Source organism: Eretmochelys imbricata, chromosome 6 (assembly GCF_965152235.1).
Source record: "Eretmochelys imbricata isolate rEreImb1 chromosome 6, rEreImb1.hap1, whole genome shotgun sequence".
NCBI lineage: Eukaryota > Metazoa > Chordata > Testudines > Cheloniidae > Eretmochelys > Eretmochelys imbricata.
This window is the reverse complement of record NC_135577.1, coordinates 126,277,914-126,421,775: the sequence shown is the minus strand read 5'-3', so window position 1 is coordinate 126,421,775 and position 143,862 is coordinate 126,277,914. Positions and strand designations below refer to the sequence as shown.

The following is a 143,862-nucleotide window of genomic DNA, read 5'->3' as shown; positions in this document are numbered from 1 at the left end:
CCTGCCACCTGCAGCCTGCTCATCACATAACGGCCTCACCCTCACGTCCCCCAGCCTGGGTGCTCCTCGCAGGGTGACCCCAACAGTCCCGAGTTTGCCCCAAACCGTTGCCCCTGGAGTGCCCAGCCCCTCTCCCTGTAGCACTCACAAAACCGTCTCAAGTTTGCTGCTCTTTTAAAGAGACTGCGCAGAGCACCAGCCAGCTAGTGTGGCTGAGGATTTCACCCCTCAGTTTGGAGCACACAAGAGTAAGTTTATTAACGAAGACCAGAGATTTAAGGGGGGAGCAAGGAGAAGGAATCAGGATAAAAATGTTTCAAACAAAAAAGAAAAAAGATGCTTCTGAGGCTAAAACCTAACTTAACAAACCAGAGTCTTTTGTTCAAAGGCATTTTCTTACCCCAGTCCTTCTTCCAGCATCGCTGGCCAATCCTGAGCCGGGATCCAACAGACATCGCCCAGAGCACTGGGTTTCTTTGTCTCCTTGAGCAAAGGATAACTAGGGGTTCTCTCCCCGCCTTTTCCTATCGATAGGACTCCGTGTCTGTCATGGAGGTCACGGATTCCGTGACCTCCGTGACTTCTCCAGCGGCTGGTGGGGCTGACCCCAGAGCCACCCAAGCCCCTGGTCTAACTGCTCAGGCAGCCCCAGGGACAGCCCCATCAGTCGCTGCTGTCAGCGAGCAGCAGTCCTGGGGGCGGCCAGAGCAGCGGCGGGTGGGAGGCCCTGGGGACAGCTGCAGCAGCCGCTGCACGGTGGCCCCTGGCAGCTGGTGCCACTGGCCTCTGCCCCCTCACCCCCCGAGCAGTTAGGGGTATGTAATAAAAGTCACAGACAGGTCACGAGCTGTGAATTTTTGTTTATACGACACCTTACATTGCACCTTTTAAATACAGAGTATGACAAGCATGTTAGGTGCGGTGAGTGTAGCAGGCCTGACAAAAGTTGTTGACACAGAGTCGCGAACCACCAGTGGGCGTCTGGGTCAAATGCATCTTGCATGAGTTAGATGCAAATCCCAAACCTAACCCTAGCTTAGGCTCAGCCTTTTGAACCCACGTCCAAAACCTTAGCTTGCACTTAATCTAGCTCTGGATCTAACATTGGCCCATCTCTCGCTTCAGGCCAAAGGTGCCATTCTGAAATACAGCTCTCTTTCACAAAGAAACAGCTTTGCTGGGTGTACCTTTTTTTTCACTAGCAGGAGTTAGGAGAGCATTCCTGGAGGGAAGGAGTTGGGGTGGAAATGACCATTTAGTAAATCAAATAATCCATTTGTCTGCCTGATGCCAGGATTTATTTCATTCTCAGCTATCCCTGAAAGATGACCGTTGAGTGTGGCCATGAAAATCTTGAGTGCTGGTGGATTCCCAGACTATGTGGTATCCCTCTACCTGACCACGGATGGATAATGTTGCTCGTCACAGTGGTAGCTGGGTGCCTTTCATAGAATTAAGAGCAAATATACAAAAGGTGTGATGCCAAATTTTCCAACGCAGCTGGGTAAATGCATTAGTTAATTTTTATTTCCTTTTTCCTTGCCTCCCTCCATCCCACTCCTCCGCCTTTATTTCTTTTCCTTCTTGTCTGCACCTCTTTTTCTTCCTCGGTTCTCTTTCTCTCTGCTGATCTCAGTTGCAGATAGGGAGTTAAGTCACAGATGTGTGTTTTGCCCTTGGATCTGCAGGGCATGAAATTTCTGGTTATTCTTACCTTCCCTATGCGTTCCAGAGCCTTGGCCCTCTCTCCAGCTCCCACGAGCTTCAGCATTGAGGTTGGCAGCATCATAGCACCTGACCATTGTCACAGAGCGAGGGGTTCTGGTGGCTGGTGCCATGAAGACGGCCTCGAAGATAAGGCTTTGGGCTTGACCCAGTATTCTCAGGGGAGCCAGTGGGATGAGAGGAGGCCATGTGCTCTCAGGGCTGGTGTTGCTGAGGAGATGGGCTACTGGGGCTGGCCTGAGGGGTGGGTGATCAGGGGTAACAAATCAGCACATCTTTGGGGGAGGCAGGACGGGCACCACATCACTAGGTTCATCTGCCTTTTTTGATCTGCTGGTTCAGGAGTTGGGGGGAGGGGTGCCAAAAACGTTTTCCACCCTCGGTAGAAAAACAGCCAGGGCCAGCTCTGTTGGTTGTTACATTCTTGACTCACTGAGGCTTTTCTGGTATTCAGGTGCTCAGACCTAGGTCTAATGAACTGCAGGAATCCTGCAGCCTGGAGGTCCCAAGGGTGCTCCAAACTCCATGCACAGAGCAAAACTGGATTGAGGAGAGCTTGTTTGGAGCTTTCCCCTCTGTCTTCAGCAGCTGTGCTGGCTGCGGTGCCTGGAGCAGTGTGAAGTGCACCTCTGCTCTTTTATTCCACTGGCTCTTCCACGGGAGTCCACTGGGCAAACGACAATGAACTCACAGGCTTGCAGGGGCTTGCATTTTGCTTGTGGTCTGGGGGAAGGCACCAAAGGTCACTGGCTCTTTGTCAGCTTTTCTCCCACCAGAAACTGCCATTGGAACTCAAAAGATTTTTGCTGGTTGGCATTGTCCAGTTTAAGGCTCTTCTGCTTTCTAGAGCAGGAGAATCTGCCTGCCAGACAGTGTCTTATGGATAAGCACCAAGGAATCAGGACAGTGGTACTTGTCTGGCTTAAGATGGCACCAGAAACCTCACATGATCACTAGTGAGCAATATTGTGCAAGGACATTCCAGTGATTTCTCATTAGAACCAGGTTTCATTTGGACTTGCCCACCTCCTGATTTGATTTTCACCAATGTTTGTGCGACCGGGGTTTATTCACAGGAATATCTAGGGAAAGTAATTTTCGTGGTTGTAATCCAGATTGCTGTCAGCATGGAATCCAGTTTGTTTGGGGCAGAAGTGAATGGACTGTTTATAAAGGTTAAGTCATCCAATCAGGGAAGAGTCACGGTACCATGTGGCAGTCACACAGCTCAGAGAGCGAGCCAGCCATTCCTGAGATTTGTTCACCCAAACCACTGGTGGAAATATTTCAAACATGCCCCGGCTTTGCTCACATTGAGTGAAATCACTGGCAAAATGCCCATTATCTTCAGTGGATCAGGTTTATAAAAATTGTAGTCTGTTTGCAGAAAATTAGTGGCTAGGAAAATGGGCTAAATTCCCCCACATGATTCTCCCAGCTCTGTTCATGACCCTGGAGGGGTGTACACATTCAGGATTAACAATGGGAACTGCAACACACCTGTCAAAACTAGGTTCTCTAGACAAAATCTGGGTGGGTGGCAACCTTCCCACCCAATATGTGTGGGCTGTATGAACATTCATGACTGTTCAGTCATCGTGCTCATCTAATAAGTAGGTTAGCCGTAGTCTGGGCTTACCCAGATGGGTGGAGAATATTTTTACAGCAGAAAGATCTTAATAACTGTGAATGAGGCATAGCTAAGTATACAGGGTTGATCAGGTGATTTACTGAAGCTAGCTAGGCGGGGCCATTTTCCTTACATATTTATACCCTTTATTTTCTGGGATTGTTTCTAATGAATCAAATGAAGAATTATGGAACCCATCTGAATTTTCTTTCCTAGGGTGGGTGGTAACTGAAACACTCACTGAACATTTGCTGTCCCTGATCCTTCATTTTCTTAAAGAGAAGGCGTGCCCCTTCTTGCTCTGTTTGTGCAGTAGCTCTTCCGGCGTAAAACACACCAGGTGGAAATTGCACTCTTCCTTGGCTCAGGTCCGGGGCCAGAGGGTAAAGGAATATAAAGGATGGGAAGCATTCAGAAAGGCTTCACTAAGATCCAGTCCTATTGTACTTCCTCGTCAGCTAGTGAACCTCTTGATCTACAGTGACAGGGCTAGATTCTCCATCCCAGCTGTGCCCAGCCTGGGAACGTCAGTGGGCTGGTGTGCATCTAAGAGTGGACAGTGTTTCACGGAGCACCGTGTTCCCACACTAAGGTATCAGTTTGTTTATACAGCTGCTGTGAAAGCAGCCACGATGCAGGACAGGAACTGTCTTGGCAAACCCTGAATGCTACAGATCAATGGGCAACAGGGATTCAAACAAGTGCCAGGTAGGGTCAAGCCACAGATCACACCATAATAATCTATCTGGGCTATGTGAGGCCAACAGCAGGAATTCTTGTTTAAGGCTAAACCAGTTTTCCAAAAATTTTCATGAATGAACGGGGGGTGGGAGGATAGGTTCAGGTCACTGAAACATTTCCTTTGAATACATTTGACATGTTTCACTTTTGACCTCTTTTTCTTTCACTTTAAATTTTTTTATTCAGAAATTTAACTTATTTTATACTAAAGTCATTTCAAAACAGAAATCTGAAACTTTTCATTTCAAAGGCGTCAAAATGGAATTTTGAAAAGGATTTTTTCAAGTCAGGAAATTCATCAAAACCAACCTTTTCCCATGAACAATTTCAATAAATCTGCATTTAATGGCAACCAAATTTATAATCTCATCGAAAACAGATATCAAATTAGATTGACAGGCTCTATTTTCCATAAATCCAGGGTGATTTGCATTAATTACATTACCCTCCTTTAATTCTTTATTAATCTTCCCATTCACCTCTGGCCACACTAACCTGTGCTTTCCCAAAGCCATGTCTGAATGTATGCTGTGGGCATGGAAGGATACCGTCTCCACTGGCCATGTCTCCTTTGCTTTTTGACCATGACCACTCTCTTGGAGCTGGGTGTGTGTTGAGCGATGGTGCTGGGCACTGTGTGTGTGAAGTAGGACTAGCCTGACAGCTCTTGTATTTCCATGTCAATTGTGCATTTCTCTGCTACATTGTACAATGTGCTAGTGAGGCCATAAGAATGATTCATTCTGCTCATAACCCAGTATCCACCACACCTGGCAGGTATTTTGAATGAATTTCTGTAGGAAAAGAGAGACGAAATTATTGTATGATCTCTACATGTATTACACTGGATTTGAGGGTGAGGTTGTGCTACATTCATAACTATAGAGTCCTGACTTTGACTCTTACAAGTTAGAGATATGAATTACCAATCTTAAAGCTGGCTACAAAATACACCGAAACAGAATAGTATCTGATAAGAGCCTAGGCTATTCAGTAGCAATTGAAAGAAAAACTGTCAGATTAAACTGATACCCAGTTTCATTTACAATCAGTTGCACTTTCAGGGTCTTAGCACTGCTATTTTTGGGTTGCAGTCACTGCCGGTAAACTCTTTTCACTGGAATTGTTTTACAAGTAGCAAACATTTCGAGTGTTCTTAAATTCTCTAAGAGCTTATTCTTGTAAAACCTACATTTAGGACCAAATATGAGTTGGTAGTGTTCCTTTAACAGGATATATAATATCTAATTCAGAATTCTCCAGCTCGTCTCAAGAGAAAAGTCCAAATTCCATTGGCATTTGCTGGATAAATTCTAGTTCCTTAAAGGGGCATTGTTAACTTAAACAGACAAAAGTGTGATTTAAAAAATCTACTATTGTTACAAGTGACACCCACTCACTGTAACTGAGAGATCAAGGGGAAGTGTTTCTGTTTTTCTGAATAAAGGGGTTTCTTATCCTTCGCAAATGATCTTTTTGTGCATGTGGCCACAATCCCTGTTGGTTCTGGTTCACAGTTTACCCATGTATCATCCATTAGGCCCCAATCCTGCAAATTGTTCTGTGGCCACACCATGAAGTTCGTCACTCCCCCCAGGAAACAGATTGTAAAAAGATCACAGAGATGCATTCAGGGGAACTAGAACAGGTGTTATAGCTCAGACTATGAACTCATGTTTATTAAAATTGACTAGCTCTCAAGTTTATTTATCTGGATTTATACAGCTGATGGTGTCCTTTTTAATGCTAAAATAGCCTTGTCATTAAGGCCCTACTTGAATTGTGGGATGATTGTCAAATAATGGTGGCTAAACTGCAAACACAAAATGGAAAATTTTGGAAAAGTAATAATGGACATTGATTAATTGTGGTAATTTGGAAAAGCCAGAAAAGACCTATTTGTTTAAGAAAAATTTGATGGAACAATGTAAACACTCAAATATTACGTTGTACCTGCTGATATTTTTTTTTGATAACCAGACATTTTGATGTAATTATATTACAGTCATTAATGTGTGGGGCTGACAGCAGGCCCCTGGCCGCCAGCTGCCCCGGGCTGACAGAGGAACCCCCGCCATGTGCAGGGCTGACAGTGGGAACCCCCGCCACCCCAGGATCACAGCAGGAGCCACACGGCTGACAAAATTGCAGCAGAAGCCTAATATTGTGGGAGCCACAATATTGCCAATGAAGTAGGGCCTTACTTATCATGCAGTCATCAGAATCAGCAACATTGGTGAGCAAAATTGGCTCCTATAAACTAAATATAAAGGGTGAGTGAAAGAGGGCAGCAGTAAGGATTGGCTCTTTGGTGTAAATGGGTGTAGCTCTCTTGAAAAGCGTCTCGGATTTACACCACTGAAGATCTGAGCCTAAGAATTAAAATAAGTAACACAAAGGGCAGCATGCAGGTTTCAGACAATCTCCTCCTTTGGAGTTTTCACCACATGTTTGCAGTAGCAGCTGCATGGTTAATGAGGTCACAACCGGGGCACATCAGACATAAATATCAGCAATAACAGCCCTCCAGCTTGCAATCAGGGTGAGGAGACCAAAGTCAGGATGGGCTTTGAAGCTGAAGTGCAGGGGCCATTTCACAATGCCTCTCATGAACGTGACTTTAAATAGAAAATAAAATAATTGGCTGTTTTCTGCTGTTCACCTCGGAGCCAGTAGCAAGAGGCCACGCTAGAGCGATCACAGACTCCGAGGGAGACTTGAGGAGAGACCAAACACAGCACGTTGTCTGGGGCTGAACAAACTTGTGGAATGCAGCCGGTGGGAGCTGGCTGTCACTTGGCTTTATTTCCTTACTCCAGCAAATAAGGTCTGCCTTCAGAGTGATGAAAATGTCTCACTATTTACACCTTAGCAACTGGCCTATCCGTGACTGTGTTAGAGAAACATCTCAGATATAACACAGGGACTCTGCTCTCTCTTTCAGTCCCCGCTGTCTCTCCTGTGCTTTCCCCCTCTGTTTCCTTTGAACAGTCAGTTTGCCTGGTACTGGCTAACTTCCCGCTGCTGCTGCCCGGGTGTGCTAGGGCGGAGTGAAGGATGCAGGGAAGACTTATCCAGACCTTGTTGAGCTTGGATAATAGACGATATTTTACTAACAGAAAAATACTGCCTGAGTTACTCAACCTCAGAGAAGAATAAGTGTGTGAAGGGGGTCCTAAAAGCAGCTCTATGATGCTCTGAGGGTGAGGAAGGATGGAAGCAGCTGGCTTTCTTTACCTTGGCGCAGTGAACTGGAAAGTAGGACATGAGTCAACAGAAGATCTCTCTGAGGAGCAGGCCCAAAATGCAGGAAGGAGACACAGGTTGGGGTTTTCAAAGCTGCCTATGACAGTCAGGTGTCCAACTCCAAGGAACATCAGTGGGAGATGCGTTCCTCTCTCCCTCAGGCCTCTTAACGAATCTCAGCCTTCATGGAATGAGGGCACAGCCCTGCAACTTACCTGAAAATCCAAGGGGTGGGGAGAGCATGCATGGCTTGCAGTGGCCTAGAAGTTTGTGGAATACTTTGGATGAGACCTTTACCTCAGACCAGAGTAGCAGCCGTGTTATTCTGTATTCGCAAAAAGAAAAGGAGGACTTGTGGCACCTTAGAGACTAACAAATTTATTTGAGCATAAGCTTTCGTGAGCTACAGCATGCATCCGATGAAGTGAGCTGTAGCTCACGAAAGCTTATGCTGAAATAAATTTGTTAGTCTCTAAGGTGCCACAAGTCCTCCTTTTCTTTTTACCTCAGACCAGTGCCCAAAGGCAGTTCTCTAGGAGACACAGCGTAGGTGATTTGGACCAATAGCAGGAGGAGAAGGTTCTAATCCATTTCGCTTCACACAAGTTTAAATCTAATGGTGACTCGGGAAAAGTGAGGCACGGAGGAGATACTGGCATAGCATCTGACTGACTCTGCTTATCATGGCAGACAAGGTGGGGGTGAGGTAATATCTTGGATTGGACTGAGAAGGACAAGCTTTTGAGCCACACAAGAGCTCAGTGTGGCTCAAAAGCTTTTCCCTCTCACCAGCAGGAGTTGGTCCAATACAAGATATTACCTCACCCCCCTGGTCTCTCTAATATCCAGGGACTGTTACAGCTACAACCACTCTGCTCATCATGGCAGATACATTCTGATTTGGGGTTTCTCACAGTTACTTAACTGTAGAATTCCTCCTCCTGAGCCGTGGAGAGAACATGCTGACTCAGGGTATGGCCACAGTGTGTCCATTTTAGATAGACACCACAAATTCCAGTACCAAGCTATTATAGTTGCTTAAGGCTTCATACCTCTGTCTGCCTTTAGGGCTGTGATGTTGTCTTTGTAACAGAGAAGATTGTGCAAGAATCCTGGGATTTGCAGATCTTCAAAAGGAATATACACTGCTCACCTGTGCTTTCCCTGAGCAACCTACACTACCATTGCAAAATTCCAAATCTCACTTTGAAAAGCTGCTATTTTTCCGACTGCGGCTAGGCCTAAAGCAGCAACACTGTTTAATGTGTAATGGTGTCCAGGTATGTATTCTCCCTGTGCACGTGTAGGGAAGCCTTGATCTCTAGCATGAGATTTTGATATGTTCATCTGCGTCAAGCTTTGGCTAACGACTAAAAGATGTGCTGGATTGCCTGTGTTCATGCCACGTATGGTATATCGATCAGTGTGCAAAAAATAGGGGGAAAGTCATGTCGCTTGATCATTTTAGGACTATACAAAGTCTCTAGTACCCATATATGACAAGGTACCCAAGTCTTCGAAACATCCGCACATGAGAAATAGGAAGGCATATTTTATCATCTCGTGTATTCCAGTGTTCCAGGGTATGCTTAGTTTCGGTATCCTGTGATCTAAGTAATACGGATGAATTGCAAAGTTTTCAAAAACAACAAAGGGTCCAATCCTCCACTGACCTCAATGGTGTAGGATCAGGCCCTATGTGACTTCGGAGTGTAAGTCTTATTGAAAGTCAGTGGGACGTAGGAGACTGTGGCCCAGATTTTTAAAAGTATGTGGGTACTGCTCCTCTCAGCATTGTAAGGCCTAAGGACCAGATCCTCAAAAGTACTTAGGCGCCTAACTCCAGTTGGAAGCCATGGGAGTTAGGCACCTACATAATTTTGAGGATCTGCGTCTTTGGCACTTTTAAAAATAGTACCCAAAAGAATTCATGACTTTCTCAAACTCAGTCATTCCATGTTACACCTACTACTCAGGCTCTTAGAAAGGAATTTTACAAAGCAGAATTATATATATTTAACCCTCCCCCACCCCAAGCAGAGACTAGCCACCCTAATCAATGTAAATAATCAAACAGAATTTTTCAGTCATGTCTTAGTTCTAGAATATGGCTGATTGCACGTCACTGGCCCATGTACTGAAATAAAAACCACTCCAAAGTTACTGTAAATGGCCCAATTCATGCTGAGAAATACAGATAACTTGTTATTAAAAGGGCAGCCTCCCTGCACCCCTGCTGTGCCTTGGTAATTCAGTACATTTTGCATGGCGTTTTTTTCCAGTGTGCCTCAGCCGAGAAATGGGTCAGCCACATTTAGGGGTGAAAGGGTCTGATGGAATGAAGGTCACCCTGGTGCACCCCCTTTCCATCAGGTCTGGTGCTGCAGGTGAGCCCGTGCCTCACTTCCCTTCACCCAAGTTATGAACAAGTCCAGACTGACCTTCCATAAACCCACGCTCAGTCAGGTACATCTAGGGCCATTCATCATTTCAGGCTTAGTCCTGCTGGCTCCTTCAGGAGATCTTCTTGTCCTGCACCTGAAAACAGTCTCTAGTCTGGGCAGCCTTCCCCATTCCTTTTAGGGGTTATCCCTTTTCAACCCCTCCTTAAGCCAGAATCCCCAGCCCTCCTCTGCGAACTGGGGCTGTATTCATTAGTGACAGTGTCTCTTTACCCAGGAGCTGAGTTCTGGGTTAGCCAGCTCTGGGCCCTTTAGCCAGCTCTTGGGGCTTCTCCCCTAGCTGGCTCCTTTTCCTTAATTACCCTTTAGGCTGCTCAGCAGCCCACCCTTTCCCTCCTAGTGTCTGTCCTGCTATAACAGAGGAGGCAGCCTTTATGCTGGTCCCCAATTGATTGGGGGAGTGGGGAGCCTTGCCCCACCCTCTCTTCAAGGCTCCTGGCCCTTAAAGATATAGCAACTTGGTTATTCTCCCACACACCACTCATTCCTGGGACAACTTCCTCTCTGTCCATATCTCCCTTTGGTCCTTCTATATAGAGATATTGGACCGTTCAAACTCTTAAAGGGCCATCCACATTTCGGGATGGGCTGACCGCTAGGTCCCATTACCCTTAAGGGGCAGATGAGCCTGTAGACATTTCGTTCTCCTGACCCAGTCAGCCTCAGAACCCCGTCAGTTGCTGCACGGTTCCAATCAGCGCAGACTTTGGCGGTGGTTTCTCGGTGGTGTGGACCGCTGTGGCCTGATCCCAAGAACTCATTTCCTGTGGACTCCCATATGGGAATCAAATTTAGATTAATTCCCAGCCATACTTAGCATCATTGTATACTGGGGCTTTGCTAGGGAAGAGTTTGGATAAAGACCTCCAATAGAATGATTAATGATTCATTAATGATCTGGAGGATGGCGTGGATTACACCCTCAGCAAGTTTGCAGATGACACTAAACTGGAGGAAAGGTAGATACGCTGGAGGGTAGGGATAGGATAGAGAGGGACCTAGACAAATTAGAGGACTGGGCCAAAAGAAATCTGATGAGGTTCAACAAGGACAAGTGCAGAGTCCTGCACTTAGGACAGAAGAATCCCATGCACCGCTACAGCCTAGGGACCGAATGGCTCGGCAGCAGTTCTGCAGAAAAGGACCTAGGGGTTACAGTGGATGAGAAGCTGGATATGAGTCAACAGTGTGCCCTTGTTGCCAAGAAGGCTAACAGCATTTTGGGATGTATATGTTGGGGCATTGCCATCAGATCAAGGGGCGTGATCATTCCCTTCTATTCGACATTGGTGAGGCCTCATCTGGAGTACTGTGTCCAGTTTTGGGTCCCACACTACAAGAAGGATGTGGAAAAATTGGAAAGGGTTCAGCGGAGGGCAACGAAAATGATTAGGGGCCTGGAGCACATGACTTATGAGGAAAGGCTGAGGGAACTGGGATTGTTTAGTCTGCAGAAGAGAAGAATGAGGTTGATAGCTGCTTTCAACTACCTGAAAGGGGGTTCCAAAGGGCATGGAGCTCGGCTGTTCTCAGTGGTAGCAGAACAAGGAGTAATGGTCTCAAGTTGCAGTGGGGGAGGTCTAGGTTGGATGTTAGGAAAAAAAAATTCACTAGGAGGGTGGCGAAGCACTGGATTGGGTTACCTAGGGAGGTGGTGGAATCTCCTTCCTTAGAGATTTTCAAGGTCAGGCTTGACAAAGCCTTGGCTGGGATGATATAGTTGGGGATTGGTCCTGCTCTGAGCAGGGGGTTGGACTAGATGACCTCCTGAGGTCCCTTCCAACCCTGAGATTCTATGATTCTATGATTCTAGAAGAACAGTACTTTGATGCTCGTGCTCTCCAGCAGTGAACTGGCTTATTACACAATGGAGAAAAGCCAGCCAAAAGACCGGGGACAGTTTCATTTACCCACTTTGTTATTTTAGTGAGTTGCTGTCGAGATTTATGGAACGAGGCCTCAAACCAGTCTCCATGTATTTGGTTCCAGTCACATGACCTGGGTCAGCATTCTCAAGGCTCATGCCAGGAGTCAATAGCCACTGACTCCATGTGCTGCTGTTACGTGCACCATTAACAGTGGGTGCAAACGCTACTATATAGACATCAAAGTACCTGAGTGCTGGACGTGGAAATGTGCAATGGGTGGTGGCTGTGTCCACAATTAACTGCAGGGTGCGCCATTTTGTGCATGGACAAAGGGGAACCACTAGGGATGGTATGAAAAGGCCACAATGTTTGCAGAGGTGGGTGCTGAAGTTCATGGATCTGCTTCAACTTATGCCAGGTACAGCAGGCCTTAGTGATCACTCCGCTGGCCAGGGAGCAGCAGAGTGCATCTTGCTCTGACTCCGCTCCTTCCGGCCCCATCACGCTCTCTCGCCCCACCTGAGCTGGACTTGACATGCCCTCTGCACTGGGAAAGGGGCCAGGCCAGAATTCTCACAAACTAGGGGAATCCCCCATTGTCGCTTTAGAACCGATTCAAGGTGGCTTTGTGCTGCTCCACCAGAGCAGAGCAACCTTGGCAGGGCCCAGTGTTTGGTCAGTGCCATACAATGTACAAATTCTGTAAGGCTAATGAAAACCAGTCCCTAGTACGTTCATACTGCTCCCAGCCCAGTTGGACCTATGGCTTGGCATTTCAGGGCACCATTCTGATGGAAATCAATAGGCAGCAGGTTTAAAACAAACATAAGGCAGTACTTCTTCACATAATGCACCATCCACCTGTGGAACTCGTTGACGGGGGATGCTGTGAAGGCCAAAACTGAAAGCGGGTTCAAAAAAGAATTATTAGATACATTCATGGAAAATAGAACCCTTAACGGCTATTAGCAAGATGGTCAGGGATGCCACCCTCTGTTCTGGGTGTCCCAAAACCTCCAACTGCCGGAAGCTGGGACTGGACGACAGGGGATGGATCACGCAATAATTGCCCTGTTCTGTTCATTCCCTTTGAAGTGGCTGGTACCTGCCACTGTTGGAAGACAGGATACTGGGTTAGATGGATCATTGGTCTGACCGGTATGGCCGCTGTTATGTTTTTAACAAGTGCTTTTTGCTGGTAGGACAGGAACTTCTCACTGGGGCTTGGTCATGTATGATGGCTGGACACTAGGGAGGTCACCCTGCCATAGCTCAGGGGTAGAAGGTAATGACATTATCGACTTGGCTCCCCCTCTGCCTCATTTTCTCCAGGGGATGGGTCTAAAGCTCTCAGAGCTGGGGCAGAAACTACTGAGCCCTGTGTTTCTAAAAATACCCCCTGGACTGTTCTGTGGTGCAGATCACTGAGAAACAAGATTATACAGGCCGCGCAGGTTAAAATGAGCTGCTGGCTGTATGCCCTGTCCCCCACGCCCTGCTTTAACGCCCAGCAGGGCTGGTTACGCCAGAGTAGTTAATGTTGTATCAATGTCTCCACGTTAATCCCCGACAATGAAGAGTTTATAACTTGGCCATAAAAAATTCACTCTGGGCTATGCTTTTTATACATCTCTAATTCAAAAAAATGGCTTTTTTTAATACCCAAAGCTCTCAAACTACAGTGTATGAACCCAGAATGGGGATCTAGTGCCTTTGGAGAACTCATTTAGAAAAGCAGCTTCTGTAGATCCATAATAGTAACTTCTTCTGCATAAAATTCATAAGGACTTTCAGTCCGGGGATGAGAGCACGTGAGTTATCGTCATCGACCCAGCAGTGGCTCTTCATCTGCACTGCGCCAATAATCTTCTTACTCTATTCAAATACTAATTGATATGCTAAGCTGCTAAACGCTCCTTGAAATTATTGTGAGCCGTGGTATCAAGAAGACCCCAGCCATCCCTATGGCCCCACACTGCACTCACTATGTGAAATTCAGGACCCACTCTTTAGTCATAGAAACACATAGTTTCACTAGACTAACACTCATCAGTCCTTTGGAGACTAAATTGTTGTGTGCCTCAGGCAGAGAACCGGAGGGACCGAGGCACCCCAGTGCCCGAGGTCTCTCCAATGGCAGGGAATGAGACTGCTTTGTTGCGCTAGTGGGAAACTGGGGAACCAAATGCTTAGACACAATAGCAAAAACTAAGAACATTTGCCAAGCAGGGGCATCTAAAGGCTATGGATGCTGATACAAAGGGTGGGTGACAGAAGTGGGGGTGAGGTGGTAGGAGCCCAGGAAGCTGGTGTTTTGTCTCTGCATGGCTCCTGGAAAAGGTTTCCTGAAGAGGAGAATATTCTACTGCTGGGGCTCCAGTAAGTACAGATGGTCTTGTAGTGGAATGAACATGTAGGTGGCATCAAGCCATGTAGGTTCTGTCACTGATGTGCTGTGTGACTTTGTCAAATCACAGAACCTTCCCGTCCTTCGCTTATATTCTGTATGGAAAACAAGGATAATAGGTCAGATTTTGGCCCTGTTCTAATACGTTGGGTATTCCTCTGGTCTGGGGGAACCCCTGGGTGGCATAGAGCTAGTTAGTGCTGGCTCCAGTTCTCTCTTCCAGGCAGCTCCTGGGTTGAGGGGCATGTCCAAAATCCGGCTGTGCGCCAACAATCCCTGTCTGGTGTCGCAGACTTTTGCGGGCCATTTCTAGCTGAACAAGTTAGAGCAACCATCAGATGTCTCTACTTTGTGCCAAGGGATGAACTGGCTTCAGAGTCAGGGTGGTGGAAAGAAAGCCACGCTCGTCTCCCACTGCACGCCCCAGTAACTGCACCAGACCTAGAGATTTGGAGATAATGCTACTTTGTAAAGCAAAAGTCTATAGATGAAAACTTCTGTGTAAGCACAAAGTACTATTATTAATTACCCTGGGGGGTAATGCAACCTCCCTGTAATCACTAGGGACCTAAAGAAGAAAGCCAGTGATCCAGAAATGTATGTTTAGCAATCTGCATGTAAGGTATAAATCAGGGGAACAGTGGTTTATGGAAATGAATCCAATCTCCTGCCAAATGTGGTAACAGCAGAGAACAAAACAAGGTCATTAGAACCACTGAATACAGCCCCTGGTGTCTTTGTCATCCATTATAGCTCCTAGCATTTGCTAGGCTTTGTTTATGCTACTGTCCCGTCTCATATCAAGGGGTGAAATTAATCAAAAGTCCCTCCGAGCAGCCTAAGCTCAAATGATTTAAGGTGAGTTCTGTTTAATAGATCTTGATTTGGCCCAACATCCTAGAACTGTAGTGAACAAACAGCGCATGGAAGAAAACATGTACTATAGACAAAGCCCCCCGGCTGTGAATCACACCTGCCAGGAGCAAGGTGTCAGACAAATTACAAAGGGCCCGAAAAGCAGAGCTGGTGCCTAAGCCGGCAAAGAGACTGCATCAGTGTATTGAAATGATTTCGGCCTAAGGCTCAGCCTAGTAGATGAGCTACAGACAAAGGGCGTGGGGCTGGAAAGCCGGGCTGCTCCCAAACTGGGTGCGTGTGAACATGCCAAAGTCTCCTGGGTGGGACTGAGGGGATTAAACAGACACAATGAAACACTGAGGCTGGGACTTTCAAAGGAGCCAAGGGAAGTTAGGCACCAAACCCCACTGCATTTCAATGGGAGCTGGGCACCTAACTTCCTTTGATAATCCTGGATTAACGGTCTAATCCTGGATCCTTTGAAATCAAGGAGAGACCTCTCATTAACTTCAGTGGGCACAGGACCTAGCCCTAAAACATGACAATTCTGAATTAGCATCATCATAACCTCTTATAAGGCAACATTCCTAAGTCTGGACTGGTGGTGGAGAAACTCCTAGAGACATTTCTAACTTCATCAGGTTCAGTTCTTGGATCCCAATAAGAAAGGACCCACACATGTCGCTGGTTTTTAAGCAGAACTCTCTGTGGATTTCAGTAAGAGGTTCTTCTTGAAAATGAATGGCCCAGAAATTGCCAGGTTGTTCTCTCTGCATTCCTTTTAGTTTTCAGAGTAGCAGCCGTGTTAGTCTGTATCCGCAAAAAAGAACGGGAGAACTTGTGGCACCTTAGAGACTAACCAATTTATTTGAGCATAAGCTTTCGTGAGCTACAGCCCACTTCATGGGATGCATGTAGTGTATCCAAAAAGCAAAGGGTTTCTGGTGACCTGCTCACTGGCTTTTTCCATGAGTCCCCGTTTGCCCTTCACCATCTGCAGTCAGCACAGACAGGCATCAACAACATTTCCCATTATAGATGAGCAAGAAATGAAAGATTAAAGGATGCCTGACTCAGGAGGTGTTTGTCTTCCCTTCAAAGGCTGCTGGGTCTAAACACAAGGACATACCTGTGGAAAACATGATGTGTGGAAAACATCACATTAAATAACCCGCTTTATGAAGGGTTGTGTCTGTGACATGAGGAAATGAAAGCACCGCGTCCAACAGGAGGATTGTGGCCCTCCCTAGTGTTTAATCACAAAGTGCTTCTCAGAGTTGGCTTAGAATGGTTATCCATGTTTTAGAGAAGGGAAAACCGAGGCACAAAGCCATTAAGAGCGTTGGCCAAGCCAGGAGCAGGGGTCACAAGTAGAACCTAGGTCTTCTGATGCCCAGTCCCCTGCTCTAAGAGCACTTCATTAAAGGGCAGCTGAGGTTTTTCCCCCATGACCCCTTGCTAGTGTGTTATATGCCCCTTCCCCTGGTCCTGTGCCCAGTCTGCTGAGGATGTGAGTCTGTTACAGCCCTTGCTGCAGATGCTGGGTCTTTAGCTCAGGCCCTAGAGCCATGCTTTCAGCTCTGAAGGTCCCCAGGGGGCTGGCCAAGATGGCAGTCATCATGCTAACAGGACCCAGATGACAGTGGCTGATTACGGTGGTAGTGTAAATAGGGAGGGACTCCGCTGCAGGGAACGGGGCAGCCCAGGAAGCGAGAGGAGCAGAAAAGCCACGTGGTCTGGATGCGCTCCCCCTTGCTGCGTGTTGGCATTCGCAGGCCTTTCAGGGAGGCGTGAAGGATGTTCATGGAACCGGCTCTCAACGGCCCTTCCATCGCTCAGCCCAGCAGCTTGTCGAAATTGGCCCTGACCATCCCAGTGCAGTGAAATGTGCCCTCAGCCCCAGGTAGGAGCAAAGTGCCCTGTGGTGGGTAGCCAGCGGCGGCAGCTGGGAAGGGATGTCCACTGCTATCAAGCTGCGTTAGGAAGGCTGGTCGAAAGAGGGCTGGTTTTCACTCTACTTTAAAACAAATCCCCCCCCTCCCCCCGCGGCATGTTTCCACTCCCAGCTGTTTGGTGCAGCTCCCTGGATCTCTGCCAAGCTCTCCTTGCTCGCCCTCAGCCTCTCTTTTATCCTGTTTTCTGTCTGGATGAAGCTGCTCTCACCACCTCCTCCCCAAGAAGCAGGACACACGCTCGGTGTTGCTGAGCTGAACTTCAAGCTGCCCTGAAGCTGCTTCTCCGTCCCGACCCGACGGGGGAAATTCTTTCCTGGCTGCTGACGTCTGAAGCCTTGGAGAGAGCCAGAGAGCTCGCATTTCAGATCGTTTGGAAGAGCTTCTTATCTGCGTGCAGTGAAGTCCGCAGGGCGGGAAGAGTCCGTACATCCATGAAGCTCAGTGCCCTGTCACTGACACACTCTGGGGTCCTGGGAAAGTCAGTTAAGCCCAATGTCTTCAGCAGTGCCCCCTCATTGAGTGTGCCCCCAGCGATCAGGATGACAGACCTCACTGCTTCCCTTTCCGAGTGCGAGGTGCACTTCTTCCATTAACTTCGCAGATTAACGAGCGGAGGACAGCGTGGCTAGACGCAGCCACTGAGGAGATAACCGCTGGGCCAGGACAAGGGGAATGTGCAGAGCACTCCCGCCCTATGCGGCGTAGCAAACATTACCACAAAGCCCCTCCCCTCCTCCCCCCCACTACACACACCCCATGTGCAAATGGCTCGTACCATCCTGACGTGGTAACACTTCCCAGCCCCTCTGAGTTCCCTTTGCGCTCCAGGGAGTGCGCCGGGCCCAGGCCATGGAGAATCAAGCTGCTGGTGTTTATCCCACAGTGACAAGGCACGTTTTAATCTGTTGTTTCAACCACACGGTTCAAATCCTTCTCTTACTGCACCAGTGCAACACCGCGGAGGTGAGCTCGGCCCTGTCTGACCACACAGTGGACAGTTAATTCATTCAGAGGGGAACACTGTGATCGTCTGGTCTGATCCGCTCTGTTGCAGCTGGACTTGCTAGCCCTTGTGCCCCAAATGCAGTTCACCAACAGGGAGCTGGAGCACAGGCTCACGCCTCTTTTTCGGCAAATGGCTTTGTTCTGCGATCGGATTGTAAAAACGGAAGAAGGCCTGTGTCGCTATTTCTCGCCTTCCTGAAATCAGAGGGGATGGATTCAGAGGAGGAAAAAAGCCTGGAGACCTGTCTGCATGGGACTGACCTGACAACACATCTCAGCCCTAATGAGAATGCAAAAATGCAGCCTGAATTCTCTTCCCGCCCCCCCACCCCCCCCAGCCTGCATGAAGGGCTGCAGTAAGGCACCTCTCCTAGTGACTTTAGGAATGTGAGACTCCTGCAGATGTTTGGAGCAAGGAGCCAGCTGCCTCCCACATTCCATAGATTGGCTCCTCGCTGGGAACATCTGGGCTACCTTTGACTCTTCACACCTCTCCTGCCCCCTCCCCACAAATCATCTTCGCTCTTTGATTTCAGTATCTTTCCAAACACATTCGAAGCCGATGCGTCACTATCACAGGGTGTGCGTTAATTCATCACCCTGGCTTTAGTTCCCCACATTGCCCTTGGATGACCTGCAGTCACCTGCGCCATTCATGTAAAGAGACCTGGGTTTGAGAGCTTGGGGACTGTCTCCCTCTGGTTTACAGTTAGTGCATTCTCAACCTCCCTGAAGAAAACCTTTCAGTGGATGTCGGGTTGTTCTCTTTCTCAGCCTCTGGGCCAGATCCAGCCCTGCTGTGATAAATGCAACTCCTTTTAAATCAACGGTCTCACCACCTGCATTCACCAGGGCAGAACTTGATCCAACACTTGTATCTCTGAAGGGTGGGATTTTCCAAAGTGCTTAAGGAATTGAAGAGCACAAGTCCCATTGGATGTGCTCCTAAATCCCCTAGGTGCTTGAAAAAGTACCACCCAAAATGAATAGCCTTCTTTAGATCAATGGGAGGATTTTTTTCAGATACTGTTTCAAGGTCTCGGTACTTTGGAGGATCAGTCCTTGATCTGCCTTGTTTAGTTGTGGGTACCATGCATTCAGGTTATCTGGGGTCCCTAGCTGTGCTCGCATGGCTCTAGGGAAGCTAAAAATGTGTGTGCTGATGCATGCATAGAGTTAAGGCTTGGAGTTCACCAGATAATAACCCGCTGGCCCCATTCTCCCATAGGCAGGCTGGGGAAAGTCTGTGCAGTTCAGTCTAGGGGGGCCCTGTGCCTCTCTCCTGCAGAAGTGACAGGGGTCTATTCCCTCGGGCAAGGGATCTTGTCAGAGACAAGGGGGCTTCACTCGAACACTTGGCCTGCTGGCTCCACGCAGCCCCTGGAAAGCCTGTCTCCTGCAGGAGCAATGCGGCCAGTGCCCCCTCAGACCAGGCTTCCCCAGGAACCTCCTAAGGGTAGGCAAGAAAGCCCCATCAGTCACTACAGCCTGCCCTGTCTGCAATAATTCACAAGCTTTACTCCTTGGGTTTAGCAGAGGAACAATTAAGCAGAGACCAGCTGTCTCCATGCCTTGCCCCTGGCTATATCCCCTCCTCCCTGGCCATGCCTCTGGCACACCTCCCGTGCAGGGGATGCCTCTGGATGAGGTGGCTCTCTGCCACCCGAGGAAGCCCCTGAACCCAGAAATGTCCCCTTCCCCCATAGCCAGGTCTGCTGGTTTAACCACTCCTTCGCGCTGCTGGGTATTGCCCACGCGCGAGAGGGTGATGCACAATCAGCCGCTGTCGTTGTCCACATGCACAGTTAGTTTGTTAAGTGTAGGTAGAATTTATACAGGCTCGACGCAAGCAGCCACTTCAGGCTGGCCCCCATCCAGCCTGCCAAACTCACCCGATCTCTCCCAGTGAAAACCTACCCTGAGGGACCTACCTATCTTTAAAAAAAGAAAAGGAGTACTTGTGGCACCTTAGAGACTAACCAATTTATTTGAGTATGAGCTTTCGTGAGCTACAGCTCACTTCATTGGATGCATCTGATGAAGTGAGCTGTAGCTCACGAAAGCTCATACTCAAATAAATTGGTTAGTCTCTAAGGTGCCACAAGTACTCCTTTTCTTTTTGCTAATACAGACTAACACGGCTGCTACTCTGAAACCTACCTATCTTTGTTAGAGACTTGAACCGTGTATCAAGTCAAGATGGATGAAGATAAATGGGATAGGGTTCAGAGAAGAGCCATGAGAATGAGTGAAGGATTAGAAAGCCTGCCTTATGGTGATAGACTCGGAGTTTGATCTATTAGCTTAACAAAGAGAAGTTCAGGGGTGACTTGATCACAGCCTGTATCTACCTACAGGGGGAACAAATATTTGATAATGGGCTCTTCAAACTAGCAGAGGAAGGTCTAACACCATCCGGTGGCTGGAAGCTGAAGCTAGAAAAATTCAGACTGTAAATAAGGCATACATTTTTAACGGTGGGAGTAATTAACTGTTAACACAATTTACCAAGGATCCTGGTGGAGTCTGCATCAATGACAATTTTAAAATCAAGATTGGGTGTTTTTCTAAGAGCTCTGATCAAGGAGTTATTTGGCAGGTCTCTGGCCTGTGTCATACAGGAGGTCAGACCAGCTGATCACAATGGGCCTGTCTGGCCTTAGGATCAGTGAATCAACCACTCAGCAGCTCTACTAGACTCTAGGGCCCAGAACCTCAAACCTATTTAGGTCCTAACATCCACTGATTTCAATGGACGTTAGGAGCTTAAATACCTTTAGGATCTAGGCCATATAAGGTCCCAGGTTCCATTAGTTAGCCTGAGAGCAGTATCTGCTCCATCCGTTGTTCAGGGCGCTTTCACTAGAAGCAGGGACCCTTACAATGGTTTGTCTGTAAACATGGATGACGATGCTTTGGCAGCAAAAGGAGGATTATCGTTCTCTGCTTTACGAGATCTTAGTTCCCTAGAAATACCCAGCGCAGTGGCAATGTCCTTTAAGGAAGGGTTGTACCTAGGGAGTGCAAGAACAATGAGACCCCTCTAGGAGAAAGGAGGGAAGCTTTGTTTAATGATGAATTTAAGAAATAAGGCAAACTGGTTCCAGAAAACATGTACAACATCCTCCTTATTCAGCTGCTGGGTCTCCCGGCTGACTTTTAATCTAACCTGGATGATCGTTACTGCAAGATTTTTCTGAGTGTAACAGAAGATATGTTTCTTTGGATGCAGATTAAAGCTGCGTATTTTGTGGAGGGAGTCAATTTCAGTGCCTCCCAGTTATGCAAACAGATCAGTATCGTAAAGATCCACTCATGATGCGGCATGGTAAAAATCAAAGGCAGAAGGCAGGGTTTCAATATGCAGCATTAAATGGCCTCTGTAAATTCAGCCACCACACCTTGGGCTCTGATTTTGGTAGAGTGAGATTGAGACTGGCTCACACTTGGATATAGGGTTGCCAAATGTCTAATCGCACAAACCCAGACACCCTTGCCCTGTCCCCTGCCCTGCTCCTTCCCTGAGGCCCCTCCCCTTCCCCAAGACCCCGCCCTGCTCACTCCATCCCCCCTCCCTCTGTTGCTTGCTCTCCCCCACCCTCACTCACTTTTACTGGGCTGGGGCAGGGGGTTGGGGTGCGGGCACTGGGCTGGGACCGAGGGGTATAGAGTGTGGGAGGGGGCTCCGGGCTGGGGCAGGGGCAGGGGGTTGGGATGCGGGAGGGGGGTATGGGGAGCAGGCTTCAGCCAGGAGGTGCTTACCTTGGGCAGCGTCCGGTCAGCGGCGCAGCAGGGCTAAGGCAGACTCCCTGCCTGCCCTGGCCCAGCGCTGCTCCCAGAAGCTGCCGGCACATCCCTGCGGACCCTGTGGGGGGCAGGGGGCAGACCACACTCTGCCAGCCCCTTGCCCCCTCCCCCCAGGGCCTCAGGGACGTGTCAGCCGCAGCGCATCCCTGCCTTAGCCCCATGGGGCTTTTAGAGCCTAAAATCTCCCAGTTTGGCTTCAGTAGCCTCCAGGAGATATGGCCTGATTCCGGGAGACTCCCGGAGAAACCGGGAGGGTTGGCAACCCTACTTGGATGGGAGATCTCCAAAGAAAGTCGCAAGCTCCGCATGGTAGTGATTCACTTGGTGTCATTCTGAGTAAGAACTGAAGCAATGCCTAGCATTAGGGCCCTTAGGAGATATCTGTCCAGGTACCTAAATTGTCCCCCTTGCAAACGTCAATTGATGTATCCTCACCAGACCCTCCATGAGTCCAGGAAGGTGCTGAGGCACAGAGATCTTAAGTAACTTGCCTAAGGTCAGACAGGAAACATGTAGCAGAGCTGGGAATTGAACCAGGGTCTCTTGAGTCCTGGTCCAGTGCATTTAATCACATGGATTTCTAGGAGAAACTCTCTGAGAGGGACAGGATGCTCCAATGGTTAGGCCAGTAGTTCAGAGACCGGGGTTCAATGCCTTGTGCTGGCACAGACTTCCTGTGGGACCTTGGGCAAGTCACTTTGGACCAGCTTTTTAATGGTGTTTAGGTGCCCAACTCCCACTGAAATCACTGACTAAAGTATCTTTAAAAATCTGGCCCTTAACCTCTCTGCGCAACAGCTCCCTTGCTGTCCTGGGGGGATAATAGCACGGCCCTGCCTCACAAGGATGTTGTGGGGATAGATACAGTGCTGATGCGGCCCTGAAAGTATCTAAGATAAGTCATAGAGTTTTCTTCGGCTTGGCCTGCTCCTCTGTGTTTCCCCGTGGACAGGTTGATTTGGTCCAAGACTATTAAAAATCCTGTAACGCTTCTCAACAGAGGTGTGGTAAGTGCATTCTGCTGCCCTAAATACTCCCTGTGTTTTCAGTGAGACATGTTCTTCTAGATCGCCTGTGCTAAGCTGCAGTTCTGTCAGTTGCCGTATTTCACTCCAGAGGTGGCTGCATTACACTGGCAGTTGAAGTCATGCTTGTACATCTTACATGCAGTATGTGAAACTTTAGAGATACTGTGGGAGGAAAGGTGCAATCTCACTATAAGATATGATTATTAGTTATGATATTACTACTAATAAATCACACCAGCCTGGGTTAGACCTGAGGGCTCTTTCAGCCAGCACAAGTACAGTGCAGGCATTTCTTCACAAGAAGGTACAAATTGTATTCTCCTGGATTTTTAGTTTGCCTTTTTTTTTTTTTAAAGTAAGGCCTCTGAAGAAGTCTGGCTCTAGGGAAGTGCTGTGTAAACAAGAGCCAATGCAGAGCTGGAGCCACTGATGTGGAAAACAAGAAACACCTGGAATTTCTCCCTGCATCTCTGGCCACATTCACAGACTTGAGGCTCTTTGTTCTCTCGATGATTATTTTTTTGCAGACTCATTGGAAATGAATGCCCAGAGCTGCTAGCGAGGGATTGTGGTTGGAATTAGACCCAGGGGACCGGGTGGGAGGAGGCTCGAAAGCAGGCTGGTTCTAAAGGTTTTCACTTCTAATCAGTCAGGCTTCGGTTTAGCCACCACAATCAGTCCCTACGTCCATTTTGGATCTGACAAGGGATGAAAGTTGTGCTTTACTAAACTATTTAAAATTTAGTAAATGGACATATCGATAAGCTATTCCTCCCTCCAGTTTTGTCTGGTTTGATGGAGATGTTTGATTTTCATCACCTTCTACTAAACACACATCATGTTCCACTTTGCACTGTCCACAAAAGTCACTAAAGCAGAAATAGGCATGGTGAGATATAGAGATTTCCACTCTTGCTGGCCTCTGGTAGGACACTCAGTTGAGGGCTTGGATTGTGGTTCCTTGCCTCTCTTAACTGTGAGGACATCAAGCCTGATTGTGGCGTTGTTATTTTTCCAGCCATGATGTCATGGAGTGAGGAAGGACCTGGCTATAAATCTCATTCTCTCTTGCTGTATCTGATGTCTAGCCACAAGCTGTCACTTAGAGCAGGGCAGATGTCGCTCTGCATGGAGAATATTACAATCACACTAGGGGAAAGGCAGGCCTGAAACGAATGCCTTTCTAACCCGCAGAAGGCAAAAAGAAAGGGAATCTAAAATGCCCCTTATGGATAAGCCTGACAGAAGGATGAAAGCCATGAGGTGCTCTAGAAATTACTCTTAAATGCCACGGAATTTCACAGAAAATGAGATTCTTTACAATAGAGATTCTGTTGAATTTTTAAAGCAACAGTGCAGGTTAGAGACTCCACCTTACTCTTAACAAAGCAAATGTACGTGCATACACACGCGTGTGCTTAGTGTTCAAACTCCCTCTCCCACTGCCCCGCAGTTTGCCTTTTTCATTAACTTGGATCACACTCAAACATAAAATATAGTATCCATTTTTTCTGGAGCTTTGCTTGTTCCTAGACTTCCTGTAGAACCTCCTTTCCCCTGCTCCTAGTTTTCTCAGCCTTAGAGAGAGGCTCGCCCAACTCCCAACCCCACTCTGCCCCTGATTTATAGATGTAGGTTGGACCTAGTAGGGCTCACCTGGTCTGATGAGTCAGCAGAAGTAGCTCTGCATCTCTCTGCAGAAGACTGGAATGCTGTCACACCAGCTGAATAGCAAAAGTCAGCTCTATTGTGGAATTCTAAAGGTTGGTTTTAATATGCCATCATTCTGTATTGATTTCCATAGGACTTTTCCATATGGAGCTCACTTAATGACCTACAAATCAAACTAGCCCAACTAACGGATCCAGATTCGAGGTTGCAGGTATTTTTTTTTATTGATTTTATTCTTCTCCACGTTTCCTTACCTAGAATTTGTCTACCGAATGATGGCAAGAATTGCTTTTGTGTATCTGGGGTTTTAGATAACATCTGGCCCTCTGGAAGAAATCGTTTTCACTGTGGAAATCCTAAAGGCCTTTTGCTTTAAACTTTTTTCTAAGCATGATGGCAATAGACCAGACTTTGCCTAGTGACTCTGTAAGAAGGCTCAGCTGCCCAAGCCACGTAGCAGGAATACGAGGCCCAGACAGTAAAATTCTGAGGATGATGCCGTTCTGTGTGGTCTACTCACTTTGCACCCCAATTTGGCATGTGACAATGTGGCTGGAATCACTTGCTCCAGCCTTTTCAAGACATAATTAACTCAATCCCTCATGGAGTGCATTTCTGTGAACATCAGATTAACTCCCGATCTAGACAGATGCCTTCCCGTGATTTCCTGGTATGCTCATCTGTCCTTTCAGATAGCAAATACCTGATGCATTGATTAGTAATGCAGGATTGAGCTCTGCAAAAGCAATAGGAATGCTAATTGTATGTAATATATTAAATGTGCATACGCTGTCAGAGCTGGGCTCCCTAAATTACTACCCAGGTTTCACGTACAGAATGAAGAAGAAAATGAATATTGCTTAGTTAGCTCAGCTCACACTGTATAACCCCATTATAATCCCAATATATCACCAGCATGGTTGGTTTGTAAAGCAAAATCCGAGACACCGCAGCAGAACTGTTCAGAAATATACCTTTATAAAGGTGGGCACCGAAAACAATCAAGACCTGAAAGGCTTAAGGGGCTGCATTCAATTCGTTGTACGAGAAGGATGACATGCTTCCCCAGAAAGGAAGTAGCGTGAGCTTAGTGTAGAACTTTTGACTTCTTTTTGATCAATAAAAGAATTAACCATTCTTATTTTAAGCTGGCCACTTTCAAGTCAATGGGCGTTTTGGCGTTGACTTCAGTGGGTCCAGGATTTCCCCCCAGGTGCCAAGCTACCAATGGCAAGACTTACTTGGGGATCGGACATTACTCCAAGGCCTGAACTTGCTTCCACTAAAGTCCATGGTAAAACTCCCCTTGACTTCAGTTGTTCTCAGATCACAGTTGTGGGCCACACTCCCACACCCTTACTCATGTCTGAGTGGCATGGTCACCTGCCAATGGTCCCGTTGACTTTAGTGGGACCACATGTGGAGTAAAGGGTCTATCCCAAGTGAGCAAGGGTATCGAAATATAGCCTCATGTGAGGTTGTCAGCTCCTTGGGTTAGCTTCATCCAGTTGTTGAGATAGTTGTCTTCTCATCAGAAAGTATATGTGTGGTATGTGAGTGGAGGGATGGGGGTGAAGATAGATGTGATGTCTATAGCAGATCTTCAGTGTAATCTTGACGAACCTGCTCAGATGTGCCATATTCACTCGATCTGTGCTATGCTGCTTTCATGGAAGTGAAAGTTTAGAAGAAACAACTCACCCCAAATAACAGGGGTAAGTTGGGGCCCTGGTCTCCCTCATTTTGTGGTGGAATGATCAGCTTTGCCAACCACACACAGGTCTTTGACACCAGCTGAGAATCTGGCTCACAATCAGCCTAGCTCGATTAGAACCAATGCCAACTTATCCCAGTTGAGAAACCAACCTGGAATTTTTATTCTATTTCTTACCTGCGTGAATTGACCTGCATAACAAACCATGCTATCTATGTCACAAATAAGACAAAAGTGTATGTACAATAGGCTGTTGTCTGAATAGCCTGGAAAATGATTGATTGTTTCTAAGCTACCTCTTCAACCTCTGTGAGAGGCAGGCTTGCTCTTTCACTCCCTGTACCAGTGGAGAAGACAGCATATTCCATCCATGGGGGATGGAGGGAATAGAGGTTTTTAAGGCCTGGCTTGACAAAACCCTGGCTGGGATGATTTAGCTGGTGTTGGTCCTGCTTTGAGCAGGGGGTTGGACTAGATGACATCTTGAGGTGTCTTCCAACCCTAATCTTCTATGATTCTATAATCAGAGTGCCTTACATTGATCTTGACTGAGTCCCATCTCGCTGAATGCTTGGGTGAGCTCTGAGGGGACCGTGTCCAGCCCTTGCTGGCTGGAGGTAGCTCTTAGCAGGATGAAGTCTGAGGACAGTGTGGGAAAGCGGCTGAAATGGTGGGAGTCGCATCCCAGTGGCAGATCAGCTAGGTGCTGTACAGCACAAGAAGCCAGTTGAATTGAGATTAGTTTGTAAAATGTAATTGAGAAACTTGGAACATGCCTCACAAATGATCAATCAAAAGGGCTTCCTGGCCTCACTCAGTGCCAGGCTCACGTGAGAGCAGAGTGAAGGAAAACAGGGTTCTCCGTTGTTTGACCTCTAGCCATGTGGCAGCATTCTTCGGACTGAAATGGGTAGTGCCGTGTGAACAGAGAGTAACGTAACGTCCTGTAGGGTGTCTTTAACACATTCCCAACTGTCCACTCTGGGTGGACTCTTTTTTTGTTTCTTTTACTGCTAAAGTGCTGATTACTCTTTGGTGGTGAAAATTGTACAGGTTTACCTGCATGGGGGTGGGGAATCTCACCTTTCATTGCTTAAATTGGTATTTAACAAACTCAGCACGTACTTCGGAGTGACGAACTTTCAGTGTTTATTACCTGGAGGCCTTGTCAGTGTTAATTAGATGCTTGTTTGTCTGAAAACTCAGTGTTTTCATTAGGTCCTACCAACTCCACGTATTTCTCTTGCAAAGGCTGGTGCAAGCCATAGGGACTGCACAGCCTGTGTGGCTGCACTAAATGCACAAGGGGAGGTTTACAGAAGAGCCTAAGGGAGTTGGGAGACCAATCCCACTCAAAGGCAGCACCTCCCCACTAATGGTTTGCTCGTAATGGGACTGCTGCATTAGACACTTTTGGAAGGCCAGCCCCCAGGTGCGGTCCATATGACATTTAAAAGTCCTGCTTTCCCCAGACAACGTAGGGCCTGAAAGTCAGTGGGTCTCTTTCTACTGACTTGCTTGGGGATGGGGGTAGCTTTGTCGAGTTTGCATCAACCAGAACTTCCTCTTGAAACAAGTCTCCCCTTTACAACTCTGCTTCTTTTCCCCCTTCAGAAGCTACCCACTTAGCGTCCTGCCTCTTCCACATGGCTGGAATTTGTGACACATTTAGACCAGTGCTGAGAAATGTAGTCAAGTTGGGAAAGAATCTTGCACGCTGTTGTATCTCTGGGAACAGAGAGTCACTTAAGTGCAGAATCAACAGAGACTTCTTTCTCCTGACTACATTCTGATCCATGCAAACATTCCTTCTCACAATGAAATCCCTCTCTGTCATTAGGAGATGAAGGGGGGGCTATTTCATATACTCACCCATCTGCGGTCTTTTTTACACTCCCCTCCTTTCAGTACCGATGTCTGTCTCTTTTTCTCTCTCCCTTTCTGCATGTGTGATTACATGTATTACGGACAAGAAAACCTAAGTTAAAAGAACGTTAAGGCTGCAAAGTCAAGCACACAGAAGTTAGAAAAGGCCAGAATTCACGTTGCTGGGCAGGGATATTTGCTGACAGCAGAGGGGTGAGGAGACTCAGGAATCTTGGGTTCCATTCCAGGTTTGTGCAGGGGGTGTGCTCTAGTGGTCACAGACTCTTCTGCACCTATTCCCCCCCAAGCCCGACCCCTTTTGCCCTGTCCCCATCAGCCTATCCCTGTGCCAGTCCAGTCTTCTCCAGTTCTTGGCTCCTTGCCCATCCAATTGCAACATCCCCCACCCCACCCCTTCCCACCCAGGTGCCCGTCCCAGTCTTCCCTTCCACCCGCAGACTCCTTGTACCAATCCACCCCCTCTATTCCACCCCTTTCCAGTTCTTGTCCCTTGTTATTTCTGTCAGCCAGCTTCCTCCTCCCCCGCGCTGCCTGGACCCCAGCAGGGGAGCACCGACGGCACCAGGGAGACAATCTACCGGCTCACAATTCCTGTGTCCAGCACAACAGCGCCCTGCAGCCATTTGGAGGAGCAATTGCGGAGAAAGTCCCTGCTCAGCCCTGGGGTGGAGCATGCTCAGTACAGACAAAATCTTCAAGAATTTAGCTGCCAAACTCCAACAAATCTCTACTAAGTGTGGGCAAGCTGAATTTTTCAAAGGCTTACGAGTTGGCCACATTTGGGCAGTTTTTCACTGGACGGCATAAGGCACATCCCTGATACCAAGGTGACCTTCCTGCCATGTTTCAAGGCCTTATTTCAAGGCACTAGAGCCTTGCCAAAAAAGGTTGTAAGAATTTTTTCAAGATGGGCAAAAGCAACATATCTTTTCCTAATCTTTCTCTTGAAAATGACTGACAATTTTTGCTGGAACTTTTCAAAAACGTCAGCCTGAGGCACACACCTGGCATGGAAAATTTCAGTCTCAACAGCTAAAATTTGGCTAACTTATAAGCAACTGAAAACAGGGTCTTATAATGGGAAGTGTCAGGCAACCTTAACTGTAGACGTTGTACCAGCTCCACCTGTAATCTGTCTGCACACATAGATAAAGGATACTGCTGTAATTCTATACTGATATCGCTAGCTCATATTAGAGATATAAAATTAGAATCAGAGCTGTCTATTTTATGCCACTATGTAAGCTGGGGTCAGTGCTTCTATTCTAAACCTTTGTTTTCCAGAGCTTTATGTCTGGATCATAAAAATTGAGGAGAGAAACAAAGCACATAAAAGAAGTTAGCAGCTGCAGCTGCTTTTGCTTTGTTGTGCTTGTATAGCTCATAAACAACTTTGTTTTCCAAAGTGAAAATATTCAGGCCAGCAGCACATAACACAGACTCTTCCCTTTTGCCTTCGGGTGTTTGCTTTAGAACACAGTAGCTGGTGTCTTTCCAATAATAACAGCTCATCAAGATTTTTAGGATGCAAACTCAGTGTGACTGTGCAACAGCGATATTGACCCACAGCAACTCTGTGCCTTCTGCAAACCTGGGCTCTGATCCTGCAAGCTCAGCCATGCAGGCAGCCCCCTGCAACCATGAAGAGCCAGCGGCAGGGCAAGACATCATGCCATGATAGACTGTAGTGGATCCCAAGCTGCCGTTCTGCTCTGGTTAGTGTATTGCACCCATCACCGTGAAGTCCCAATGACTTCCAGAAGGACACTGAGTGACATGAGTAGCAACTACCCTGAACTTCTTTCTGTCCCTCCCTTCCTCGCTCCCTCCCTCCTTTCTTCCTGGAAAAATGGCATGTGGATTTTTAAAAAATACATCTTTAAATGTGTATTTTGGTGTGCTGTGCCCTGGGCTTACATTAGTGAAGGCAGGTGGGAAAAAATTCACGTGGCACTTGGAGTGGAAGGGGGTGAGGTTTGTGGCAGTCCCTGTGGGAATTTGTTCTACAGTCTGGAAGAAGCCCCCCCAAAACACTCCTCTCCCCCACAGACAAGTTTTGCCCTTGCAGCAGAAAGCTCCATTATGCCTGAGGAGTGGAGTTATTGACCACGACCTTCATCCTGATGCTTTAGGTGATCTTTACCCCAGGCCCAGATCATTAAATGCCTTGGTGGGAAGGACCAAGGAGGAAACCCTGCTCTCATTGAAATCAGTGGCAAACCTCCCCCGGACTGCAGCAGGGCCCAGATTTCACACCCGACTTCTTGTGTCTGATGTGATATTCGCTGGGAAGCCAGGGTAGAGAGCAGGTCGCATGTGCTCGCAGCAGCCCGTGTTGCTCAGGAGACGTGCTGCAATGTTCTGTGCTGATTGCAGTTGCCTCAGGGCTGACGGTTTCATGTCCAGGCAAATTGCATTGCTGGGGTGGAGAGTACCCCATGCAAATAGGAGCAGTTTAAAAACAAAATAGTATTTCCTTCTCTCTCTCTCTCTCTGCCCCTCCTATGAGGTGAGTAACCTTGCCATTCCACACCCCTTCTCTTCCTGAGTTTCCTACAGACTCTGCAGTGAGGCATCCCACAGCCTAACCAGAGAACCGATGGTCAGCTTTCCAAACTGCCCCCAGGAACTGAGCTCCTGGCTGAATGATCTCTGCAGGCCCAAACATTTGAGGGGAACGTACATTTTACATGGGGCCGAGTGTGCCAAGCGCGGGAGCAAACCCTGCAAGCCGTGAGCGCTCTCCCTGCAGTACATACGTCATCTGTAAGAAAACAGAACGGAGCTTCACAGCTGAACCTTTTCTCTCAGCTCCTCCCCAGACTCAGCCATGCTTAAACCCTAATGAAGAAACGGTGTGGGGGATCCAGTTCTGCTGGGCTCTGGGAGTCTCTTGCGTCGGGGAGATCTTGGTACGGGCCTTTTTTATTCCTTTGTTAAGGGGCTGGGTTTATTTCCCCAGCAGCACAGCCCTCTGCTAGAAAAGGGTCACACATGGTGCTGCGGGGTTGTTCTTGCAGTTCATAGAGCTTGGATGTAATCAGCGGTCGTGGGTCACCGGTGTGGTTAGATGTTCGGCTGTGTGTGTGTGTTCTCCCTGTGTGCTGCCCCAGCTCTGTGCAGACAGCCAGCACAGCAGACCTGGAGCGAACCGCCCAATGGCCACAAGATCCGTTAAGGTACGAAGGCGCCAGGCCAGGTTTATTGTCGACAAAGCACGGTAATAGCATCTGTCAGACTCTATGAGGATACTAAGACATGTATGCCCACGACAATGGATGCAGCTCAGTGAATGGCGGGACTTTCCATTCCCCTCTCAGCTGGACAAAGACACTCCCTTTGAGATACCTCTTTATACCCCATTACAAACAAGTTAGTACTGCCTCTGATATAGTCATTGCCCCCTGACCTGGCTAGTTATCACCTTGTCCATGTTGGTTCAATCAAAACATTTCTATTATATACTATCATCCTTATATTTTAGGAGGGGTCAGTGTGTTCCTGCTATCCTTGGGGAATGTTTTTGTACCATCCTTTATATCGGGGTGTTCTGGTACCATTTGATACTGGGATGTGTTTGCGTGAGCACTCTGTGCCTAGCACTTCTTAGGCACAAGCATGTCTGCAATATCAGTCCTGTTCTTGCCAAATTCCATAAGCAGGTCCTGCCTCATACCAGGTCTCTGATACAAGGGCTTATGTCTCAGGCTCTCTTCCTGCTACAGCTGTCTCTGACACTGGTCATTTCCTTTGGATTCAGCTGGGTCATGCCCCTGTGAATCACAACAAGCCATTGGTCCTGGACAGTATTCACCCCCTGTGGCTTGCTGATCCACAGCAGGATCCTCCTCCCATTTCTCTGTCCTTAAATACTGCACAAGACAGACACCCCTGCTCTGGCTGGTGACGTGCTTCCAACAGCAATTGCTCCGGTCTGCCTGGAGTTACACTGGGGTAGCTGCTACACCCCTGTGACTGGGCCAGCACTGAGCCCCTGTGGTTTAAACAGACCCATTTGGGATCATGCCTGTATGTACTGGAGATCCCATTCTTGTTGCACTCCCTGGGTGTGACCCAACTCCATTGATTTCTACTTAGATGATTAGCAGTTTGGGGCAGGGACTGTGTGTAGACACATACGTACGGCGCCCAGCACAATGGAGCGTCTAGGTGGGACCAATACATCCTGCTGACAATGGTGATTTCACTGGGGTGCTTTGGGCCTCTCACACGTAGCCCTAAGTAGAAGTAGCCTGTTTCTTGACTTTAGCAAAGCTTTTGACACGGTCTCCCACAGTATTCTTGTCAGCAAGTTAAGGAAGTATGGGCTGGATGAATGCACTATAGGGTGGGTAGAAAGCTGGCTAGATTGTCGGGCTCAACGGGTAGTGATCAATGGCTCCATGTCTAGTTGGCAGCCGGTGTCAAGTGGAGTGCCCCAGGGGTCGGTCCTGGGGCCGGTTTTGTTCAATATCTTCATAAATGATCTGGAGGATGGTGTGGATTGCACTCTCAGCAAATTTGCGGACGATACTAAACTGGGAGGAGTGGTAGATACGCTGGAGGGGAGGGATAGGATACAGAAGGACCTAGACAAATTGGAGGATTGGGCCAAAAGAAATCTGATGAGGTTCAATAAGGATAAGTGCAGGGTCCTGCACTTAGGACGGAAGAATCCAATGCACCGCTACAGACTAGGGGCCGAATGGCTAGGCAGCAGTTCTGCGGAAAAGGACCTAGGGGTGACAGTGGATGAGAAGCTGGATAGGAGTCAGCAGTGTGCCCTTGTTGCCAAGAAGGCCAATGGCATTTTGGGATGTATAAGTAGGGGCATAGCGAGCAGATCGAGGGACGTGATCGTCCCCCTCTATTCGACATTGGTGAGGCCTCATCTGGAGTACTGTGTCCAGTTTTGGGCCCCACACTACAAGAAGGATGTGGATAAATTGGAGAGAGTCCAGCGAAGGGCAACAAAAATGATTAGGGGTCTAGAACACATGACTTATGAGGAGAGGCTGAGGGAGCTGGGATTGTTTAGCCTGCAGAAGAGAAGAATGAGGGGGGATTTGATAGCTGCTTTCAACTACCTGAAAGGGGGTTCCAAAGAGGATGGCTCTAGACTGTTCTCAATGGTAGCAGATGACAGAACGAGGAGTAATGGCCTCAAGTTGCAGTGGGGGAGGTTTAGATTGGATATTAGGAAAAACTTTTTCACTAAGAGGGTGGTGAAACACTGGAATGCGTTGCCTAGGGAGGTGGTGGAATCTCCTTCCTTGGAAGTTTTTAAGGTCAGGCTTGACAAAGCCCTGGCTGGGATGATTTAACTGGGAATTGGTCCTGCTTCGAGCAGGGGGTTGGACTAGATGACCTTCAGGGGTCCCTTCCAACCCTGATATTCTATGATTCTATGATTCTATGATCCCTCTGCTTCTGATTGCTCTTTGCCCCCTGCCCCACGTCTCTGCTCCAGCAACGCCCCCGTTAGATGACAAACTCTCTGCTGATGACGTTGTAAACTCAACTTTAGTTTGCAGGCTCCTTGTGGCCGGGACCTCGTGTAACTAGCACAAAAACCTCCTTCCTTAGAGGTTTTTAAGGCCCAGCTTGACAAAGCCCTGGCTGGGATGATTTAGTTGGGGTTGGTCCTGCTTTGAGCAGGGGGTTGGACTAGTTGACCTCCTGAGGTCCCTTCCAACCCTGAGATTCTGTGAAAGTCCTGTGCACTCCTGACAGCGTGGTGTACGGTAAAGCAGTAGTAATGCCCTAGATCCTGCTTTCTTCCTGCCTCCCAGTTTTGCCTGCCTGACTTCAGGGGCCCTCTGAAGTGAATTTTCCCATTGATTTAAGTGGGAGCATGACTCAGGCGTCTGCTTCCCCCTCCAACCCTGCAACTCACCCACACACGCCAGTCTAACTAGCTAGCCTTGGGGAAGGTGAGTCAACCTGTCGCTCCAACTCCCTCCTGCTTCACTTTAATTAGACAAGCGTGTGATGAACAGCCCTCCAGCTCCCAGAGTGGTTCCAACCCGCAGGCCTTGGGAAGAGTCATAAAGCTCCCTTTGCATTTGGATCCTCACTGGGCTTCCTGATTCTTCCGTGCTGCTGTCACTTCTTGTGGGAACGATTCACAGCTGGTCCCTCCTGCTTTTCCCCAGCGGGGTGACCCAGCCCCATTCGTGGGAGTGTTGCCGTCAGTGGGAGCACGCCTGGAGCTTAAGCTAGCTGTTGGGAAGGTGATCCTGGAAGCTTTTCCACGTGGCCGTGATGCTCTTAGCATTAAACCTTGACCAGAGCCCTTTAAAAACGCCAGCTGGGGGAGACCCAGTGATAGCAGGAGGGGAGCTCACTCTCTCTCTCTTGCAGTCCTCCTTCCCGTGTCTGGCCTTTGCCCTCTCCCGTCTGGCAGCAGGCCAGAGGCGTCTCACAGAGGCTGATGAGGTAGCTGCAGACACAGAGCGTCCGGGACGCATGCTGACAGATGCAGGGGGAAGTCGGCATGGCAGGGACAGAGTGGCAGGGGGTCTCTTTGTTACATTTTTCCACAGGGCTTACTTGTAACATCCCTGCGTCAGCCGTCAGCGCCTGGCCTGATTTACCATCACTTCTCTGCAAGCCTTCGGATCTGTGCCCTTGCCGGGCCGTGCACAAGTCACACAAACGACATGTTGGCTGAAGCCCTTTCAGGGTGAGAGCCGACCGGCTGGCTGGGGCCTTTTGGTTACGCCCCAAATTCTGGCCCCAGCCCACAGCCCAAGCAGCCAGGTGGCATTACTCTGGGGACTGAGGGCTAGAAACCACTGCTCCCAGGCTGCTGCTGCTGCAGCCTCTGGGCTGGAAGAGCCTCCACATGGCTTCCCCTTTTCCCCTCTCAGAGCAATGACCAGGGGATCAGCCAGATCCCCATTGCACGGGTCTGCGGGGAGCTCTCGCTGGGTACAAACCCCAAAGCCTGTTTTCCCCTGCTTTTTGCACAGTGGAACTGCCCTGGCACCGTGTGTGTGGATGGATACAGATAGTAGAGTATGCATCTGTGTGTGTGTAGATAGGGTGGGGTGTGGTCATGCAGGGAATACAAAATCCTCCTCTACATGTTTTATTTATAGTGTGCATTTCTTGTGCCATATTCGGTTACATTTCTTTCTACCACCCGGCTCTACTCTGACATTGTGCCATGTGACACTTGCATTTAAAAGAAGACAGGCTGATTTCACCTTGGATATACCCATCTGCTACGCTGCTGCATTCTGCCTGCCAGGAACCTGGTGGGTCAAAGGAAACTGAACGCAAGGAACATGGATAGTACAAGCTGAGATCGCTGGGGTTTGCTGACTATCCCAGCAAAGTCTTTTTGAATAGTTTAGTAGAGATGAAGTATTAAGAGGAGGACCATTGTTTCCTAAAGCCACACGTGCAGATTCAGTTATAGCTTTGGGGCCAAATGCAGTATGGTCCTTGGGACAGAGACTGGGTTTCTCACTGCAAGTTTGTACAGCTCCTGGTACAAAAGGGGTGTGATCCCTGATTGAGCCCCTACATGCTCCTGGAACGCAGTTCTTCTTATTATTTTCAAGGGGTATGTGCCTGACAAAGATGTGCATCTGATGGTTTCTCAATTCCTTTTATGCCTGAATGTGTGAAGAGTAGCAGGAAACTCAAGCTCGTCCTAGGATTTTCAAACGGCGTCTCTCCTGGCCAAGTCTGCTCAGGATAATTGGTTCCATCACATGACCCACAGTCACAGCTGCACAGTGTAGGGGCCGGAGAATGGCCCTGCACCCTGGAGCAGACCCCATTTGCCAGGACAGGCCGTGCGGTCTAGTGGAGCAGGCCTGAGAGTGGGAGCGAGGAGACCTGGGTTCTAGTCCTAGCACTGCCCGGCTGGGTGATCGTGGGCACGGCCCTTCCAAGTCTCAGGTACTCATGTGGCTTCCATAGCTGTGGTAGCTGAGCCCCCGTGGGGCTATGTGGGAATCTGGTACCTACCCTGCACCTCACGTGGCGGGGAGTGGGCCTGGAACCCACAGCAGCCCCTCTCCCAGCTGGGGGTGGAAGAAGCCTTGAGCCAGCAGGGAATGGGGGTAAGGAGCTGCGGGAGGGGCTCTGGCACAGTGCGTACCCGAGGCCTGTTCTGGCTCCTTCGCCTTCCTGCTGCTGGGGCACAGGACTCACGAGGAGAGGCTGAGGGAACTGGGGATGTTTAGTCTGCAGAAGAGAAGAGCGAGGGGGAATTTGATAGCTGCTTTCAACTACCTGAAAGGGGGTTCCAAAGAGGATGGCTCTAGACTATTCTCAGTGGTAGCTGATGACAGAACAAGGAGTAATGGTCTCGAGTTGCAGTGGGGGAGGTCTAGGTTGGATATTAGGAAAAACTTTTTCACGGGGAGGGTGGTGAAGCACTGGAATGGGTTCCCTAGGGAGGTGGTGGAATCTCCTTCCTTGGAGGTTTTTAAGGCTGAGCTTGACAAAGCCCTGGCTGGGATGATTTAGTTGGGGTTGGTCCTGCTTTGAGCAGGGGGGTTGGACCTCCTGAGGTCCCTTCCAACCCTAATCTTCTATGATTCTATGATTGTAAACCCAGATCTGTGGGACCTGTGCTTGTCAACTCAGTGGTTCGAAACCTGCTCTTGAGCACCCACACTGCATTGTAAACCTAGGCTTACAATTGCTGTACCTGGTCTAACAGCCATGCTAACACGTCCACACTGCACTACACAGACTGTCTGACTCAGATGTGCAGCTTGAGCTGCGTCCACACTGCAAAATGACAGGGCTTGGGCCCGAGCCTCATGCTCTGACCTACCTCCCAGCAGGGTCCCAGGGCCCAGATCCTGAGTGCTTGCAGACCCGAATCAGGCAGATCTGTGTGTGGACAGACAGGGTCTTGGGTTCAAACCTGAGTCAGATCCTGGGCTTAGTGTGCAGCATAGACATACCCACAATGACAATTACACACGAGGCAAAGCTAGTCAAAGGCAGGTTGTCTTAATGTGTCAACTGTGGCAAGTTTTGACAAGATCAGATCCATAAATTGGTCATTGCAATAAACAGTCATAACATAACTCTCCTTAGTTCATCAGGCACTAGATTTCATTGCGTTAAGGATTTGTGCCCCACTCAGTTAACAGCACTCGGAGCTGTCCATGCTTCCTTTCCATTGCAGTGACAGTTCTATGTAAGACCGCTTGTCTTTTCAAAATGCTTCCCACAGTGGCTTGCTCAGGATCTAGATTTGGATGTGAAATCTAAGTTAGCGTCAATCTGTCGTTCACTCTCCCCTGAGTACTGGAGCCCTGTCTCACAGCAGGCATGCGTTTAAAAGCCTACTGCATTAGCAAGGAATTCTACTTGCTTCTCTAACCCGGTGACAGAGTGCTCACAGCACCACCCTGATCGGGGACATGGCTGCAGGCTCAGCTAGAAGCCGTTCACCACTTCCCAGTGAGGGAGTCAGGCACCTGGTTAAGAATTGCCAGGCTAAGGTTATAACTGGGAGGAACGGGAAGGCTTCCCTGCTTTGCAGCGCCTCCTTGAGACGGAACCACTCCACGTGTGAGGAAAGGGCTGTGTCTAAATGCCGATACGCTGCTCCTGGCGTAACGTAATCAGCAAACCAAGAATGAAAACAGGGACTGGGAAAGAGGATTTGCCCCCACCCAGTGTTTTCTTCCTTGCCGCAGAGGAGTGTTTGCACCATTGTTTTGGTCCCATGCAGGGTACATGGTAAAACTGGGGGAAGGAGGGTACAGCCAGAGGAAAAACCCAAAATAAGGTAGGAATTGAATGAGGGAATATATTTTTTCTGCCAGATTAAAAATCCTGGAGCCTTGCACTAGCTCTGCTGGCACTGGAAAGCCTGAGCGTATTGCTCTCATGAGCCCTGTACCGTGTGTGTAGCTCTAGGTTAGAAGCAGCTCTGAATTATTTAACGACTTGACGCAAAGCCCATTGACAGCTGGATGCTTAGAGCCACCTTTTCAACCTGCTTCAAACCAGCCTCTAAATTCGCATGTACAGAATAATTGGCATGGCCAACCGTCTGCATGTGCAATTACCCAATTTGCATGCACAAACAGATCTTTGCATGTGCAAATCAAGTAGTTGGCAATCAGGCTCCTTGATTAGTGCAAACAAATGTTTGGTTTTTCAGTGTAAATGCAGATTTTCCAATCAGAGGCTGAGGTTATTCCAGGTGATATGTGGCTTTTACTCATTTTGTGCATAAAATAGCGCTAGTAGATTTGTTTAATCTGCGGGGGTTGGCGGGGGGGAGGATTTGAGTCAGAATAAAGTTGCCACTGTCCAGGTTTTCCCTGGTTCGTCCCTCTTTTGAGTGGCTGTCGTGGGAAGTCTGTAAGGATGCTCTGTACACCCCAGTTTTATGGGCTCAGGATCATGCTTGACGTCCTGGCTTTTTGTATCTGAGATGTGGCAACCCTAAATTACAAACAGCTTTCTAACAAAAGATACAGATGGAGGAGACACTTAACTTGCTGGCGACTAAAAGTTTTGAATTAAAATTAAATCTCCCCCCAGATTAGAAATGGAGCCGGCAAACAGAGAAACTCAGATTCCAGCTATATTATTAAGCAAACCAATCTCTAACAGACCACAGTTGAGCAATACTTCAAATGCATTGAATTACTCACATAATTTAGATTTATTAGAATAGTTCCTGTGTGTCTAATATTAAACATCAGAAAATAGGTTCTTAGTAATTAGTTAACCACACATAGAACAGTGAAACCAGTATTTGCCTAGGCACTGACTCCGTGGGTGTTCCTGGGCTCATGCACCCGCCGAAAAAGCTAGGGAAAGGTCAGCACCCAGGAGCCACAGTCATAGGCAGCATGTGACTCTTGCATTTCGGGAGGCTGGACAGGCGTGCTGGAAGCTCCCTAGAAGCTCCCTAGAAGCCCTGTGACCCCCACCCCTGCTCCGGCCCAAGGCCCCGCCTCTGCTCTGTCTCTTCCCGCCACTGCTCCGCCTCTTCCCCCAAGGTCCCCCATGCCCACTAAGATACCAATTATAGACCCACAGTCAATCACTGGAATATAAAAGATGTGTATAAATATGCTGAAAATAGCCTCCCCCCAAAACTGGCAGAGCCCCCCTCCCCAAACACACCTCTTCAAAAGCACCCACCAGCAAAAACAAAAGTCAGCACCTGTGGGTAACGTAAACCTAAGATAGATGGGAAGGTACAATGGGAAGATACAGACACATGCAATACAAATCATCTTATGCGACTGAATCTAACAAGTAAAAATTAGCTCCCCGGACTTTAGTGGAGTTTTGCCGCTAGCTCTAGTGGGCCCAGGACTTGATCCTTAGTGTTTAACTTCAATACATCAATCAGCTAACGTTTAATTAAAATTGTCTAATTAGGGTGGAAATTCAGCGAGGGCTTCTACATGGGCTAGGCACCACTCAAGCCTCACGTGCAGGGCCCAGGAGGTGCATGGGAGCTCTGCCCGGGAGTGATTCTTTTTTCACTCCCAGGCCCGATCCTACAACTGGATCCATGCAGGCAGCCCTCTGGGCAGGCGTGGTGTCCCAGTGCCTTCAGTGCGTGAGCCAGGCCGATGGGCCTGATCCAAAGCCCACTGTAGCCAGTAGAAAGACTGAAAGGGCTTTGGGACTAGGCCGTGATGCTTCTCATGCAGCGCTCTGGGTATGCACCGGTGCTTTGCAGAGCTGAATATTACTGTATGACGACCGTGTATGCAAACATGGCCAGTGTGTTTCACAGCGCAAGGGCTCGGTCTGCTGGATTGCCTCTAATTGCACTTCTTGGCTGTTAATTAAGTAGAACTGGATTCTTAAAATCTATTTACTAAGGTCTAATATTTATTGACTAGTCTAGAGATGGATCCTTGTACATAGCCATTCATATCCCAGCTAGTATATTCTAATAAGCAATTTGCATCTGATTTAACATTCAAACAGCTGCTCCGTTAAATCTAAATGCGATCCTTAGCAGAGCCCCTTCCTGTAAAGCCAGGGTGAAGTGCCGCACAGGCATGCTCACTGCCAACAGTGGCAGTAGATGCCATGGGGAAAACTGCAGCTCTGGCAGCTTGCTCCCACGCAGAGCCTAGGACACAGCACTCACAAGCTTAATCTGCTCCAAGGCTACCTACTAGCTGTGGGATTCCTTGTGCTTCGGGCAAAGCTTCCTTCAGTCTGGGCTCTGACCTAGCATCTGAAGTCAATAGGATGCTTTCTGCTGACCCCAATGAGCTTTGGATTAGGCCTTTGGGGCATGCTGAGAGCAGTTTGCATGAGGCTTTTATGCTGGGGGATACGTCATAAATAGCATGCACATCAGTGCCCAAAGCAGGCCTGCTCAGTGCAGTCATTCCACCCCTCTTTCAGCCAGCGTGAGGGGCACTGCAGGTTTCTAAGCCCATCGCGGGACCCTGCTTCAGAAAGCTGGAAGAAAAGAAAAAACAACGTGCCTGGAAAGGGAAGAATCCCCCTTGCACTCCTGTGAAAGCTACTTAGGTCTCAGCACGTTGAATTGTATGACTGGAAGGGACCTTGAGAGGTCACCTAGTCCAGTCCCCTGCACTCACGGCAGGACTAAGTATTAACTAGACCATTCCTGACAGGTGTTTGTCTAACCTGCTCTTAAAAATCCCCAGCGATAGAGATTCCACAACCTCCCTAGGCAATTTATCCCAGTGTTTAACCACCCTGACAGTTAAGAAATTTTTACTAATGTCCAACCTAAACCGCCCATGCTGCAATTTAAGCCCATTGCTTCTTGTCCTATCCTAAGAGGTTAAAGAGAACAATTTTTCTCCCTCCTCCTTGTAACAACCTTTTGGGGAAGTAAAAGGATGTTGCACACCCAGTATTGCTCTCTGGAGAAGATGGGTGCCCCCCCACACCCCCCCCTTCTTTTCCTACTTGCTAGCCAGAGCAAGGGGGGCGCCAGTGTTGTGTTCAACTCCTAGTATAGACCGTTAGCAACTCACTACCCCTCCCTCCCCCCGCCCCCCCCCCCCAGCAGGGAAGGAGTGGGTGAAGGATTGTGCCAGAGAGGGGTTTCTCAGGGTCACAGCACCTCCTAGTGTCACATCCGGGACATGGGTGGTCTGGCCTAGTGGGTTCTAGTCTTCCAGATCCTTACACAGGGCCTGAGGGTACAGCTGATCCACTGCCCCTTGCTGTGAATTGCCTTGGCCGTCCATCCCTTTCCTCTCGTTCCTGTTGAGTAACATTCTAATTCTGTGATGTATTTATATTGTTTTATGGGAACTCAAATGGGGGACATAAATTCTCACGTGCTGCTTCCAACTGGCGGAGATTTACTGCCTGTGCCTGACCCCGTAAGATTGATGTTCTGCACAACGAGGATCCAGAGAAATGTCTCTCTTGTTGGGAGTGTGTAAGAATGTAATTGGGCCTCATTAAACCCGCCTTCACTTGGGCATCTGTTTGTGTATGTGCAGCAGTGGCAGGTTTGAAACCAGCGTTAGCACCACCAGGAGACAGAGAACAGAGCAATTCGCCCTTTTTAGATGGAGAATAGGAATTGAAACCTTGCTTTTCCCAGCTTTACACTAGCTTGAAAGTAGCGCCAAAAACAGTTTACACAATCGCTTCCTTGAGTCGTGCTTCTATGCACTGGGAGAAATTCAGATCTTGGTGACATTAATGTAATGCCACTGACTTCAGTGGTGTGACTCTGGATTTCCAGCCAGTGTCAATGAGGTTAAAGTCTGCATTCTCCACCTGTCTGCTGGGGGAGACAGGCAGGAAGCTGCTGCAGATTTTTCGTGTGTCTGGAAGTTCTGCGCAATCCATTGACCATAACTCTAGTACAGTGGATGCACATTCCGATGATGGCATTTACTGTTGCTCATGGACACTTGCTTGAGGGTAGAAAGAGGATTACGGTTCAGACTGATCAAGTGTTCAGTGAGGATCCTTGTCCATAAGTGATGAGTGGGTGACACTAGTGAAATGCTCTATGCTATTTCTTTCATCATCTTTTCTCAGGAAAGAAATACCACAAACGCTACAGTAAAGGCAATATAGTAAACATCCAGGGCCAAGTCCTCGACGGATGGAAGTGGATGTAGCTCCATCAATAGAGCTATACCAGCAGATGATCTGGTCCCAATTTCTGATGGCATCTGCCATGAGCTGGATTTTTCATGATCATTGATCAGCTAAATGTAGAAAACTCAAAAGAGCCAGGCTTCACCGACTTCCTTTAGTGATAGTGTTCAAATCAGGCACTATCCTGCCTTCACTTCTTCTTATTATTGGTATTGCCCTAAAGCCCCAGTCATGGCTCATGGCCCATTGTGCAAGGTGCCGTACAAATACAAAGCAGAGAGACAGTTCCTGCCCAGAAGGTCTAAGCATTGTGTAATGATTGTTTCAAAGAAAGCTTAAGTCTCTTACAAATAGTCTCATAATCTGCACATTGACTGAAACAGCCTGGTTTTAGCAGTGATTGGGGATTGGTCAGCTCCCAAAGGTTCCCTTGTTCATTTATCCAGAGAGATAGATGACAAAAGGTTGTCCTACCCACCTGTGACAAAGTAGAGACTTTGTTGGCTAAGAGTTAAGAGCCTTGGAACGTCTTACCTTCTTTCTTCTTATGAGAGTATGTAATGTACCTAGCGGCATCCCCTCTATCAGATGGTAACCTCATTGTGGCAGGGGCCCTTCTCTCCAGCAGCACTATATAAATATTATTTCTTCTGGAGTATTCCTCCCAAATGAACACAGAGTCTTAAATATTGGGGCTTCCTTGATCTTCAGGCTTCACTGTACCATGAAGTATGCCTAATATAGACAAGGGCATCTATATATATGTACCATATATCAGCTGAGCTACATAGAAAATAACGCTTAAGGAGCTGATCCAAAGCCCACTGAAGACAACGGGAGTGTTTCCATTGACTTCAGTGACTCACAGACTCTAAGGTCAGAAGGGACCATCCCTGACCTCCTGTACATTGCAGGCTACAGATCCTCACACACCCACTCCTGTAATAGACCTCTAACCTCTGGCTGAGGTACTGAAGTCCTCAAATCATGATTTAAAGGCCTCAAGTTACAGAGAATCCACCATTTGTACTAGATTAAACCTGCAAATGACCCATGCCCCATGGGCTTTGATCTCACTGTACAGCACTTTTTGGCCAAAATCTGCTCCTGATGAGTGACTTTTCTATCATGCACTGCCTCATTCCTGTCAGTTCAGAAGGGGAATGTGTGGGGCCAGGTAGTGTGAAGAAAAGGTCCTTGCTAATCACTAACACCCACTTCTGCAGGAGCACACTTGTCAGTTGTTGAGCCTGATGGAACATCCAGAGAAGTAGCCTGTGTCGGGCATAGGGGGATCTATGTTGTTTCTCCCAGGACATGGAGAAAATTGTGCCTATTGTTAGGCAGTAAAGGCTTGATCCTGCCACATTGGAGACAATGGGAATTTGATCAGGATTCCCTAAATACCAGCACTGAAGAGGTTAAAATCTGGTGTACATGTGCTGGTGTAAATCAATGGCACCCCAGTGAGTGAGGGTCTGGCTGTGAATAGAGCCCCACTGGAACATCATATAAAAAAGTAGAGCGGGGAGCCAGCTGTGCTGTAGTTCAGGTTAGTGATCTCAAAGGGCTGCCCAGAATCCTGGCAAACCCATGTGACATCAGCCGCTTGCCTGGCCTTGTTTAGATTGACAATGTTCGTATTGCTGTATCAATGACCCACTAGTGAACTGGTTGATACTTACACAATGAGTCATTGTTCTGGCGCAATTCCCTGCTCTCCAAACACATTTTTTCACCTACCTTTGGAATGTGGGACGACTGACCTTGCGAATCAAAACTCAAGCAGGAAAAGCGGGGCCATCAGTGGCTTTACTGCGGAGAGGGCAAACAGTGGGGGAGCATTTTTCCAGGCATTAGGTGACCAAATGACGATTTTAAAGTGGAAGGCCAGGGGCAGTTTAAGACAGATATCGTAGTTGCTCCTGGGCCTGCTGAAAAAGTTGCACACACACACACATACACAGCTTGTTTTTATATACAGTGGGCTAAATTCTGTCCTCATTTACACCCATGTAACTGACAGCAGCGTGTGTACACATTTAATTGCAGACACAAATTCCTAGCTCACTGAAAACTATGAAGATGAAAGGATGCTGTGTGTCCACAATTTGCTACAACACTAAATCAACAAAGGATGTTGACATTGCTGCTATTCCTTACAGTCTTCAGCTGTGTACATAACGGCATTGAGCTGCTCACAAAAGGCATGACATACTTACGGGTGCTTAGGCTGATCAGCGAAACCAGCCTCATCTGAAAGATGCTGTCTTGCCCTGGATTTCTGTTTGCGGAGTACAGTGACAGAGAATTATTAGAGGTGTTAACAAAACAAACTAGCTCTTACTCTTCATTATTGTGAAGCTGGTACAATAAGGACAGCCACTACTCTGCAGAAATAAATAACACTGCAGGATGCAACAAACAGTTTCCCAAGCCCCAGATCATATTAATCATCCTTGCTCCCACTGAGCTATAGAAAACTGGCCTGGACTCATCCAGAAATCACAGATTGGACAGGTAAATAGAGAGATACAATGTGCAACTTTTTGGTTCCACTTTATAATTGAATCTGGCCATGGAATTAAAAACGCTGTGCACCCCAGAGGATTGTACTCAGTGCCTCAGGATAAAGAGACAGGGGAGAAGGGATACAAAGCAGGATGTAGCGTTCTAGGAGGACTTTTATGCAAATTGTAATTCTACAAAATCAATCTAGTTTTGGGCTTTTTTGGAGTCAGTGGATATTAGCTACTAGCTTGAAAAGTGTGAAGCTGGCACAGCCCTGGTGATGGATACAAGAGGGAATAAATTCACTTATAAGGAGCAAACACTTTGGGACTGAAGAGAAAGAAACAGAGGATGGACGGTCTCCTGATTAATGCATGGAACAGAAGTTAGGGGTCTATTATAGGAGTGTTAGGTGAGGTTCTGTAGTCTGTGATGTGCAGGAGGACAGACTAGATCAGAGGTTCTCAAACTGTGGGTTGGGACCCCAAAATGGGCTGCGACCTCGTTTTAATGAGGTCGCCAGGGCTGGCTTAGTCTTGCTGGGGCCCAGGGCTGAAGCCAAAGCCCTGGGCAGCGAGGCTCAGGTTGGGCTTCGTCTTTGGTCCCCCCACCTGAGGCAGCAGGGCTCAGGTGGGCTCAGGCTTTGGTCCCCCCTCCTGGGGCCATGTAGTAATTTTTATTGTCAGAAGGGGGTCACGGTGCAATGAAGTTTGAGAACTCCTGGACTAGATGATCATGATGGTCCTTAATGACCTTAAAGTCTCTAAGTTCACACCCTAGTTCTGCCACTCTCTTCCTGTGTGACCTTGGGCAAATCATTTAACCTCTCTGTGCTTAGTTCCCCATCTGTAAAATGGGGATAATACTTTCTTGCAGCCTTTAGCTGTCTTGTCTATTTAGATTGTAAGATCTCTAGGGCAGGGTCTGCCTCTCACTAAGTGTATGAACAGCAGCTGGCACAGTGGGGCCCTGATCAAGGTGGAGTCCTCTAGATTCCACTGTAATACAGATGATGATGATGATGATGATGATAGTGAATAAATAGATCAAGTGTAGGTATTGTCTTTGTGTGGTACAAACTGCTCTGATCACATGGAATAAGATCATAGAAATATAGGGCTGGAAGGAAACTCGAGAGATTATCTAGTCTAGCCCTCTGTGCTGAGGCAGGAATGGAAAGGTGTGAAAGAATCCCATGTACCCATGAACTCGAAGCATCATGCTCATGAATAAAATGTGGCCCACTACCTGTCACAGCTGGTCATGGGCAGCCAGATGCCACAGTCATGAGACAGGAGTCCAGAGTTAGCTAGATCGGAATACCAGGAGGTCAGAACCACAAGTCAAGACCCAGATTGAGGCCAGATCAGGATACCATGGGGTCAGAGGCAAGAGACAAAATGGAGGTAGGGAACCACAAGTCAGATGCTTGGAGTCCCGCCAGGTCAGAATGCTGGGAAATCCAGCCGGGGTAGCAGGAAGCACAAGGCACGCAGGGCAGAGCCTACTTGGTCAGACAGCTTCCTGTTCCTGCTGCTGGCTTAAGTAGGGCCAGCGGGCCAATCAGCCGCTCTGGGACTCTGCCAATCAGACCTAAGGGGCGGAGCCTCACACTGGGGGCTGGGCTTTGTGGGTCCCAGGTCAGCTGTTGCCAGTAGGCTGCCAGGTGTAGGGTTGGAGCATGTCTGCTCCCATGAACCTCGCAGGGTCGTGACAGAGTTGCTCGTTAATGTGAATTTCGATTGATGAGGCAGCACCATTGCCAAGACAGACCAGGTCACCGCAAGGACAGTATTTGCACAAGCTTCAAAGTAAATACAGACTGAGGAGCATTCGATGGAGCTGGCATGATGGAACGGAGAATGCTGGGTCACAAACAACCAATGTCAGTTTCCCAAAGTCGACCAGATTCCAGGTAGGTGGAACTTACGTGGCCCAATACCTCAGAGCAACTGACAACGCTTAGGGACGTTCTGCCTCAGTAAATGCATCTTCTAGGATTAGCACTGGTTTAATTCCTCTTGGTGTGGGACAGCTCTAAGCATAGTCTCTGACTTATTGCCATGGTGACACCAACCAGAGAGGAAGTAGAGGCCTCATCTTCTAGGGCAGCAGAAGCTTTGGAATCAAGACTAGCAGAATCAGCAGACTGTTCTCTAAAGTGACTCTCTGGCCATGTGTTGTTAAACCACCGAGCCCATGGTAGTGGAGTGTGACTTTGTCCTAACTAACCTGTACCATGGCAAAGGGTGTTATTTCTGCATTCATGGATAGTAGGTAAAAGACGATGGTACAGTCTCATGTCACTTGTGAATAGGGTGATCTGACAGCAAATGTGAAAAATCGGGACGGGGGTGGGGGGTAATAGGAGCCTATATAAGAAAAAGACCCCAAAATTGGGACTGTCCATATAAAATCAGGACATCTGGTCACCCTACTTGCTTTTCATGGTCAAAAACTATTTTTTTCTGATGCATTTCTTTGAAAAACACTCTGAAACAATGCCTCTGAACATTGGGGCCATGTATGAGCACTCCACCTGCCCAGCTGAATCTAATACATGCTGTTGACCCTTGGGCCAAGCAGTTAGCCAATATCTGAGGCCTTAATGTATTTCTGTTAGGAGGAGAAACTGACTATACAAATCAAGTATTTCTTTAGTATAACCCTGTTTTCTTTACAAAGAACCTACGCAAAGTCCTGCTTCCCTGAACGCTGGAGGAACCCATGAAAATTCTAAGCCTGCCTTTCCAGCCAGCTCTCTGCCCAAAAGAAGCACTCTCTTCACTCCCTCCCAAGGTCACATTTACCCGGCTTCTCTCATTGGCTGCTCGCTTTCTGGTTCCTTTCACACACCGTCCAACAGAGAACTGCGACCAAATCAGTGCTCTAAGCCTGAATGTGCAATCCGACTCCAGGGAAACCTCGGAGATCTCATGGCTCACCTACTACTCAGGCTTTGCCTTAGTGGTTGGGGCCTTGGGCAGTGGCTTTGGTTGTTTTGGCTATTATTAAACCATAGGGCATTTAATTTGCTCACTCATTTAGCCTAAATGAAAAGATGGTTAGCACACCTATCAGCTTCAGTGAGGTCTGTGACGGCCCATAAATTAGTTGAAATGAGAGGCGGCATTGCCTAATGGAGGGAGCACTGAACTAGAACTCAGGAGGTCTGGCCTGCTCGGTGACCTTGGGCAAGTCACCTCTTTGCCTCAGTTTCCCCATCTGTACACATAAGGTTGATACTGACCTTTTGTGAGTGGGCTTTGAGACCTGCTGATGAAAAATGCCATGTAAGATCTCGGAATAATTATTTTATTTATTTTAAGTCACTTAAAAATGGCACTTAGAGTCCTAAATCATTTAGACCCAGATCCTCAAAGATAGTTAGATACCTAACCCTGGGCCTTAGGCACTTCTGAAAATTGTATCCCTCCTATAGCTATTGATGGATAGATTAGAAAACATAGTAAGATTGCCCAAGCATTTTATCTATTTATTCTTGAAAAATCTATATTATAGGTAAGAAGGCAAGTTTTGCAGCCAATTAAAGTGTCACTATAAGAAATATTTCCCCCCTACCCCTGCCCCCAAGTAAATATTACTGCATAGAGTAATGGGATTATTAGTACTCGAAGGCAGCAGTTTAGAAACCCCCTTAAACAGTAAAAACACAGTAGTAAGATCCTGGACTGGATGACAAAAGGCCCATTCAGCATAAATTTCAGCTTCTCCATGTTGCTAACATTTTCAAGATCTCATAATTGGTGAGTTTTCAGAGTAACAGCCGTGTTAGTCTGTATTCACAAAAAGTACACAAGTACTCCTTTTCTTTTTGCATAATTGGTGAGTTAGTCATGCTTGTGGTTTGAACCAAGGGCTCAGATGAGATGAAGTGAGATGGCAGCCAAGTTTAAAACATGCTGGAGACATCATAAAACAGAAATTGGTGGCATTTCTGCATGGATCTGAAGTAAAACAACAAGACAGTGTGAAAAAGGACTAGGTTTCCGGGTAGAATCTGTTAGTAACATTTTGGGGTATGTCCCATTTTAGCACGGGCGTTTTGGTTATTTTAAAACTATATGGCAAGATTCTAATCTGGGTTACACGACTGTAAAACTGAATCACTCCAACTGGAGAAAGTCTATACTGACTTCAATAGTTACACCCATGTAAATCTGAGACCAAAATCTGATCTCAAGTGCCAGATTCCTTCCACCTGTACCTCCAATGAAGTCAATGCATTTACACCAGGGATGAACCAAACTTTGTGTTCATTTAATTCTGACTGTAGTTACAGCAGTGGAACTGATGTGGTTGAGGGCAGACATTTATCCCATAGTGACATTTGGGCAAACAAGGAGTCATTTGTTAATTTACGGTGAAGATTTGTCTTTAAATAGAATATTGTGTACCCGGATCAGAGTAGCAATCAGACACACTGCTTTTTAACTCTTTGATTCCTTGACGTTAACTTGATACTTCATGTGCCCTCTGTGGGGTGGGGGAGAGAGAGAGAGACCCCCACCCCCGATGAAGAGTTTCTTTTGGAACTATGCAATTGCCAATGACAGAGGTAGAACAATGTAATTGATCCAGTGCTGTGAACCAAAGTGAAGGCTCTGATCCTGCAGTCAGATCTGCTCATGCAGACAGACAGACCCTTCTGCTTATGCAAAATCTCACTGAAGTCACTGGAGCTCCAGGCGATTGAAAGTCCTGCCCCCACATCCAATTACAGGATTGGGGCCTACATGTGTTAGGTGTATCCAGATCTCGCCTCCCCCTGGACCCTCTGTTGTCAATGATGATGTCACTACAGTCATGCATATCAAGGAATGTCTAACGACTGAGACAGACAAACCACTCAGTACTAGGTCCGGTTGCCAACAATGCATTGCTCTCTCTGAAAGAGCATCCAAATGGCTCATGACCACTGGTTTTATGTCCTGCCGCTTAGTTACTCCCTGTTGAAAATAGGTGTCTTTACAAAGCCCCGCACAAAGGAATAAACAGTTGTTGCTACGAATAAAAATATTGACTCTCGTACTTTATATGATTGTCTTAAAACGCTGTGCTTACAGCAAAATCCTTGTGTATAAAGATCTGACAAAAGAGGATACCCTAGATCAATTTTATAAAGTAAGTGGTGCAATGGATCAGTAATTCCTGGTGGATAAATGCCTCCCCTGGCCCAGTTACTCGACTATATTGGTTCTACTCCCCGTTAACACAGCTCCTCTACCACTTCAGCACCAGAGAACGGAGTAAATCTGGTTGCATAAGCAAAGTCAAGCACTTTCTGTGCAAGACTCCTGATCGGTCCGAAGATGACCCGAATAAAATAGAATCTTTAGCCATCCCCAAAATCAAGCCCTCCACTGAACTGCATCAGGTAAAGCACTGGAAATGGCCTTCTGCCATAGCTTTAGACCTGAGATGGTGGTATTAGTATTTGGATTGCATTAGCTTTGAGAAGCTCCAGCCCTGGTGAACACCCCTCCCCCCCCCAAAAGAAGTCTTCAGATCCCATGAGCTGCTACAGCAAACGCCATGCCCCCCCCACCTCCTCCCTGCTTTTGGCCAAAAGGCTTCCAAGAATGGAACTAGACGACAAGAGCCATAAAGAGGGGTGGTTCTGAACGTTGTAATCAGACTCAAAATGCCTACTTTTTATTTCTCTTCTTCTCCCAACGGCAGTGTGTAATGTAGCATGTTATAGGAGGCCAACAGCCAAAGGGAAACAGCTAGCTCAGGCAAGTGTCATCATGACATTGCAAAAATATATACCCAGAATGTCCTCACGGCAGCCATCTTTCCTTGCCCTCTGTTCTAAACCTCCTGGCTGTCATGGCCAATAAAGACTTCCTTTACTATCTCATACTTGGGCAGGCAGAAATGGAATGGACACATAGGAGCCTGCAGGGTCGTCACATGGCAAACACCTTGACTTTCTGGCCTCCTAAATGACTGCCGGATAATTGATGCGTTTTCAAACACAGTCATTTGGTTTCCAGAAGGCTAACTTTTCTAAATACCTTCTGTAGCCCTAAGACTCCTAATGCACTTGCATGAGAGGAAAGTGATCAGGAACAGCCAGCATGGATTCACCAAGGGAAGGTCATGCCTGACTAATCTAATCGCCTTTTATGATGAGATTACTGGTTCTGTGGATGAAGGGAAAGCAGTGGATGTATTGTTTCTTGACTTTAGCAAAGCTTTTGACACGGTCTCCCACAGTATTCTTGTCAGCAAGTTAAGGAAGTATGGGCTGGATGAATGCACTATAAGGTGGGTAGAAAGCTGGCTAGATTGTCGGGCTCAACGGGTAGTGATCAATGGCTCCATGTCTAGTTGGCAGCCGGTATCAAGTGGAGTGCCCCAGGGGTCGGTCCTGGGGCCGGTTTTGTTCAATATCTTCATAAATGATCTGGAGGATGGTGTGGATTGCACTCTCAGCAAATTTGCGGATGATACTAAACTGGGAGGAGTGGTAGATACGCTGGAGGGGAGGGATAGGATACAGAAGGACCTAGACAAATTGGAGGATTGGGCCAAAAGAAATCTGATGAGGTTCAATAAGGATAAGTGCAGGGTCCTGCACTTAGGATGGAAGAATCCAATGCACCGCTACAGACTAGGGACCGAATGGCTAGGCAGCAGTTCTGCGGAAAAGGACCTAGGGGTGACAGTGGACGAGAAGCTGGATATGAGTCAGCAGTGTGCCCTTGTTGCCAAGAAGGCCAATGGCATTTTGGAATGTATAAGTAGGGGCATAGCGAGCAGATCGAGGGACGTGATTGTTCCCCTCTATTCGACATGGTGAGGCCTCATCTGGAGTACTGTGTCCAGTTTTGGGCCCCACACTACAAGAAGGATGTGGATAAATTGGAGAGAGTCCAGCAAAGGGCAACAAAAATGATTAGGGGTCTAGAACACATGACTTATGAGGAGAGGCTGAGGGAGCTGGGATTGTTTAGTCTGCAGAAGAGAAGAATGAGGGGGGATTTGATAGCTGCTTTCAACTACCTGAAAGGGGGTTCCAAAGAGGATGGCTCTAGACTGTTCTCAATGGTAGCAGATGACAGAACGAGGAGTAATGGTCTCAAGTTGCAGTGGGGGAGGTTTAGATTGGATATTAGGAAAAACTTTTTCACTAAGAGGGTGGTGAAACACTGGAATGCGGTACCTAGGGAGGTGGTAGAATCTCCTTCCTTAGAGGTTTTTAAGGTCAGGCTTGACAAAGCCCTGGCTGGGATGATTTAACTGGGAATTGGTCCTGCTTCGAGCAGGGGGTTGGACTAGATGACCTTCAGGGGTCCCTTCCAACCCTGATATTCTATGATTCTATGATTCTATGACTCAAATTGACTGAGCCATGTCAGGCTCTGGCCTTCAGCCAGAAGAAATGTTGCCCGTCTCAACTGCAGAACTAAGACACCTTGTCCCTCCTCAGCTTGTCACACTTTTAGGCTCAGCAGGATGATAAAAATTCATTTTGAGCCCAAAGTAAAGCCATGGGAACTTGCGGGAACTTGCCCGGAAAGCAAGCTTGCTGTTTTTTTGTTGTTGTTGTTTTTTTCATCAAATAACTTGCCACCAAAGCCTGCAAGAACACGGAGAGCTTAAAGTCAACAGAGAAAAGTGTTATATTCTTAACATGTCTTATAGCCACTCCAGGAGAGGTTGTTGCTGCAGTGTTCTCATGCAATAGGATGTGGGGTCAAGGACCAAATAACTGACTGGTAGAGCTGGTTGAAAAATGCTAGTTGTAGGGGGTGGGGGTTGTTTCTTTTTTGTCAGGAAGTTTACAAAAGATCTTTTTCTTCAAAATATCCTTTCAAAAATGTTTAGCTTTTTGAGAGAAAAACTAAAGACAAAACTGGGGGCAAATCTTTTTCTTTTCAAAAACCAAAAAACAATGGGGGTGGGGTTAATTTTTTTTGGAGGGGGGGTTCAGTACAAATGTTCAGTTTTAGAAAACCAAATGCCAACACTATTTTATCAGAAACCAAACCAAAACAAAAAAAATCCATTTTCGAACCACTGAAAATGGGTCAGCCTTTGCTTTTAGAAAATCATATATTTTTTTCGGTGCTTTTTTTAAATAGAAAAATCAGAACATTGTGAAGGGAACAGAAGTCCGTGCATTGCCGTGAAATGTCATGCTTTCAAGAGCTGCATGAAAAGTCCTGGTCTTTGGGTATTCCCTCTATTACTCGAGGGGTTAACCTAAGAAGGGAAGCGAGGGCAAGCCAAGTAACCCTTTAAATCTCTGGGTTGCCTTTTTCCCCCCATTGGTTTGATGCTAATTGAATTGGTCCCTGCTGGTTGCCCCCTTCTCAGGCAATGCTAGGCCTGTTAAGCAGGTCTGAAGGATTCCGTGGGGACTCATGTTCAGATATTCTTTTTTCCACTGTATTCTAGCTTCTCCGGCTGAACTGTCATTTCTCACCATCCATCATTGTCTGTCAGGACCCACATCAGCATGGAGAGAAGCAACAGCTCCTCCTGATCCCCTGTAAGATGGGGGAACGTCCTAACACTGAGCCAGTCTTTCATGCAGATCATTTAGCTGATGATTTTTGCTTCTCTTCCTGCTCCCAGCAGATCCCAGAGAAGACTGCTATTTTGGTTACTTTCCTGAGCCCAGGTCAGAGCCAAAAAGTAAACAACCAGCATAAATATAGGGCCCAGGTCATTAGCGTGCATAAATCGGTGTAGATCCATTGATTTCATTCCTCCAGTGGAACTGTGTCGACTGAGGCCAGCTAAGGCTCTGGCCCTAGATTTTAGGTCAGAAAATGTATTATTTAAAAATCCAGGGCCAGAGTCTCGTCCGGTGTAAACGATGCAGCTCCACTGAAATCTATGCTAACTTATCCCAGCTGAGAATCTGGCCCATGATACTTAGCCCAATAATGCCCTTTTCAAGTGCTTCCATTGTGCTTTGAGTTCTCTGAGCTCACTCTCTCTTTCCTCCACACTTCTGCTCCCCCCACTAGTGTCCAATACAAGTCACCACAATAATTCTCTTCAGAGCAGGGACTGTCTCTTTTATTCTGTGATTGTACCGTGCCTGGCACAACAGGGTCTTGACCCAGGCTCTTAATGCTACAAATATATCATACTAATCTATGAAAATATTAGGTTTCAGAGTAGCAGCCGTGTTAGTCTGTATTCGCAAAAAGAAGAGGAGGACTTGTGGCACCTTAGAGACTAACAAATTCATTTGAGCATAAGCTTTCGTGAGCTACAGCTCACTTCATCGGATGCATTCCACTGAATGCATCCGATGAAGTGAGCAATGCATCCGATGAAGTGAGCTGTAGCTCAGGAAAGCTTATGCTCAAATAAATTGGTTAGTCTCTAAGGTGCCACAAGTCCTCCTCTTCTTTTTATGAAAATATTATTGTTCCTTGATCTCTCCTCCGCCACCATCCTCTGTCCCCTGGAGCCTGAGCTCATGTGCACCAAACAAAACCCTCTTTTGAATGCACTCATTTCATTGTGAATGTTCCATGTCCTTTCAGTGGCTCCACTGAATCCCACCAACAGTGCCGCAGGGAACGCTCCGCCTGTCCAGAAGTTGATTGACAGGCCGTCAGGTGTATTCTCTCTCTGTAGTGAGTTGGCATCTGTGCAGAGCTTTGAACGGGTGAATTGCTGTGTAAATGCTAAGAACGATGATTGTCTAGAGCCTAGCAGGTGGGTAGCATTGGCCTTGAAACCTGGTGCCCTGGCTAGCGGCTCCCGGAGCGTACCTCAGTTCTCACACTACAACAGGAACAGAGAGTAGCACAATGTGATGGCTCCAAGGCATTGAAAGTTTTTTGGGGGGTGTAATTATAAGATATATAAATAAAACAAAACCCCGCAATGGCTACTGGGCATCTATGTTTGTGCGCAACCAGCGTCTGGGAACCACACTGGAAACATACGGGTTGTTGTCACTCTCCATTGTCTGCTCCACATAAAGGTTTATGTGTCTGCTGCTGCTCCCATGTAAGAGACTTAGGTGCCTAAATACCTCTGGGGATCTTAGCCCTGCTCTTTAGCTGAAATGCCGGCGCCTCATGCTTTTAACTCTGGAGGTCCTGGGTTCAAACCCTGGGGTCAGTCCAAGACATTGCCATCTTTGGTCCTATGATAAACTCTGTATTGTCAACGGGAAGGCTGGGCATTGGTGGCAGAGCTATGCTCCACCTGCTGGCCTTCCTTTAACCCCTGGGTATTGGAGTGTCTTATCCTCACCCTCCCTTTTGCTCTGCCATGCTGGCTGGGGCAGGCTGGATGGCCTGGTACTGAAGGTGCAGGGAAGGGAGACAGCAGTTAAAAGATCTGTGAATTTGAACTGAACTGCATGGGGCAAGTCTCTGTCTTGGCCGTTTCTAAGGGCTGGCACGATGGATGGACTCTTACACAGCAGTGTCTGGCAAAAGGCAAGTGCTCCACTAAAAGAACCAACCACTGCCATCTGCCAAAAAACAGGACCGGCACAAAACCCTGCTCATAAAATCGCCATATGCTCTATTCGTTGGAATGAAATATTTTCATGGAGCTGTCTTCCCCCACTGCCGGGCAGGTGGGGCTGTCACCCGTCTCTTCACTCACAATACAGTCTCACTTACTTTACCATGGCAGCACCGTTATCTTGGAGAGCTGGACGGGCAGCCTCCTCTGAGCTGGGGATATCGTCACTCTGGACACTCTGAGGACATGAACATGTGCACTCAGACCTAACACAAGACATCACCTCAAGTTATTCCCAATCTGGGAAGAGATGCCTGAAGGTGGCAGTTCTCAGGTGGCACCATGCAGGGCTTCTACCATACCTTTTAACTGGTCAATTGCTTTACTTTCTCTTTTTAACCCCAGCTGACTGTGTTCCCCCTCATTCCTAGTTTGCTTCTTCTGGATCAAACAGAGTTATGCAGGAAATCACCCTGTATGCTTGATCCTGACAAGGGAACTCAACAGCCAGTTTATAATCAGAACAGGAAAGGAATGGAAACAAGTGAGCGGCGTGATCTTACTTTTCAGTTTAATAGGTTGTCTATCATAGATCTACAAGGTGATGACTTGACTTCCATTCTTGTACGGCTCCGAGTGCTGGGCACTGAGGGAGAGACAGGAACAGATATTGAATGCAGTTGAAATGAAAATGTTAAGATGAATGCTTGGCGTTATGAGGATAGCCCATGTTCGAAAGGAACACATTTAGGGAAGTTGCGAAGGTGGTACCAATTATAGAAAAGTTACGGGAGTCCAGGCTTAGATAGCTTGGCCATATGACCAGCCGACTGGAAGACTATATAGGAAATATAGAAGCAGAAGGGAAGAGAAGAGTTGGAAGACCCAAAAGTAGATGGACGTCAAACAAAAGGATTTGATTAGCTGTGGAGTTTCCAAGGAACTGCTTCAAGACAGACTAGAATGGAGAAGGACTTGAAGAGCCGACCTCGTATAGTAGATGGGACTAAGGCTAGAAGAAGAAAGGGAGATGCTGTCAGGCTGAGGCTATTGAGAGAGCAGAGTTTGAACCACCAGTAAGGCTGCTGGGTATGATCCTTTGTTACTTAGTAAACTGATGGGGAAAGCATGCTGCAGGCTTGTGGACCAGCAAGACTCCTATCCCAATCTTGAAGCATGAGGAACACGGGAGTTTCCAGACTGGATCAGAGGGTGACGAGAGGAGAGAGACTGTGTTTGGGGGGGAAGGGGATTTCTGATGAGGTATTTTTGTACTGTATTGTGTTTTTTATCCCCAACTGGGTTGGGGGTCACTGAAAAAGGAGAATGAGAGAACACAAAAAGAGAGAGAGAACAGGGATCGTCTTGGGGAAATTTCTGGGCGCCACATTTCAGGAAAGATGTGGACAAATTGGAGAAAGTCCAAAGAAGAGCAACAAATATGAATAAAGGTCTAGAAAACATGACCTAGGAGGGAAGATTGAAAAAATTGAGGTTTTTAAGCTGGAGAAGATAAGACTGAGAGGGGACATGATAACTTTTCAAGTACATAAAAGGTTTGTTACAAGGAGGAGGGAGAAAAAAATTTCTCGTTAACCTCTGAGGATAGAACAAGAAGCAATGGGCTTAAATTGCAGCAAGGTGGTTTAGATTGGACATTAGGAAAAAACGTTATAACTGTCAGGGTGGTTAAGCACTGGAATAAATTGCCCAGGGAGGTTGTGGAATTTCCATCATTGGAGAGTTTTAAGAGGAGGTTAGACAAACACCTGTTTGGGATGGTCTAGATAATACTTAGTACTGCCATGAGCATAGGGGATGGGACTAGATGACCTCTCAAGGTCCCTTCCAGTCCTACGATTCTATGAAAGGTCTGATATCCTGTCTGACAAATGCTAACGCCAGCTGCCTCAGAGGATGGTGCAAGAAACTCCCTAGTGGGCGATTATGGAATAACCTGCCCATGTGGGTAGTTCCTTTTTAACTTCTATCAGTCAATTACTAGTTTTTTCCATGAATGAAAGCACCAAGGTTTAAATTACCTATATCCCTGTTTCCTTTGAGTCTTGCCTAAGAGCTCTGTGTAACTCGAAAGCTTGTCTCTTTCAACAACAGAAGTTGGTCCAATAGAAGATATTACCTCCCCCACCTTGTTTCCCTTTGCCTATTTGTTATTCGGTATGTGTGATTGTTCACCCAAGTCATATGCAAGGTCATACATCTAGGAACAAAGAATGTAGGTCATACTTACAGGATGGGGGTTTGTATCCTGGAAAGCAGTGACTCTGAAATGAATGTAGGGGTTGTGGTGGAAACTAAATGAACATAATCTCCCAGTACGATGCTATGGCAAAAAGGGCTAATGCAATCCTTGGGTGCATGAGCAGGAAAATATCGAACAGGAGTAGGGAGGTGGTATTATCTCTCTATATAGCACTGGTGAGTCCATAACTGGGTACTGTGTCCAGTTCTGGTGTCCACGCTTCAAAATGGATGTTGAAAAAATCAGAAAGGGTTCAAAAAAAGAGCAGTGAGAATGATTTGAGGTCTGGAAAACCTTCTTTACATTAAAAATTTAAAGGAGCTCAATCTATTTAGCTTAATGAACAAAAGATTGAGAAACGCAACTGGATCATGATCTAGAAGTACCTCCATAGGCAGATTTTTGCTACTGGAGGGCTCTTTAATCTAGCAGACAAAAGCATAACAAGATCCAGTGGCTGGAAGTTGAAGTCAGCAAAGTTCAAATTGGAAATAAGGCGCACATCTTTAACTCTGCAGGCAATCAAATATTGGAACAAATTATCCAGGGACATGGTAAATTCTGCATCACATGGTGTGTTTAAATCAAGTCTGGATGTCTTTCCAAAAGAATGTTGTCATTCAACCAGAAACTATTGGGTTGGGTGCAGGAATTCTCGGGTGAAATCTCTGGCCTGTGTTGCACAGGAGATCAGACTAGATCACACTGAACCCTTCTGGCCTTGGAATCCCTGATTATCTACTAGGTGGTTTGCAAATGACCCAGAGGGGGAAATGTTTGCATAAAGGGCTCAGTAGACAATTCCAAATAATGATCAGAGATGTAAAAAATTCAAGGGCTAGCTGATGTAGGTCAGTGTAGCTCTGACTTCAATAAGCTATGCCAATTTACACCAGCTGAGGATCTGGCCCAAAATGTTTATCAATAATTAACCAGTGGAAAAAAGGCTAAAATCATTGACTGAAATACTTGCCATTAATAGTGTGTCCTGGATGAGTAGGGCTGGATGAATAGTGAGTGGCGAATGGTAGCACTGTGACTTTCAACTTATTTCAGCAGCATTCACTATCCAAATATGTTTAGTGCATTTCACCATGCAGCAGACAAAGACATCATTCTCTCCTTTATATTAGCAAGTATTCCAGGTCGCAATTACACAGCCACAGGCATAAAACTGGTCTGACCTTTCTGCAAAGTAAGATAACTCTTAAATGTACAGGCATCAGATCTACCAGCTCTTGAAGATATTCACCAAGTCCTGTTGCTATTTACACTACCGAGTCTATCTTTGGAGTGAGGTGTAAAAACAATCATACTATCTTCTTGGCTGTGTCCGCCCTCAAATATTGCACTTGTTTTCATGACGGGTATTCACTAGTTCACTCATTTAACACACAACAGGAGGGAGAGTTCATGTTTGTTCCTAGCACAAACACCATCAGATCATGTGAATTTCAAATGCAATCCTGAACCCATTCCTCGGCTAGTGTCAACTGGTGTAGCTTCAGTGAAGTCAGGAGAGCTGAGCTCTGCCAGTTGACACCAGCTAAGGATCTGGCCTTGTATATATTTCAGTGCAAATCAAGAGTTCCTACTGCTCATTCTTGTGCTCAGGCCCCTAACCAACAGTCCCTTAAATATCTGCACAGCAGAAGGCATAAAGGGCCAACATTTCCTTCGTTACACCAGTGCAACCTCACTGTCTTCACTGGGATTGGACTGGTGTGCATGACATGAGAATTTGACTCTGAGCTTTGAAATGATTCTAAGTCCTAGGCAGCTGTAAATGATGGTCAGAACACACCATATCAACAGTAGCTGTTCAGTATTTTCATCTCGATTAAGGAGCTACAGACAAGATGTAAATTCCAATATACCCAGGGAAGTTGAGAATGGATCCTTAAATCTTTCTCAGTCTTTCAGACATTTCTTGTGAACTGAGGTTGGATCTTATTTCTTATCCTCTCATTCCAGTCTAACCTCGCTCTCCTCAGGAACTGTTTGGCTCAGCCCAGATCTTGTTGATTCATTTTGCTAACCCCTGTGTGTGTTAGATATTGGCTTCCCCAGCTAAGACAGGGCATTATTATGGTTCTGCAGTGTCTGGGGAACGCATCTCAGATAGGAGTGGACTATTGGAGCCAAACCAGAACCCAAACTCTCATTCGGCAAGAAGTTTACATTTACAACAGCAATGTAGACTTGTGTGCTCGTGCTGTGTGTTACATGGAGCACACTAGGCCTCATTAAGGGGAATCCAGGCTCACTTTGCCAGCAGGCAGAGGGAAGGACAGTCCAGGATCCTGGAACTGTGTGTGATTCTGCATTTCTGACATTCCTGCCTGAGTCTCTGATGGCTGCCTGCCACTGGCCTGGCAACGACAGCTGACACATCCAGCTATCATTGATCCTCGCCAGGTGAAGTTAACAATTTAGCTTGAAGTCAACAACTCCAGCAATTTCAAACAAAGCCTAAAGGTTGAATCAGTTTAGGTGACAGTGGGTCAGTTTCCCCTGTAACCTGAACCGACTTCTCTTTCAGGGCAGAACTTTGTTTTCAGCTCCTGCGCACAGTTGGGAAGTTTTTTCAAACTCAGTGGAAGACCCAGAATTGCAGATGGAATTGCTAGGTGGTAGCTACAGTGGGTTGATTCCCATGTCTTCCATCTCAGGAGATCTGGGTCCAAATCTGATTAAGATCACAAGCCAAATGCATTTGGTGAGCTCAAACTGGTCATGCTTGGACATTTTTACTAACATCAAAAGACTACCCCATAATTTGCTGCAACTGATGGTCTGTCTGAGAGGCCTGGCTCAGCTAGAGATCACAACTTTTAATATTATTATTGTATTACCATAGCCCTGGAGTCCAGGAGCCTGATGTGCTAGGTGCTGCACAAACACACACAAAAAATGGTTGCAGCCTCAAGGACCTTACAATCTAACTCTAAGACAAGAGTCAACAGCCAGATCCAGGCAGACAGAGGGAGCACAAGGAAACAATGAGACAGCGTTAGTCAGCGTGATTGACAGTGCTCTCTGCACATCAGTAACCTAATCCCTGTTAGCTTCATTGTAGGCATCACAGCAAAGGAGAGTTTTGAAGGTGGCTAATGAGGTAGCTCTGCAAATGTTTACAGGGAACTTCTCCCAAGCGTGAGGGACAGCATGGGAGCAAGCCCGAAGTTGCTCCTTTGAAAGTGTAACAAGAGGCTGATGGAAGCTGGCATTGTGGGCCAACTGGAGACAAGCACTGACAGATTGAAAGTGAATGTGAGATGATGGGCCGGGTGGGTATAGGCCGTGAAGGGCCTTGAAAGTGAAGACAAGCTGCTTTTGTTTGATGCAAGAGAGAAGAGGGAGGCGGCAGAGGAATTCAAAGAGGGGGTGACATGGCCAAAGCAACAGGCTAGGAAAATGATCTTTGCAGCAACACTCTGAAAGGAAATGAGTGAGGCCAGGGTGCATTTGTCAAGGCCAGAAAAAAGGATGTTGCAGTAATTGAGACGCAAGATCATGAGAGCTGGGACAAGAGTTTTAGCACTGTGGATGGGTAGGAAAGGCTTAGAGATCTTAAGCAGAAGATAAGAAAAAACTAAGGCTTTATTGAATAAGAAAATTGCACTGGTTTGATGTAAATTGGGTTTTAAACGGATTTAGTTAAACCGGCGCAAACCTGCGTGTAAACAGTTTTATTTCAGTTTAGCTTAAATTGATTCCTAATTGACTTAAATTAAATCGAAATAGGCCTGGTTTAGGCCAGAATAAGTGTGTCCACACAGGGGTTTGCAACAGTATATCGAAATCAGTTTAAAAACACATCTATAATTAAAATGCAAAACTGTCACATGTGGACGAGCCTTAAGTTGCATTGGGCAGCTGTTTGAGCAAACTCACCCAGCCCCTCCCCACATTCACTAGAGTTTAACCTTTGCAATCGTCCACCTCATTTTTTAATGAACGTTACAATTCATTCCATACTCCACTTCCCTGTGGAAGACAGTTTTTATCTCCCTAGGGCCACCCCTGTTATTGATTGCAATGGAAGCTGTGGACTCTCCACACCTTGCAAGATTGGACCCTTGAGGATGGAAGTCAGATTTCCAGCATGCAGTCAGTTTCTGCTAATGGACTGAACCAGAATAGTAGGAACCAACAGCAAGAGAGATTCACTGACCCAGGCTTTTACACAGATGCAAAACTCAAAGACAGAAAACAACCTCTCTGTTGGATTTGCCAGTAACTCTTTGGATCGCCATAGGGCAAAGCTGCAGACTAAGATAACAGCAAACCAAAATGTAACATGGCTTGATAACTTTACAAGAGAAAATTCGAGTTGGTGGCATGGGGGATACAATCCTCAGGAATAAACCACTTACAGCCTAGCACAGATAGCTGATACAGCCCCTAAAATGTCAACATCATTTAAGACTGTTTTCATAAATCTAAAATGAATGTTGCAAAGGTTTATGATTTGAGTCCCCCTCATACGTGCTTGTGTCTTTCTTTCAGCTGTATGGCATATAGCCGGAGCTTACTACCAGTTATTTTCAGCTCAGCCAGGTAATGAGGGAGGCTGGTGCTGATTCCGTGGCAGAATGAAGACCAATTCCACTAATGGATGGAATTTAGAATAACACAGCACTGTAGGAATAATGTGAGAGGCTAGCAGGGAAAGTCTACCAGGGAAAGGGCACAGATAGGTATTTTATATTCAGTGTCCTGTGTGGTTTGGTAACACATTTTGTTCCTTGAATGGCAAAATGAGTCTCCTATTTAATTTGAAAACTGTTGATACTACAAAATGTTAATAAAAATAATAATACCATGCACTTATAGAAAGGTTTTCATGGGTAATCTTAAAGCACTTTACAGAAGACGGCAGTGTCATTATCCCTATTTTATAGATGGGAAATTGAGGCACCGACAAAGTGACTTGCCCAAGATCATTCATGAGGCTAGTAGCAGAGCCAGGAATAAAACCCAGGTCTCCTGAATCCCACTCTAGTGCCCTCTCCTCTAGGCAACACTGCCTCCTTTCTTTCTGCAATGAACCTGTGCAAGCCCAATGCTGAACTCCTTTCTCAGGGAAAACTCCTACTGAAGTCAATGGGAATTTTATTTGATGGAGGAAAGTGTGGTGTGTGTGTGTTCATGCATGAATATGCATTTGTGCCCATCTATCGTGCATGTTGTTAAGTAAGACAAAGACTTAATTATGTCTTTAGAATGACGGAGGCTATTTCTAGAACCAAAATATAATGAGACTGTCCTGCTGAGAGCAGCAAAAGCCCAAGCTTTATCGTTAGCAAATGGCTTCTGCTGTGACCCACTGAGAGTGCAACTTTTACTTATTCTAAACATGATCATAAAAGATTAAGGACAGAACCAGCCTCTCCCAAAATGTCAGGCTGTAACGATCTCAAGAAATACCTTCAAGATTTTAATTATTGGAGCACTAAAGTGATCTCTTCATTTGCTCTAGCGGGTTGTGAATATTGGTTGTAAAAAGGGCACTCTGTGGTGTTACTCATGACAACAATCGAGAGGCTTCAGCATTTCTCCAACACAGTCACACTTTTATTACTATATTTTCCCCCGGGACATAAAGGTTTTAACTGTATGTGATGCTGCTTTCCATTATCCATACCCTCAGTGAGATGTGTGCTCAAAGGAAGCCATGGGTGTGGCCTGCCTTCATGTGCTGGCATTGACCCTAATGGAAGCAGCTAACGGCAGTCCAATGGCCAAATTTATCCCTGTGTTCTCGGTATACTGCATTGAAATGTTGATGCCATTTCTCAGCTTGTATGGAGATGCAACAAGAACTTTCCCAGATCCTCTGGGAAAAAAATGTTCCAAGTCTTCATTAAAGTTTATGGCAAACAATATATGGTGGTGACTCTGTAGAGAGCAGCTCTTTTTAATTAAGGTCTAAGTCATGCTTTAGCAAAACCCTGGCTGGGATGATTTAGTTGGTGTTGGTCCTGCTTTGAGCAGGGGGTTGGACTAGATGACCTCCTGAGGTCCTTTCCAACCCTGATATTCTATGATGCTATGAAAACATCAATACAGAAAAAAACCAACTCCTTCCCCCCTTCAAGATTAACAGAACTCCTTTTTTATTACACGGTCCATGCAAGGATTTCTCAGTAAGGTTTAATGTAACTGGAAACAAAAGCATTTGGCCCTGCAGCCAAGCCAGATAATGCTAAAGAAACGTTAGCCTTGCTACTGATCTCACCCCCTCCTCCCCCCAGCATGAAGAGGGGGGCGTTTCTTCACAAAAGACAATGGAGTTATGCATGTGTGAGCAGAGAATCAGACCCCTCGTTATTTTGTCAGCCCTTAATCACACAAGCAGTCCCATTACTACTTTCTCATCGTGAATAAGGCTTGCGGAATAAAAAGTGGTTGATTCCTCCATAAACAAGTTCATGGAAATATTTTATAACACGTACCAGTGGTTCTGGAAGTTTATAAAGACGACACATTATTAAAATGGTTCTTACTTACCCAGAACTGCATAAACCCAGGTACATTAGACGTATATTATGTGAAACATGCACATCCTCAGTATAGGCAATGACACTGAACATGGTAGGGTTCCTTCTCGATCAAGACAATGCAGGGAGCTTTATTGCTGCCGCTCTTGCTGTCCCGGTCCTAAATTCATATTCCTGCTGGAATTGCTCTACCCGTGGGGAAGTGCTTTCCAGAGTTGGGGCCTATAGGCTCTTGTGGGAAGAGGACTTCAGCTTCGAGTGATGTCAACCTAGCACCTTTCACAAGGACAAACTTCATATCCGTGTGTACAGTGGAGATGACACTGAATTCCTTTGCAAAGGGCTTTGAGATCTACGACTGACAAGCACTAGGTATTATTACTAGGCAAAAAGTGAAGCTGAAAAAGGAGATGTAAGAAACTTAAGAACCTCCTGATGAGGGCTTTATGAATTTTAAGATATTAGATGGAAGAGCATTAAAGTTTATATTTTTATATCTGTTTGCCAGAAGCTGGGAATGGGTGACAGGGGATGGATCACTTGAAGATTACTTGTTCTGTTCATTCCCTCTGGGGCACCTGGCACTGGCCACTGTTGGAAGACAGGATATTGGGCTAGATGGACCTTTGGTCTGACCCAGTAGGGCCATTCTTATGTATATTCAGTATAGTTTTGGGTGGGTGGCAGCCTTAATTATCACTAAACAAAGCTTTTGTTTGTGTTAGAACATACTATATTGGTGAAGCCCTCAGTCCAGCATCTCTCTACACACTGTAGGCCTATATTATTGTCAGATGTGTTGATATATTGTGTGCAGTAGTTTAGACTCTATTATATTATATCATAGCAGTAAGTTATTTAAGGCTATCTTTTAATTATAGGTATGCACTTAGCACCACAGGACCTCAATCCCTGATTGAGAGTTCTAGGTGCAGATGCAAATATTAAATAATAATATAAAGAGAAAGCTCACATGTTGTTAAAAAACCAATCCTCTGGATTTAATTAGTGTGGTATAATACACATGGTTATATCATGAAAAAACATCTTAACTAATTATGTTAATTTTTTTGCAATGGCCTAGAATTATAAAGTATATTGACAAGGGATTGTGCTCTATCCCATCACAAACCTAAAATGCATAGAATTAAAGATGTTTAAAAATAATCTCTGTACTAAATGGCTCAATTAACTTTGGTTTGCCAATGTTTTCAAATGTTCTTTAATGGGCTTGGTGCTCATGGGCAGATGAATTCATTTTTTACTCTGGGTCATTGCTTACATTTTTCAACTGGTTAAACAAAACTATAGGAAAATCTGCTTGAGATAAGCCAGGTTTCTTCATTGCACAGTTGTGTAGTTATTCTTGCCATCAACAGTGCTACCACTGAAATGCTGTTGCAGAAGCAACTTGACTGGCAATGACACAGGATTGTAGAAAGCAGCTGCTAGGCCCTGCAGACTCAATTCTGTTAACGTAAATATATCCTAGTTCAAAATATTTATATGCATTTTAAGTGAATGAGATATTCAGCCACAGTAATGGCTCCCTTTCTGAAATTTGCAGAGAAAAGCCCATTGTTAAGACTCTGTTACATCTTGTCCAAATATAATTTAATTTATTGCAGTTGCATTTTCCGTTTATGCTTCCATGTCCTGTTTTTAATAGTATTAATTCCAGAATTTTTAATGGATCTATTGTTTGTCTTAAAAAAAAAAAAAAGATAGAGAGGATACCAGCTAAAGTTTATTTGTTTTTCTCTCTGCATAAAGAAACAGATTGTCAACTGGTGTAAACTGGCATGGCACAATTGGCCTCCACTGGTATACTGGTTTATACCAGTGGAGAATCTGGCTCAAAAACTTTCACTTAACCATTTAGCATATATGTAAATTAAATGTGCATGTTAACTGTATTGCTATACGTACTGTACATCCTGTTATAAGCACAGATAAGAAAACCCAGTAAATTATCCAGGCTTTCGAATTATACTTCATTTGCTTTATCTAATCATCTCAATGTCTTTGTAGCAAGGTTTCATACCCCAAGAAAATGCACTATTCATAATGCATAAAATGTGCAAGCTCAAAGGCTGTAAATGATGTGGAAAAGGCAGGCTAAGAAACTGTGCTTATGTTCCAAGATATTAAGCAGAACTAATTTATCTTTCCATATGAGATACACAATTACTGTTTGGCATCAAATGTGTCTTAAGAGATAGCAATATAGAGATGATCATGAACCAATCCTAAGAGGAACATAAAAGATATTGAATATGCCTTTTCCAGATGTCTGACCTGCAACAACTTTGTTCATTTAAGCACAGGTGCTAAAATGTTTGGTGACTTGAGCTAAAATTAATGATCATTCTCAATAGAACTCGAAGAAAGCAATGGTATTTTTACCAGATCAGTCCACTCATATGGTAGAATAAAGTAGAACGTCTTTTTCCTGGTACTGTGCTCATTCAAAAACCAGTCGAAGAACACTTCAATCTCTCTGGTCACTCGATTACAGACCTAAAAGTTGCAATTCTTCAACAAAAAAACTTCAAAAACAGACTCCAACGAGAGACTGCTGAATTGGAATTAATTTGCAAACTGGACACCATTACGTTAGGCTTAAATAAAGACTGGGAGCGGATGTGTCATTACACAAAGTAAAACTACTTCCCCACGTTTATTTCCTCCCCCTGCTATTCCTCACACGTTCTTGTCAACTGCTGGAAATGGCCCACCTTGATTATCACTACAAAAGGTTTTTGGTTTTTTTTTCTCTCCTGCTGGTAATAGCTCACCTTACCTGATCACTCTCGTTACAGTGTGTATGGTAACACCCATTGTTTCATGTTCTCTGTGTATATAAAATCTCCCCACTGTATTTTCCACTGCATGCATCCGATGAAGTGAGCTGTAGCTCACGAAATCTTACGCTCAAATAAATTTGTTAGTCTCTAAGGTGCCACAAGTACTCCTTTTCTTTGTGCTCATTTGTTTGACTAATCCAAAATCTTTCAGGGATATCTTTGCCTACACAATTAAATGTCCACTTTTTGCAATGATTCCCTTTTGAAATCCAATGCAACAAAGGCATTTCTCTTGCAGATAGCAATATAACTTAAATTCAGTTAACTAACCTTGTCTGAGTACCACTGAAAAGCAATGGGATTATTGGTATAATAAGGCTCTGATACAAGAAAATGCTTACATTCATCCCTGTTCAGCAAAGCACTTAAGTATGTGCTGAAATCCCACTGGTGCCGGTTTAAATGTTTTGCCCAATACTAACACTGAGTCATGCCCTAAGGCAGTGTTTTCCAAACTTGGGACGCTGCTTGTTCAGGGAAAGCCCCTGGCGGGCTGGGCCAGTTTGTTTACCTGCCGCGTCCGCAGGTTCAGCCGATCGCGACTCCCACTGGCCGTGGTTCGCCGCTCCAGGCCAATGGGGGCTGCGGGAAGCGGCAGCCAGTACGTCCCTTGGCCCGCGCCACTTCCCGCAGCCCCCATTGGCCGGGCACAGCGAACCACGGCCAGTGGGAGCCACGATCGGCCGAATCTGCGGACGCGGCAGGTAAACAAACCGGCCCGGCCCCGCCAGGCGCTTTCCCGGAACAAGTGGCATCCCAAGTGTGGGAAACACTGCCCTAAGGTACTACACAATATGAGCAAAGGTGGCACAATTGGGCTTATGACATGACTGTTTTAATGATGAGCTAGTGGTGTCTTTGATGTCTATTGGGGGGGAAGCTCACCTACAGGGGTCCGGGAACATAGGGCCGGGGTGCTGCGAGCCATTGAACCAAACTTTAAACCCTGTATATAATGGAATCTTCTTCAAGCCAGGGGGGTGCAGCTGCACCCCTCGTTCCAGCCCCTGTGGGCATGTACTTGCAGAATATAATCGGGCAACACAAACTGTGGCTGGGCAGAAAACGACTCCATGCTTTGAGCCGTTGTCAGTGGAACTGCTCTGCCGTTTGGTTTACAACCCACTGCCTGTTTGCTCTTCAAAACTCTTCAGTTTGGTTTACAACCCAACGACTATTGGCTCGTCAAAACTTGGCTTTGTTGGGCTGGGGCGACCCGCTCCAGAATAACAGGGCTTGAACCCCCGTCACAGCAGGACTCAGGCTCTGACCCCCTAGCAGTGTCCTGGGTCGCGGCTCCTGGGGGCTTGCTGGCCCGGCCAGCCTGAGGCTCAATCCGGAGTCACTCCCGCGGCTCAGTGTAGACATGCCCTCAGAGGCTGCGGGGAGCGGGGGGGACGGGGACGGCTCTCCGGGCTGTACCAAGGGCTGCCCCGCGGAGGGGTCCGAGCCGCAGCGCCGGGGGAGGGGCAGGAGGAAGAGGAGGGGGCGGCCCTGGGGCCGGCCTGCGCCGCGCCGGCGGGGGGCGCTGCGCCGCGCCGCGCTGCCGGAGCGCCCGGGCCCTGCCCCCCCGCCCGCCTGCCTCTCTCCTCCCCCGCAGCCCGGGGCTTGGTACGTTCCCGGCTGGCGGCGCCGGGGGCCGCGTTCCGGAGCTGGCCGCGCTCTGGGGCCGGCGGGAGGAAGCGGGGAGCCGGAGCGCGGCAGCCCGGGGGACGCTCGCCCAGGTACCGCAGCGGCTCGGGCCCGGCGAGGCGAGGGGACCGGCCTGGGAAGGGAGGCGCGTCGGGGGGCGGCCCGGAGGACCCCCGCTCCCTCGCCCCGCTGGGCCGGCGCCCCCCTTCCCTTCCCTTCCCTTCGGGGGGCGCTTGTCACGCCGCCTGGCTGGGGCGTGGGGGCTGCGGGGCGGGCCCCCGGGGGTCCCCGTGGCGGGCGGGGGCGCCGCGGGGCTCGGGTTGTCCGAGGACTGCGGCGGGACGCGGCTGTGGGAACGGGAGGCGAGCTTTGGGCACGGCGCGTCCGGGTAATGCCCGCCCTGGAGCGGCCCGGCAGGGCTCTGCCCAGCCCCTCTGCTGTCCAGGGGTCCCGCTTGTCCTAGCCTTGGGTTATAAAGATAAAGCCCCTGTGAGGCGTTGATGAGCTTTTTGTCTTGTGTTTACACAGTGAGGTCCTGGCCCATGCCCGGGGCTTCCAGGAGTTGCGCGAAAACTAATAATAAGAAGGTACTCGCTTTTCTTGGCACTTTGCATGACATGTGCGGGGAGTGCGAGCCTGGAGGAAACTCTTCAGGGCAGGTGTGTAGACAGTGACTTGAACCTAGAGGGCGCTGCTAAAATGCAAATAATTAGGAGCCATCGTTTCCAAAAGTGGCTAGTGATTTGGGGTGCCTCTGTGTTTGGGTGAGACCTTAAAGGGACCTGCTTTGCAGAAGGTGGGTGTTTCAGAAAATCAGACCTTTATAGGGATGTTAAGTTGCGAACCCATTGACCCTAATAAGAATTGAAGGCACAAACTGGTGGAAATGTGTCAAAACAAGGAGATTTTAAAGCCCACATGAAGGCTGGTAGTTTTAGACGGATCACCTGTTAAGTTGGTGATCATAGGAACCTTGACATTTTTGCTAAAGTCAATGTCTTGGTGAGGGATTTAATATGATACAAATGTAACAGCAGAAATAGCTTTCTTTGAAAATAAAAGTCAACCCAGTTAGTAGATTCCATTATTTCTAGCAGGGTAACATTCAAAGCACTTTTTGTGTGTTTGTCCTATACAAGTTTGAGTTTAAATGTTGGGTTTTTTATTCTTTTCAATGCGGTGATTTGAAAAGCTGAGATGATGTAATAAAATCTCCATGGATTGTCTTTCCTGTTCGTTTCCTTTGGGAAATATAGACATTTTCAGTGTTTTGGTTTCATATGCATCTATTTTAATGTTGCTGTTTATTGTATGAACTACTCTTTATTGCCACAGGGCGCAATTTTAGGGATTAGTAAGTGGTGTTGGAGAAACTGCAAGTTGCTTCATTTTCCAAGAATGTTAGTCATTTCCTTTTAGTGATTTCTGGGAGTTGAAATTTAACAGCATCGGTACTTCTAGAGGAAGACTTTTCCATACTGAACTGTCATTTCGGCTCTCTGTATTTCCTAGCCTAACTCACGGGAGCAGTTCTTACTCCTGCACTAGTATGGCTATTGACATCAATATAGCCGCTCATTAATATGAGTAGGATTTATTCAAAATCAGATTTAGCCTTCGCCTGCTCCCGTTTTAATCAGTAGTTCTGCTGTGGAGGTAGGAATGGGATCCTAAAGCGAATTATGAGGGTTAATTTGATGATTTCATAACACATTATTAGGATTTTGTAGGAAAACACCTTATAAGTAAACTGGTAAGACAGTTCTGTTAAAATGTGTGGCCGATAAAAGAAATAAAACAGATGAATCCTCTCTGGATTATGGAAGTCTGGTAGATAAAACTGCTTAACCTTTTAATGACGCACTTTGTTGGTGAGAAAGTGGAAATTTAGGTCCCAGTCCTGCAAATATACTTAGCTTTCTTCATGAGAGTAGTCCAATAGGGAGCAAGTTACCATCTAAACTGGGACATATTACCCCAAGGTTTGCTAGTGTGACTAGTGATTTTTGAGTGCCTCAGTTTGGGGGTAACGTTTGGGGCTATTCACATGAGTAAAGTTATATGTGAACCTGAGTCTTGTGGAATCAGGGCCTTAAATATTTACTCTTGTACTGAGTACTGAAAATTAAGTAATACATTTTTAGAAAGTAAAATGAAATATTTTAAAATCTGTATTTAAACTCTTTTTGTAGTAATATATCAGCAAGAAAGACGTCTACAGTAGAGCGCTATTATCTAGTTATTTTATCTGCATGCTATCTTGTCCAGGCAGCCAAATACCTAGAGTTTGAGTTAGTATTTTAATTGACGTGCAAGAGTAGATAAAAATCTGACCAGTGGGTGACTACAGCAATCAGCACATCTGTCATTTCTCATGGAAGCACTGCTGAAGCAGACAGGAAGGCCTGATCTTTGCCTAAAAATTAGACTGACCTAGCTACATTGATCAGGGTTGTGAAAAATTTTTTGCTGTGTGCGACATAGTTAGGTCGACCTAACCTCCACTGTTGATGCAGCTTGGTCGATGGAAGAATTCTTCTATAGACCTAGCTACCACTTCTTGAGGGGTGGATTTACTACAGTGACGGAGAAACCCCAGTAGCTGTGCTGCTGTAGTGTAGACATGCCCAAAGTGTGTGTTAGCAACATTGTTGCAAGGGGGAAAAGTTGAGTGTGCAAGTTTAGAGTTGCTGTAGGGCAAAGGTTATGCATGGTGGGGGGCAGTATGCAGGGTCACATGCCCCCCCCTCCCCCCAGTTTTGCTGCTTGGCTTGTACTGAGTATGTCCACATGGCTTGAGCATGCTCAGTAACACAGCTGAAGCCAGGGCTGCCCTTGCTCTGCCTCGTCCCTTCCCCACCCCCAACTGTCAGCAGGTATGGGTCATCTCTGCTGTAGGACTTAGCAGCTCTTCTAAAAAAATATATATTGTACACAAAAAAACTATATTAAAAGAACACTATTAAGGTTGCTAAGTCAAGCATTCAGAAGTTAGGAAAAAACAGAATTCAGGTTGCCTGTGCAACCTTAATATGCCTCCTTGTGCATGAGTATTATGATACAGTCTTTAATTAAATGCCTCGCCCAGAGCTGCAGTTTCAGGAAAAGTATTGCTGAGCTGTAGGCTGGAGCGCGCTCAGTGTGAACAGAAACTTTGGTGTCTTTCAGCTGCTAAAATCTAAGTTTCTACTGAGCATGTGCAAACTGAGATTTTTTTTTTCCCCCAGAGGCTTATAACTTGGCCGAATTTGGGCAGTTCTTTATGGAGACAGCAAAAGGCACATCCCTTGCGCAAAGGCCACCCCCCTGCCAAATGTAAGTTTTTGCTCCAAAGTCTGGGGCCACTAGAGCTTTTCAGAAGAAAAGTCTGCGGAATTTTGTAACATGGGCAAAACAATGCATTTTTCCCTAGTCTCATTCTCAGAAATGACAGAGCCATTTTGGCTTTAATTTACAATACCCGCCCCTCCCCCCAAAAAAACTGTCTGAAGCAAACACCCAGTATGAAAAATTTCAGTCCAAACTGTTAAAGTTTGGCAACTTTGTCAGCAACTGAAAACAGGATCTTATAATGAGAAGTGTCAGGCAACTTTAGTGAGAAGTGGTGTTACTTGCCCCACCTATTTTGTCAGTGTGAAGAACTTGGCTAGTGCAGCAAAAACATTTGAATATGTTTTTGTCTTGTTGGGACAGGAGTCAGCTTTTTTGTATGAGGCTGATGTATTTTACTTTCATAAGAATATTTTCACGCCAATCCAAACCCTTTTTCCTGATAAGAAAAATTACAAAACTGTGCGGATTGAACTGCCAGACCTTTTCTATTCCTAGGCTGATTTAACACTGCTTTATAAAATCTCTGACCCTCTTAAATGGAGGATAAGTTTGTGGATTAGTTTGGCCTTTTTGGACAAAATGCTTGAAACTGAGACTTATTTCCTTTAACTCAGCTACTTTTGATGGTGAGTTCAGATTTGGACACGTACTTTGTTTCTAATCTCACTTCGTAAGGGAGTTCTTGGTCATATTAATTTTTAACTCTTAGTTTATTCAAACTAAGAATTCTACAACAAGTCCTGCATCTTGGCAGGGGGGTTAGACTAGATGACCCTTGCGGTCCCTTCTAACCCTGTGGTTCTGAGATTCTATGAAATTTTCTTTTAAATCAAAATCTGTAAGCAATTATTCCTTTACATGAAAGTCAGTGCTCTGAACAGATTAATTCAGACCAGATGTAAAAATATATGTGAATTTCAAATTAAGATGATCTCAACTTCTTCCTCCCTGTTTTTTATATGCTGTGGACCCCAGATGGAATATACAAATTATGGCTGTTAAAATATCTGCCTGGTTGTTAATCTAGCTTTATGCGCTTTCTGGTTTATAATGTTTCTTTTAAACAATCAGCATTTTCCCTGTTTCTTCTGAGGAAGTGAAGTTTATTAACATTGTCAATTGAAACAAAGCACATTGCTGCTCTGGTTTGGTAGAGGTTATTTCCATCTGAAATGTAAGCAGCCAGTAATGTAATTTGTAGTGTGTGCTCATTGTAAGGATGCTAAATTTATACAGGATTATTTAAGAAAGGCAATACCGAGTCACTTGTAGAAAAACCCCTCAATACCTTTCTGTTTTTGGCCATTTGGTTGCTCATTTATGGAATACCATTGAAGATCATTTCAGGGATTAAAAAGTAATTCCTTATGGTTTAATCTTTCTCCCATTTGAAGTTAGGGCGAAGCTGCCATGGACTTCAGTGAGAACAAGATTGGGCCTCAATCTTGAAGGATCAGATTCTGTTCATTTCAGCATGAATGGAGTTTGTTTAGTAGAGTCTGTCAAAAACCCATTAAAGTCTTTCTGGGACCCCAAAGTGGGTTGTAACCCCATTTTAATGGGGTCGCCAGGGCTGGCTTAGACTTGCAGTAGCTCGGGGCCAAAGCCCCCGGGATTCAGCCCGGGTAGCGGGGCTCAGGTTAAAGGCCCCCTGGTTGGGGCTGAAGCCTTTGGCTTTGATTTGACCTCTTCCCGGGGCCGTGGGGCTCAAGGTTTTGCTTTGCCCCCCCTCCCACACACACAGGGCTTCGGTCCCCCCTCCTGGGGTTGGGTAGGAATTTTTTGTTGTCAGAAGGAGGTCACGGTGCAATGAAGTTTGAGAACCCCTGTTTCAGCAGATTTTGGATCAGGCCCATCATGTGCCTTCCAAGAAGCTTTTGGTTATCTTGCAGTGTTGATACTGATTGGACCATGTTGTAGGCGGATACTATCTTTCTCTATTGCAAAGTACTAAACTGTTCTGGCTCTAGTTCTGTAATGTTGGATGGGGAAAAAGGAGATGTAGCTAATAAACAGCTGAAGAAACTGCAGCTGATATTCATCCTGGGGAAGCCTAAACAAGGGATAGGGCAATGGTTGTCAATGGAGTTAAGAAGGAATATGAAGAGTAGTAGGAGCAATACACAGAAGGCTTTCAACAATGTAAACATTCTAGCAGGAAAGAGCATTGGAGGAAAAAATATAAACAAATTAAAAGTACTTTCATTGGACCAAAAAGGAAACATTGGTTCTTGGATTAAGGAGTTAAAGGCAGGATTGTTATCTATAATCCCAGTAAACAGAAGGTGAAGAAAAGAATGGTCCATTGTAAAAAGTGATGGGGAACTAGAATTCTTAGTTGGAAAGAGTTTACGAGAGACCTACTGGTATAGGGAAATATTTCCTTTGTGAAATTTTTGGAGGAGAGTAATAACCCCTGTAGAAGTTCCAGTCAACTCCATTAGTCTTTCTGTGGGTGCTCAAATACTGCAATGATGTAAATATTTAAGTAGGGGACCAGGAGCCTGGACACAAGTAGATGAATCAATCTGCTGCTCTGTTGCAAAACCAAGCAGACCAAATGGAACTAGAGGAAAATTTTCAAATAGAATTTCTAAGGAAATGTAAAATGTTATATTTTTTTTCTTGACTGACACCAATGGCAACAGTTACGTTAGCAACCAGGGACAAAATGTTTTTAATTACGGTCAGCACATTACCTTATGGTTTACTCTTGCCACCACTATGCTTGTCTGTATATCACCTATGTGGGTGTGCAGTGCTTAATGTGTGCCTAGGCTTGGCAGTTCGTGGCCCTGGCACCTCTGGGCTTGCTGCATACATTATGCTTGAGACCCGGCACCTGTTTCATTACAAATTACTCACTGGGTGTGTGTGTAAAGGAGCAGTCACGCAGTGTACGTTACTGATGAGGAAACGTATACCCAGATCCTCCAACGTATTTAGGTTTCTAACTTGTATTGATTTCAATGGAAGTTAGGAGTTAAAATATCTTTGAGGTTCTGGGCTTGAGAGTATGTTGTGGAAAAATCCTTGAATCAGTCAGCTCACTGTTTGAGTCCAGTGGAAAATAAACAAGGTACAGGAATGTGTCACAGACAGAGAGAATCATTTCTTTGGATTTATATTCTGTTGTTGTGCTAGGCACAGAGGAGATATTGTCTAGAATTCTTCGTTGCGTTTTGGACACCTTTCCATTGGAAAGATATTGCCATGGCAGGAGTGCAGCATAAACAACTAAGATGGTTGCTGATTTTAAAGACAATTCTCAGTATAATGTGGGATCATAACTGGGTTCTGAATATTTCCACTTATCATTTGTGTTGCTTATTACAGTTGTGGATAAACAAATGGATTCTGCCTCCTCCTGCAGCCAAATCATAATGCCTGAATGTATGACATCCCAGACATTCCCGTGGCTGTGATTTCATAAAACACTGGTTATTACTTAACTGTAGAAAGAGAAGCCGTGCAGGGAGAAGTCTCTTCCTCAAATGCATGCTTTCGCATATTACTTGCAGAGTTCTTTTAAAGAACCCAATTCTGCACCCTCACACTAAGTAGCTGTCACTCAAGTGGGTCGTCCCAGTATCTTCATTGGAACTGCTCCCATGAGTAAGGGATGACCAGAGGGACTCATGGGAAATATCCTTTTGTATACATATTCTCTCTTTCCTGTTAGACTTGTTGTGAAGAGCTCTATGTAAGAGGCTACGTACATAGTTACGAGAGAGGCTAAAAGCTTGAATTTATTCGTCGTCCTTATTCTGGACCAGATTGGGACAAAGGGCATCACTGCAGTGATTTGGGTGGGCTTGCTTGTGGTGTTAAGGCCAGATTTTTAAAGGTATTTAAATGCCTCACTTCCATGGAAGTCAATGAGTTAGGTGCCTAAATACATTTAAAAATCTGCCCAACAGTACTGTTAATTATGAGCCAGAGTCTCCATGTCTGGCCTCAGATGTATTAGTCCCCACTCTTCACACAGGAAGACCCAAGCTGGAATGAGGTGCCCAATTCCCCTTGATGTCTGTTGGAACCGGGCATCTCGCTGCCTGAGGCACTTTTCTAAATCCCAGCCACAGTCCCGTGCCCTGCGGAGCACCTGCTCTGAAAAAGGAAAAAAGAAAACTTAGAAGTGACTGATGAAATCTTGTGAAGGGCTTTAATAAAGCTGGTTGAGCCCAACTGGCTTCAAGACTGAGCTTGATAATTTATGGAGCAGATGGTATGATGGGACTGCCTGCAATGGCATGTAGCTGATCTGTGACTGCAAGCAGCAAATATCTCCAGTGGCTGGTGATTGGACATTAGATGAGGAGGGTTTGAGTTACTACAGAGAGTTCTTTCCCAGGTGTCTTGCTGAGGGGTCTTGCCCACAGGCTCAGGGTCTAACTGATCGCCATATTCGGGGTTGGGAAGTAATTTTCCCCTGGGTCAGATTGGCAGAGACCCTGGGGGTTTTTTGCCTTCCCTTGCAGCCTAGGGCACTGGTCACTTGCAGGTTTAAACTAGTGTAAATGGTGGAGTCTCTGTAACTCAAAGTCTTTAAACCATGATTTGATGACTTCAATAACTCAGCCAGAAGTTAGGGGTTTATAACAAGAGTGAGTGAGTGAGGCCTGTTCTGTGGCCTGAAAAGTGCAGGAGGTCAAACTAGATGATCATGATGGTCCCTTCTGACCTTAAAGTCTAGGCATCTATAAATAGGAAATCAAGAGGGAACAGGATATTTTGACTAGATAAGTTAGAGGGAGAGAATGCTGAAGGATTGTCCATGTGGCTAAAATAAACAAACGGGACAGACTTATTTAGCTGAGTGCCGCCTTCTTGTCCAGCAATTCTTTGTCTGATCCCCCTTAACAATGTCATCAGTACAGATTGGAACTTCTGGATACAAACACAGTGTAAATTGTGCCAGCTGGCCTGGTACATGATACCCCTGCCTATTAACTACAATACTAATTGATCCAGTTAGCTCTTCTGATTCTTCTGTAATACCCAGCAGCCTCTGTTTTAAACATAATTATGTCTCCCCTCCTAAGCTCCTGCCTTGTAGGATAATTGTTTCCATCCAGATACAACAAGCCATCCTTAAATTGCACTATAATTGTGCTCAACTTACCCATTCTATTGATTAATATTACATGGGTCATTTCAAAACAGGAAGAGTTACAGCCTTCAGAGTCTCCTCGCTAATTACAGTCCTGGGGTGAATGTACCACACTGCCTGTGGAAAAATATTCATTGACAATGTAGTGCCATTTTTGTGCTATGCCAGGGTGAGCTCAGCTTTGCTGGGATTTATTATACATCAGAGGGAAAGATATTGTATGTTGCAGCAGCGTTGGGTCAAAATAGTAAGATTTTGTTCCTGAAATTTTACTGTTGAAGAATATTAAAAACTGATAAACATAGCTCTGCCTTGATGTCGCTATTTAATCATTTGTATGGGATGAGGGATGCTCCATGTCTTACTACTAACCGTTTTGCTAGTTACGGCTATAAAGCAAAGCAACACATAGGAACTTCTGTAAGGATACGCTGGAGGGAAACAGGAGCCAAAAAAGAGTGGCGGACTTACTGTGGTGTAGGAAGACAATTGATCATAGGTCCTGAACTTGCTTCCCATTTGATCTTGGTGCTGGTTTGTTACTTCTGTATAAAGAGAGGGGGGTGGGATTCTGGCCCTAGGTCCTTATTCCCCACTCTGGAGGTATATTGGGGTTGTAAAGGCACTGCAACTTGCTGGGGGGTAATTCTCCTGGTACCAGAGCAGTGCAGGACTACATGGCCCTCGACCCTTGCAGAGCCTGGTGATGGGGCAGTGTCTGGGGCTGGCGAGGTGTTTCTGCAGCACTGACTGTTACGAAGATTGCTCCAGGCTGCGGGGCAGTCCATCAGCAGCGTGGGTAGCATCTGTGCCAGAAACCGCATCAGCCCCCAGCTGACCGAGAATATGGGGGATGCAGAAATGGCTGGTAGCCATCTTTGCCCCCGACCCTCCCCCAAGTCGTTCCTTGTGTGTCATGCCCCCTGGGAAGCACAGCACGGACTCTGACCCTGTTCTATGCTTGGGGCATGATCCTGCGACGTGCTGAGCGCTCTGAGCTCCCGCTGAGTTGAGGGAGTTGAGGGCAGTCAGCACCATGCACGATCGAGCCCACAGTGAAAATGTAACCACGTAGGCTGGCAGGATTGGGCCCTTCCTCACTCAGGCGTTGCCCTTGGTTCCTGTGAGAGCGCTGTCGGAGCAAGAACTGCTTACGCGAGTAAGAGTTGGTGGAACAGGCCCAGAATTAGTCTGTGTTTTGCATGGGGTTAGTGCAGCCAGGCTGCTCCCCTCTTCTGGAGATGGTGGTTGGGTTGTCGCTGTCATCAAGGCAAATCCCCCAGTCTGTCTGCGCTAACTGCCTTCCCTCCCTTTAAAGCTGTTCAGACACATCCGTGCCGTTGTGTTCAGCTGCAGCTCTTTGTACGGTTTAAAAATTGTACTTGAAGGTTTAAGCACTTGGGGAAGATTTGGGGGACAACAAATGGACAGAGCGCAGGTTTATCTCGGTGGTGTTCACCGTGGAAGATGGACACATTAATACCTCCGTATTAGTCTGTGGCTTCACCATGAGCCCTGAATGTAGGGGCTGGATTTAGGGTATGTCCGCACTGCAGTTAGACGCCAGGGCCAGCTGACTCGGCTGTCGGGGCTCAAGACATTCAGGTTTGGGCTGCAGCCAGAGCCCTGGGACCCTCTGCCTCGCAGGGTCCTGGAGCAGAGGCTCCAGCTTAAGCCCAAACATCTACACTGCGATTAAACAGCCTCTACGCTTGAGCCCACGTCAGCTGGTATGGGCCAGCCGCATGTGTTTAATTGCAGTGTAGACGTACCCTTATAGGTTCTGCCCTAGGAACAGACTGGAGAGTGAATTGTGACTCAGTCACACCCTGGTCCCCGGTTCCCCTGCCCCCCAACTCCTCTGGAACAAAGTACTTGCCTCAGCCCTCTACCTGGCACAGATTACGTCTCCTGTATGGACTCGTGTGTTGTGAGGCAGGGCAGAGACGAGGCCCCACCCACTCCTTGTTACTTGGTATGACTAAAACAAAAAAAACACAAACAACGTTTCAATTATGTGTGGCTAAAGCAGCAGGCCCCGTGTATTTCCATTGCTTTTTGCAGTGTTGCCTTTATTCAGCAGCGTATACATCTAGTGGAACGTCATGTTTTCAGATATTTTCTGGGTTGGTAGCAATCAGAAATGGTTTTGGTTCTCGTCTTTTTGTAGGAAATCACACTTTGCCTCAAAGATTCAGAAGCAAATACAGACAGGTTTCCTGATATTAGCATGACATGGTGTTGGGTTGAAACAAAGAAGATTTAGCAATTTTGGGTCCCATTAAACAAGCTATTGTTTTTCTCCTTGGGGGTAACAACTTAGTGCAGACAAAATGCCTTACTGGTGCAGTTGTCAGTGGGCATTTTATGTGCACAAAGCAACCAGAATTTGGACCTGAATAGTTGAGCCTTCAGAAATGTATTTCCTCAGGAAACTGGCGGCAGATGAAGGTGTATCTTTACAAATGAACATGAAAGGCCAGCTCCTCAGCTGGTGTAGATTTTGCGTAGTTACAATGGAGCTATGCAGATATATACTTTGCCAATTGATACCAGATGAGGCTCTGGACCTTGAAAACTGCCAAGCGTTCTGCATCCAAACCAGAACAGATATGACTGATACTGTGTTGTGCAGCAGGAACTGTTCTCCCTTTTCAAGATATCAGTTTGTTTTGTTTCTGTGTTTGAACAGAGAAAATGACACATGATTTCAGCCAAATCTCCTTTGCAAGTAGCATCGCTGACAGTCTGTCCCGTGCAGTGCAGCTCAGCTGGGGCTCTGTACATTCCAGTGAGAAGGGCTTTTAGGGGGTGGCAAGGGGTAATCCATCCACAGAGGTGTCTGAAACCCTGGGTGCTGCAGGAGTGACAGCAGAGCAGCTCCACAGTGATCAGTAGAGTGTGAAACTTAGCAGGAGTTGTGAGGAGAAGTAGACGCCAAGGTGTTCAGATATGGTGGTTATGGGGGCCAGGTCACTGGATTTACACCAGAGCTGAGAGGAGAATTTGGGCTGATACTGGGGAACTTACTCAGTTTTCAGTAAAAAGAAAAGGAGTACTTGTGGCACCTTAGAGACTAACAAATTTATTTGAGCATAAGCTTTCGTGAGCTACCGCTCACTTCATCGGATGCATCCAGTGAAGTGAGCTGTAGCTCACGAAAGCTCATGCTCAAATAAATTTGTTAGTCTCTAAGGTGCCACAAGTCCTACTTTTCTTTTTGCGAATACAGACTAACATGGCTGCTACTCTGAAACCTGCTCAGTTTTCAGTGTTTGTCTGGATGTTTGGGTTTTTTTAAATCTTTCGAAGCTCATTCCTGATTCTCGATTGCCTTGCATCTTGATCCTGATTCAGCTCCTGTTGGTGGCCATGCAGGTCCTTGATGTCAGTGGGAACGGGATCGGGGCCTTTGTACCCTCGTTTTTATTTGTGCAAATCAGGTGGAAAGCTTGGCTGTGCAGTGGAGTAAATGAGTGCCCAAAGTGCAGGGCAAAGGAGAATCGGGCCCCATGTGACTTCTGCCTTCCCCCTCCAATAGCTCCCCACCCTGGCAATAACTAGTGTCCCCAAGCGCTGTTTGCTGAACATCTAAGCTGGGGTACACCTCCCTGGAGTAACAGGATTGGCTTATTCCAAGTGTAACTCCAGTAGACTTGTCCAGTGCTTTTATTTTGTGCTGCAGCGTACGGCCTTCATATATTTACATTGGGTAACTTCTATCATGAGAGGCAGGGCTTCCCTACAGGCTTTGCCCCAAAATGTAAGGGTTCAGCAGCCCAGGATAGATCCGAAGCACCTGCAGAAACACTTATTTAAATCCTAGGAGTGCCACCCCTTTGATCCTAAATTAACAGTCCTAATTTAGCTTGTGCAGAAACCGACTTTGGCACAAGAATTCTGGCCTATAACGAGAGTGATCAGTTAAGGTGAGCTATTATCAGCAGGAGAAAAAAACCCTTTTGTAGGATGGCCCATTTCCAACAGTTGACAAGAAGGTGTGAGTAACGGTAGGGGGAAAAAATAAGCATGGGGAAATAGGTTTACTTTGTGTAATGATCCATCCACTCCCAGTCTTTATTCAAGCCTAATTTAATGGTGTCCAGTTTGCAAATTCATTTCAATTCAGCAGTTTCTCACTGGAGTCTGGATCTGAAGCTTTTTGGTTTTAAGATAGCGACCTTCATGTCTGTAATTGCGTGACCAGAGAGATTGAAGTGTTCTCCGACTGGTTTATGAATGTTATAATTCTTGACGTCTGATTTGTGTCCATTTAGTCTTTTACGTAGAGACTGTCCAGTTTGACCAATGTACATGGCAGAGGGGCATTGCTGGCACATGATAGCATATATCACATTGGTGGATGTGCAGGTGAACGAGCCTCTGATAGTGTGGCTGATGTTATTAGGCCCTGTGATGGTGTCCCCTGAATAGATATGTGGGCACAGTTGGCAACGGGCTTTGTTGCAAGGATAGGTTCCTGGGTTAGTGGTTCTGTTGTGTGGTGTGTGGTTGCTGGTGAGTATTTGCTTCAGGTTTGGGGGCTGTCTGTAAGCAAGGACTGGCCTGTCTCCCAAGGTCTGCCATGCTATCAGACTTACATTTTTGAGCATTTAACTTTCTTAAGATCTGTCCTTTTGAAGGGTCAAACAGTAGTCTGCCTTCATCCTTCCCAGAGCAGTCCACAGTTTGGTTTGACTTTTCCTTTGCAGCTCACTGTGTAAGCGCACCCACTACCTTTCCATCCTCCCTGTGCTCAGGTATGTGCTCTGGCAGCTCTCCTCTTGGCTTCAGAATGGGACACAAGCACAACAGTGCGGAAGGACGTCCTGGGATCAGATCCTGTGGCTGGGTTTCAGAAAGGGTCTGGAGAACTGTGACCGTTGCTAATGTCTGTGGATAAGGGTACCCTAGTCATATGGTCAGTTTCAGAGCGATTGGGCCAGGTTCTGATCTTGGCCTCAGTGCTGTAGATCTGGAGTAACTCTCTTGTCTTTATTAAAGCCACGAAAGTTTATACCAGTGTTAAGATGCTCAGGATCTGACAGTCATCTGCTGTGCTCAGGAACAAATTGTTCCCCCATATACAGCGGCACATAATTGGCTATTGTATGTTCATTTTTCCTTCCTCCAAAGCATCAGTTATCGGCCACTGCCAGAGGTGGGGTATGGAAACTGATGGTCCAATCATCTAATTCAATATGGCAAATCCTCTCTTTATTTCTTTCTACTTTGGTTTTCCAACATCCAATCTCTGGCTTTTTGTGCCAGATGAAATAATCTGATATTTATAATGAAGAGCTCTTGTTCCAATGAAGGTCTTTCATCTGCTTGCATACAGTACATGGAAACTTTTTAATGCATGCAGAATTGGAGACAATTTTAATTATGTGGCAACCGCAAACATGAATTGAATTAATCCAGCTTTTGGTTAGCAGAAGTTGTATTAAGTGAGGGGTTTAAAACTTGTAACAGTAGCTTGCTGCATACCTACGCTGACATGATGTATCATGAAGAAGACATTTTTAAAATTTAAAAATAAAAAATTCCTCCAGAGTGAAGTGAAGCATGGTAAATTTCATCTTTCCACTCTCCCTCAGTTGGACATTTCATCCTTGCTTTGCTTTACTTTCCTTGTACAAATCTTTACTGTATAACCCCTCAATTCATCCATTCTTTTTTATCCTGTTAGTAGCTCTTAAGAATTAAGGGCTCAGCCAGGAGTCGGTGGCTAGTGAATTCGTTTAATGCTTTAAGGTGGCTGTGTGAAAAACGTTTGGCAACATCTGTGTTGTAAAAATATGCAAGGACTTATTCAGAACTCTGTTTCTTGTATCCATCAATGATGATCCCTTTGCTATTTAAATACAGTAGGTGGAAAATCTGTTGTAACACTCTGAAGAGGAATAAATGTGTCACACAATGAGACCAATACACTGCGGGGAATCGGAGCAGTGCAGACTAGCTCCAGGGTTTATCTGCCGATTGCTCTGAACTGATGTTCTCTGTTCTCCCTTCATCGGGCGTTTTAATAGTGACCATAGAAGGTGGTCACAAATAGCATTCTCATGACAATGCCAACTTGGTGTGTTCTGGCAGGGGGTGTGATTGGGGTGAAGGAAGAAATCTGTGCTCTAATGAGGAAAAATGATGCTACGGTGTGAGAAATAACCAGCCTTCTACGGCCACAGGAAACACGTGAGCAGAGCAGAGGCCTTGGTTGGGTGCTCCAAGGTGAACCTCATGGAGTTTCCATCAAGGAGTCTGCTCAGGAAGTTGGGGACCAGAGAGGAGCTGGGGGCACGGACCTCCAACCTGCAGTGGCTAAGGATCTGCAGAAAGCTCTGCCCTCAACCCACAGATCCCAGAGCTTTTGCAGGGGGGGCACTGTTCCCCTGTGGTGAGCTGTGATCTACCTCCACTTCTGTAGCACTGCTCAAGCGACCGCGACCTTCCCCCTGTGCAGATGCGGAGCACAGCCCATTGAGGGGACCGAGTGGCAGATAACGCTGCTTGGAACACCAACAGTTCCCGCGTGGTGTCTGGAGCGGGAGGCCTGACCCTCTGGAGTGGGAGCTGAAGGATTTCCATGAGCTCGGAGACGAGGGAAAACATGGCCTGGAGCTAAACTGCCCCCACACTGCCCCCCCCCCATTCATCCACCACTGGGTGGGAGCATTAGCTCCTTACAGACGGATTTTTTTTCCAAAGAGCTCAGCAACCCCCTCCCTTCGCCCCCCCCCTTCCCCGATCCAATTAAAGTCAGCAGAAGCTGAGCGTGTTCGGCTTGTCTAGAAATCAGGCCCTGCGTTTTTAATGCCTCCTCTGATCAAATAATGGATGGAATTCGTCCAGGGCAGTTGAGTGGGTCAGGACCCTTCTTAGAGGTAACAGATGCAGATATTTTAGGGACAGTATAACCAAACTTAAATGTGCAGATTCCATTCTTAACTACCAGATAATAGGAATTTCACAGTCAAATCGCTCACTAGTAAACAGCACGGCATATGTGCCAAAGGGAGCTCTGTGGAAGGCCCATGTATGAAGGAATCAAAGATTACATTGTAGAAATAAGAAGCAGATGCTTGAAAAGAATTTTCCAGAGTCCAGCATTCTCCCACCCCCCTCCCCGCCGGATACAGGCCGCTCGAAATGCATCATGTTTGAAAGGAATTTTTGTGCCTGGTTGCTACATCTGACATGGCTTCATATCACAGGTGATTGTCAAAACAAGCAAGTGGATCTTGGAATTTAAAATTCATGAATTCTATAGGTGTGCACAGCCTGGCTGTATGGTGCCTTTCAAAGACACTTAGCCTAAAAGTTGAGCTTTACTGGACCAAACCCAAGAGCCTGCATCTCTTTCAACATGGAAACCAATTTTTCAGGTATCTGAGATTAGTCATTTTGTTGATTATTTGTATTACCGTAGCACCTCTGAGCCCCAGTCAAGGACCGAGGCCCCACCGCGCTAGGCGCGTACAAGCACAGAACAAAAAGACAGTCCCTGCCCCCAGGAGCTGATAATTCAAGTGTAAGAAAAGGTGGATGCAGACAGACGGGCAGAATACAAGGAGGCAGTGAGACAATTTGGGTCAAGAGGCTCGGCACTGGTCTCAGACTAATCACGTTTTTTGTAAGCACCACAGCAAAGGAGAGTTCCAAGGAGGGATTTGAAGGAGGACAGTTAGTTTGGGGGGTGTTTATGGGGAGCTCCTGCCAGACATGTGGGGCAGCATGGGAGAAAATACGAAAGAGATTGTTTGACGGTGTAGCAAGTAGGAGGTTGGTGTCCTGGGTGGACGGTACACGGGAGTCGACATCACAATAGTGAATGAGAGATGACCGGTTGGCTGACCGTTTGCTCCCTAAAGTTTCAAATTCACTGGGAGTTCTTGGTGTGTGGGGAACTATTGTTATTGTTTGAAAAGGAGCCCTGCCTATGGGTCCCACTCACAGATCAGGGCCCGTTTGCACTGGGCCCTGTACAAGCAAACAGCAGGAGAGTTCCTGTCCAAAGGAACTCACAGACTAGCTTTATGACAAGGCGCCAAGTGGATGTTGCAGACAAATGGAGTGAGGGAAGAAAAATGGGTACAGGATTGGTCCCTAAAATTTAACTTCTGATAAGCAAGGGATGACTTTATGGCCAGTGTCCTTAGTAAGCTCCTTCTTCGCTATTGGACCATTTAATTGATCCTTCCTGACTAATGAGCATTTTTAGTTCAGAGGAATTGTGGTTGTGCACCCAAGCTACGCTGTAGAGATCTTTCAGAAGTAAGGCCTCCCTCTCAAGTAAAAATCAAGTGATCTGGTTATTCTGACGTGCTCATCTCCTACCCTTCAGAGCACCTTCTGGCATTTTTGACAGTAGCATTTGCTGGACCAGGAACTGCTGGGTGGATGTGAGTTGATAGGTAACAGCCAGAGGTTGCATCTCTGAATGTTGAATGGTCTTCCTGCCCTGGGAACGGTGTGAACTTTCCTTTATAAAAGGATACTCTTCATGCTTTCATTTTGTTTTTCTAAGGGTCTACGTCTATACGGCAGCGGCCCAGCCGTGACCGTGTCGCTGCACTCCTGTAGCGTAGATGCTGTCTACATCAACAGAAGGGGTTTTCCTGTCTCGGGCGTTAAGCCATCTCTCCAAAAGGTGAGAGCTAGGTCGAAGGAAGAATTCTTCTGTCGATCCAGCAACGTCTAGTCTAGGGCTTAGGTGGACCTAACCACGGTACTCAGGGTGTGACGTTTTTCACAGCCCTGAGCCATGTAGCTAGATGGATCTAACTTCTAAATGTAGGCCAGGCCTTATTCTGCGAATGTTGTTATGAAATCCAAGGGAAACGGGGGAGCTGGCCCGGGAGCATTGCTACTGGCTGCTGATTTTTTGGCAAGGAGGAAGGCTTGGGTTCAGGAATGGACTGCAACTTCCATTTACAGAGATGGCAAAGACTAGTCATTAAACGTAGGAGACGTGCTTTTGCCTTCTTGGGTTGGATGGGTGGCTGCCCATTCAGCCACTGCCCAGCACCGTTTGCTGTTTGACACGTTGACTTACCGCTGGCACAATTTGCGGTGATCATAGCAAGCGGGAGGAAAAAGGAAGGACTCTGGAGGAGAGCAGGGGTCTGTACTGAGCAAACCGGCCCCTGGACAGCCCCAGGAAAGAACAGGGTCTGCTGGGTTATTAGAGGTGATTAGGAAGGGAAGGGAAATATGACACCATCAGCAAAACACCTTGCTTTGCATCTGACATTCCTTCTCTCACTGAAAGTTTGTACCCCGACACCATCAAGTGCGATGAAGTAAGAACCAGACCTGTTTAGAACGAGTTCCACTCACCCCACCATCACACTTTGCTTTCTCCACCTGCTGCCCCTTCTCTGGATTTCTCAGGGCTCCAGGAAAGGAGAGCCTCTACTCTTCACCCAAAAACTCAGTCATTGTTTGTATCTGTGTTTCCATCCAGCATTTATTCTTAGTTTATTATCTCGATTGCATTTTGTTATAGCTGTGTAGCGAATACAATGCTCCCTTTGTTCTGATACAACTAGGATCCTTCGCCATGGCTTGGCAGCCTCTCTCCTGCACGCATTCTCTCTGGCGCCATTTCTTATTCCTCTTTTTTATTGGTATTGCAGTAGCACTTAGAGGACCCCCAGGTCTCTGTGTTAGCAGTGTGTGACCAGTGCCAGCGGGCATTGCACACAGACAGGGCAGCTGGGCTTTTCTGGGGCTCTCATCAAATAACGCTTCCTATTTTGCTGCTGTTACTCATCAGTTAAGAACAGGGCTGAAGTGGGATTAAAGCAGCCAACTCCCATCCTGGAACTCGGGACGCCAGTGGAGACCCAGCTTGTGCTATGTATGGAGATGCTTAATATTGGAAAGCAACTAATTCTTCTGCATGCTTACAGTAAGCAGTAATGATGGCTAATGTTACTGGGTCCGTCTAGCTTCACAGACCAGATCCAGTGTTCTTAGAGTTACTCCGTTACTGGTAAAGTTACCAGTGGTGTTTGGATTCTATAGGTACAGGGCTAAATCCTGCTTGCCTTACTCATAGTGGGTCAGTTTATGAAGCTGTTACTCATAACTATTTATTGTTGTTTTATCATATGTGCAGGAGTCTGTCATGGTCCAGGACCCCACTGTGGTAGGTGTTGCACAAACACAGAACAGAAGGACCATCCCTGTCCCATAAGCTCACAGTCTAAGACCAGAGACAACGGATGGATGCAAACAGATGGGGAGTGTCTCCTTGTTTCCGGGTAGTGTTGGTCAGCATGACAGGTAGTGGGCTCAGCATAGCAGCAGGCTCACCCACGTGGGTAGTTCCTTACTCTAAGCAGCCTCATTGCTCTCCCGACAGAAGGTCCTTTTCCTGAAACAATCTTGACATGAAGAAGGGTTCCCCAATTCGGCTCAGCAGGACTACTTATCTGAATATGATTTGTGGACCTTAGGCTGTAATGTGATCTCTCCCTCTGGGGTTTAGAGCTATGCAATGCAAAAAAACAAATCTCCTTTTTCAATTGGTTAGTAGCATCGGCCCTAGTGAGAAGAAGAATCAACTCCAATAACTGTAGGGCAAAAAAAGTACCAGAAATTGTAGCCGACTAAAAGTCACGGTACCACAAACCCGATGACACCCAAATCAGACTAATCTTGCTGTCCGCACTTCTGTGGCCTGCAAAGAAAGCTAGCTCCCATCCAGTACAGTAATATCTCATAAATGGTAGTGGGGCGGAGGTGCCCATGTTTGGTAGGATACTGTATGTGAAAAGACGGTGGGCCAGGAGTTTCAAAGGGAACTAATGATTTTGGGTTTCTCAGTTCTGGGGGCCCGACTTGAGTCCCATGTACAGGCCAGATTTCAAAGCAAGCGCTGAGCTCCTGGCGGGTAATCAGGTTTTCTTCGGGTGTCTCAGCTTGGGCCTCTAGAAATTGAGGCACCCAGAATTGCTAGTCCCTTTTGAAAATATTAACTGGTGGTCTTGAGTATGGTGAGTGGTGTTCACACAGACCTCAGTAGTCCAGGCTCAGCTACTCCTGATAAATTGCTTCTGATCAATTCACACTGTACATAGCATGCATGAGATACCTTATTTGCTTTAAATAATGTTGTGTGATGCTCCTGAATCATTCACTGTGAAGTGTACAGGAGAGAGGGCATGGCGGGAAGGGAACTGACCTAAACTCAACTCCTTGCATAAAGACTTTTCACTTCTGCTGAGCACTGTGGGGAGTCCTGGCTGCCAAATGGAGACCAAAAGGGACTGGAATTGTGACTTGTTTTTAGGCAACAGAGAAGCTGGGTGGTGGTCGACAGCTTGTTGCTCTGCCACAGACTGGGCTGTGTTATTATTGCCAGCCCTTTCCCCAGGTTAAAAAAAGAAAAGGAGTACTTGTGGCACCTTAGAGACTAACAGATTTATTTGAGCATAAGCTTTCGTGAGCTACAGCTCACTTTGTTGGATGCATGCAAGTTAGTTTCTTCGCTCAGTATCCTAAGGCCATTGGCTTGTTTTGCAGGGAGTGCCTCAAACGGCTGTCTCTGAACCACATGGTGAGAGATGTTTGCTTCTGCATCAGGCTGCACTGACTGTCTGAACAAAGCAATGCGTGCAGGCTCTGTGGCTCTCACTGTTTTCAGCTTGTGTATCTTTTCTAGTCTTTTAATTTCTAATTTAAATGACGAGACCAGTCTCAAGTCTAAGCAGGAAATGTGATATTAACTTGATGCTCTGTGGAATTGGAGCTGTATTCTCGCCTGACTCCGAGAACAGTTTTTAGTTTAACCTTTTAAGTGCCAGCAGCTAAATTCACCAGACTCGTTGGGTGCTCCCCTCAGTATCAGCAAGTGCTTATCAGCAACGAATCCTGGTTTCTGTTCCCACAGGCTGAGGAGATTGCGACAGGTGTGTCTGACTCGTCTTTGTGTGGTTCCTTGACCTAAGGTTTAGATTTAGATTTTATTCCTGTCTGTGTCCATTGGTATTCCTTTACTTTTAGGGGTTGGTATTATTTCCTGCTGCTTTAAAGAGACCTTTTTTGTATCTGAACAAACTGGAAACAAGGAACCAGTTACAGAAAAAGCAATTTTCTAAGTCTCCCTCTTCAGTATTCCCTTTGCTGTTGTCTCTGAAGCCTGTATTTTAATAAGGACCCAAATCCCTCACCGTTCCGCTTGTCTTTGCTTGATTCTTTAGCAAAGTGACTATCAGCCCAGCCTCTTACTTATTTAAGTTAATATGATGCCACAATTTAGCACTTGTGAATTTTATTGTAGGATCACCTAGGAAGAGCAGGTGATCTGAAGAACTGAAATATTATTATCTGAGCTAAAAGCCAACCAGGTTAAAGTCTCACTATGCAAACATATTGAGTAAAATTTCCAGCCATGCCCAAGGGACTTAGTATCCTAAGACACATCATAAAATGTTACCCAAGTCTCATTTTCGACAGTGATTTAGACATTTAGAAACCCAACTCCCACTGACTTTCAATGAGAGAGTGACTTAGGCACTAAGGATTCTAAGTCACTTTTGAAACTGGACCCCTAATGAACTTAGATACTTTGAAAACTTGACAGGTTTCAGAGTAACAGCCGTGTTAGTCTGTATTCGCAAAAAGAAAAGGAGTACTTGTGGCACCTTAGAGACTAACCAATTTATTTGAGGATAAGCTTTCATGAGCTACAACTCACGAAAGCTTATGCTCAAATAAATTGGTTAGTCTCTAAGGTGCCACAAGTACTCCTTTTCTTTTTACTTTGAAAAATGTTACCCCTAGTAAATGAAAGTTCCCTTCTCCAAAGAGCTTTTGATTGAAAGTCTTCACTAAATTGCTAACATTGCAAGAAGTATTATGAAAAACAAATTGAAAGCTGAAAGTTTGTATTTTAAATCTAATATGTACAAAGATCTTTCCTCTAACAGGAAGCCTTTGTTTTAAGGGGCACGATCAGAAAGTTGTATAATAGCTCTTCAGAATGCCCTCTGGACCAGATTCTCATTTATGTTCAGGCCCTTTTACACTGCATGGCCAAGAGCATAAGTGAAAATTTGCTGTCTGCTTACAAAACCTCCTTGGAAGCCTAAATCACTTTTCTCCCTTGTGGTTGTGATTATGATGAGTATTAGTTTAAATTTATGGCTGAGATTTTGCAAGCTGAATTTCATCCTACACGCTCTACTTTGCCAAACCAAACTGATCCATCTGAAATTTCACATGCCAGATTTTAGCCCAGGATAGAATATTTTTGGAAAGTTTGGGACAAACCTGACCAGGTATTGAGAAGATTTGGGGGGCTGAAAAATGAGATGGGTTTCACTTTTGGAAACCATTCCCATGGTTTCTGTTGGCTCACTTCATCCAAATGGCTTGGCCTAGAAACTCTAGGCTCGTGTAATTCTGTTGATCCCGGTGAGGAACAGTGCCTTTGGCTCATTTTGGGTGGAACAATTTAGATATTAACTGCGTTTTTGGTATTGCCAACCCAAATGTTGAAAAATCATGATTCAGGCCCCCAAAATCATGAGGTTGTCTTAAATCATGAGATTTTAAAAATAACAACTGTTAGGGTTTTTTGTTTGCATCTGAGTTGTTAGGGTGCGTTTGGATTAGATCGTGACACTTTTCCTTTCAACATAAAGGCTAGAAACTCACTTTGATTTTAAATGAAAGCCGAGATTCTCACGGAATCACTTTACATCAGGAAATGGGGCTTTAAGAAAACATCAAATTAATAGTGAGAACTGACAACCCTGAGGTTTTCGTGTTCCTAGTAAAGTCTGCGTGGCCCAGGCATGGTGAAAAAACCTTCTGCTCACGCCAGTACACTGTTTATAAAAACCTGTACCAGTCAGATGTGCCCATATAATGCTTCTGCAGCGCTTCTAAGATAAGAAGGAAGGAATTGGGAGCGACTGAGGGTGAGATGGCTCCAGTGGAAATTTGAAACCTTGCAGAGTGTGTCTTGCAATGCGAAGCACTGCAGGGCTCAGACTAAGGGGTTCTGCAGGAGTGGAGCGCCACCATAATTAGGAACTGCACTGTCTGGACTAACAAGAGGGAGAAAAGTTGGGAACTGAAGGTTGGCTGAGATCCAGAGAGACCGAAAGGGAGCTACGCTCCCGCGGATAAGAGCTGCTGAACGGCACAAGAGCAGAGCTCCATCTTGGTCACTCGTGCACTGGAGCAGCTGGATATAATCAGAATCAGGTCGTCTGCTTGTAGTGGGAAAAATGATCGTTTGCTGCTTTGGACTCCCATTAGATGTGCAGAGACAGCCCAGCTGTGGGAGAGGGAGCTGGGTTCTCTTCCACCTTATCACATTATCAACCAAAGGATCTTCAGGTCCAGTCAGTCACACCTGTGTAACCTCCAGCCAGTGGGAGTTACAGATCTGCCACTAGTGGGTAATGGGAAGGCCAGGGGTTGCACGGGTATTGCTGAGGAGAGGCCCTCTGTTCCAGCTGGTGTGAGACCCAAGGAGCTTTGTTCGGTGCTCCGGGCCCAGGCTGTGGTGCTGGCGTATCCCGGGGCGAGGGTGTTTTCCTGGTCCCCCTCCGCGCCAATTGACAGAAGATAGGAGTCTGTTCCGGCTCCCAGCTATGGAGCCTTGGTTCTTTAGGTCAGCAGTTCTCAACCAAGGAGTTCAGGGGGGCCTCAGGACCCCGCGACTGAAACCCCGAGCACTGGTTTGCGTGTCCCCCCCCCCCCACCACTGCAGTGCCAGAGCAGGGCAGTCCCAGGGGCAGCTCCATACCCCCCCCCCCCCCCCGTTCCCCACTCCTGAGACCCCATCCCCTGGCCAGGTCTCAGAGGCGGGAAGCCAGAGGCGGGCAGCTGCTGCTCTTGCTGGTGTCATGGAGCAGGCAGCCACGGCATTCCCCCATCTGCTGCTGGTGCCGGGGTTGCGGCTGCTCCTCTGCTCATGCAGCTGGTAAGAGCCGCCCAGACAGGGGGACCCCGCTCTGTGGCCAGCAGAGCCCTTGAGGAGCAGTGACCATGGAGGAGCCCTCCTGGCACACAGCCCCTAGCTACCCCCCTGCCTGCACACAGCCCCTAGCCAACCCCTGCCTGCACCCTTACCCCCCCTTCACCCTGAGCTACGCCCCTGCCCCCACACAGTCCCTAACTGTCCCCTGCCTGCACCCTGAGTTACCCCCCCACCCACACATAGCCCCTAGGTACCCCATCCCTGCACCCTGTGCTCCCCCTTGCCTGCACACAGCCCCTAGCTAACCCCTGCCTGCACCCTGAGCTTCCTGCATCCAGCCCCTAGTTACCCCCCCGCACCCTGAGCTACCCCCCTGCCCACACACAGCCCCTAGGTACCCCATCCCTGCACCCTGTGCTCCCCCCTGCCTGCACCCTGAGTTACCCCCCCACACACCCACACATAGCCCCTAATTACTCCCTGCCTGCACCCTGAGCTACTCTCCCCCCACCTGCACATAGCCCCTAGGTGCCCCATCCCTGAACCCTGAGCTCCCCCCCACATGCCCCTCTCTGCACCCTGAGCTACCCCCTCTGCCTGCACACAGCCCCTAACTACCCCCCCGCCCGCACATAGCCCCTAGCTACCCCCTCCCTGCACCCTGAGCTACCCCCCTGCTCACACTCAGGCCCTAGCTACCCCTGAGCTACCCCTCTGCCTGCACACAGCCCCTAACTACCCCCCCGCCCACACATAGCCCCTAGTTACCCCCCCCGCACCCCGAGCTACCCCCCCGCCTGCAAACAGCCCCCAGCTACTCCTCTGCCCACACCCTGAGCTACCCCCCTGCTCGCACTCAGCCCCTAGCTACTTCCTGCCTGCATCCTGAGTGGTTTTCAAACTTTTTGACCTGAACCCCTACCCCACACAGCCCAGACAGGTGGGTGGCCTGCTGAGGTGAGTCAGGGGTGGAGGTGATGCTGCCTTCCTCCACCCTGCTGTTCAGAGCTGGCCTGAGCCCTGCCGGCCCCTGCTCCCACCCAAAATAGAAGTCAAACTACGCCTATGCCTGAGTCTCTCCCCTCCCTCCCCCACTGGGCCCTGGAGTTTTTATAGCATGTTGAGCGGGGTCTCAGAAAGAACAAGGCTGAGAACCTCTGCTATAGGTCATGCTGGAGCAACTCACGCTTTTAGGTCTGGAGGGCCCCAGTTCGATCCCTGGTGTTTCAGCTCAGAGGGTGGCCCTCATGTTAGCACTCACTAAAATCACTGGACATATTTAGACTTGTAAACTGAGCATACTTGCTGCAGAGTCATTGAGAGACTGTTTGCAAAATGCTGTCAAACGCTGTCCAGAGTAAACAAGCTGAAAAAACAAAGCTCTCTTCCTCTAATCTCGCTTCATAATAATAATTTGAGGTATTACTTCTCGAATGGACCAATCGGAATTCAGGCAGAAGTGATTTCCCTCCCTAGATTGATGGTGTCCTTTTTAATGAAGTCTTTTGCCTTTGAATAATTTGCATTGAATTAGCTCCATGTGTCCTCCAGCATCCCCAGTGCTTTCCTGACTGTGTATATAGGAATCCCAGAGTCACCATTCTGCACCAGTGACGTTTCCTGCTGGAAGGAAGCTTTTTAGGAAGGGAAAAAAAGATACCTTGGATTGAAATTACAGGGGGACAGGGAGAATAGTAGAGGGTCACCTACTTCGTTGTATGAGTAGGCCAAGCTGTACACCCAGCCAGGCCCACACCACACTATGGCCACCCTTTCCCTCCACTCTGGGCAGAATCCTGTTGATTTTGGTGAAAACTAGAAGAGCCTGATTTCCATTCTGCTCCATCCCACCAGCCTCTGTGAGGTCACTGTCCCCCCCACCCTCCTATCCTGAGTTACCAAATAATGAGTTTGGAGGAAATCGGAGTTCTCCAGTTTGAGGTGTCAGGGCTGTGGGTACGTGGCAAGTGCTATTTTGTTTTCCCCTATAATTTTTAATGAGCCTTGAAATTAATGTGGCTGGTGCAGGAAGCCCATGCAGGGTGAGGCTGTGCTCAGGAGTATGTCCCCCACTATACAATCCCTAGCTCCATTTCCGCCCAGCAGAATCAGACCAGTTCTCCAGGGGGACTCTGCGGCCATGGAGCAAGGGGGCTGACTTGCCCTTACTGAAAGATGTCTGCATAATGCCTATGTTCAACAGCTCAGAGCTGAGTTTAACAGGGGGCCCTTCACTCTGAGTTTCATGACTTTGTTACTGCAGAGGTAAGGCTAGGGTTTAGTGTAAGGCACTTTCAGAATAGGCAAATGAAACTGGCACGGAGACCAGTGCTCTCTTTCGGTCGGAGGCAAATATCGGCTGAAGGAAGGGGGCAGCCTCCTCAGTGCGAGCGTAAATCAACAGGTTATAAAAAGGAAGAAAAAGTAGTTTCTATGCGAGACATTTGCATGTTTCATTGTGTAGGTTATCTGGGCATTCATAAATCATCACGGTGACCTAAAACTACTTGTTCAGAGCTCACCCTTTAAAAGAAAATGTTTTTGATAACCGGATATCATTACCACTGTGTTGCCTAGTTATTCTTTATAAATACCATCAAAACTGCTCTTTTTCTTATCAAAGGGAAAACTGGAAAGATTAAGGGCAGCTGCTGTAAATGAGTCTCCTTCTATTCAACCGAAACCTCCGTCAGCTGGAGGACCCCTTCATTTCTGTGCCTAGTGTATGCTGAGCACGTACTCTGAAGAGTATTTCATAAGACATCTTGCTTTGAGCTGACTTTTTTTCTCTCTCTCTCCTTTTTGAGGGCCACTGAAATACTCAGTGAAGAGCTTTCTGCAAAGGAGAGAGACTGCCGCTTTCTCTGCTATCCTATTTAAAGCTTCTTTGCATATCCTATTGTAACAAGTGGCACCATTGTCTCCATCAGGATATCAAAGTCCATGACAGGAGCTGGCTCCTACAGCTTGACGAGAAAAGAGCCATTAGGAAGCAAGCAGCTCCCAGCCAAGATCCACACATTTTCAGTAACTGCCAAAGACCATGCAAATCTTGGATTGGACTATTCAGTCACATGAGACATTGCAAACCATCTGCGTCATAGGCTGCAGAAAGGAGACCAACAACAATTTTGCATATCCTCGTTCAAACTCCCACAAAGCGCAAGGGAGTGTCTGAGGAGAGGAAATGGTGATAAACATGCATTTGAGGCCAGGTTCTTTTGAACTATTCCATGACCATTACAAGAGTTTGGTTAGTTTAGGGCCTATCAGTGGTAAATCTCCCCACGTCTGTTTTTTGTATTACGGTAGCATCCAGAGACCACAAGTATGATCAGGGCCTTATTGTGCTAGGCGCTGTACAAATACCTCCTAAGTGACGACAGTCCCTACCCTGAAGAGCTCTGTCTAATTAGACAAAACAGAGGGCAGGAGTGGAGATGGAGGCACAGGGAGGTGCAGTGCCTTGTTTGAGGGTGTAAAGCAAGCCCATGGCAGAGCCAGTGCAAGATTAATCGGGTTTAAGCCCAGAAGGGACTGTTATGATCATTTAATCTGACCTCTTGCATAACACAGGCCAGGAAATTTCATGCAGTGATTAGCCCAGCACCTTATAGTGGAACTAGAATGGATCTTTTGCAAATCTTGATTGAGAGACTCCAAGTGTTGGAGAATTTACCCCATCCCTTAGCAATCTGTTCCAGGGGTTAATCACCCTCACTGTTAAAGCCATTTTAATTCCAGGTTGAACTTTGCTCTCGGTCTGAACTCAGGTATCCTGAGTCCCAGTCGAGTACCCTGTCCATTGGACTGTGCTGCCTTGGATGGCATGTGTCAGATGTACGGTCATGGCACATAGTGAGAGTGCAGTATAAGAACTTTGATACACTAGACTAGAAGAGAAGGGACCAAACTGTGTCCTTCATTCTAAATGTAGCATTCAGAACATCAAACAAACAAGTAAATAAATGAGAAGGAATAACCTATTCGATATGGGATCCATGGGGAACAACAACGGAGACATACTGGTGTCTTACTCTGCAACACAGCTTATAAGTGTCCTGATTTGAAAACAAGTGAAGTCAGAATCAAGGGACACAAGGATCTTTTCCTGGAAAAGGCCAGAAGCAATAGTAAATTCTGCCCTTCATAAAGTCTCGTCTGGGTAGCTGGAAAGATAGTGCTGCCCTTGTCAGGCAACAATCCTCCAGGCCAGTCAGCCTGGAGGATTGTTGCTATAAGACCTCCCTGCTGGGAGAGAGATGGGTTAGCGTCACTATGTGCTCTCCCTGTCACCAGATAGAAGTAGAGAAATTTGAATGTATTCCAGCATTTGAGGTGCTTGGAATCTGAGCATAGTCATATTCTGGGCAGCCTTGGGCTGACCCATCCGCTTTATTACAAGATCAAAACGGAGCTGTAGGAGATGGTCAATTTTACACTTTAGACCATTGCAAATTATATCAGTAAAGCAACTGCAGTAATATCTCCCATCTGACTGGAGCCTTTCAGCTGTTGAATTACAAAATGTTGTATGTAGTGATGGTTCATGTCTCAGAGCCTTTCCCATTTCTCCTTCTTAAATCTGCTAAGAAAATTGTGGCTTCCTCCCAGTGGTGAGACTTTAGGTGCTTCTAATTTAACACATAGAAAGTGGGTGAGCAGAAACATTCCTTCGTTCTCTAGGTGCGTTAATGACCAGTAGATAATTCCTGAAAAGAGAGACTGCAGTTTAATTCGGAATATGGAGCCAAATCCACGGCTGGTTGATGTCAATGGAGCTGTGCCGATGCATGTCAGCTGAGGATATTTGATGTATATTTTAAGAGGAAATTTTCCTGAGGTTAAGACCATTTAAGGAGTCGAATTTCAATAAGACATTAATAACTTCTAACATCCCTCCTATAGAACAGTTTTGATGGGGAGGAGGGGGATACTGAAATGGGAAGTACTTTCGCTAACTGTATAGGAATGAAAAAAATCGCCTCTCTAAAACCCGAAAGGAAAGAATTATGAGCTTCCAATTTATAGTCTTGTAAAAACAGAAGCGCGTTTTGATTTTTTTCATTTGTTAAATCCTGAAATAATCAGGGGTCAGAATATAAGTGATCATGGAAGAAACAAATGGATTAAATACAGCAGAGCTGGGGGTGTGTTGTTGAGCAGTTATAAAGGTACCACCCATTCTTTTTGCTAGCGGCAACAAATTAAATCCAAGTGCACTCCTGTTTCTTTCCAAAAAGAACTGTTTTGTTCTTGCCGTATATACATTTTCCCCTTCTTAATATGCCAGTAAAGCCCTTTAGAGGCTTGTCTGAAACCAAGCCAAAAGAATAAAACGGCCATTTCAAGGCTTTTCAGAGTCAGTTGGAATTTTTGGCCACTGTAATTAACGTCTCTGAGCTTTCGGTCCTAGGAGGTTTCGTGGTTCTGTGTAACTCTGATACGTACTAGATTGGCCTCAGACCTGGTTTTGGTCATATGGGTAAAATGGTATGTCATGTCCTCTTTGCAACACTGCCTGTATGGGTGGGAACTCAGAGTAGTATTCAGGTAACATAATGGGTGGGTTTTTTAAGTGAGTAAGTCTCTCTGATTCTGCAAGATATTTAGGCACATGAATACCCCAAGTCAGTGGGACTGGCAGCCTGTTTTAACGTTATCCATGTGCTTAAGTTCCGTGCTGAATTGGGGCCTTAATATAGTTGGGAGCAAAGACCCAGTCCAAATAGTTTCCGTGAGTGACTGTTTTAACAGAGTGCCTTGCAGAGCACTTAAGGCTTCTAGCTTTAGCATGGAAGAGATTGGGTGGTAAAAGTCTGCCCAAGGTAAATCTGGTATAATAGTACGTTTTACCTTGCATTGAAACCTCACCAACTTGTCAGGCTTTAACATACCACTCCTAGGAGTGCAGACTCTGTATGCAGACAGTGCAGGGGGTGTCTGTATATTGGGAAATATACAGAGCAGGAATTAACGCCTTGATCTTGTAACCCATTTACACGTTGAACACAATGAGATGGCTCATGTATGGCCGGCTAGTTGTGTGTGTGCGCGCAGAATCCAAGCCCACGTGGCCAAAGACCAGCCCGGCACAAAAATGCCTGTGTTCAACTTTATTGGGAGGATCACAGACACAATGTATGTTTCCAAAAAGGAAAGTTGAGACCTGGACGCCGTGGTACTTTTGTTTACCCTTTTCAAAATCACTACATTGGGTGAGATGACTATCATTTTTCAAAGGTCTGAAAGCTCCTATCTGTGCTAATGATGTCGGACTGAGAGAACTCCTCCTAGATGGTGTCATATGATGGCCATTTCAGTAGCCGTGTAATTTTTCATGAAACAGGTCTGTAGAAGTGGGGCAGTGAAATTTCAGCATCATTTGCTGCTGTCTGCGATACCTCTTATAAAACTGCTATTCCTTGGTAATTCTGTCTGCTGCTGTACCTTAAAACTGGGCAGGGATGTTTTAAATGAGAAATAACAAATCCCACGTTAATCCTCCGAGAGGCAGATGGTCAGAACGTACCTTGCGGATGCATTGGTAGCATTAGAGAGCTCGTACAGAGGCTATCACATAAGACACTGAATAACAATGAATTGCATTTCATCAAAGCAAGCGAACTAAATACAAATACTTCTGTATTGAGAGTTGCAGCTGTTAATTCCACATCACTTCATAAATGCCTAACGGTGTTAGGAAATTAATGTAAATCCAGCTGGCTTTTTGTTGCTAGGTGTAAGTGATGGGTTCCCAACCTGAGGGGTAGGTGCCCAAGAGAGAAGGGCAGGACTAGATTAACCCAGGCAAACATGCACTTCTGGCCCCTCTACAGGCCAGCTAAAGTAGATGCTCCCACAGTAGGGATGCATTTATACTAACCCTGCCCTGGCCAGCATGGCTGCACTTATGATTTCGTAACCCAAGTACATCCAGCTTGTGCTGCATGGATGTTGCTTAGTTAACCTTCCCTTTCCAGATCAGTCAGTGACTGGCTTCAGCTGCACGGATGTTGCCTGTTAACCCCCTTAGGTCTGTCCCCCAGGGTTCCCCGCTGCACAGATGCTGTCCTGTTAACCCCTTCGGTCCATCCCTCTAGGATTCCTGGCTGGCTCCCCTACGTGGGCACTCGCTGCAGCTCCCCGTATTTGTAGCAGGTCTTGAGGCTGTTGCTGAGCAAGTCCTGCGGGCAGAGTAGAGGGGATGTGGGCTGCTGGAAGTAAGGCAAAGCTAGGCAGGCTCCTGGTGCAGGGAGCCCCAGTGCAGGAGCTGGCCCCGTAGAAGCAGCAAGGAGAAGCAGCGTGGGCCACCCCACTGCCCGCTCAGGTTGGGCCTCATGACGGGGCGGCTAGGCCAGGTTTGAGTGGTGCTGTGACCCATTGCGCCAGGTCGCGATGCCACTCACTCAGATTTGGGGCATCCCCCTGCCCCATCGTGACAGAGGGGCAGCCAGTCCGAATTTGAATGAGTGGCACTGTGACCTGGGTCACAGGGTCGCAGCACTGCTTGGGTTGGGCCCCCCACGAATTGGGGCCCTAGGTACATGCCACATGTGTCTATGCGTTAATTCGGCCCTGGAGCGGGGAACCCTTTTCTGTTGTAACGTACGGTCTCAGGATGGGAGAGGCTGAGAGCCACTGAGGGAAACGATTCCACTGAAATGCGTCCCAGGGCCTAAAGCTCTGTAGCCCTTCCTTTGTTTAAAGAAGGTTGCTGAGATCCCTTCCCTGTTGATATGACACTCACGTGTTCTCTCCTTCCCAGCTATGGCACCCCCAGGGACAGAGGCCAGAATGTCCCTCCTGTGATGGCTTTGTGATGAGGAGAAGCTGTTGGCTGCTGAGTGCTCTGAACCTGAGGTTTCTGCCAGGACTCGGAGCGCCGCATTGAACCACTAGAGAGAGCCCAGAACACAATGAACAAACTGAACTTCCATAATAACAGAATCATGCAAGACCGCCGCAGCGTTTGTATTTTCCTTCCCAACGACGATTCTCTCAACATCATTATAAATGTAGGTAAACGCCTTAACCCAGGTATGTCCTGTGCATTCATCTAGCATTGGGTCTCCTAGGATGCTGTACCCACAGCCTGCATTGTCCTGATTTGCCCCTGTTTTACTGATGGAGTCGCTTTATCACACACTGACACCTATGACACAGGTCATCTCCAGGCTGCCACTTGACTGACAGATAAGCAGAGTTATCTGCCCAGGGCAACTCTCCTTGCAACACAGTGTTCAAAATTAGTTTAAAGCTTGACACGCAGTTGCCTTTCTTCTCTATGCCCGTTTACATCAAACAGCGTGGAAAAGTGGCAACTGGAGGGTATGTACAAAAGCTCACTTTTTTGGTAACCTCTCCGTTTTATATAAAATATATTTGATTTAGGACACAGAAAATATGTGTGTGTATATATCTAACAAATGTGTTTCTAAAAGAGGTCAGTCTTCTGCTGTTTTAAATGTATTACTCCTTTTACAGTTACTCACATTTGAAGGCACATCAGGATTTTATTCTCTCTGTCTCTTTGGGCTTGATGCTCTGAGAATTCATTCTTCGTGCACTGCTCTAGCTAAATCCAAGTGACGTTATTTTAGGTGTGATCCATTCCTTTATGTATCATTAGAACTGGGTCCAGTTAAGCCCCTGACATGCATGCCCAACCCCCATTGGTTTTGGAAGGGTGAACATAGCGGCAGAATGGAGCCTTTTGACAATAATACGGGTTTCTTAGCTTTTTCAAAGGGCTGGGCTGGAATTTATTCTAGAGAAAGAAACCCAAAATTGTTCCACTCTACAGGTTAATGAGATTCTGAACTAGGAGTTGTGTGTCTGATTCCCTGTCCCCTGCACTATGTGTAGTTGTTCACAGTAATGTCAGGTGGGAGTAGAAATGCTACAGAATCAGGTTGGTAGTGTTTTACATCCATATTGCACTTCCTTTGCCTGGGTGTAAATTACGGCGCGCAGTGCAGGACAATGGAGAACCGGACGCTTCAGGAGAACTCCAACGGGAAGAAAACCTTTACTGCAAATTAACAGGAGCAGCAACATGGGGGACACTTCTAGTTTGCTTTATTCTTAAACTCTTGTGAGTCCTTGATGTTGTAATATGTGGGTTTTTGAACCACAGATCTCTACTGGCTGGAATTGGAATTGTTGGTCTGTGTCATAACTAAGCCCTAATACTGATACCACTAAAGAAGATCCTCTTTTAGCACAAGTGGTAGGTTTTGGCCTTTCTCAGGGACTATGCAGAACTAAGGTCCTGGGACTTTGGTGGTTCCTAGGCCTAACACCGGCCCTCTGCACAAGGTTGATTTTCATCCTTGGAGAAGACCAGCGTTTAGTCCTTCCTGTGCAGTGCTGAGTGGCCACCACCTACAGTACAGTGACAACCTTGAGGTCCTAAGTGACTGTAGATCTGTGGCACTGTAGCCAAGGCCTGTCGGTGTGAAAGGCCTTGCCTGTAGCAAGCATTTTATTTTGTTACAGGCAAGTATTTTGTTAGGCTGATATCAAAAGTAGTGACCATCTTGGCCTACCTTTAGGTAGTTAAACGTCTATCTCATGCAGTGGGTAATGGGATCAGCTGGAATTTGGAGTATGCATGGTATAGAATACATAATTTATGTGCCTAATGTTTTACATTTCTTGGTACACACTCAAAGCTCCCATTGACCTTCAGTGGAAGCCGGGAATGTACAGCGGCTTCAGGATGGAGCTTGATTAAAGATCATAAAACACCTGAAGAACATATTGGCAGATTCTCGTTAATATTTTCAATCCTGTGTTTTTCTGCTGCAGGTTAAAATATTATGTCGTGAGTTACTTGTCCAGGTGTGCGACCTTCTGAGGTTAAGGGATTGTCATCTCTTTGGACTCAGCGTCATACAAAGTAAGTCTCAGTCTGAACTTGTATACTTCAAACAATGCTATGTCACATACAGATGTGCAACAGAAGTATGCTGGTTGCCAGAATAGGAATAAACCTGCCACGTCATGAGTGAAATGTTGATAAACAACTTGAGCATTATTATAACAAGGGATGATAAATATAAAGTATTGTCCATTGTAGCACTGTCCCTCTTCACCCGGAAATCCCCATTCATTGTGTGCCCTGATTGGTGACAGGATAAGGCTCTGGTTTGGAGCTGGCTCACATTTAAGTTCTATTTTCTTGCAGTTTTCTATATATTTTGTATGTTCAAACAAACTGTCATGTGCTCTCTGATATTGTCTAGCCTCCAGGGAACCCAATCAGCCTGCACTAAAGTCATTGAGAGTTGGATCAAGCCCCGGGTGAGCACTGCTGCTGTTAAAGAGGCACTCCCACGTACTTTTTATAGTTCCTGAAGTGGTGTTAAATCACTGCTTCAAAAAACAAATAATTCCTCCTTACATCTTGAGTCAAAATGTGTTTTGGTTTCCTTCAAAGTCCCCCGCAGATTTTATGCTTGATTGTTTACTTCCTTATCTGTTCACCAAGCAGCATTTCTTGGTGGGGTGTTTGCTAGGTAACTCCCAGAGTCCAGACTAACTGCACGAGGCCAAAATGTCAGAGGAGTTTCAGTATGTGCAGAGTGCCATGCTGCATTGAGACCCCAGTTCGGCACATACCCAAGTTGTTCAATAAAGCACCTGAGTATGTGGTTAGTTCTCATTGAGGTCAATGGGATTTTATCACATGCGTAAGTGCTTGGCTGAATCAGGGTCTGAAGGTACTTCTGCGCTGCATCGTAAACCCAGGTCAGTGGGACCCTGGCTCATGGATTCATCTTGAGGTGCATCTACACTGCAGAATGACAGGGCTTGGACCTGACCCTCAGCAGGACTCAGGCTCTGACCCACCCGCCTCGCAGTGTCCTAGGACCGGAGACCTGAGTGCTTGCTGAGCCGAGTCAGACTGATTTGTGGATGGAAGGGGGACTCGGGCTCAGAATGCAGTGTAGGTGTACATAGAGTGCCCTGCTCTCTTCTGAAGTTACTCAGGAACAGAAATGTAGGGGCTGGGGTTTATTTGAGAAGTGTTTACTATCTGTAGCAGGTTGCATACTCACCACCGCAGCACCTCCTGCTGGTCGTCCGGGAATTAGCTCAACTCCAGCTCCAGAGCGCCCCCTGCTGGCCGGTGTCTCGCCTGCCACAGGCCCCATGTCCCTCCGGGACCCTGGTGCCCCTTACCTTGGTACCACAGCAGTCCCCACACTCTGGGTCTCCCCTCCCAGGGGAACCCCCACCGCCTGTGTCCCCCTTGCCTCAGTGACTACTGCCAGTCGTCATCTAGCCCCCTTTCTCTGTAGCAGACTGCAGTCTGTAAACCACTCATCACTGGCAAGGGGGTTGGACCAGCTGCCTCTGCCTATCCCTGGGCTGCACCTTTGCAGCCCCAGTACCTCTCTAGGCCTTTAACAAGGCCCTCAGCCTGGGGAGGTGCTAGGCTGGAGCTCCCCAGCTCCTCTTGCCCTTCCCCAGCACAGTTCTGCTTCCGGTACCCTGCTCCAAGGCAGCAAGGCCCTTCCCACTCCAGGGCTGGAGTGAGACTCTTGACCTGGCTCCTCTCTCAGCCCTTTTATCCGGGCCAGCTGTGGCCTGATTGGGCTGGTCACAGCTGTGGTCAGCTACTCCCTCAGCTGCTCTCACTCTTTTTATCTCAGCTGCAGCCCTCTCCAGAGCTGCTTTTAACCCCTGTTCTGTGGGAATGGGGCAGCCACCCCACTACACTATCCAATGAAGACCTTGATAATGCAAATCAAATTGGGGGACTGGGTCTACAGGGTTGCATGAGTTCTAAAGGCTTTGATAATTCACTTGGAACTCCAGCCCAGATCCTCAGGGGTATTTAGGCTCCTAACTTCTAGTGATTTCAAAATACCCTTGAGGATCTGGGCCTTGCTGCCTTGCCCAGGAAAAATCTAGCTCCTGGTAGCGGCTCCAATCTTTGAGATCCATTTGGCAATGGCAGGAGTTGAGGAGGGCTATGAAAGCAACACTTCACCTGCATGTGATTCAGGTGAGGTCTAGTATAGAATTGCCCCATGCTGGATACAACACTTTTTTGAGTTTGGATATTGTTGTCTAATCTTCAGAAAGTCCACAGATGTTTTATTTCTGATGGTATGAGATTTCCAGCATATGCCACTCATAATTAAGTCCCCATGATTATTCAGCTTTTTTCCTATACTTTATAGATAGATACATAAGGAGAAGGTCATCCTATTCCTTGGTGTGATTTGGTGGTCTTCAGTAGATACCAATTAATATCCCATCCTGTGCTTTATCTGTTTGGACTCTGACCCATAAGCATTCAGGATCATTTTCTTCTAAGTTATCAGTGACTCAGAAATAGATAATGTCCTTTGGTTCCTTGATTAATTTTGTTCTCATCTTGATTTTGTGCTGAGTGCTCATATCTTCCCTCTTTTTACCCTCCCCTTTTATTATTAGTTTAACATACTCCTCACTACTCAAGCCAGCCGGTCCCTGAGGAGATTGGACCATCTTCTGTGGGGACAGGGGGAGCGTCGAGTTAAGATGACTTCCACTTCAGCAGAAGGGGAACCAATGTTCCGCTTAACCAAAACTCTACACTACTTACCTAGCCAATGGTTCACTTGCCAGATCTTCTGGCTTCCTTCGCTCGTGGGACAGGCAGAATCTCAGAGACGATCGCTTGGGCATGCTTCCGAGTTCTTTGAAGTGATCAACTGTCTGAGATATATCCCGCAACGTGGTGTGATTAGTGCCAATATGAACCATCACCAGTGGATCCTTGCCTGACCATTTCAGAAGCCTATCCAGTCTTAGAGTAAGACCTCATGTCTTAGCTCTGGGAAAGCAGCACGCCACCCTGTTGTCCGCCTGTCTCTTGACGAATGTTCTTTAGATTCTTCTGAGTACTGAACTCCCAACAAGGATTGTCTGTCTCCCTTGGATAGTTGGAGATCTTTGTGGGCAAGTTTAATATTCTTACAGGTTGGGCCAAGCTGCCAGCCCCAGGTGTGCCCTGTACATCCCTCCTTTCCCTTGGACCAGCTGGATCTTGAGAGGTTTCTTCCACAGATTTCACATTGAGGACCTGGTATCGATTGGAAACTTCTAGCTCTGTGTAATTCCTCCTGGTCGTCATCTCCCTGGAAGCCACAGGCTGTCCTTCCTCATCTATCTCCAGCCACTTCAGATTTTGCCATGACCTCTTGTTTCTGGTGGTTGCAAACTCCCAGGTCACCTCTCTGACGTCCTCCCTCTCCAACTCCTTGGTGGCCGGCTCCTTTCCTCTTTGAACCTGGGGTGCTGGTGTTTCCTGAACTGGGCTGTCTAGGAACTCCTCCTTGTCTCTACTTGCTCCTCCAATCCAAGAATCCTTTTCTCCAGCACAGCCACTAGCTTGTACTTCAGGCACAGATAGTCCCTTCTGGCTTCAGGCAGGAAAGAAAACATGGGACATCCATTGCAGGTCACCACCATTGTTCCATGGTGGCCATCTTGAAATAGCAAATACAGCTGAACCTGGAAAAAGAGCCTCTCACGCTCCCTCCAAAACTCTCCTGTTAGCTGCCTCTGTTTGCAGCTCTTGAGTTCGCCTAGCAAGTGACTTTCCTGTAACACATCTCCCTGCTTAGCTCAGCTCAGCTCTGCCCCTCGCTGTCAGGGAGCGATTAACCACTCTGGGTATGTCTATAGTATACTGCAGTTATACACCTGTGATTAGCTCGTGCCAGCTGGCCCCAGGCTAAGGGGCTGTTGAATTGTGGTATAGACGTTCCGGGCTCTGGGACCCTCCCACAATCCCAGAGCCTATGCTGCAATTTAAGCCCAAATGTATACACTCCAAATAAACAGCCCCTTAGCCCAAGCCCCGCAAGCCTGAGTCAGCTAGCCCAGGTCAGCTGCAGGTTTTTACTTGCAGTGTGGACATACCCTCAGAGACCCGAAACAGTGGGTCTGAACAAAGCACCAAAGATGTTACTGTCCCTTTTAATAAGAGTAAGCACAATAAATATTTTATAGTGCTGTAGTTCAATAGAAAGCAAGAACATGCTGCCACACTGCATAGTCACTGGCTTCTACCTGTGAGGGCTGGCTCTTGCAAGGAATCCAGAAAGAAGCTTCTAGGACCTCTAGGGCAGGGGTTGGCAACCTATGGCACACGAGCCAATTTTTAATGGTGCGCTGCTGTCTACCGGGGACAGCAGCGTGCAATTAAAAATCCGGCCCCGCCCGGCCCACTCTTCTCCGCCCCTGCCCACCACTCTCTCCTTGCAGGGCAGGCAAGCTTTCCCCCCACCCCGCCTCTTCCCCCCAGCGTGCAGGGTTCCTGCCCCTCCTTCTCTCCCTCCCTGCAACCGATCCCAGCCCTCTGCCCTGACCCCGCACCCCCCTCACATACCCCCAGCCCTCTGCCCTGACATCTGCACCTCCCTCACTCCCAGCCCCGTGCCCTGACTCCCACACCCTCCTCACACACCCCCTGCCCTGGCTCTTGCACCCCCCACACATACCCAGCCCCCCCACGCCCCATGACCTGACTCTTGTACCCCCACATCCACATCCTCACCCCCACCCTGACCACCAAACGGGCGCTCCTGCACACACACACCCCCACATTCCCACTTGCACCCCTCACACCAAATGGGAGCTGCCCAGGTAAGCGCTCCACACCCAAACCTCCTACCCCAACCCTGAGCCCCCTCCCTCTTTCTAGCTCCTGGCCAGACCCTGCACCCCAATCCCCACCCTGCTCCTTCACCCCCAGCCCTGTTCTCAGTGCACTCCCACCTTCATCTCAGTGCAGAGAGAACAAGAGAATGGGCCAGAACCAGGGAGAAGGTAGGTACCTACTCTATGTGGACAGGGCTGGGTATGTGGACAGGGCTGGGACCCCAGACTGGCACCGGGCTGAGCGGGCCGGCGGTGTAAGATCAGCATTTTAATTTAATTTTAAATGAAGCTTCTTAAACATTTTGAAAACCTTGTTTACATACAACAATAGTTTAGTTATATAATATAGAGACTTATAGAGAGAGACCTTCTAAAAAACGTTAAAATGTATTACTGGCACACGAAACCTTAAATTAAAGTGAATAAATGAAGACTTGGCACACCACTTCTAAAAGGTTGCCGACCCCTGCTCTAGGGTATGAGAAAGGTGAGGATCAAGAATACTCACCAATGCCATGGATGAAGATCTGATACTTTTCCACAGGAAATAGGTGGATTTGTTGTTTACGCTGGAGAGTGTTTAAATAATGCTGCATTTTCTTCTTTTGAAATGTATTTGGGAGCTTGCATAACTGTGGGTGTGAAATTTTTATAGTACGTTTTTTAAAAGAAATCTTGGGGAACCATTTGCTTTCTCCTTTCTTATCTCCACTCTTTCTAATGCAGACAATGAACACGTGTATATGGAATTATCACAGAAACTCTACAAATACTGCCCAAAGGAATGGAAGAAAGAAGCTAGCAAGGTATGACCGTAAGAGTTGGGTTCATAGAATCATAGAATCATAGAATATCAGGGTTGGAAGGGACCCCTGAAGGTCATCTAGTCCAACCCCCTGCTCGAAGCAGGACCAATTCCCAGTTAAATCATCCCAGCCAGGGCTTTGTCAAGCCTGACCTTAAAAACTTCCAAGGAAGGAGATTCCACCACCTCCCTAGGCAACGCATTCCAGTGTTTCACCACCCTCTTAGTGAAAAAGTTTTTCCTAATATCCAATCTAAACCTCCCCCACTGCAACTTGAAGCCATTACTCCTCGTTCTGTCATCTGCTACCATTGAGAACAGTCTAGAGCCATCCTCTTTGGAACCCCCTTTCAGGTAGTTGAAAGCAGCTATCAAATCCCCCCTCATTCTTCTCTTCTGCAGGCTAAACAATCCCAGCTCCCTCAGCCTCTCCTCATAAGTCATGTGTTCTAGACCCCTAATCATTTTTGTTGCCCTTCGCTGGACTCTCTCCAATTTATCCACATCCTTCTTGTAGTGTGGGGCCCAAAACTGGACACAGTACTCCAGATGAGGCCTCACCAATGTCGAATAGAGGGGGACGATCACGTCCCTCGATCTGCTCGCTATGCCCCTACGTATACATAGGTTGAGAGGGGCCAGTTATTTTCTCTCTACAGATTCCATGTTTCACCTAGCTGGAGCTGTTATACCTTAGGGGAAGGTTTGAAGGGTGCATAATTTATAAGACGAAGAGGAAAACTTGAAGCATGCAAAATTAATTAAAAACTAATCAGCTGTTACTGATGAGAGTGGCATAGGGCTGCTCAAAAAGACTTCTTCATGCGTGGCCTGTCTACCTGCAAAACAAGAGGGGATCTGAAATTCTCAATTGTTAAGTGATTTATAAATGAAAAGCTTGAGAAAATAAAGATTACCTAGATGGCAATTGAATACTGCTGGATTGCAGGATGTCTGGGAGGCTAAATTAGGGAACATTTGGGAACTACATTAGGATCCCAGAGCATTAACCCTCATGATAACTGGCAGATCTGTCAAAGCTAGTCAACCCATATACCAAGCTCTGGGGTAGGAGACGTCAGACAAGAATGGTTAGGGGATGGTTTCTTGTAATGAGAGACAAGAGGTCACCAAAAGGAAAGCAATGGGGGTGAGTGTGAGTTGAATCTCTGCAGAAAAGTTCCAACCTAGACATATTCTACGGCATCTCTTGTAGGTTGTTGTCAGGATTCCCTCCCCACTCTGAACTCTAGGGTACAGACGTGGGGACCCGCATGAAAGACCCCCTACGCTTATTTCTACCAGCTTAGGTTAAAAACTCCCCAAGGCACAAATTCTCCCTTGTACCTTGGATTAGGTAATGCTGCCACCACCAAGTGATTTAGACAAACTCAGGGAAAGGACCACTTGGAGTTCCTACTCCCCCTTATATTGCCCCAAACCCCCACACCCCCTTTCCTGGGGAGGCTTGAGAATAAACAAGATGAGCACAGACCAACCTTGGGTTTTTTTAGGACACTTAAAAAAAAAACAAACCCCAATCAGATTCTAAAAGAAACAGAACTTTATTATAAAGAAAAAAGGTAAAAGAAGCACCTCTGTAAAATTAGAATGGAAGATAATCTTACAGGGCAATCAGATTCAAAAACACAGAGGATTTCCCTCTGGGCCAAACTTTAAAGTTACAAAAAGAAAACCAGGAATAAACCTTCCTCTCAACACAGAGAAAATCACAAGCCAAAACAAAAATAAGCTAATGCATTCCCTTGCTAGTATTTACTAATTCTAATGGAGATGGATTGCTTGCTTCCTTGATCTGTGTCTGGCAAGCACACAGAACAGACAGACCAAAACCTTTCCTCCCCCACCCCCCTTTTGAAAGTAGCTTGTCCCCTTATTGGTCCTTTTGGTCAGGTGCCAGCCAGGTTACCTGAGCTTCTTAACTCTTTACAGGTAAAAGGATTTTGTGCCTCTGGCCAGGAGGGATTTTATAGTACTGTATACAGGAAGTTTGTTACCCTTCCCTTATATTTATGACAGTTGTAGAGAACAGGAAAAAATGCATTAAAATAACAAACTCCAAACACAACAATGGCGTCTGTCCCCCCTTCCCTTATAGCTGCTGGAAATGTCTTTTTTTTAAATTTACAGAATTTTTGAAAATTTCATAACTGGAATCTTGCCTTTTTTTCAGAACAACATGAATTATTTCTCTTAAATTTTTGCAGAATTTTTCTCAGAATTCCCCCTTGCCCCATTTTTGAAATCCAGTAACTGTTGAACTCAAAACCTTTTCCGTTTTGAAACGGGATCTGAAGCTTTCTCATTTTGAGATATATCCTACCCTGTGGCTAACCTGACCATATGAAATTGGCAACTCAGCAAAAGATGCATGAAAAATAAAGGGATAAAATAGATCGAACAGCAGCCAACAGGCTAAATATTTTTTCCCTTGGAAGTTTTCCCAAAAAATGGAAACTTTTGAAAACTTCAAAACATTTTTATAAAAAATGTACAATTTAGAAAAACAGCCAGACTTTGATCTACATTGTTCCACTAGCTCCACCTTCTCTGGTTTCCTGGATGTGGTGGTCATGATAAATTTTGCACTGAGAAAACAGAATATAGAGCATCAAAGATTGCATTATCTTTCTGATTTCACAGAAAACTTTGCAAAAAATTATGTTCTCAATGGTTTCTTTATATCCTCTGTGGAAGGAACTCTGAATAATTTTCTCTCTATTGCAGGGCATTGACCAGTTTGGTCCCCCGATGATTATCCACTTTCGAGTGCAATATTATGTGGAAAATGGCAGACTGATCAGGTAAGGGGAAAATATTACAAAGAATGCGTTTTTGCACCAAAAAATGCTTTATTGTTAATGGAAAAAAATAGAAAATATCTTGGGTTATTCCTACTTGGTTAGAGTTCATTGCATGTATTGTAACTTTGTCATAGACTCTCAGTAACAGCGGATTGCTAGGGAAAAAAATTATTTGTAACTAGCCTTTACGTGATCAATTTCATATTTCTATCCTTATAAAGATTAACATTAGCGAAGTGCTCCTGTATGGCTGGTCTGAGCAGGGAGAAATTGTTTTGTTTTTTACTTTAGCAAGATACAATGAGTCTTTTGTGATATAGTTTGGGCAGGTTGGTTTACAACGTATTGTGTTTTTCCACTGTAAAGCAAAAAGCAGGCAGAATTCAGCTTTTGTTCAATTAACAATATATGCCATAGAGCCGAACTTTCCAAAAAGAAGGGTGACGTGGCTCATCCCAAAATTGCATGGAGTCGTGCACCCATGATTGGCCCTGCATTTTACTCTAGCCGCGCAAGCTAGTATCGCCGCAGCTATCCCTTTGCTTGTTGGAAGGCCTCATCTATCCTATTAGCCAACGTGTGCCTGCAATTGGGCGTGCATATTTGTGTGTGCAAGTTTTGCACAACCCCTACCTCTTGAGAATTTGGGTTTCTATCAGTGTAAGTCCTTGGTCACTGGGACTACTGAGATGTGTAAATAAGCCCATTGGGAAGGTCTGGGTCTCTGCGAGATCAGAATGTGGCCCAAGGATGTCAGGAATAGGTCAATAGATATGTGCAGTAGCTAAAACTGCAATATGTTCCTCCTATGAAGCTCGTCACTGCTTAGAAATATGGTAGAGTCTCCAGCACAGCTCAGAGCTGAGCAGTTTTCAAACATTTTATTTGCCAACCGTAAGAGGGGCTGGCTCGAGCTTCGGTCCTGGAGGTACAATAAAGGTAGAGAACGACTGTGATTGTGTTTAGGGTTTGCAGACTCCTTGGAATAACCATTTTAATTAAAGGGAGAAATTGTTCACTAAAGAAAAAAGAGGGCAATGACTAAGAGCCTGACTCAGTTATGTATTGTTTACATTAACTTTCCACTGTATTGCTACAGATGGGTAACCCCCTGTCCTTTGCCCAGGCAGCGCACACAAACACAGATGTGTGCATAACAGAGAACCCTGACCTAAGAATTCTTTTGTGGTGACTTCCTCTGCTAGGGCGGGATTGCGTGGTGGTCATGTAGTTTCTCTAGGGTAGGGTTACCATACGTCTGAGTTTGCCTCTTGTTTGCCCCTCTGTCCGGGTGGATTTTTCAAATAGGAGGCAATGTCCAGCTTTTTTTGTGGTGCAGACATTGCAGATCCAGAAAGAGCCCCGACTGGTTTGCTTCCCGATAGGTCCCTCCCATGCGTCCGCATCTGATTGATCCTTTGCAGCGACTGGATCCTGCCCATCCAGGCCCCGGCTCCCAGCCCTGGGGATGGGGAGAGCCCAACAGGGAGATATTGACTGACAGCTGTCACTGTGTACTGGGTCTGCACCAGCCGCCGTGGCAGGGAGCGACGCTGCCCCCCACCTCAGGAGTGAGGTCCCATGTCTGAGCTCCTTAATAATGTGCGGGGGAAATGTCACTGAACAATTAAGGGTAAAATGTAGAGCCATTAAAAGATGCTAGCTCGGTCAGAAGCAGCCTTCAGACCCGAAGCAGCCCCAGTCTCGGTGCATGGCAGAGCATCCTCCACACAAGCCTGTCTCGTTGCTGCTCCTTGGCCCTGCCCCTCTTCCCCTGACAGCACAACTCCCTCCTTGCAAGGAGAGGTAGAAACCAGAGACCGAGCTAACATTGCCACAAGCACCTGGCTGCACCAGACACCCCTTTCCCTCTCCTCTTGTACCTGCCCAGCACGCACAGATGTAAGGGCACCTGTGCCCTCCTGATCCCCACTGTCCTGTGCTCAGGCAAGATCTGCCTATACTCAGCCAACCCAGAGATACCATGGGGACGGGAGGAAGGCGGGTGCTGTGTGAGACCCATTGGACCAGTGGATGAGAGGGGTCTGGGGGGCAGCTAACTTTTGAGTAAGTTGGAGAGGGACATGGGAATCGGGCAGGATCCCTCTGGCTGCCCTTTAGCTATAGCTTCAGTTCCTTCCCTCCTTCCCCAAGCTGTCCCCACCATATCAGCGCCCATAAGCGGCCGTCCTGCCCCCCCCCCCATTCCTCCCTGCAATCCCCTGCCTCCTTTCTCAGCATCTTTGCTCTGCACCCCCGAATCAGCTGTGAGTTCTGCTCCCGGTCGCAGCTCCCTCCCTGCACTGGCGGGCCCCACCTCCCCGTTGCCCTCTCCTCAGATGCCCTCCCTTGAGTTTCCTTCACGCCAGCGCCTCGTGCTAGCTGCCTCGCAGGGGTCTGAGTCACAGGCAGAGCCTCTGATGTGTACTGAAGGCTGGAAACTCTGCCCCGCTCTCTTGTGGGGAGCTCTGAGATGGGGCCAGCGAAGAACGTAGCCCGGAGGCGCATTTGGCCCCCGTGTGGCTTCCCAGCGCTCCCAGGCGCCCACCGCCCCAGCGTTTGGAAATTACTTGGTTTTGCAGGGGGAACGGTGCTGCTGAGCAGTGTGGTCTGCGTCACGGGCCCACGGTCCGCGGGGCAGGTTCATTCTGTCGTGCATGCGCTCACGGTTCTGCTCTTCTCCTCTCCCCAGTGACCGAGCAGCCAGATACTATTATTACTGGCACCTGAGAAAGGAGCTGCTGCATTCCCAGTGTGTGCTGCGCGAGGAGGCCTACTTCCTGCTGGCAGCCTTCGCGCTGCAGGCCGACCTTGGGAACTTCAAAAGGAACAAGCACTATGGGAAGTACTTCGAGCCGGAGGCTTACTTCCCTGCATGGGTAGGTGCCGTCTCCTTGTCCCCCGGGCAGAGAGTTTCCATGTGCACGACCGCCCTCTTCCCCCGCTCGTGTCCAAAGGCGGAGGGAGCGCGAAGTGAATCGGAACGAGAAATATCCTGAATGGGAGCTTCATAGGCGAGAGGGAACCCAAGTGGTGGTAGCTGCCAGTAGCATTGTTCTGATCCGTTCCACGTGGCAGGATCCCGCGTCAGGGCAGGGGTGGAAGGTGGGTATGTTCGGGCATAGTGGAAAATGCGTGCCGGGCAAACAAATGGGCTCGTGATTGGGTCTGAATGCAGATGCTGTGCTTGGACATCAGGGTTGTGGTGTTTCTCCTTCACCATAATGCTCGCTGTTTGTTGTCCGAAGAGGCCTATGGGGGATTATGTGCCGGGGTGGCCTGTGGTAGCAGGGGGCTTGATGACCAAGAAGATCCCTGGCTGGCCTATGTTCCTGTTACATTCAGTGCACTCAGGTTTCCGGAGAGAGGGAAGGGCTCGCAGCAGTGAGACTGGAAAGGCCTGTGGACTAAGCCATGGGCTGGTGGGAACTCTGCAGCATGCAGCTGGCCCAGGTAGCCCAAAGCATGGGCCTGTTTCCCCCTGAGCAGCAATGGATGCACTGGAGTAGTGTGAGTGGATAGTAATAGTGAGTGCTATGGGCTGCAGGGATAGCGAAGCCAGGTTGTACATTTGGCGTGAGCACTTGGGCACGGCGCAAACTCGGTCCTCTGTGCCCGCACACTAGGGTGACCAGACAGCAAGTGTGAAAAATCGAGACGGGGGTGGGGGGTAATAGGAGCCTATATAAGAAAAAGACTCAAATATCGGGACTGTCTCTATAAAATCGGGATATCTGGTCAGCCTACCGCACACACCCCATTGCCCTGCGGGGTCAGCTGGGCCCCTGCTGAGCTGGCAAGTTCTTGCTCCACCACCCAGCCATTGCTGGGATGCCAGAGCTCCAGATCTGAGTCCCTGCTTCTCCTGCTCTCGGCACAGCTGCTCGTGTGGCCCTCCAGAGGTGGAGGGAGCAGCCCAGTGTGCTGAGTGGGGCCGTTTGGCCCCAGCTCGTTGGGGGCCCTGGCTCTCTGATGGGTGGGGGGTTTGTGTGGTTCTTGGGCTTTCCAGAGAGAGCGAGTCTTTCCCTCGTGCATTCTGCCCATCGCTGCCCCTGCGGCTCCTCGCAGCTCCTGGTCGCGCTCCTGCCTGCACGGAGCAGCCACAAGCAGCAGTGTGAGTGGGGCGAGGAGGCTGGGCCGGGAGACAAAACACAGGAGGCCTTGCAGCTGCGGGGCTGCATATGAGCAGCTTCAACTCTCCTTCCCGTTCCTAGCTGCGCAGAGAGCGGGGAGGAAGGGGTGACACATACTGACTGCGTCCCCATGTCTGCAAATGCTTGGGAAGGCTATCCTCCTCCCCTTCTCCAAAGAGAAAATTCAGGTCCCTGGGAGGTTTTGGGGTGTGTGTGTGAGAGATTGAGAGGGAGGGAGATGCTGGGGTTGCTTCATTCAGAATTATTGCTGTCCGGTGACCGCTGTGGAACTTACAGATCCAGCTCGAAGGAGGATGTCCCGCTGGTTACATGAGAGAGACATTCACACTACTTGCCCGACACAGGAATGTTGTGTGCCATGACAATTCACCAGTGAGTTGCCCACCAAAAGAAGGGCACTGAAGGTGTTAGGCAGCGCATGTACCCACCGCACCTCTGAAACACGCTGCATGGAACGCTTGCTTCGGTAAAGCTAGTTCCCTGTCTTCACATGGGCGTGGCAGGTGTTGTTAAGACCATACTCTGACAGTAGGTGCAAGTGGTCCATTTGCTGCTGTGTTGTTTGATCGCGTGGAGCCTGGGACTGTATTGTGGCTAGCTGATAGGTGGTGTCGTCGTTATTGGGCGAGAGCCATGCTGGACACACTTCAGAGGAGGCTGCAGCCCTGCCTTGGAGAAGTTTTCAGTCTCTAACTTGTGCGACCGTGGAAGCTCTATTCAGAGCAGAGAGTCCCCAGTGGTACTGCAGGACCAGCATAATCTACAGATGAGATCACACCGTCCAACTGGAAATCCACACCTGAATTTTTGTTTTTAATGGGTTTAAAATTCCACATAAAAAAGCCTACAGGAATGTATCTCACTCAAGCCTGCCCACCTCCTGGCCCAGCCATCTTCTCTGGCAGCCCCCTTCCTGCACGACCATGGAGCAGGCAGTGCAAATCTTCTTCTGCTTTCTCTACGTCGCTCCCCGCAGCTGAAGCCAGCCGGCGTGCAAGTAACCAAATGCCAAGATGGGTCCAGTCTTTCTCCTGCACCAGAAAACAGGTGTGAAGTTAAAGGGACACAGTCTACGTGCAACTCGTGTTTCAGTCCTAGAATGTTGTCATACCATCACCTGCTGCAGTTACCGGAGTGCGGTCGCTGAGAGACGCTGGTGGGGAAAAGTCATTGCTCTTCATTTCAGTAAAAGACTTAAGGGTGGTAATTCTGCGACAGAAAAGCTTCGAAAACAGACTCCAGCCAGAAACTGCTGAGCTTGAATTAATATGCAAACTAGACACCATTAACTTGAGTTTGAATAGAGACTGGGAGTGGCTGGGTCATTACACCTATTGAATCTATTTCCACATGTTAAGTATCCTCACACCTTCTTGTCAACTGTCTAAATGGGCCATCTTGATTATCACTCCAAAAGGTTTTATTCTCCTGCTGATGATAACTCATCTTAATTAATTAGCCTCTTACAGGTTTCAGAGTAGCAGCCCTGTTAGTCTGTATCCACAAAAAGAAAAGGACTTGTAGCACCTTAGCGACTAACAAATTTATTTGAGCATAAGCTTTCGTGAGCTCACAAAAGCTTATGCTCAAATAAATTTGTTAGTCTCTAAGGTGCCACAGGTCCTCCTTTTCTTTTAGCCTCTTACAGTTCATATGGTAAATTCCACCTTCTCTGTCTGTGTGTATATCTTCTTACTATATGTTCCATTCAATGCATCTGATGAAGTGAGCTGTAGCCCACGAAAGCTTATGCTCTAATAAATTTGTTAGTCTCTAAGGTGCCACAAGTCCTTTTCTTTTTATGGATACAGACTAACATGGCTGCTACTCTGAAACCTGAAATTTAGTCAATTGGGTTTTTCACGGCACCTCATGTATAGTCAGTTTCCCTGTTTTCTCCTTTAGAAGCCCTGGTCCAGAAGAGCCCTTAACTTTTAAGTATGCAAGTGGTCCACTGGGACTACTCAGGTGCTTAAGTTAAGCATGGCTTAACTACATTACTAGACTGTGCCCTTAGTCAGTTTCCCCTTTGCTGAAAAGCCTAGTAAACATCAGCAGGGGAAAAGCAATGCCTCCATAAAACCCTGCTGGGTTATTTTTAAATGCCAGATGATACTGTTTAAAGGGGGCTCTACCAGAAACAGGTTTGTGTTTTTTTTTTTAAATTAAGGCAAATTGTTATAAATATGTCAGGCTAATGTGGCCTTTTTGGCAGTTCGCTGGGACTCCTCATAGCTCTTCAGCTGCATCCAATCTGCATCTATCATGCACTCCAGTCTTGCAAACCCTTATGCACATAGGTAACTTTACCCCTGTGCGTGTTTGCAGGAACGGGGCCTTACTTTCATTAGTGCATGGATGGTTATTTCTCTTTGCCTGTGTGTTAACGTTACAACTTGCAGTCTCTGATGTGTTTTGCTGGCAGGTTGTGAGATTTCTCTGTATGTGAAGACTCCAGATGACACCCCCCACTGAAAACATGAGTGCACTCGCGAAATAGTCTGATTACACACTTACAGCAGGGTTGAGCCAGTGTTTCCATTTCAAACCTCCCTTTTCAGGAGTTTACATCTCACCTGGTATAAAAGTGCATCAGGATGGAACAGTGCATACAAGCCTTCAGCCCAGCTGGGAGTTCTTTAAACTTTAAATCCTTTACAGAACGGTCAACAACCCGCAGACAAATGAGCTCCTTTCTCACTGTCTCAGCTCGCTTGAAAGTGAACAGAAATGATATGTAACCCGTCTATAACACCTGACAAGTGTAAACGGTCACACTGCAGCCATTAACTAATCTTTCATGTGCCACAATAATAACAATCCCATTTTACACATAAGGAAACTGAGGCAGGAGAGTAGAGTGACTCACCCAAGGCCATACAGTGACTAAGGCAGAGCTCAAGGCTGCCTCTCCCTGGGCTGCTTTCTACCATCCACCTCCCACCCAAAGGCTTGAAGTCTGAGGGAAGGTAATAAAGGAAAAGCAAATAACAGCAGCTGCAGCCCCACAAGGCTGAGCAGGCAGGCTCTTCCACCCAGCGAATGGTTTCTGCAGAGCCCTCCCTCAGGAGCTCTCAGGGTGGGTCTCTGCCCTGCTCTCTCTGGCCCCTTCTGAGCTATCTGGTTCCCTTTTAAGCTCCGCCTCCAACTGGAGCCAGCCATGGAGGGGTAGAGGGGTGGAGTTGTCTGGGCCCAGAATTGTTCCTTAACTCCTTCAGTTCTGGTGTGAGGTTTATACAGCCCGTCACGGTGCCCCACACTGCACCACTGCTGTACATCTGTCCTGAACAGAGGCAAGTAGAGCTCTTCACAACGGCTTGTTCATGAAAATGGAAATTTCCATGGGAAATACCCCATGTCGATGCCTTTTGGTGAGGGCAGGGGGGAGGTTCATCGAGAAATGAAAATTTTTCAGCAACTATCTCAAATCCTTCTCAGAGCTCTTCCCTGTACCCCTTCAATACGTCAACGTCCTTTCTGAAGTGTGGCCACCGCAACTGGATGCAGTGTCGCAGCCTCGCTGGTGCCATTTGCAGCGTTAACACCTGCCTGCTTCTACTCAGTATGCCCCTGCTTATACTTCCAGGGTTTGCTTTTGCTCTTCAGCCATTGAATCACCCTGGGAAAATCCTCTTCGGTCTCTGTTCACCCTGACCCCAAAGTCCTTTTCTGAATCAGTGCTTTCCAGTAAACAGACTTTAAAAAGAATCAATTGCTCTGAACAGCTAGAACAGAGGAGAGAAGCTGTGAATACATATTGGTTTTAAAGAGGAGCAATTAAAGAGACTGAACTTTAATATAATATTGTGTATTTGGTAGATGTGAATCAACATAACAGTGACTCGTCCGTGTCAATGGTTTTGCAGTAGCCATTGGATGTTCAACATTAAAAGGTTAATAAAGATGTAGGCACTGTTGTCCCTGTTGATTGCTGCCCTTATTCTCTTTAACAGAGCTCGCTGGTGTCGGACAACTCCCGATTTAGCTGAAGAGTAATCGCCTCATTTTCTTAGCCCAGAGTCGCTGCATGTCCCACACAGAATCTAAAAAATCACTTCGGAAAGTTGTTTTAGTACAGTGGGGTGTACTTAATGGGCAGAATTGAGCCAACTGGTCTCATAACCAGCTGCTGAAATGCTCTACAATTACCTTAAAGCGTTACCAAGGAGCCTAAGGGAGTTAAGCACTCAGTTCACATTGAGTTTTAATGGGATTTGGGTGTTTGACTTTGAAATCGCTAGCTGAAAATGGAAGTAAAAATCTGCTTTTGGGGAGTCAGTCCTATTTCTTGAGCACTAGAATAATCCTGCTGCAACTTTGTGGGTTCCCAGGAGCTTTGTTAAAGGAAAGCACCCGTGCTCGTAGGTGTTTTCTGTCCTTTCTCTTAGTTAAGAACGGGGCAATAAGCTGTTTGAAAAATGGTCAAGAATAACTGTCTATAGTGGATCACTATATTTCTCTTTGTGAACACTAAGACCTTATCTGCTCAAGGAAAGGTTTGCCAGTACAGCTGTTGGGGTAAATCCTCTGCGAGGAGATGCAGCTTATAAAAGTTCTTTTGCTGGTATAACTATACCCCTTCCCCAAACTACATTGCATCATCAGAAGGACTTTGCTGCATTGACACTGGGGCTTTTTCTGGTGGTTAGGAGCATAGGGTTTTTTTCATACTTAACCAACATAGTTATGCTGGTAAAATGAGATCCACACATGCTTATCTCTGACCATGGATTTCAGACTGAGCTACATCAAAGTGAAGTGCTCAGCTGGTACTATTTCGATTCTGCTAAATACCTAAGTAGGCTTTCTGTGAGACTGGCCTGCTTCCCTGCCTCAGATGCCAGGGCTCAAGAACGGCCCTTTGCACTGTGATATTTATTCACATTTTATCGCCTGAAAATTGCTTAAATGAAGTGCTTTCCAGGAGCCACACGTTAAGCCACATCTTGCTGCCGGTGAAATAACTGGCTGCTTTCTCGGAGGTGGAGTCTATGGAGAGTGGCCGCATCTCTGCATACAAATTCTGAATGATTGTTAATGTAAAGATCTCTGTGCAAGCTTTCATATCCAGAGAACCTTGTGTACACTGTGAACAATTCATGGAAGAGTCAAACTTAATAAGAATAGAAAATAAAAACACATACCTCCCCACTCCCGTGTTTTAGCCTCTTTTTGGCAGAGGATATTGTGAAGGACAAGATTAGAACAGGGGTCAAAAAAGAACTAGATAGGTTCATGGAGGATAGGTCCATCAAAGGCTATTAGCCAGGATGGGCAGGGATGGTGTCCCTAGCCTGTACGCCAGAAGCTGGGGATGGATGACTTGGTGATTGATTACCTGTTCTGTTCATTCCCTCTGGGACACCTGGCAGGAAGACAGGATATTGGGCTAGATGGACCTTTCGTCTGACCCATATGGCCGTTCTTATGTTCTGACTGTGCTATACCCATGTCTTAGCCCAGTGTCTGAAATTTCAGAGGATAAAACCCACTACTCAGCATGAATATAGTCCATAGCCACGTATAATGGCAAATAAATATATAAATAAAAATATATAAATAAATATATATTTTATATATATAAAATGAAAACTAGCATTAATGTAATGTGATCTTCTAGAATTTCAGTCTGTAGGGGTGATACATTGTTGGAAAACGGTACCATTTGATTATGTTGGTAGGTCAAATTCTGCCTTGAACTTACCTCTGTGAAACGCCCATTGACTAGTGGGACTATATGGGTGAACTAAACGGGATTGCTTCCAAGGGCGTTGGTGCAAATTGCCACAGGCATGTCATTGGAGTGGAAGGTCTCTGTCTCTCTCGGGCTTGGTCTGTGCTATGAAGTTCTGCTCGCAGAGCTATAGCTGGTTAGGAGTGTGGAAAAATTCACACACACGCCACACAACAGAGCTGTCAGCACACCCAGGCAGGAAGAAGAGTGCTTTTGCCGGCGTAGCTAACGTCGGGTGGGGCAGTGGTGTTGGGACTGCATCGACAGAAGCGTCTGCAGTAAGGGGCTCTGCCAGCCTAGCACACGCTCTGTGGAGCACAACACACTAGCAGTGCCATGAGGCAGCATGGTGGCCTTCTGCAGCTGAAAAGCAGGTGCACTCCCGGCCTCGAAGGTCACAGTCCCTTATTGCTGGTTTTCGGGGACCTGACCTCTTGGCTACAGCAAACGTGAATGGAGAAGAGAGCCCGTGCTCGACATTTCATGCTGTTGGATCCGTTTGTGACGATTCCAGGATCATCTGTCAGATGGTTTGTTGAGGCCCAGCATCCTGCAGCAGAACGTTCTTCCAGTAACACCCCCGCTACATCTGGTAGCCAGAAGGAATGAAGCAAATGGCAATCCTGCAGGGCAGCGATGTTGTACCTGGTGGTGGGAGTGTGGGTCTGGGAGTGGGGAGTGTTGTATTCCCAGCACTGCCTCTTCACCCCTCCATTCCTGCTTCCACACCTGCAAAATGGGGGTGATCGGTAGCCGCCTGCACCATGGCTGTGATTGTTCAGGGCCGTGGAAGGGCCAAGTATTTATAATTGAGTGGAAGCCCAAGGTACATGCCTGGCTTGGTTAAACACTGCGTTCTGCGTGGTTTGGAAGGGAGCTCAGCGCCTTTCCACAGCCAGGGTCTGGGCTGTGCGAATGTGCTTTTGCGATCGGGAGGAATTTCAGCCCTGTGTAGGAACAGATCCACTGAGTAATAATAGCCCCCAGCACTTACCATATATAGACCTCTCCTCCATTGGCTAAGCACTGTGCAAGCCCTGACTAATGAATCCTTGCGACATCCCCCTGTGCTGAGCTCCTGGGAAAACCTGGCCCCAGTTGTGGGAGCTGAACTTTTTGGAAAAGCTGTGGCCTGACCCAAAGCCTGCTGGAGTTGTTGGGGGGGGGGGGGGTCTCTTTCATTTTCGGTGTGCTCTGCACTGGGCCCTGGGTGCTGTCTTGCTCTTCCCTCACCCCAGGGCTTTTAGAAACCTCCCCCGGCAGGTGGTCCCTCTACCCTTGGCAGGAGAGAGGTTTAAGGACACTTGGCACAGGAGAGGGGGAGAGCAGGTCGTCCTTTATAGTGCTAAAGGCCAGGAGAGCCCATTAGATGGGCTAGTCTGACCCCCTCGGGGCACAGGCCATGCAGGGGCCTGCAGCAGCCTCTCTCCGACTGAAGACGGGTGGAGGGCGAGGCGCAGACAGCGGTGGGGAAAGGCTGGTGGTTTCCTTCCTATGTCCCCGGGGCACTTGGTGCTGCCTCCCCCCTTTCCCTGGCTGTCCTGGAGAGCTGTCCCCCCCTTGGAACAGTCTGCTGGCGCGTTATCCCTAAGGCAGGGGCTGGGTCTGTTTGCCACCATCCAGCCCTGGGCAGCTGGAGGTGAAATAAAGCATGCTGAGCCAGGAGCTTGCTCGGCAGCACCCCGGGGTGGAGGCTGTTACACCCCAGTCTGTCTTTAAAACTCTGGACAGTGGATCTGCTTTAATACTTCGCTGTTGCCCCTGATTTTGCTTTTTCGGTGCCAAGTAACAGCTCCTTAGCTGTGCGGCGCTAGCAGGAGGAGCTCAGTGGCTTCCCAGTGTTGCCGGTTCAGCCGCAGAACATGGTGACAGCTGGTAGCCGGAAGGATGGCCCAGTAGTTAGGGCAGTAGCCTGTGGCTTAGGAGATTGGGGTTCAATTCCCTCCTCTGTCACAGACTTCCTTTGTGAGCCTGGGCAAGTCACTTGTTCTCTCTCTGCTACTCTTCCCCATGGGGATATTAGCCCTGCCCTGCCTCACAGGGGAATGGTGAGATGCTCAGATATTGTGCAAATGTCTAAGAGCAATAGACTAACAGGTGGTACAATAGATCATAACCCCACATGGAAACCTAACTTTAAAAAAAAATGGTTACTGGTTTCCTGCCTCTCAGAAGCAGCAGGCCAGTTGCAGGCTGCTGCTTTCATCCCAAGAGCAGGCACTGACCGGTGTCTCTTGATTTTCTTCTAACAGGTGCTGACAAAGAGAGGGAAAGACTACATCTTAAAGCACATTCCAAACATGCACAAAGATCAGTTTGCACTCACGGCCTCCGAAGCACATCTTAAATATATTAAGGAGGCCGTCCGGCTGGATGATGTTGCTGTTCATTACTACAGATTGTATAAGGTAAGAGAGGGTGGCAAATCTGCAGGGCAAACGATACGTTTTTCATTTGGGGTGCTTTTTATTAAAAAGGACAGCTGCTGAATAATTTCTAGCATGCTTTGGGAAGTGCTGCATTTGAGATGTCACTTGATCATTATCATGGTTCAGTCTTAGAGGCAGATCAGTGATGCATTTACCTTCAAGAGGCCGGATATTGCTGCTTTTTATAGTGCTTTTATTTTTAAAAGTTAAGAGGAGACCAGATGAAAAGCAGGTATAATATACCGATGGGATGGGTGAGCTGGATGCTGCGTAGCATACAAGATTTCTGGGGTAATTTCTCATCCTCCCATGACAAATTTACATTTCTTTCCTCCTGGGAATGAAGCAATTTGTTTGATACAGCCTGATGTTTCACAAGACGTTTTGTAATAGTCCTCACATTAAAGAGAAGAAGTTTGTCTGCTGGAGAGCCGAGTAACAGCAAACTACAAATACAGATATGATGAATTATTAAAGAGGATTCGAATGCTGAATACTATGGAGATGGCATCCGGCTGGAAACAGCTGCGAGATTTATTTTTCCATGTTATCTGTGCTTGAAATGACCTACTTTTGCTTACCCTCTTTTTCGCTCAATGGGTGAAATAGGAAAGCAGCGTGTATTTTTCCTCCGTGTCTCTCTTCCTTTTCCCCCCGGAGCATTAATAAACACTACCCAGTTGCGCTTCAACAGAGGCCGGCATTAGCTCTGACAGAACCATTCCTAATACTGCTGTGTTAACACACAAGCCATGATTCTCTTCTTGCTTATGCAGCCGTAAATCAGGAGTAACTCCGTGAAATGCAGTTACAATGATCTAAAGTCAAGTTAAATGATTGTTCACCTAGGCCCCGATTCAACAGAACACCGACGTGTGCCTAGGCACGTACTTAACCTTAAGCAAGTGCTCTGCCGAAATCAGGGGTCACTTCACTGAAGTCACTGGACCTGAACTGTTCAATTGAGTTGTTAAGTCTTTTTATTGCACTGTTCTTCCAAATCCCCACCTGGGCCTGATTCTGCTCCCGTTGAAGTCCATGGCAAAAGCCCCGTTGACTCCCTTGCAGTGTCAAGCCCCTTTTGTAAATCGGCAACATTCCACTGCCTTCAGTAGAGCCATGCCTACTTCCACCACCTGCACAGCTGGCCTGTTGCTGGGATAAAAGGATTTCTCCAATGTCTCCAATGATGGGTTCTTGGGGGCAGTTCTCCTCTCGTCAGCATTCTCCTGCCTGTAAGAGGATTCAGTACGTGTCAATCGTTGGAGCATTTGAAATAATGGCCCAGATTATGCATTGTTACATGCCTGGTTTTGGCTTTGCCATGTGAATGTTGGGGGTTGTGGGAGGGGGGGAACCCTTCCCAAATACCCATCTCTTTAATGAATCTCAAATTCTCCGTTAGAATGGTAGGGATGGCTCCGCTGTCAGAGCGCTCTGTGTTTGGGGCAAACTCACATCTGGAGCCTCTTACTTTCACACTCAGGCACATGGGTGTGATGATTACCTGATTTTTGCCTTAGGGCTGGATCATCACCACCCTGCCATTCCCATTCCTCCTCCGCTAAGATAGTGACTTCTGGCTACTCACCTGGTACCCCCTGTTGGGTACAAGTAAGCTGAGAGGGGGCCCCCCATCCCCTTCCATCCATACTCACTGACCAGAATAGCTGGCCAGGTGAATGGGGGTTGGGAGGGGTAACTTGATCCTCCCACCACAGCAAAGGGAAGCCATGGAGGATCCCAGTATCTCGGTCTGCTCCTGGGGCGCTACAGTGATGCACCAGCCCTTACACAGGGCACATTGTAGAGTCATGATCCAGCCCTGGATGCCTGTAACAGTAACTATTCTCAAGCCACGGTCTTTGTGAAACCCTTATGGATGATGCCCAATAATGACATCACACACCTTCCAACACGGGTGTTTGCCTGGATGGATAATGCCTAATGTGTCTTGAATGTCCAGGGTTAACATGCATCAGAGGCTTTTCCAGCCCTGCCTCTGCATGCTCTCCTTCCCTCTTAAGTTTTTGTCTAAACATCAGACAATGGATCGTCTTTAAAAATAAAGACAATTGAGCTTCTCTTTTAAAACGTCTTCTGCAGAAACCTAAAGGTTTTTACGGCCCCTCTTCCAGAACTGTCTTTAATTTCTGTCACTTTTCTGTGAGTCCTATTTTTGGGGGTCTGAGTTAAGAAGTTTGCTTAGATTTATTTACATAAAGTGCTTCAAATAAACCCAGCAATTGATGTGCATTTTTAATGACATAACATCTAGTATAGAATATTTGAGACACTGTTTGTTACTGCACAGCAGATGGAAGTGATTTAGAGAAGATACCTACACAGTAGGAGTAGATTTATACACTGTAGATCTTTCAAACACATCCAGTTTTTGGAACAGATGCAGTAGGCTTAAGTGATACAGGAACTTGTGCGATCTTTGTCTCCAGGTTTCAAAATCTTTCCTGGTAGCAAATGGGAATGCAAAAGTGTTGGCTCAGAAATGCAGAGGAGTTGGGCTTAATATATTGCTATAGAAATCGAAACTAGAAAATGTTTGGGTGGCTTTGACAGGGAGTGTAATAGAATTCTTGATGGGGGTTCTCATGCCTGTATCTGAGAATCGCAGCGCTGTCAAAACTGTGTGTGTGTATCACCAATTCTAGACCATGTTGTTTATATATAAAATCTCTCTCTCTTTCTCACATTTGTTTGATAGTGCTGTGCTTTTATTTATATCTGTATGAGCCTGATTGTTCAGACATGCCAAGCACCTGCAACTCCATTTGCAGTCGGGAGGAGCAGCGGGTGCCCAGTACCTCCAATAACTCTCACCCAAATCCTTTTTACGTATTGTATCCAAGAAGCATGAGCCATCCACATGCAATTATTAAACAGCATAATGCTACAGTTATTTCCCACAAAATGACAGCCTCTGCTATTGCCTTTCTTCTCTTCAGGGATCTACTGTATGATGTTTATTTTATATTGAAAATTACTTACTAAAAGCACTGTGGATTTTTTTAGGACAAAAGGGAAATCGAAGCCTCGTTAACCCTTGGGTTGACAACACGGGGCATACAGATCTTTCAGGTACGTAGCTAAATGTATCCATCAGCCAATTTTTGCTCTCATTTATGCTCTTATATCTTGAGCAATTCTCACTGAAATCAGGCTGTCTGAAATGAAAATAGTGATACATTTTCCTCACCTGATGACCTCAGGTTTCATGGTCAAGAATTAGTGGCTTTTGCTTCACCAGTGGAAGTTGGCCATTTTGACTCCTGCTTATTTTTTAATCATTTCTTTTAAAATCAGAAGTTTCTCAAATACTTTTGAAATTCAACAATCACTGTTTGGGTCAATCATCTAGTAAAAATGAACTGTTAGACACTAACTGTGCTAGAAATGTGCTAAACTGCTAGCCAGTGCCCCAAGGATTGAACTGAGGAATCTCCAGAGCCAACAGCATGAACTAAAGAGTCACAGCTCCCTAGCTGAGATCTGTAACACGGAGGGGAACCTGCAAGACACGCACACGCCAGTAGGTATCATCAACAATTTACAGTGTATTACAGCACTTGGATTTGAAGACAAACGTCTTCCTGAGCAAATTGCTAAAGGGTGCAAATATTATTAATTGCTTTGACTCTGTGAGATGTCAGCTACAGAAAAGTCATTCAGCAGAATCCTCTTCTCTGAGCTGCACTTGGGATCTGTGTTGGATATTCTGCACGCATTCCAGAGGCTGAGTTTTCATTGATGTCATTGGGATTGGCAGGCAATGAATGAATGCAGAATAACCTATGTGCATCACAGAGAATTTTATCCTTTTGGATAGCTTCATGAAACTTAAGCCATGTCTACACTAGAGACCTTACAGGACAGTGCTTCAAAATTTGAATGTGCGGGTGAAAGATGTTATCAGCTGTGTTCAGCTTGTTCATAAGTTAGTAAAAGTAATGAATCTGTCTCAGGATTCTTAAACCCCATTCTCTGTGTGGAATTTGTTTCTCAGAATTTAAATGAAGAAAGACAGTTGCTTTATGACTTCCCCTGGACAAACGTGGGAAAACTTGTATTTGTGGTGAGTACAGAACAATCAGGGGTTCGTAACATATGATCTTTCTTTTTTAACAGTGATGTTTCTTCCTATCTTTCATCAGCTTCCCTTTGACCTGCAAACTGCCTATAAGAACATTAGAATGGCCATAGTGGGTCAGATCAGTAGTCCACCTGGCCCAGTATGCATCTTCCGACAGCGGCCAATACTTGACACTTCAGAGGCAATGCAGAGAACAGGGGTATTTATCGAGTGATCCATCTTCTGTCATCCACTCCCAGCTTCTGGCAGTCAAAGGTTTAGGACACTCAGAGCATGGGGTTGTGTTCCTGATCATCTTGGCTGATAGCCATTGATGGACCTGTCCCCCATGAACTTATCTAATTCTTTTTTGAGCCCGGTTATACTTTTGGCCTTCACAACATCCCCTGGCAATGAGTTCCACAGATTGCCTGTGCGTTATGTGAAAAAATACTTCCTTTTGTTTGTTTTAAACCTGCTGCCTATAAATTTCATTGGGTGACCCCTGGTTCTTGTGGTATGTGAAGGGATAAATAGCACTCCCCTAGTCATTTTCTCCACGCCATACATGACTGTATAGACCTCTGCCATATCCACCTTTCGTTGTCTCTTTTCCAAGCCGACCAGTCCCAGTCTTTCTAATCTCTCCTCATATGGAAGCTGTTCTGTACCCCCTAATCATTTTTGCTTCCCTTTGCTGTACCGTTTCCAATTCAAATGTATCTTTTTTTGAAATGGGGCAACCAGAATTGCACACTGTATTCGAAGTGTGGGCATACTGTGGACTTATATAGTGTCATTATGACAGTTTGTCTTATTATCCATCCCTTTCCTAATGGTTCCTAGCATTCTGGTCACTTTTTTGACTGCCGCTGCAGATTGAGCAGATGTTTTCACTGAACTGTCTACAATGACTCCAAGATTTTCTGTGAGTGGCAACAGCTCGTTTAGATGCCATCGTTTTATATGTATAGTTGGAATTATGTTTTCCAATGTGCATTGCTTTGCATTTATCAACGTTGAATTTCATCTGCCATTTTGTTGCCCAGTCACCCAGTTTTATGAGATCCCTTTGTAACTCCTCGCAGTCAGCTTTGTACTTAACTGTATATCTTACAAATCTGTGACTGTCATATAGCCAGATTCTGATCTGTTACATGCATGTAACAACACTGAAGACAACCCCTTTCAAAAACCTGAAAACAGTGGAATTACTCCCTGTAATACACCAGTGTATCAGAACCTCGTACAGAAAAAGGCAAATGTTATAGTGCTCTTAGGACAGGGAAGTGAGACTACAAGCTGGGTTGTTATCTGGTGGGTTGTAACAATAGTTTCCAAGCCATGAAGGAGCTGGCTGAGCTGGGTGGGAGTCCTGAATATTTTAGACTTAAGATTTTGTGTTCACAATGGCCAAAATGTTCAGAGGCCAGGTACTCAGCATTGCTGAAAAACAGGCTCTTTAAGGTGTCACAGGTTTGGCACCTAAACACTGAGAAACTCCAAATCTCTAGCTACTTTTGACATTTTTGCCCAGATACATTTTTGAGGAATACTGCTTCATGGAAACACAATAGCCTGCAAAGTCCTTCATACCTTTTATTAAGCTCTAAGATCATAGATACACTCTGCACCTGATTGGGAAAAGTCTGTTTCCTTTAGCCTCTTCTGGGTTTTTTAGCCCACCCCCTACTCTGCACTCTAGACCTAGCAACAGCAAGAAGCTAAATCTCAAGTGTGAACTCATTTTGAATTGGAGAGCAATAACGAAATGTTGCTGTGAGGAAAATCAATATGAATAGTCCTGGTTTGATTCTTTTTCCCCATAATGGTACAGGTATGAAAGCAGTTTTAGAAACTCTGCTTTCCTGAAAATTTGCTAGAATCTTCCAATCCATCAAGTTGCCTGGTTGCTGGGTATTTAAATGTGAGCATCTTAAAGTCAATACAATGTACAGTCAACCTGTGGAACTCATTGTCAGGAGATGTTGTGAAGGCCAAAACTGTAACAGGGTTCCAAAAAGAACTAGATACATTCCTGGAGGATAGGTCCATCAATGGCTATTAGCCAAGATGGGCAGGGATAAAACCCGATGCTCTGAGTGTCCCTAGCCCCTGTTTGCCAGAAGTTGGGAGTGGGTGATGGGATGGATCACTTGACTGCCTGTTTTGTTGTTCTCTGTGAAGCACCTGGCATTGACCATTGTCGGAAGACAGGATCCTGCGCTAGATGGACCATTGGCCTGACCCAGTATGGCTGTTCTTATGGTCTTAGTAAAGGGGGAAATAATTCATCCAGAGTAACTCATCTGTTATTTCCTTTAGATCATTACAGCTAAAGCACCAAATAGAATGTACAGGTTGGGAACTTGTTAAACCAGGGCCCACTCTTATTGGAATCACTGGCAAAGCTCGCCATCACACCAAAGAGAGCAGAGCTGGTGCTAGAAAGATTCATAGATGTTAAGCCCGGAAGAGACCATTATAATCCTCTTGTCTAACCTCCTGCCTGACACAGGAGCATTAAGCATTGTTTGTGCATTAAATTGTGTAAATGCATCTGTTTGTTCTCCTGCTGAAGTGTCTCGTGCACTTACTACTTTCCCCCCTGTGAAACTGAATAATTAACTGAAGCCAAACCTCCTTGCCCGGTCTTGCCGTGGGAACCTGCCAGCCCTGACACTGGGCATGGATTTTGGCAGTATTGTGTAATGCAGAGCAAACTGTGTTTGTTTCCTATGTTTGTCTCACTGCAAGACAATGTGCCCTGGGGTAACTGATTGTTCTGCTCGTAACTTCAAGGAGTCTTCTTAAATAGAGCAAATTCCCACCATTCCCTCGAAGCTCCCTTTACCTTTCACAAGGGAACAGAGTAATCGGTCTCTGTATTCCAGGCTGGACGCCTCCCTTTACAAACCTTTGCAGTGCAGATACTGATATTTCCTCCTTGCTCCGCACAGGGTAAGAAATTTGAGATTTTGCCGGATGGTTTGCCATCGGCCCGGAAACTCATCTACTATACAGGCTGTCCCATGCGCTCCAGGCACCTCCTGCAGCTTCTCAGCAATAGCCATCGCCTCTACATGAATCTGCAGCCGATCCTGCGGCATGTCCGGAAACTTGAGGAGAATGAAGGTACTCGGCTGTTTTTTAATCGGGCTAGACTGTGTTTTACTGCTCCCCCCTTCCTCCCCCGCAGCCTACAACAGTCTGACTCCGAACAGTGGAGCTGCAACCTCTCGTCTGGCTTGAGCTGCTGTCTAGAGCTGGGTGGAGAAAGGCTATTCCAGGTCATGGAGGGAAACCAAGAATTTCAAAATTCTCCATGAAAGTGGATGGAGTCCCTCGGGGTTGGCCCAGAGCCGCCCCCTTCCCCCCAGCCCCAGGACAGTCCACCTGGTGGGCAGGCCCAGAGACCACTCAGCCCCAGGGCAGGCCCAGAGGTGACCCAGAGCCGCAGACCCTGGAATCCCTGGGGTCGCCAGCCCTGCGGCATTCCAGCTGGCAGGGTTTCAGTGGGTTCTTGGGAGAAATCGGACCACATGTGAGAAACATTCTCATTTCCCTGAACTGGCAAATTCCGATGAGAACAGTGTTTCCTCGGACCCTTTCTGACCAGCTCTCCTGCTGCCCGCGGCTGCAGTTTCCTCCCCTGTGGCCTCTAGCAAGGGTTCGTGTCAGGACTGAATTGGCGCGGTGGGGGCACTGCCATCCGTGCCAGGCCCCAGCGTCTGCTCCTGCAGCACCCATGCTTCTCGGCACACTCTAGGCATGAGCAGGCCCTACTGGCCTTGCTCCTGTGGTTTCCCGCTCCGGCTCGCGCGCCGTACGGTTTGTGTGCGCAGGTTTCTGAACGAGTTCCCACCCGCACTCGGAGGAGGGACTTGGACTGTGGACTGTTGGGACGGGCAGCTCCCCACCTCCTGGTGCTCTCGAAATCAGGGGAAGTTTCAGCCCCGGCTGTTAGTATCAAAGGGGCAAACCCCTCCCTGTGGCCGTGTGAGGGCCAAAAGCAGGCAGAAATGCCATCTCCCCATGGTGCCACAGGGCTAGGAAGTGCAGAGGGAATCCGGAGCCAAGGAGTCAAGCCCCACAACAGAGATCAGACACCATGGCGATGGGCACGGTCTAGGAGAGCATGGAGGCAGAGCCTGAGAGTAGGCTGGGAGAGTGCAGGTGGCATAGCCAGTGTGGGTCATGTGAGTCCCCAAGCCGTGGGTTATGGTGGGGGATCAGAGCTACTGCCCTTCTATACCCCATGGGGGTGACGCTGGCCGGCTTGCACAGCAGATAGACAGATTGGGGCTGGAGATTCAGCCCCACTCCCTGCACCGTTGCGTGCCCAGAGCCGTTTCCCTGGACTCCATGCTGTTTGCCAGCAGTGGGACCAAATTGCAGAGAGCTGTGTGTAGAAATGCATGAGCCTTTGCTGTTCAGCAGATAGCATTGGCAGGGCGTAGTCAAGTTCGCAGTTCCAGCATGAGAAGGGCAACTGATCTCAATGTGTCACGGCCTGAGTTCTCCAGTGCACTCAGCCTCTGGCCTGCCGCGCCGCTTTTTCCAGCGAAAGGCAGCCAGGCAAGGAACCAGGCTTTGCCCTGAAACTCAGCCTGCCTTCAGTTTCCCCAATCCTGAAGTCACGTCCGCGCGAATGGTTTGAATTTACCCTGGCACACTGTGGTGCCACTAAAAATCCCTTTTACCTCCACCCGAGGGGCTGTCTGGGGACCCGTGTTGTGCAGCGTGTTCCCAGTCAGAGCCTGGCCGGACGCAGCCTGCAGCTCACTTAGATCAAGAATGTGTTCCCTGCGGGAAATCTGCATGCCGTTGTTTGTGTGGGCTGAGCGTCAGCAGACCAGGCTGGGTGATAACCACGCTGTAGACAGATGCTGGTCTACTGATAAGGCCCCTGGCCATCGGAGGAGTCAGGAGGAGGCCCTGTGCTGCGATAAACACAACCATAATTAGATAGCTGCACTGCATCAATAAGGCCTGACTGGGCCTTAATGCGCTGCAGGGTGGGATTGTGCATCAGAGTCCCGGGATTACAGGGGAGGGTGCACCCTGCATGGTCCTGTGTAGCTGGTATTTCACAGGCTGGGGGTGGGGCTGGTTCTGGCTCCATCTCCCTCTCCTGGCCCCTCCTTGGGGATGGTCAGCTCCAGGGGTGCTGGGAGGGAGCAGTGTCAGTGATCCCTTGCACTGCGTGACCCAAGGCAGTCTATAACTACCAGGGAGGGCTCAGGCCCTCCCGGCGTTGGGGCTGTGCACCCCCTTGTGGGGGGAGGGAGAGAAAGGGGTGTCCAAATACAACCTCGGGAGGGAGTGCCCCTGCCATCATGCCTGCGGGGCAGCCAGTCCCCACTTGTGTGCTCAGCCAGTTGCTCTGAGGGCCATGGCCCTGTCTTCTGGGATGCTGGGGAGCCTGTCCCCGCACCGCTGACAGCTCAGGGGCTGCAGGGTTGCCTAGCAGCTGCCCAAAGGCAGGAGACACTGGGTGGGGAGGAGAGGGAACAAGCAGCTTCTTGTCCGCAGGCCCAATCTGGCCCAGGGTCGGTACGCATCCCGGGTGCGTTGGCACCCCTCGCAGCCCGCCAGGCTCCCATGGGGGAGTGACCATGCTGCTGGCTTGCCTTGCAGAGAAGAAGCAGTACCGGGAGTCTTACATCAGCGACACCGTGGACCTGGACATGGACCAGCTGGAGAAACGCTCCCGAGCCAGCGGGAGCAGCGCGGGCAGCGCCAAGCACAAGCGTCTCTCGCGGCACTCCACGACCAGCCATAGCAGCTCCCACACCTCCGGCATCGAGGCGGACACCAAGCCCAGGGAGATGGGGCCGGAGGACAGCTTCTTGGGCACCACTGTGCACCGCAAACTGAAAACCTGCAGCTCCATGACCAGCCACGGCAGCTCCCACACCTCCGGGGTGGAAAGCGGTGGGAAGGACCGGCTGGAGGAGGACTCTCAGGATGATGGTAAGCCGAGCGGATGGCTTCCGTTCCACGTGCGCTCTCTGCAGTCTGTCTCGCTGGCTGCTGAGTTGCAATAGATCTGGCACCAAACCTCCGCTCCGCTCCGCTCGGGGTTATTGCGTTCCACCCGGGCACGGCTGAGCCTCTGAAATAGGCTCTGCGTAGGAAAGAATAGATTTCTAGGTTAGACGGATATGTCAGTGCTGCTGGCAGTGAAAACGCTTTCAGTGTTGTACCTGCTCCAAGCAGCTCGTCCTCATCAGTCTAGTACCCTAGCCTGAAATCGCTCGGGAGGATGCTGGAGACACCAGGGGAAAGAATCAGGGCTGTGCTGTGAGAATCCTGAGCCTTGCTGTTGCATCACAGCATCCAGTCAGAAGCAGTCATGGTGCTGAATATTGCTGGTAGGATGGAGTGCTGGCCAAAGACAGCCAGGAGGCAAATGGTTTCCCCCGCGTGTCACCCCAGACATCCCTTTCCAGCATCACAATGTGGGTGATTGGGCCCCTGGGAGTCTGTCCGCACTGGAGCTTAGAGGTGGGTAGACAGACATGCTAGAGGGGAGCAAACTAGTGCACTAAAAACAGCAGTGTGGACATTGTGGCACAGGCAGTTGCCCGGGCTAGCTACCAGAGCTTGAATCCAGGCCATTGGGCAAGCTTGGACTTGTGACCGCCCATACCACAGCGGTCACGCTGCTATTTTTAGCGCGCTAGCTTGAGCTGAGCTAGTGTGGGTCTGTCTACCCGGGCTAGGAACAACACCTGCCAGTTGCTGTGTGGATGGACCCTCAGCTCATTAGTGCAGCACCTAGCAACCATGTGGCTTAGACCTGTAGGTGCGACCGTGACACACATAACAGATGATCGTTTTCTCAAGCATTTCTGCAGTCGTGACTGGCATTCAGTGCTGCTTTTTAGGACTCAAGAATTATCTTTATGCGGCAGCTGCTGGCCAGTAGGGACAAACCATTGTATAGCGCCGAGAGCCTCTGGATTTTTTTTCTGGCACTCTTTCCATGTTAGAAAATAATTCAATCTTTTCTTCCTCTTCGGCTTCAGAAATAGAAATGCTGGTGGATGACCCCCGGGAGCTGGAGCAGACAAATGAGTCGCCCCTCGAGGTTAGCCCAGACATGTGTATCTACATCACTGAGGATATGCTGACATCACGGAAGTTTAACGGACACTCAGGTAAAATGCCACGGGGAAATGCCTGACCTTGCTTTCTATGATGGTGGGTGAAATCACTAAGAGCACATAGGTGGAAGTGCTGGGGATGAGAAGCAATTCGAAAAAGGGTCATCTTGACAAATGCCACAACAGAGCTGGAGTCAGATTTTTCAGGAGGTCAGATCCCCATGAATTTACCTTCAGGTGTGAGATAAAAGCACAAAGTGGGACAGTCTACTAGATTGCTTTTGGGGGAGGAGGTCAATAGCAGGATTTCCAGCTCCCTTCGTCTCCTTTTCTTTGTGTGGCAGCATTGGGTTCGATGGTGCAAATGCCAGTTTTAATTTTGAGTCAAGTGAAACTTGCGTAAGGCAACCACTCACGGGACCTGCAACGAGGAGTTTGCACAGTAGCAGTGGGTCAAACTAAAGATCAGATGAATGTGTACTGGAAACCATGGTGATGCTTTAAGATAAGGGATTGCCAGGAGTGGGAGGATCTTAAAAGCACATTTCACTTCGGTAGCTTGTAATATACGTAATTTTTTATCAGTACATCTAGGATGAAATTCACCTCTTTGCAGGGGGCCGGCAGAAAGTCTACATACCATATCACTTCAGTCCCACCTAATCCCTCCAAATAAAGCTTTATGCACACAGGTGAATTTCATATAGAGTAAAAATAGACATACTGAGCCAAATTCAGTCCTAGTGTAAGCATCTCTCTCTCCTTTGGAGCTATTGGAAGTTTAGCCCACTTACCCAATGCAGAATTCGGCCCAACAGAGCGTCCCAATTGTTTTTCTTGAGTCCAAGAGTTGAGGAACAAAACATGTCATATCCTCAGAACTTGAGGTGTGCGCTTGCCCAGCTCTGTTTCGTGCACAGCTCCCCGATTGCGTGTGTAATTTCAGTAATCCCGTGCAGATCCTGTCTATATGAACATGCACTTTACCATGGTGCAGACGCAAATAGTGGTGCAGATGCACATGTCTGGCGTTACGGAAAATCTGACCCGTTTACTTATGTAAAATGGGTTCTTAGGTCATGTGATCAGTTGAGCCAAAGGCTGTTCGTTTGGAGGATTTTACTTTTCTATGATCCATTCCCATTTTGAAGGACACCATCGACTTGAAATCTAGACCTTTTCAGAAATAAGTTGGAAGAAGATGCAGGCTCTGCACCTGCCCTGGAAGGCCTCTGGCAATCGCTGTCATTCTGCAATCCCATTTTCCTTTTATTAAATGGGGTTTTCACTCCTTTGTTGCTGGGTGACAGGCCCACAATTGAACGGAGATTTACTGACTATCCAGGGGGAATGGTGAAACTGACTCTATGCACAAGGCCACTAAAGGCACGTCCTGGAAAAAATAGAGAGGAATCATCTCTTTCTCTAGTCTCTTGTAGCTGTAGCAGCCGTAGGTGTTGCTTGTAACAATTGCAGGTGAAACCTTGTCAGACAAAATTGTGATTTGTGTCTAAATATCCATTTAGTCTCTTAATTTGTGAGAGATTAAAAATGAATTCCGTTACTTTCAGAATGACTAGCACCAGTTCTAATGATCTTTACACAGTGCCCTTTCTTCTTTCATCTAGATAGAAAGTAAAACCTCTCTTGTAAACGGCACTGTTAAACTGACCTGCATGGTGGTTTTGCCATTTTGGCCTTCACTCCAAATGAAGATACTTTAGCACATTTCGTCTCCATTTTCATAGTTTCTTTCCTTGATCTCACTTCCCTTTCCCATCTTCACTCAAAGGACAAGAACGCTTCAGCACTTCTCCTCTGTCAGCTTCACCATTCTTTCAGCAGCACGTTGTCAGATGAAGGCCACCCTGCCCTCTAGAGAGACTGTGTCAGTGAACTGCCGCTATGCCCTGGGGCCCTGACCCAGGCGTGTCGGGATTTGTACTTCAGATTTTTGCGGCACGCCTAGAAAAGGAGAAATTCCTATTCCTAAGTACTAATCACATTTCAGCTTCTCACTGGGTGCAGGAGGTTATGGGGAGGGTTTATAACTGCTAAAGATTAGATCGCTGTAATGGTTACAGTAACACCTGATGCATTCTTAAGGTGAGAAAACCGTGGACTGAAGTTTGTAGTTCCAGAACTGTAAAGTGAACACTGTTAGCCCATCAGCATATAGGGCCAGATCCTGAGCAGGTGTAAATCAGTGAAGCTCTGATGGAGTCTCCTGGCATTGTCATCCCAGTTTTCTCCCTCAGTCACAGGCCACCTATAAACCATAGGAGGAATCCTGGCCTCGCTGAAGTTGATGACAAAACTCCTACCAACCTCAGTGGAACCCTTCGCCTTGGGGCTCCGTTGGAGCATCAATATAGTGCCAGAATACAGAGGTTCATTCTTTTATTTTCTTACTTCAGGAATAATCAGAAATTGGCTTTGTTTACGTTTTGCATAGGAGTTTATTAAAAGATACAGACTCAGTTTCAATTATCTCAGCTCTCGACTGGCTAGAGAAGCAACTCAAGGAGCCAAATTCGGAGGCAGGGAGTATCGTGAACTCTTTATACTTAGTTTCTCCACGTGCTTCTGAAATGCTCTCTGCTCCGCTGATGGGAGTCATATCTGCTGAGGAGCTGGAGAAAGACACAAGTTAAAGTGGGGCGGGAAAACCTCAGCCTCTTGCATCTTTCTTGTGGCCTTTTAATGTGTAACTGACAATTGCTTGGACCTACATACACACTGACGTCCTGTGTGTAAGCAGAGGAGTCCAAGATTAATGTAAAGGGATCTAACATACTCAGCATCTCTGAATTTGGTCCTGTGTGCCTGAGGGAGGCTAAATTGGCGTAAACATGTTGAAGAGACACCAGTGCAGACTCCCTCTAGATTAATTTATGAATAAATTAAATTATCTACTGGGCCCCGAGTAACTAAAGAGGATCTCTTTTGATATGATAAAAATGTTGATACCAAGTACTTCATCTGTGCAATTTTAGATGTGGCTTCCGTAAGGTAACTTAACCAGGCAGCAACGTATCCTGGCAACCCAGAAGGTGATTCTAAATCACTCCAGACTTTAGATCTGTTTCTTTCCTTGTTTCCTAATTCAGGGTTAATCGTAAAGGAAGTGAGCTCATCCACATCCAGCTCTTCAGAAACAGTGGTGAGACTTCGTGGTCAAAGCAGTGACTCGTTGCCTCAGGTATGCATGCATTGAGACTTCAGACATACGGCTAGATCTAAAGCAAATGACGTGTCTTGATTAGACATGGAAAAACCAATCTGGAGGGGGGGAAAAAAGCCATCCAGTACCTTGCTCCAAACTCATATGGGATTTCGGAGAGTTTGGGTAAATTTTAGCTTTGGGGGTGAAAAAACATTATATTTCCTTTTTGCAAACCTGGGCCTTTTGAAAGCAAACAGCAGGGAGGGCCTTTTCCCATTGCATTTCTCACCATGTCAGAAACAGGGAATGCTAGAAACCTTACAAGAACATCAGATCAAATCTCCGGATCCCAGAGACTTTAATAGATTGGAATACACCAGCCCTATATCCCGGTGCTTTATCCAAACCAAACCCACAGCCCTTCTGAGGTAACTCATCACTAATCTTGATCCCGAATGTTGGTGTGTTACAATGCCCAGGAAAGTTTCCTTTGTCCAGAGACATACAGCAGTACGGGCTCCAACAATGTCACTTAACACCCCAGCATCACCCATATCCTGCTTTCAGTTTGTCTGCAGAGACAATTCCAAGGACCCCAGCAATGTAGCTACTACAGGAATGTCTGCTTGAGCTGGAAATTACACCTTCCGCTCCAGAATAGACATGCGCTAACTCACAATGCTGGATCTGACTTGTTTGCTCTCCTGAATGACTGTACCAGACTAAGTTATCGCTGTCTAGAGATGGGTCCAAACCAAGATCCCAGATCTAGGGGTTATTTGAAATCCAACCCCACATCTGGATTTGAATTGGACAGCTGGCCCCTATCTTTATAATGGGTCCAAACACCTAAAGTGAGATCTTGACCCTACTGAAGTCAGTGGGGGTTTTGCCAGTGACTTTTTAGTAGGATCAGAATTTGACCCCTGAATTTTGCTGACTTGGCACCTAACTGCTGTTTTTGCCTTTAAAAATCTCCCCCTCAGTCCCTGGTCACATTCACCATATCTCCGTATATGTAACGGGAGAGTTATATTTAGGGTGAGCGAAGACCATCAAGTGCATAATGGCGCTGTCTGGCTGCCACACAGGTGCACCAGTGATGTAATTTTTAGATTGACAACTGATGCCTGCTAACGCTCCTCCTGTAATCTTCTCTTCTGTACAGACCGCCTGCAGAAAACCAAAGACTTCCTCCGACCGGCACAGCTTAAGCCTGGATGACATCCGGCTTTACCAAAAAGACTTCTTGCAGCTAGCGGACACTGCTCAGAGCTACACGTTTGGCTGTGGCCACGAACTGGATGAAGACGGTCTCTATTGTAACAGCTGCTTGGCTCAGCAGTGTATCAATATCCAGGACAGTTTCCCAGTCAAAAGAACGAGCAAATACCTCTCTTTGGATCTGACCCATGATGAAGTTCCAGAGTTCGTTGTTTAAGCTCCACAGCTGTATTGTGGCTGGACTGGCTACCTGCACTATTAGAAAGACTTGAAATCTATTGATATTTCCTTGGAATGTGTCTGGTGCCATATGGTTTTTCCTTCTGCCTACACACCTGGCCCTTTGCTACTACGAATCAAGGCTTTAGCTACCACTGCACTTTGAGTAGTACCCAGGCAGTAGGGATAGAGATTGTGTGGCATGACCAAGCCCTCTCTAGGTTAATCAGTCAGAGGGAGAGAGGAATTCTCTTTCTTATTTGGAAGTAGTTGGTGCAAAATACTGACAATCTTATTTCAGTTTGGAGAAGCACGACATCGTTCCTTTATTTAACCTAATCAAAGATAATCCTACGTTCTTATTCCTGCCTCAGGAAGGCTCTTGAGTCTGGTCGGGTTTGTCTTTTTTTGGTTTTGGGGGTTTTTTTGTTTAGGTTTTTTTTTTCTTTTCCTAAAGATGCCATTGCCTCTTGTTGTTGTATAGCCATCGCTTTAGCTTCTGTAGATGCTAAAAAGAAAACGTCACTCCCTTCGTTGTGTTCTGTCAGGCCAAAGAAATGTAAATATCCTAAATGCCAGTATCAAGAAGATGAGATTTAAGCAATAACTAGACAAGAAACGCTATGCACGTTCCTAATACCGTGGAAACCCGTGAGTTCAGTTGCAGTTGACATATTGTGTGATCCCAGTTCTTCCAAAAATGTCCTTTGGAATCTGGTTCCAAACAGAGCTTTTGTTCAGCATTTTGTAAAGTTTACAAAAATCAGATTGATGTTACATGGGAACCTAGAAAGCTTCTAAACTTCTTCTTTATTTTAAAGAAAAATGAAAAATAACAGATCATATATAATGTAGCAATAATGTTTGCTGACCAAAGTACCTTAAATATATATAATATACATATATAAAATTCTATATATGTTTATATATGTTTGGATCTTTATAGACCCTTTTTATTTTTGTTCTAAAATACTTTTTATACCAAGAATATGCTTCCTTCCTTTAATAATACGTATAGACAATCGTTTTTTGTTGTTTTTTCTAACACGAACTGTCTGGAAGGTGAAAAAATACTTTCCTGTTGCAAATAATATGTATGCAACTGCATTGTTAGCATGATTGTTTTCAGTTAACATAGTTTTGTTGTTCTTTTAAATAAGGCTTTCCACGCATCATTGAATACTTTACCATTTAAATAGTTCTGATGAAAGGAGGAAGATGTTCTATCAGAAATGCGACAGGTGCAGCTTTCGAGATGGAGTGTCCTAATGACATTAACATGAACCGGTGTCATGATAATTTTACAATCAGTAAATATGGGGCAAAGCATTACAGCAACTAATATTTACAGCACAATGCCTCTTTTTAAAGGACCTATTTTTAATTAGGATTTAGTATTTTACAGCCATAGTTTACCATATTTTGATTATATCATATTTTTAACTGGAAACTTTTCTTAACAAAATGGTTATTTTATAAATAAGGAGTGTGATATTTTTATAAGAAATGCGGGTGTGTTTTTGGTAACAAAAAGGACTTTAGAGTTTTGGCGAAGGGCACCGTAATCAGTGTTATCGCTATACGGGAGACAGTGTTATAGAGCAAATAACGAACACTGCAAAATTTGCTACAGCATTGCTGCCTGATACATAGTTTTTTTGCTAGAAAATGTGCCAGGGTTTCCATAAACACTGGCTACTTTTCATCACTCTGCTGCCAAGTTTGTGAGGGCTTTACATTGCCCGAGTGGGGGGAGAACATTCAGGACATATCAGTGAATGTTGCCCATTATGTATAACAACATCAGTGTTTGCATTGTGTGTAAGATATATGTAGCCAATTGCTGCCATGGTACTGTCTAGCCAGTGCAGGGAGAGTGAGCAGTGAAGCATGCAGGCGCATCAATAGGGGGCAGCATTCGGTGGCACCCAGCACCTCACTGCAGGGTGCTTTGCAATACGATCACCCGCCACCTGCTGGCCAACGCTTCCTGCAGGTGATAGGAGATGCACCGATTAGCTGCGGAGCTAGACTCGCACCGCTATCCTCGAGACCATCCCTGGTGCCGGGCGTCTCTCTTGCTAGCAATGGAGAGGTTCTGCATCAGTTGAAAGCGGTTTTCCCTTCCACATCAGCACAAGCCAAAACTAGATCTAACTCGGCCATGTGCAAAGTCTCCAAGCTTTAAAAGTCCACCTCGCTGGCGCTGGAGTTTCTTCCCTCTCTGCTGAGTCACATTAAGTTCCTGCACAAAAGATGATCCCCTCTTGCAGAACAAGCAGAATTTTCAGGTTCTAGGATTGTATCTCTGGGGATGACCACAGATCTGTATACATGGATGTGTTTGATATATACACTATATATACCCGCACACAGTGTCTATACGACATATATAATATACACAGCTATATCACATTGCAGTTATCAAAGTTCAACTGTCAAAAATGGAAAAGAAAAATTATTCTGAATTCACAGGGTCAGATTTTTTTTTCTTGCCAACTGATTGGATAAGCCAAGTTTCTGTTGTCAAAAGGATTGTACAAAATACCTGCTCTGTCCGTTTATTCCCCAGTGGTGGTGTGCAATATGTAAGGTTTCCCTCCTACTCATCTTCACGCGTTCATTGTTGGCAAACCCGTTTTTCTTGAAATGGTATGTGCTGCGCGTTGGTATGACCCTGGCCAAACTGAAAATTGTAAAGCACCCATATCATTGAAGAGACCCCAACATGATATGAGCCCTATTTGTTTTTGTTATTTATTTTGTTAAAATATAGGGGGAAGAATGTAATTAAAGGATTAATTATGCAAATAGTGCTTTATGCCGTCGAGAAAGCGGGCTACTTTCAGTCCAGATCCTGCAATCCAGTCTGTACAAGACAAACCTTTTGCAATCATGCAGAGCCCTAAAATTGTTCATGGGTTTCCATGAGGGTCTGCTGATCTGGACCCAATTGTAGGATCGGGGCCTTTTGCTTTATACTCCAACCAAAAAGTCTGAAATCATTCATGTGGTTCCGCAGACATGGTGGTTTTGCTCAAGTTGTGTTCTACTTGGATTCATAAGTAGTTAACTTACATGAATAGACAGCATTGACCCATAACAAGACACGTCATTGCTTTTGTCATAATACTCATAATTTGTTGCAAATCGATCTTTGTAATGTGGGGTGCTGGCAGTTGAAAAGGCAATATCTTGTATTCTACACTTGGTACTAGAAAGCTGTATGATATAAAGTTATTTATTCTGCATCGGTTAGAAATCCCCAAATGGTCAACGTCCGGATTTGGTGTCTGTTGCCTTCTGACATTTACACTGATACGTTTGCAATAATGAGCTATATGCATGCACAAACTAAATAATCCTTTCTGTGAAAGGATCTTCCTGTCACGACCATACGAGAAAGGGAGTGTGCGTGTGGAAACATAGCGGAATTATTTTGTTACATTGAAGTTTGTGCCTTTCATGGTACAGTTAGAAATTACAATAAAGTTACAGTTGTTTGCATTACTATGAGTCTTGACAATATAAAAAATGTTTTAACTAATTGTTGAAGTTTTGTGAGTTCTTCAATGAAAATATTGCAGCGAAATTATCCTTCATGCAAGAACGGATGAGGCCAATACTGGAATCCTGCATTCAGTTCTGGGGCCCACATTTTTAAAAGGATGTTGAAAAATGGAAGAGGGTGCAGAGAAGCTCCACAAAAATAGAGTTCTCAAAAAAAAAAAAAGCCTTACAGTGAGAGAGAGAGAGAGAGAGAGAGAGAGAGGAGACCTGATTACAAGGTATCAATAAAGTTCTGTAGCTGGTGTCATACAGGACATCAGACTAGATGATCCCAATGGTCCCTTCTGACCTTGGAATCCATGAAGATATTGGGCTCTAAAGGGTTCTGTAATCTAGCAGAGAGAGGCAAAGCAAGAACCAACAGCTGAATGGTAAAGCCAGACAAATTCAAAATAGAAATAAGGTCCAGCGTTTTTAACTGTGAGGGTGATTAACCACGGGAACAAGCTACCAAGGGAAGTGGTGGATTCTCCGTCCTGTGGTGTCTTCAAAATTGGATGTCTTCCTGGAAGAGATGCTTTAATCACACACAAGTTATTGGGCTCAATAGAGGGTAACGGTGATATTCTCTAGTCTGTCATACACGGAAGGTCAAATGAGAGGAGGTCTCTTCTAATCTTAAAATCTGTGAATCGTCTACAAAATCCTTTGGTGGTTACATCTGTGTAACATTGAGCTTCTTAAGAGTAGATATTTCCTTTGGCTTGCAGATTCCTTCTTCAGTAATTCTGATAGTCTGCTCTGACACTTGCGGGAGTGGGTAGGTTCCTTCAGATTGAACATAAATGACATTTCAACCAATCAAACATCTTATGCCAGTGCTGAGAACTCCTGGTGTATGATTTATTGAAGTACTCCCATCGCATCAGACAATGTCGGGGTGGGGTGGGGGGATGGCTTATGGGGTAGCAGGTGTGTTGTCGTGTGATGTACCCCATTTGATTGAGGAACAGAGAAATGTCTCCAGAGCAAAGGTCATTTAAGTAGAGGTCACCACAGTGCCAGATGTATGCTGTGTCAGGTCAGCACTTCAGAAGGGGCAGATAGCAATGACTGGGCCTATGGCTATCTGTGGTTCTTGGCCACATTACCATAGTGTCTCAGCACCTCACCATCTGTTATCCTCACAACTCCCCCTCTCCACGTGAGGAGGGCAAAACTATTATCCCCGTTGTCTAGGGAAACAGGCACAGACCAACTAAGGCCCAGATGCTCAAAGATACATTGGTGCCGAAGTCAACAGGATGGGAGTTAGGTGCTGAGAGACCTTTGAGGAGCTGGGCCTAAATCAAATGACTTGCCAGAGGTCATGCAAGATGCCAGCAACAGAACAGGGATTTGAGCCCTCCTGAGGCCCAGGCTAGCGGTCTAACTGCGGCCTGACCACTCTGTCTGTATTGCTCTGTTTTAGTGTGTGTGCTCCTTTCTTCCACAGACTGAGAACAATGCTCCATGCCCCTTGAACAGCCGCCGGCACCCATGCTGGGTGAGGGTAGGGGTGCCCCGCAGCAGCCGGGACACCACGCTGGATTGGAGAGCAGTGCCCTGTCCAACACGTGTGTGAACGCTCCCTAGGGATACCACGGAATTCCACCAGCGGGCGTATCCTCCTCCAGGGAAACCTGCAGGAGGAGGGCTGAGGGCAGCCCCCCCTTTCAGGTCCCCCTCTTCAGGGGCCAGCATTCCTCCCTCCATGCAATGAGCCACAGCTCTGTCCCCAGACTGGCTGGCAGGCAGGCAGGCCTGTATGAACCAGGCCCCCCAGCCTCCATGCCCTACCCAGGGTTGTCACATCTCCCCCTCCACCTCTTGACGCAGCCTCAGTGGATCTGATTGCCTCCCTGGCTGTGTCTGGATCCTGCACCCTCCACACAGCGAGGCCTTTGAGCTGCCTTACTTTTCCTTAGGAAAAGGTAGGTTGCCAGTTGTCTGACCGACCCCTCCCTCTGCCCCACTGCGCCCTGATTGACCCTGGCCTGACTTCTCCGACACAACACTCAGCAAAGGTTGGAACAATGGACATCTTGTATTAAGAGTCTATGTAGGACAGAAAAATGAATATGATCCTGTTGTAGGGAATTCCTTGCACTGTTTTTTTTTTGTTTTATTTTGTTTTTTAACTTCTTCTGCCATGTAAAGAAGATAGTT

At 46.8% G+C, this 143,862-nt stretch overlaps 1 protein-coding gene across 13 annotated transcripts; it reads left to right on the top strand.

The window, feature by feature from the left end:
* The first annotated feature begins 45,635 nt into the window (after positions 1-45,635).
* FRMD6 (FERM domain containing 6) lies at positions 45,636-141,691 on the top strand. 13 transcript variants are annotated; one of them, XM_077819643.1, is made up of 18 exons: positions 68,293-68,421; positions 68,858-68,988; positions 71,557-71,644; positions 85,306-85,428; positions 86,902-87,068; positions 99,491-99,740; positions 101,536-101,626; positions 107,116-107,195; positions 109,943-110,019; positions 112,712-112,898; positions 122,160-122,315; positions 125,367-125,432; positions 126,358-126,426; positions 129,384-129,558; positions 132,064-132,399; positions 133,458-133,589; positions 136,646-136,737; positions 137,870-141,691. In XM_077819643.1, the coding sequence occupies exons 6-18, from the start codon at positions 99,642-99,644 to the stop codon at positions 138,140-138,142; spliced, it is 1,833 nt and encodes a 610-aa protein (XP_077675769.1). In that variant the 5' UTR covers positions 68,293-68,421; positions 68,858-68,988; positions 71,557-71,644; positions 85,306-85,428; positions 86,902-87,068; positions 99,491-99,641; the 3' UTR covers positions 138,143-141,691. The 13 variants fall into 13 exon arrangements, with proteins under 13 accessions (XP_077675782.1, XP_077675780.1, XP_077675769.1 ...); XM_077819650.1 differs by lacking the exon at positions 86,902-87,068 and having other exon boundaries at positions 68,858-68,916; XM_077819646.1 differs by lacking the exon at positions 86,902-87,068 and having other exon boundaries at positions 71,559-71,644.
* Positions 141,692-143,862: the final 2,171 nt, after the last annotated feature.

What these genes read in the sequence shown, in the direction of transcription:
- FRMD6 (XM_077819656.1), top strand. Translation starts at nt 99,642, where the DNA reads ATGAACAAACTGAACTTCCATAATAACAGAATCATGCAAGACCGCCGC. An exon ending in CTCTCAACATCATTATAAAT is followed by an intron (nt 99,741 to 101,535) that starts GTAGGTAAACGC and finishes TTTCTGCTGCAG; the next exon opens with GTTAAAATATTATGTCGTGA. An exon ending in GCAGTGACTCGTTGCCTCAG is followed by an intron (nt 136,738 to 137,869) that starts GTATGCATGCAT and finishes TCTTCTGTACAG; the next exon opens with ACCGCCTGCAGAAAACCAAA.